The sequence below is a fragment of the Bufo gargarizans genome, chromosome 7 (genome assembly GCF_014858855.1).
Source record: "Bufo gargarizans isolate SCDJY-AF-19 chromosome 7, ASM1485885v1, whole genome shotgun sequence".
NCBI classification, from domain to species: domain Eukaryota; kingdom Metazoa; phylum Chordata; class Amphibia; order Anura; family Bufonidae; genus Bufo; species Bufo gargarizans.
The window spans coordinates 145,400,420-145,524,647 of NC_058086.1; the positions used below are offsets into that span (position 1 = coordinate 145,400,420).

The window sequence follows — 124,228 nt, forward strand, 5'->3', positions numbered from 1 at the left end:
ATTTTTTTTGAGGAACAGCACAAATTTTATATATTTTTCTTCATGTTTTGATTTGGAATAGAATGGGTAGTGTTCCCAATACATTTGTGCATATGGAAATAAAATATTAGAAGGATTTTGAGCTTTATTCACTTTTTTAAACACACTTCTATTATTTTGAACACAACTGTAAGGTATAGCACAAAACGCAACTCACTTTGCAGTCTTGGTGTTTGTCTGTGAAGGTTCTCATTTATCCAGGTCATGGTATATCTGTAAAGAATAAATCAAGGCAACTGGACGTACTGTAGATTTCTTGAAAATGTTTCACTCGTTCTTCCAGCGAGCTTTCTCAATTCTGAGTGACTGTACAGATATACCATGACCTGGTTAAATGAGAACCTCCACAGACATATTGCAACACATTTTGGGGGGAAAACCCTTAAACTTGTACGAGAATATGAAAAGACAGCAAGAAAAATGTCAGACTATAGAAACCACCTGCGTTTCAACCTCAGATGCCGAAAGCAGGGGCTGGTACCATGCAGCATCCGTTTGGACTCCACGGTGAAGGGTCACAGAATGGTCACAAAAAGCCCAGAAGCAACTACTAAATGAATGGGTACGACAGACCCATTTCACAGTTGAAGCCTTGAAACAAACTATCAGTCAGCTGGAAAAGGACCTGACTTTGCAGCTACCCACTGAAATGTGGAGGAAAGTAGCAGATTTCACAGTACATGCACAACTAGCTCAGCACACTATGAGCAAGGATAGGCAGAAGAACAAGTTCTGCATTTTGTTATCCTGAACTGCAGACAGCCATACCAGTGAGGAACTGACATGGAGGCGAAAGGAGGAAACAAGGACAGTGCAAAACAAAGAGAAATGGGTGCAGAATCTTTCAGACCGGGTTCTCACCCAGCCTGAGATGGATGTCCTTGCTAAAGGGTTGAATTTCGCAATCACACCAAGAACCATACCAATAGTTGATATTATTTCAGCCACTAAAGCCTCAATCCACAGCAACAAAGTACCACAGGGTGAGGCTGAACAACTTTGCCTCAAAGTGTCTGCAGCTCTGGCCAGTGCCAAACCACCTCCTTCAAACTTGACTAGAGAAGAAAGGAAGGCGGTTACATCCCTGAAGATAGACAGAAACATCATCCTGCCTGTGGATAAAGGAAGATGCACGGTTGTACTTAATACATCTGACTACGATGCCAAGGTGACCACACTCCTGGATGATAACAACACATATGAGGCCCTAAGATGAGACCCAACCAGTGGCTACAAGAAGAAGGTTATAGAACTACTACAACAACTAGAAAAGGACAAAATCATTGATCGGGCCATGTATCATCGCCTCTACCCTGGGGAAGCCCCTCCATGTATTTATGGACTTCCTAAGATACATAAGGATGGGACCCCTCTCAGGCCAATTGTCAGCAGCATCACACTCTGTGACCCACTACAGAGGCAATTGAAACAGTCAGGAAGCTGTTGCTAAATTTAAAGGCAGCTACAAGTGCAATCATAAACTGTGCAAATGCTGCGATAATATTTAAAACCGTGTCCAGTCCTTCAAGAGCAATGTAACGGGAGAAGAACACCCGATCAAAAGCCTCATGAATTGCTCATCAACCTATGTCATATACCTGATAGAATGTGAATGTGGGCTACAATATATAGGCCGCACCATTCAGACACTGAGAGAAAGATTGAATAAACATCGATGGAGTATTTCACGAGGCTACCTCCAACACGGTGTGTCCCGCCATTTTCTCACTACTCATAACAAAGATGCTTCAAAACTAATAATAACACCAATTGAGATCGTTTTGGAAACAGCATCCGATAAATTCAGGACATTGCAGAAGAGAGAAATGTATTGGATATTCAAACTCCAAACCTTGGAACCGTACGAGTCCTTGGAGAGCAAATGCTTCTTTTTGGCCCAATTCACATTATATCATCCCGGACATCCCAGTGCCCCTCATTATACTTATCCCCCCCCCCCCCTCCATCCAGCCCAACCATTTTTCACATATACCCTTCTGGCCCATTCCCCTCGTCCTTATCCATACCTCACACTGTGTCCCTTTCCCTTCCCCACCCCCCCATCCAACACTCAGTGAGCTTATTCATATGCCATCAGTATCCACTCTCCCTTGTAGGTTGTGTACCTTTTCAATTCCTTCCCTTCTTTTCCCCGCTGTCATTAATTTGCCCTGCTCAATAAATCGATCTCCCCATCACCACTCTTTGAACCAACAGCCACTACTATCGGTTTAATATCAGGTTTGCGATCTTCTGACTGTATCACACACGCGCCCATCCCAGCTTCAGTTTTTATTAACGTAACCGAACCCCGATCCCCCTCTCTTCCCCGTCCAGCTCTCCCCCATTCATCTCTCCGTGCGCCGCTGGTGACTCCGCCCCTCCATGGACGCTCCTCCAATGAAGGGAGTTAGGCCCTCCCACACAAGCGCAGCCACTCTTTAACCTCCAGAAGTGCGCGCGCCACAGCAGGTCAGCGTCCCCCTCGTGCTTTTCGCATTCAGCAGCGGCAACCGCTCTGCTGATTCGTCCCAGATATGTTTACACCCCGGCATCAGAGTCCATTTTTCATTCTCCTAGCAGCTACATCTTCAAATCTCACTGCGTTTTATAGAACATATGAGTACATCTTCAGCCCCTGATTGCTAGCCCACATGCCCACCTGAATTATATACACACACATGTCCATTTATTTATTTATTTATTTATTTATTCATACCCCCCTAGCCTCTTGTTCTGTTTACAACCATACTCAGACATTTGTTAATCTTCAGCTATACTCTGGTCCTAATGAGAAAAAATATATATATTTCTTCCTTTTTCTTTGAGGGTACCATCAGTTTTTAGAACATGATACAAAACCAGCATAGATCCGCCTAGGTGATTGTAATGACCGGCGTCACGCACAGGAAGGGAAAAGGGAAAGCCCTGCCCAAGGGAGAGGGAAAGGTGGTGACCCCTGACTCACCTTGTGGCTGGCACCTGACTGCCCTGACATCCCTAGACGGGTTCCTCACCCGTGCGGCGATCACGTGCCTAAACCCTGGCTTTCCCTAAAATGAGCCCTAGATAGTGAACGGGCCGGTGGGATCGCTAGTCCGCACCACTGACACTAAGAGGAAAACACCAGGGAGAGGACAGACAATACAGACAAACACATAAACCCAGGTGGGAGACCACAGCAGACCACAAAGGTCCAACAGGGATCCGGAGGGAAATGTTCTGGACCAACAACCAGAGAACGCAGCAACACAGCTCCAGTGGGTCAGTATAGAAGTCCAGGCAGGAAGCTCTATATCTGGCAACCAGAGAAGTGTGAGAGGGGAATATAAGGAGGTTGGGAGTGCTGGACAAGGAACAGCTGAGGAGAAGGAGCTACGGATCCCTGAGTGAGCCAAAAAGGGTTGCAAAGCAAACCCAGAAAGCTACCATAAGGAAACAGCCCTATCTTACTACATAGAGCGTGCAGCCAACCGCTGCGACTTCCTGACCCCGGGTATAACGGAGTCAGGCGTGGTTCTTGACACCCTCGTGACAGTGATGTTCCTAGTCCTGGCATAATATAGTAGTTTTTCACTTCAGCAGTGGACAATCTTTTACCACTGGTCTCCAAAACTACTATCCCCAAAAATATATGCGACAGTGGTGATTAGATTAATTTTATATATATGTATTTTTTCTGGTCTTTTAAACCACAAGCCTCCATGTATATGTAATATCCATTATGAATTTTATATGTAAAAAAATCTTTTCCGTATATATGTAGCTCATAATTTGATTTGATTTTTATTTATTTTTATACGTCAGTATTGATCATTTTCCATTTATATCCATACATGTATTTATATCTATATACATATATATATTTTTTTTTATCATTCTATATTTATCATCATATTATCGTTTCTTCATATTGATGGATACACCTGTATTGTGTCTTTCCATATATGTGTCCCCTTTTTTTAACCCACCCTCTAGACTTGATAAAGGGGTCCCTAGTACCCCGAAACGCGTTGTCTATGAATAAAGCAAAAAATAGCTGAAACCCAAATACTGTCTACGACCGGTTGTGTCAGTGTGCCCTCTAAGGTCCATACGTTGGACGTAAAGTTCACCGTCTCGTTTCTTCTACCGTTCCCCGAGTGGCAGGGTGGCTCCTGCCCAAGGCGAATCTAAGCTGCATTACCGTTGAAATCCTCTGTCTTTCAGTTTTCATTGCGGTTGCGCCCAAACTGGTGCAACCCCAATAGGTGAGCAAACTACCTCCTATAGTAGATTTTATCTTCCATTGAACATACTCACCCTATGAGCGCCTTTCTTTTTTCTAATCGCCATTACTTACCCACTACAGAGGCAATTGAAACAGTCAGGAAACAGTTGCTACTAGACAACACCTTAGGCTGCAGAACAGAAATTAGCCCAGACCAAGTGTGTGCCTTACTGGACCTTTGTCTGAGTACCACCTACTTCAAGTATAAGGACAAGTTCTACAAGCAAAAACATGGCTGTGCTATGGCATCGCCAGTCTCACCTATTGTAGCGAACCTGTATATGGAGGAAGTAGAAAGGAAAGCCCTGACCACTTTCATGGGAATTATACCGAGTCATTGGTTCAGATATGTGGATGACACTTGGGTTAAAATTCATAAACAAGAGTTACAGGCTTTCATCGACCACATCAACTTAGTGGATCATAACATCAATTTCAGGTGGGAAGATATGCAGGACAACAAACTGGCGTTTCTGGACTGTCTTATAACAGTGGAAGAGGGAAGGAAGCTGGGAATATAGGTCTACCGAAAACCAACACACACAGACCAGTACCTGCTATTTGATTCCCACCATCCTCTAGACTACAAACTGGGAGCCATCCAGACTCTACACCACCGGCAGAAAAAAAAACCCCACCAGCACAGAGGCCAAGGCAAGGAATTCAAACACCTCAGAGGGGCACTTAAAACTTGTGGGTATCCAGATTGGGCCTTTGTCAAAACCGAAGGAAGGAGAAGAAAGAGCACCAAGACTACCAATGAGGGCGAGAAGCATGACAGACGCAAGAATATGGTTATCCCATATGTAGCTGGGGTGTCTGAGAAACTCAAAAGGATTTTTAATAAACATCATATCCCTGTCTGCTTTAAACCCAGCAACACACTGAGGCAACAACTGGATCACCCAAAAGACCCAACGCCTAAACACAAGATGGATAACATTGTGTACGCAGTCTAGTGCAATGAGGAATGCTCAGAACTGTATATCCGCGAAACAAAACAACAACTACATCAGCTCAGCATAGAAGAGCCAAAACCTCTGGTCAAGATTCAGCCGTGTACTTACATCTAAAAGAAACAGGTCACACCTTTGAAGACAGTCAAGTACGTGTTTTGGATAAGGAGGCCGATTGGTACAAACGAGGTGTGAAGGAGGCCATCTACGTAAAAATAGAGAAGCCAAGCTTGAATAGAGGCGGGGGGGTTAGACATCTATTGTCTGCCACATACAATGCTGTCTTGACACCTTTTTCTGGGAGGTCATTATCACCTACTGACTCCACATAGGATAATGGAATCAACACCTTTGACCCCATGCTGGGTATAATGACCTCTGACCCCATGCTGGGTATAATTACCAGATGTTGATTCAGTTACATATTTATGCCCAGAGAATTCTTGTACAGTCACTCAGAATTAAGAAAGGTCGTTGGAGTGTTGTAGAGTGGAAAAATCTATGTGAAAAGGTGTATAGATATGAGAAAGTGAGCCAGGGGAAACTGGTAGGTAATAAGGAGTAAGAAGGGGAGAATATAAGTGCCTGTAGAGAGAGGTCATGGAAAGGAAACGCCTTGAAGATACTCCCAAGACAACCAAGAGGGTGGAGGGGAGGGAGGAGGGGAGGGTGGGGAAAAAAGGTTTTTCTTTTTCCGGGTTTCGGTATTTATTGTGAAGCAAAAGTAAATTGGATGGGGGAAAAAATTGTTTTGGTGCACCTTTGTAATTGATGACGGTGTATATTTGCATATCAGAAATAAAATAAAAAAAAAAAAAAAAAAAAAAAAAAAAAAAGAAGAAAGGTCATTGGAAGAACGAGTGAAACGTTTTCAAGAAATCTACAGTAAGTCCAGTTGCCTTGATTTATTATTTACAGATAGTCTTGGTGTTTGTTCACACACATGAAAAGCTCATAAAGCAAGAAAGTCACCTTAGCTCATGGGTGTTAGTTCACACCCTGCTGGCAGTTCTGCCTCGTCAAGTCCATAAGCAGGCTTCAGGAGGCCTGTTTCACCTACACCCGGGTCTCAGCACAAGCCTCAGATCCCAACACAGAGATCCCTTCTGCTGATCCCAGCTGTCTTTTAGGCCTCTTTCACACTACCGTTTTTTTTTTTTAGTTTTGCGGGCCGTTTTTTTGCGTTCCATATACGGTCCGTATACAGAACCATTCATTTCAATGGATCCGCAAAAAAACCCTGAATGTACTCCATATGCATTCCGTTTCCGTGTTTCCGTATCTCCGTTCCGTGCAAAGATAGAACATGTCCTATATTTGGCCGCAAATCACGTTCTGTGGCTCCATTAAAGTCAATGGGTCCGCATAAAAACCGGAATGCGTACGGAAATGCATCCGTATGTCTTCAGTATCCGTTCTGTTTTTTGGGGAACCATCTATTGAAAATGTTATGCCCTGCCCAATTTGTTCTATGTAATTACTGTATACTGTATATGCCATACGGAAAAACGGAAACATAACGGAAACAAAAAACGGAACAACGGATCCGTGAAAAACGGACCACAAAACACTGAAATAGGTTTTGCGGTCTGTGAAAGAGGTCTTAAAGGCAGCTAGGTGTTGCCAAATCCCCAGACCAGCACCTGAGATACAGTCCGGTGTTTGACCCCACCTGGCCGCCAATCAGTCCAGCAGCATACACTGGGAGGAAAATACCTGTTTTCCCAGACAATAACCTTCACTGTGTCACAATATATATATTATCATAACAACCCCTCATTACTATTACCATTTTCCCCTGATTATATACATCTATATATATTATGATTGGAATATTTGATATACAGTAATGTGGTTGTCATAGGACATATCAACTCTCCACGCCAGTATTTCCTGCCTGACGTTCCTCCTGGGGCAGATACAGGAATATCACAGGAATTTACTGAGGTGTGCTAGACATGCATAGCCAGACCAGTTGTATCTAGGTAGGGTGAAAAGTTGACTATTAATATCTGCACATTTATACAACTTTGTATTAAAGTTTATTTCTATGAAGAAAATGAATAAGCAATTATAGGCCATTCTGCATTTGGTAACAGCCAGTGTTTGTCTATTTTCGGCAGTCCCATAGAAATAAATTGAGGACTCCTGCGCGGCTGCTCTCCTCTTAGTTAGAGGGTCCAGTTCTGGAGATAGGTGTGGGTTCCCCAGAGGTTGAACCTGCACCTATCTGACCTTGGTGGCATATTCTAGCGATCTGTCACCAATGTCTAATATGAGACAACCCGTCTAACTCTCTGTATTACAGCTCTGGGTAGTGGTGTGAAATGCATGTATAAATATAACGTTATGGATGTGGACTGAGGTCTCAGTAGAGAGAAAACCATCTTCTGTAGAGATGGCCTTGTGGTTCGTCCGGCGGTCGGTTCGTGGTGAACTTTGCGTGTTCGCGATTCGCCGAACATGCGAACATATGGAGATATTCGCTCCCCCCATATTCTTTTACATTGTGAAGAACTTTGACCCATGACACATCCATCAGGTGGTAGTGGACAGCCAATTGAGACGTTTCAGCACATGGACATACCCCCTACCTTATAAATAAATCTGATCTGGGCGCCATTTTACATTCAGTCTTTTGCCAGTGTAGGGAGTGGTTGCTGTGTGGAGCAGGGACCGACTGTTAGGGACACAAATCGCTAGCTAATAGGGCCACAAAAGTCCTTTTAAGGACTGGTATAGGTGTGCTATAGATAGGTGTGACATACTGAGGGGTGTAATATACTTATAATATACTTTCTAACATAGAAAGTATGTTATAGGGCAATTGTATTGTGCAGCAGTTGTGTGCGGTTCTGCTGTGATACTGCAGTCACACAGAGTGCCAAACGCTATTGGAACAAATAATTTCTACTGGTGTAATTTACCAGTTGCCCCCCCCAAAAACCTGATTGAAGCAGGGATTTTATATACCAATAATATACGTTCTATATAGTGCATTTAGGTAGTGCAGCATTTCTCTGCGGTTTTGCTGCGTTTTACCACATCTACACAGAGTGTAAAACACTATTTGAAGAAATTATTTCTACTGGTGTGATTTACCAGATGCCCCCCCAAAAAAACTAATTAAAGCAGGGATTTTATATACCAATAATATACGTTCTGAATTTAGGTAGTGCAGCATTTGTCTGCGGTTTTGCTGCGTTACCGCATCTACACAGAGTAAAAAACACTATTGGAACCAATAATTTCTACTGGTGTGATTTACTAGTTGCCCCCCCAAAAAACTGATTGAGGCAGGGGTGTAATATACCTTTGTTGTGGAATCATATATCTAGTATCAAATGTATACTTGCTTGTATTATATCTAACAGTTTGCTTAACAAAATGGCCCCTGAAGTAGCAGCCAGCTCCCTTAATAATCCCTTACTAATCACTTTATGATATTGAAATTGCTGACTTTTGCTAAAGTATGGAGTGATAATGTGATACGTTATCATGGGACTTAGTAATGTGACAATGAGATCAAATTAGCCGAGTCATAAAGTTCCTCTTTTTTCTGCTATAAGAAATCATGTATCTGAATAATAAACAGGACATCATAGCATTGACTTCTCTGTGACAGTCTGTGTGTGATCTCTCTCGAGGCGTACGTATGCCAATCATTTTATACCATTCGGAGCAGTACATCAACCCTTTCCTGACTATTGGGTCAGAATCAGAACCATATCAGTTGGCGCCCAACGTGGGGCCTGAGGATTGGACCTCCTGCTGGCGTACCCCCAGAGACTGGACCCAGAGAGACAAGCCAACGGACACCGGGACCGCGGCCCGTAATAAGAGGTGAGAAAATATATTCATCTTACCTATTCTGTGTCCCTTGGCTTAGTCTATCCCTATATGTTCTAGGGAGGGGTGCACCGACAGTGAGGCATCCTCAGGGGCATGAAAGTAAGAACCCCATTGTATTGATAAGCTTGATGTATTGTGTTTTATTATTTTTTTGTGTATGGTTGGTTTCTCTGGTCTCTGGGAGAAAGGAGAGGCATAGACTGACAGAACAATAGAAGTCTCCTAAAGTGCCTACATTGAGGGGTAACCCTGGTGTGTGACCCCAAGAAATAGTAGAAGGGAAGGAGACAGCTTGCTGATAACCCAGTGGTGTGTTAATCTCAAGCTCAAGGTGTTTGTTTGTCAGTGTCTGTGCTAATCCGACTATCAGAGACAGTAAGTGAAGGCTCCAGAACGTGTTGAAGGCTCCAGAACGTGGTGTTTTGAAAAAAATGGGTAACCGAAATAGTGTCCCGAAGGGCTATTGTTCACCTGAACAGTACGTGGCGGACCGAAGAGGAAAAGGTTATGTCAAAGGACTAAGCAAGTTAGAAAAGAGTTATGATATTGCAAAAGGAGGTGTATTGTGTTCTGCTATATGGCAGACATTGTTGACTGAGAAGAGAGGCAAATTGAATGATGATAAGTTGATAGATACAGTTAGGGTATGGCTGGACTGTAGCAAAGAATTTGAACAGACAAAAGGAGAAGCAATGTTTGATGAAAAATCAGGACTCCATTACTATCGGCCTGGCCCAGTCTTAGTACAGGAACAGCCACCGCCCTATAATAGTGGCGCAGCTGAAAGAAAAAGGGGAAGTTGGACTTGTACACATTGTGGTCAGCAGAACCCTGCCCCCCGTGATACGTGCTTAGCCTGTGGTGCTCCACGCCCACATAATCATGCTCTTTTAGCCCCCCAGCACGTCTCACCAGTCCCAGCAATGACGCCATCTTGTCCTCAACCAACGCCCAAGGCTGGACTTGTAATCTCCCCAAACCCTGCTCTTTCTGTCATGCCACAAGTCACTACTATATACCCACTTGTAAATCCTGACGGCACCTACATGCTACCCAGTCAGCCCATAGCTCCAGCTCATATAATGGTAGGAGGTAGTGGTGCTATAGATCAGGAAGATGAGGATGGGGAGAAACAAAAGGAAGATGCAGGGGAAGACTCACAGCAGACAGTGGACTATGCACCTGGTGCTGCAGCACAAACCCCGGGATATCGCAGCCCCCCACCGCACCTTGGACGATTTTCTGATATTACCCTAAGTAGCCAGCAGGGTGCAGCAAGAGCAGTGAATGAGTCTTTTCAAAACCAAATTACAGAGCTGCAAAGAGAGATCCATAACATAGGACAAGGAAATCTTGAAGCCTTAAGGGAAATATACTTGAACACTCGCCCAGTCGGGCCACCTAAGTATGTGTCCTTTACCCCCCAGCAGTTGTTCACCATAGTGAACCTCATGCCTGACCCAGATACTCACCCTATGCCCTTTTACAGAAAATTGGCACAAGTATATCAAACCTACGGGTGTACTTGGTCAGACTTGCAAAGTATTGTACAAAATAAAACTGGTGAATTTTCTTCACTTATAATGGATCACATACGCCAACCAGAACTCCCTGGAGCAAATTATGACACTCGTGATTCAGAATCTGGCCGTGATTTCATTCAGCAATTATATAAGTGGGCGTATATTAGCACGGTCATTTGTAGATGGCCTTAGGCCAGATCTGAACAAAGCTCTTGTAACCTGTCGCCCAGAATGGAAATCATTAACATTAGAAGTCTTAGAACAAGTTGCAAAAGGGCTGGAGAGTAGCACAAAGAAATCCCGCATATCAGTCATGGCAGTCATGACGGGAGAAGAAAGAGAGGAAAGACCCCCGCCCCGTGTCTGTTATGGGTGCGGCAAACCAGGGCACATTAAGAGAAACTGTCGCTTCAAACATCTGTGGCCAGCAGATCAGAGCCAAAGAGGAACTCCTCCTCCATGGCCAGCTCCATCCCACTAGGACGTTGGCAAACCAGTGTTGCTGGGAGGGGACACCCCGTGTATGGCAGTCTCTGCCCCTCCTGCAGGCCCCGCCCCTCGAATCACCCTCGATGTGGCAGGGAAGGAACTCTCATTCCTTGTAGACACTGGTGCAGCCCGCAGTGTGTTATGTGAGAACGCCATACTCCCTTCCTGGCTCACAGATATGCATTTACCCTGCTCTGGTTTAGAAGGGGTCACCCAACACAACCCTGTTACTAAGCCTCTCTTGATTACTCCCTCCGCTAAGTCCCAAAGCCAATCTCCACAGTTACATCTGCCCACTGGAGTAATGTCACAATTTGTTGTAAGCCAGACATGTCCTTATAACCTATTAGGCTCAGATTTTCTTCAGAAAATACGGGCCAACATCCAGTTCAAGGAAAATGGTACAGTTGTTTTAGGTACGGCATTGAGTCCTGAAGAAACCTGCCTCCTAATGGCATTAAAATCCCAGTCACTTGAATCACATGAACAAGGGGATTCGCTGCAAAGCATTTTGCACCTCATCCCTGATACCCTTTGGACCAAGGGTCCCCAAGACATTGGGCGTCTCAAAGTCCCGCCAGTCACTGTAACCTTGAAGAATCCTAACTTACTGCCATATAAAGCACAATACCCTCTCTCCATTTCCCAGAGAGATGCTATCACCCTCCAGATACAGGCTCTTCTTGCAAATGGAGCTATTAAAATTACCACCTCACCATGTAACACTCCCTTATACCCAATTAAAAAGAAGAGTGTGAAGGGACAGCCTCCTGTATATCGCATGGTACAAGACCTCAGAGCAATTAATGAGGCTACGGTCTTTGAAACCCCCATTGTACCAAATCCCCACACTTTGCTTGCTAGCATTCCTCCTGTGGCTGCTATCTTTACTGTCATTGATCTAGCAAATGCCTTTTTTTCTGTCCCATTACATGAAGACTCCCAATTTCTCTTTGCTTTTACACATGATGGAAAACAATACACCTGGACGGTGTTGCCTCAAGGAGCTCATAATAGTCCTTCCTGCTTTAGCAAAGCAATGGCATCCATCTTACAACCATGGCAAGCAGATCACCCAGAGGTGGAACTCTTACAATATGTGGATGATTTACTCCTCTGTGCTGACTCACACCCCGTCTGCCTGAACTCATCTGCCTCACTTCTTGCCTACCTGGCGGATGCTGGGTGCAGAGTCTCACGTTCTAAATTACAGTTGTGTCTTCCAAAAGTTGTTTTCCTAGGTCACTGCATCTCACAAGGCAGTAAGCATCTTACGGATGCCAGAAAGAAAGCAATCTCAGACATCCCACTGCCAGATACCCCTCACCAACTGCAAACCTTTCTGGGACTAATTTCATACTGTAGACCATGGATCCCTGATGCATCCGTTCTGATGCAGCCACTGTTTGATTGCATACCCCGTATTGCTACTGTCCCTTTCCAAATGACTGCAGAAGCCATAAAAGCATTCCAATCTCTCAAACAAATCATTGTCAGTGCCCCAGCTCTTGGCATCCCTAACTATCAGCTTCCCTTTCGCCTTTATGTCATGGAACGTCAGGGTCATGCCACTGGAGTTCTCACCCAGAGCCATGGGGGTCGTAGTAAACCTCTAGGCTACTTCTCAAAACGTCTAGACCCTGTAGCCAGAGCCACCCCTTCCTGTGTCAGGGCCGTTCATGCTGCTAGTTCTCTCCTGAACGCTACCGCTGACATCGTCCTGGGACACCCACTCACCATCATGGCTCCCCATGACATCTCAGCTATCCTGCAACAAACACAACCTAAACACCTCACTGCACAACGCCACCTCAGGCTCCAGTGTAGTCTGCTTCTGCCAGATAATGTCACCATCCAGAGATGCCACATCCTCAATCCTGCTGCACTCCTTCCTCTCCCAAGGGGGGAGTATAAGTATACTGCAGATGGAGATTCTGAAGATTTTATTGATCTACGTGCTGAAGAAGATCTTCAGGAAGAAGAACTATGGGCCTCAACCGACTCTCTTTACAAAGAACAAGAACATGATTGCATTACAATGATGGAAGCTGAAGTAGGAACTCCACCATCAATACAGGATACTCCTTTGCAAAACCCACACTGGACACTCTTTGTAGACGGTTCAAGGTATGCCGATGACAAAGGGAAATTCCATACAGGCATGGCAGTTACTAGTGAGTATGAAGTACTGTGTGCAAGGCAATTGCGCCCAGACCAGTCAGCACAAGAGGCTGAACTCATAGCCCTTACTGAGGCCTGCCTCATAGCAAAAGACTCCACTGCTAACATCTACACAGACTCCAGATATGCTTTTGGAGTAGTTCATGATTATAGGAATAATATGGAAGGCCAGAGATTACATTACAGCAGCAGGAACCCCAATTAAACATGCTTTAGCAGTGGAGGCTTTGATGACTGCAGTACTCCTGCCCACCAAAGTAGCAGTAATCAAAGTAAAGGCACATACCCGTGCTGACACACCAGAAGCCAAAGGAAATGCATTGGCTGACCAAGCAGCCAAACAGGCAGCAATGGAAGAGGAAAGAGCACAGCCAGATAAAATCATGTTAGCACAACCGGATGTCAAGCAACAAGAAGTATCATGGGATCTACTGAAACAGATGCAGAAGCAAGCCACCCGCTCAGAAAAGGAAACCTGGCTAAAGGAGTCAGCCCTGGAAGAAGAATCCGGACTTTGGACACAAGGGAAGAAAGTGTGCTTGCCTAGAGCACTCTATCCTGTAATAGCCTCTGTGGCCCATGGGCCCACTCATCAATCTAAGACAATAATGAAAGAACTCATCGATAAAATATGGGTAGCCCCAGGAATCACTCCTGTACTAGTGAAATATGTCCAGTCATGTTTAATCTGTGCCCAATGCAATCCAGGTAGGACTGAGCCCACGCCCAAAAAATGTCTCCCAAAAGCCTTATACCCCTTCCAGAGGATCCAGATTGATCATATCCAGATGCCAATGTGCCAAGGGTTTCAATACGTGTTAGTAGTGGTAGACATGTTCTCTGGGTGGCCAGAAGCCTACCCCGTCAGGAATCAGACTGTAGGTACTGTAGAATCTGTAGGTACGGGGTACCTGAGGTCATTGAGAGTGATCAGGGCCCAGCATTCACTGCTAACCTAACCCAAGAGGTCTGGAAGATGGTAGGGTCACACCTGGCATTCCACACCCCTTACAGACCCCAAAGTAGCGGCAAAGTCGAGAGACTGAATGGGGTATTAAAGTCAAAAATGCTGAAAATGACTAGGGAGACAGGGCTCAATTGGGTTCAGTGTTTACCAATAGCACTCTTTGCAGTCAGACACACTCCCAAACCTCCCCATAAGCTGACTCCACATGAGATATTGTTTGGGTCGGGACCCCGGATGGGGCTGTACTTCCCTCAACAGTTGCAAATGCATTATGAATCTGTTGCAAAGTATGTGATAGCTTTGAGCAAACAGTTGTCTAACATCCATGTGCAAGTCTTTTCTTCCATTCCAGATCCTGACTCCCTAGAAGGCAGCCACACTCTGAAACCAGGAGAGTGGGTAGTGGTCAAGAAACACGTCAGAAGTACCCTAGAACCACGCTTCGAGGGGCCTTACCAAGTACTACTGACCACTCCAACTTCTGTAAAGCTCGAAGGGAGATCCACCTGGATCCACGCCTCTCACTGCAAAAGGATAAGGAACCCGCCAGATTCAGAAATAACAAAATGATTTTCTTTTATCTGCTAGCACTGGTGACACTCACCAGTGCATACATTCCTCCCCCGGCAGAAATGGATGATGACGGGTGGGACAATAAGTTTGTCAAACATCATCAAGTGTTGTATAAAAAGCCTGAAGGAAGGTGATTCTGACACCACCACCTCTTCACTAAAAGATTGTTGGATATGTACACATGGCCCAGTAAATGCTAGAGCTATGCCTTATTTAGCTGTGCCCCTAACCTTCCAAGAGATAAAAGATTTGGCAGGATCAGCTGTTTTCCTTCCTAGCATAAAAGAGGCTAATACCAAAAATGGCAACAGGAAAGCTTCCCTAATAGTAGTAGCATGGGATGGGTCCCCATGGCTAATGATAAACAGAACAGGACCCTCAGCTCAGAATAGCAATATGCCCTGGAATGACTATATGTGGAGCAATGTATCCTGCTTCCCAAATTGGACCCACTGTTACTGCCTACAGGTACAAACCCATGGTATGGTTTTCAGTTCCCATAACAGATCAGGCTGTAATGATTCCAACCCAGACAGTCCAGTACAGTGCATTGGTATATATGCTGAAGCAAGTGGTGATCTAGCCTGCGCCCGGCGCAGTGTAAGGGACTTAACAATAGGGATAACTAGTAAAACCACAGAGGGTCAAGAAAAGGGTCAAAAACTAGCAGAAGGTATCATATTAGCCACTTAATCACTCGTTTGTTCAATAGTACAGTGGTTTCGGTCCCAAAAAATATATACCTAGTATGTGGACACAGGGCATATAAATGGCTCCCTTCGGATTTCAAAGGTTTATGTACAATTGCTAGGCTCACACTTTTACACTGCCTCATGGAAAATTAAATGTCAATGCTATCCCCAAACACACCTTATATAAAAGAGCCGCAGATAACATTCCTAGACCAAATGGAAAACCCCATCTTGTAGAAATGAGTGGTGCCAACAAGTTCTTTAGTACTCTATTAATCTATCCTATGCTTACACAAACATATGACAAACTAGTAATGGCTACCGACTACTTGGATGATCAGATTTGGGAAATTATGAAACTGATGAATACATCTAATGTTGTCCAGAATCAGCTCATCATAGTCACTAATCAACACACTTTAGTATTAGACTATTTGACTGCAAAGGATGGAGGTATGTGTCAGGTAGTAGGTACTGCATGCTGCCATTATATCGATCCACAAGGTAATCTACAAGTAAAAGCTGGTTTGGAAAAGATGAGTGAGATACGTGATGAATGGCTAGAGGCTCACAGTGCAGATGAGTCAACATGGTGGTCTGACACTTTCTCATTCCTTAATCCCAGTAACTGGTTCAAGGGAATTAGTGGATGGACGATGGGAATAATTCAGGGAATATTACAGATAGCCCTAATATTGATGGTAATCTACATATTTATCAAAGTTGTTGTTTCCTGCATTAACCGCATCACCAACAGAAAGAAGCCTGCTGAGGAAACCATACTACTTCTCTATGAACAAATGGCTAGCACCGAAATAGATGTGGATGTGATCCCTGCATTCCCGACACCCCCGCCTTCGCCAACTCCCGCTGATGAAGCTCCTCTACCCAGGCCTGAAGATCCAAGAGATGATGAGAATTAGGGACAAATGAATCCCAGGGTATTACCAGAAGTCCGCTCAATCGGGAACTTATTCACAAGGGATAAGTTGTCGCCACTGTGGGTGAAGAGGATACGAATGGTATGCCAAGGGATTCGCTAGGTTTAGGGAAAGTCTACAATCAAGTCTACAAGGGGGGACTGTTGTGGAATCATATATCTAGTATCAAATGTATACTTGCTTGTATTATATCTAACAGTTTGCTTAACAAAATGGCCCCTGAAGTAGCAGCCAGCTCCCTTAATAATCCCTTACTAATCACTTTATGATATTGAAATTGCTGACTTTTGCTAAAGTATGGAGTGATAATGTGATACGTTATCATGGGACTTAGTAATGTGACAATGAGATCAAATTAGCCGAGTCATAAAGTTCCTCTTTTTTCTGCTATAAGAAATCATGTATCTGAATAATAAACAGGACATCATAGCATTGACTTCTCTGTGACAGTCTGTGTGTGATCTCTCTCGAGGCGTACGTATGCCAATCATTTTATACCATTCGGAGCAGTACATCAACCCTTTCCTGACTATTGGGTCAGAATCAGAACCATATCACCTTCTTCCACAAATACTGCTCTTCTATAGGGACTTTTGTCACAGGGTCATTTTGAAAATGACAAGCAGAGGAAGAGGCAGGCCATTCCGCAGGGGTGGTAGGTGTCGGGCAGGTGCACCAGGCTGGAGCCTAAGTGGAAAGGTGCAGAAGGTGATTACGTCAAAGGACGCACCAGACTTGGTTGAGTGGCTCAACTCAGCCTATCGCTTCTGCACCCTCCTCATGCTCTCTATCTGCACCCTCTTCACTCTCTGTTGTGTCCACCCCCAAAGACACCACCACCACCATATCCCCTCCGCTCGAGTCCGCCTTAATAAGGCACCTGGCCTCCCATCACTGAGCCCAGTGGGAGCAACACCGTCAGAACCCACAAAGCCACACTCCCGGCGCTCACCGTCCTGCCTCTTCTTCTCCTCTCTCCTCCCAGTTATCCTCCACTCCACCTTCCACCGTGCTGCCGTTGCGTTCATCTGGCAAAAGGCAGGCTTCCTTGCCCCAAATGTTTGAGCGAAAAAAAAGATGATGACGCCGGATAACCCTCTTGCCCAACGGCTGACAGCTGGCTTGCCAGAACTGCTAGCCCGCTAACTACTGCCATTTAAACTGGTGGACTCGGAGGCCTTTAGAAAATTTGTGGCCATTGGAACACTGCAATGGAAGGTCCCCGGAAGGAAATATTTCTCCCAGAAGGGCATCCCAGAGCTATATGGCCACATTCAGCGGCAAGTGAATGTATCTCTGGCACACAGTGCCGGTGCCAAGATACATCTGACCACAGACACGTGGTCTAGCAAACACAGGCAGGGAAGGTACATAACTTTTACTGCCCACTGGGTGATCCTTCTGACGGCCGTCAAGAATTGCAACCCGTGGCACCCGTGTAGATTTGGTGTTACTGCCACAGTTTGCATACAGGCCTGCATCTTCTTCTCCTTCTACTCCATCCTCCCTCTCTTGGCTGACTCCTCCTTTTCCGCTGCTACCGTCTCTTCCGCTGCGCCTTCCCCCCCAAGATCCCCAGAACCTATTCGACGTGCCAGGTGAGACGTTGCCATGCTGTGCTGCGTCTGTTGTGCCTGGAAGCCAAGAGCCACATCGGTTCTGCACTCCTTTCAGCTTTGCGGTCACAGGCAGATCAGTGGCTAAATCCGCTCAATTTGACAGTTGTTAAAGTAGTGTGCGACAACGGTGCCGATCCGCTGAGCGCGCTGAAACAGGGCAAAATGACACAACTTAGTCGTGCAGCGATTCGTTGCCAAATACCCCGGATGTCCAGGACGTCTTGCGGCAGGCCAGGAAAATCTCTAGGCATTTTAGAAGATCTTACACGGCCATGGCTCGCCTTGCTGACATTCAGCGGCGACACCACTTGTCCGTCAGACGTCTGATTTGTGACTGCCTGACGCAATGAAACTCCACCTTGTATATGCTTGATAGGCTGCTCCAGCAGAAACGTGCAGTTAATGACTACCTGTACAAACTCTGCGGCAGGACAGGTTCTGGGGAGCTTTTTTTTTTTCACCGTGCCAGTGACTGCTCATGCGCAACGTCAGTCACAGCCAGGGCGCCATCAGTGACATCGTACCTTACGCCTTCTTTTTGGAGCGTGCATTGCGTTGTATCATTGATCAAGCCGTCGAGGAGCAGGAGCAGGAAGATGAGGAAGTCACAATGCTGGATTAATTCCCAGGGGGGCTACTCCACCTGAGAGAAGTCAACAACAGGAGTCTGAAGAGGAGTCAGAGGAGGATGGTGCCAGGGCGGAGGAGGAGGAGCAAGAAGAGCATACTTCAAATGTTTCTGGGATCCCTGTTGTTGTCCGTGAATGGGGGAGGAGAACGAGGACGACATTATCCTGGATAATGAGCAGGAGCCAGGCCGCTTCCAGTTAAGTGCAAATGGGGGCCTTCATGCTCCAGTGTTTAAAGAGGGACCCCCGTATAAAAAGCATAAAGGGCAAGGACCAGTACTGGGTGGCAACGTACTTAGACCCCCGGTACAAACACAAAATGGCGGAAATGTTACCACCATCACAGAGGGCTGTCAGAATGCAGCACTTCCAGGACTTGCTTCGAAAAATGCTGCATTCTGCTTTTATGGACGCTGGCAGAGGAATTTCCACTCACAGAGAAACAGTTGTGGGTACTAATCCAACGGCGCATGGAAGAAGAGGGCGGTTTGAAGATGTGTTGGTCACTTCAGATATGAGATCATTCTTGCAGCCAACCCATTGTCAGCCGTCCTCTGGATCCAGCCTCAGGAAACGCCTGGACCAACAGGTGTAGGACTACATCGGGTTAACGGCTGATGTGGATGCTCTGAGAAGCAAGGAACCCCTGGACTACTGGGTGTGCAGGCTTGACCTGTGGCCAGAGCTGGCACAATTTGCCATGGAACTGTTGGCTAGCCCCTCGTCCAGTGTCCTGTCCGAAAGGACGTTCACAACAGTGTGGACTACCTCACATTTCTAAAAATGTGGTGGTGTCCCCTCACTATTATAGGGTGTTCAGGTGTCATACAGTCGAAGCACGAGGGCATGCAATTTTCTATCATAGAGATCTTTGCATGGGCTGAAAAGACAGGGAGAGTTTCAGGGCTTAAATAGGGGTCACCCTTTTGTTCCTTAGTTACGGATCAAGCCAGTCGGATCCTTATTTGTAACTTCTTGTTTTCTGTTACACCATCCGTGACAATAGTGCTATATTCGTTGTCAATTCTAGCAATACAACCATTAGGAACTCAGATCTAAGTTGTCATATCAATGCGAATAATGCAGATTATATTAATCGCATTGCGAATTCAACTTAGAGCTAAGTTCCTAATGGTTGTATTGCTAGAATTGCCGAATATAACGAATATAGCACTATATTCTCAATCTTCGTTATATTCTAGCAATACAACCATTAGGAACCCAGCAGCTCTAAGTTGAATTCGCAATGCGATTAATGTAACCTGCATTAATCGCATTGTGATTACAACTTTCTCAAATCCGACAGTACATTCTAGCATGGAGCCGTTCCCATGTTGATGGGGACGCTCCATGAGCACGGACGTCGGCAGAAGCTCTAAGTTGAAATCGCAATGCGATTAATTCAAGTTCTATAAATCGCATTGCGATTTCAACTTAAAACTTCTGCCGACTTCCGTGCTCATTGAGCGTCCCCATCACCATGGAAACGACTCCATGCTAGAATGTACTGTCAGATTTGAGAAAGTTCAAATCGCAATGCGATTAATTCAAGTTCTATAAATCACATTGCGATTTCAACTTACCACACTCTGCGTCAACTACGTAATTTTCCATGGGTGTTTTGCCATGGATCCCCCTCCGGCATGCCACAGTCCAGGTGTTAGTCCCCTGGAAACAACTTTTCCATCACTATTGTGGCCACAAACAGTCCCTGTGGGTTTTCAAATTCGCCTTCCTATTGAAGTCTATTGCGGTTCGCCCGGTTCGCACGTTTGAGAACATTTGCGGAAATTCGCGTTGGCCGCTTGCGAACGGAAAATTTTATGTTCGCGACATCTCTAATTCCAGGTTCGCTTGCCTTTTAAAGTAAATGGGGCCCACCGTGAACTTGCGGTTCGCGAACATTTGATCGCGTTCGCGAACCGTCCCGGCCGATGTTCCCCCATCACTAATCTGTCTAATATGCAAATGAGCCACAAGTACCCGATGGTCGGTGCCAATGGAGACAAGTGTCCGATGTCACCCTCAGCATTGCTATACACAAACTGGCATAAGCACTCTCTTTGCATAGTGTTGCGCTCGTCCCTTGCTAGTCCTTTGCTCATTCGTAGAAACCTCTTCCCTTTCCGGGTTGTAGGGGCATACACAGATCTCTTAGGCCTCATGCACACGACCGTTGTGTTCCGTTCCGCAAAATGGGGTTCCGTTGTTCCGTGATCTGTTTCCGTTTTTGTTTCCGTGTGTCTTCCTTTATTTTTGGAGGATCACCAGACATGAAGGAAAGTAAAAAAAAAGTCAAGTTTGCCATGCAAATGATAGGAAAACAACGGACGCGGATGACAATCTTGCGTGCCTCTGCATTTTTTCACGGTCCCATTGACTTGAATGGGTCCGCAAACCGTTTTCCGTGAAAAAAATAGGACAGGTTATATTTTTTTGACGGACTGGAACAATGGATCACGGACGCGGAAGACAAACGGTGCATTAGCCGAGTTTTCAACGGACCCATTAAAAGTCAATGGGTCCGCAGAAAATCACGAAAAACTGAACAACGGACACGCAATGAAACAACGGTCGTGTGCATGAGGCCTTAGAGTCTCAAAGTAAAATTTAGTATGGACCTCCAACCCCAGTACATGCGCGTCACTCTCTGGTCAACTTGGAATGCAAAGTGTAATTTTTTTATTAAATAGGACCTTTCATGGGAATATGGGTTACAAACTGGCATGCTTACTAGATAGAGCGGCCCCTACAGATGCAAGCACTTTTTTTTCTAAACTATCCCTTTGTTCTGGAGCTGTGTCCCCCGCTATTTTTGACGCCTGATATGTTAATTTAGACCATCGGTAAAGGGAAGAGACATTTGGTTTTCTCAATGTACGCCTCCTTCTCCCTGGCTGTGACGCTCTCCGCTACGATTATATAAAAAAAAATTAGGCTCCTCACCCACTCGTCTTCTATGCTGGAAAAAAGTGGAACAGGAGCTTCAAAGATATGGTGCTCGTTTGGAACACCATATTTCTCAAGGTATTTTCACCAGACAAGTGGCATAAACACTATATATTGATAGTGTGTATGTCCTGCTTCCCTGCACACAGCATATCATAAAGCTGTCCGCCTGCAGCCACCACTAGGGGAATATATAAACTCTTTGCACTTGAGTTCCCTCTAGTGGTGGCTTCCAGAAAATGCAATGAATCTATCGTATGTTGGGAACAGAAGCAATTCAGAGCCAAGTCATTGGTCCAACAATATTCCCGTGGTTTACCATTAGGTTATGTACGCCACAAATTCACATCTCAATTTCTTCTTGCATAAAGTGAAATTTAATTTTGTATAATAATAAAATAATATGCACCAGGGTATACGTTATACAGCACCATTCATCTCTTTTATCATCTGCTATTTCTCAAGCTGAAACTGATGCGGTGCAGGCCCAGAGGTGTGAAGATTGCACAAGCTGTATTGTATTACAGTATAGATAGGGAAAAAACACACAGCAGTCTGCAGGGAAATCACACAGACTGTGTGCTGGGGCGCACAGAGAAAGGAGAGGACCCATGGCAGACTCTACACAGGAACCTTCATGGCCTATCGATCAATGTTCTATAAAAATGAGGATGTTTTTGTAATGGAGAGCTGTTAAGGCGTACCTGAGTTTTCACAAAAAGTTTGCATAGCGGCTGTGCTTCTTTGCAAAATCATAACTGTGAAGGAACAGTTATGTTTCGGTTTCCCGAAAGTTTCTCTCAGCCATTTTATTCTCTTTTTCAGCTGCACAGCCAGATGCATTTTTCTCAGAAGCAGCAGGAGTCTCCCTTCTGCTAGCACTGTATACAGTGACCTCACCTCCCAATATGCTCTAGGGAGCTCAGGAAACTGATAAGAAGGGAGAGATCAGACTTACAGACATATAGGAGCTTCTCTGCTCTTCAGAATCAGGCTCAGAATCTCAGCTAGCTCTGCCACACTCCCACTTCCTCTCTATGCCATCTTCTGAGTCTCTGTTCCCAGGGGCGCATCTTGCCTGACAACAGGCAGCGGTCTGCAACTTAGGTGGAAGTAAGACCCCTAGTGGCCATGACTTTCCAGATTTTTTTCAGGTGGATGCAGGCAGATATTTAAATTAAGTTAGAAATTTGCTAGTTTACACCTATTAAATGAAATTGTGTGAAAGTGCAGTGACTTTAAGTCATTTTACATAATTGTGTGGTGTTGAACAGGAAGATGACATTGAAAATCCTTGATTGGATGTTACAGAGGAAAAAAATAAAAAATATGGGAAATTGTGGTTATATATATTATTACAGTTGTATATATCTCCTCACGTCTCACGTTACGACCCAACAAGGAGTTTTCACAATGTCCGCAATGACATTCCATTAAAGGGGTATTCCAGTAGATAAAAGCTATCCCCTATCCACATGATAGGGGATAACTATCAGATTGTGAGGGTTCTACTGCTGGGACCCCCACTGATCAGCTGTTTGAAAATGCAGCAGTGCTGGCAGTAGCGCCACAGCCATCTCACAACTTTTCTTAGGCCAGTGACGACTTTAACAGTCACATGGCCTAGACGCAGCTCAGCCCCATAGAAGTGAATGGGGCTGAGCGCGATACCAAACATGGCCGCTATACAATGTAAGGCGCTGTGCTTAGTAAGTTGCGAGAAGGCCGTACACCGGCGCCTTCTCAAACAGCTGATTTGCGGGTGTCCCGGGTGTCAGCCCCCCTCTGATCACATACTGATGACCTGTCCAGAGGAGAGGTCATCAGTATAAAAGTCTTGGAAAAGCCTTTTAACTTGTTTACTTTCACTTTTATTCTGATTTCCGCAATATATTTCCTAAGTATTTGAATGAAAATGTTTTCTATATAAGTTGTGCACTAAATCTGATATTTCAAGACATGTTTTAGATGTTTTCTTTTATGTGGCTTCATTTATTGGTGCAGTCACTTCCCACTGCATGAGGTCTGTCGCACATTGTTTCTAATGTTCTATGCTTGAGCGGACCTAATTAAGGAGCGTTCCGCTCCAGAAACGCATCCTCCCAATAAATCTTGAGAACTTACCTGCAGTGTGATTCCATTGACAGCACTATCCAGTTGAAGCAATGCACCTTGTTTTTATTTTTAGATAGATGTAATGTAGAGGCTTTTTGTGCTGATATTATGGATGCAACACTCAGACCTCAGATATAGCACTGTGACCGCTGCAGCCAATCTCCACACTTAGCGATCACAGTGGCTTGAATGCTACATCACACCAGCCGCCTGGATAGCTCCAAGGCTGGACAACCGCTTTAATTAGGGTTACAGTTTGTACGTGTGTGTGGATGGAAAATGATATACTCATATTAACCTCAGTATTTGCATGCAAAAGTTAATTTCTTTAACACATACAGCAGTGAAGGCAGACGGGTTGTATATATGAGCTCATATCCTACAGTTATTGGCAGATTATATTTTATTTGCATATGGACTATGCTAGAGTCTGCATTTTAGTTACAAATTTCATTTTTTTGCAATTTTTGCTTGTAATTAGGGATGAGCGAAGTGAGCTTCGTTTTCTTGATCCAAAGGTGCTTCGCTCAAAACTTTGTTTTAATGCTGCACAGAGATCCGTCTCCTTACAGCATTAAAATGTATGGCCTCTGACGAGGTGTAATGAATTATTACCAAAGTCTCGTGGTACTTTGCTGAATGACTTCAGCATTTAAATATTAAATTGGAAAACCAATAAAACAGGTATCCGAAGTCGGCTTCAGTACCGACTGGTACCTCGGTACCGAAGCCGACTTCGGAACCAAGTTTTAAAATGGTTTTAAAGTTGAAAAATCAAATCCTAAAGTTATTCACCGTAGTCCCGCGAGACTTCAGTAATAATTAATTTCGCCTTGCCAGAGCCCATACATTGTAATGCTGTACAGATACGAATCTCCGTATAGCATTAAAATAAAGTTTTGAGTGAAACGACTTCAGATCTAGGGTCTGAAGCTCACTTCAGTCATCCCTACTTGTAATCAATGTTTGCAAAGCTGCATGAAGGTGGTTGTGTGTGTATGTATTATTTTTTATACATGGTATAGAGCGAAAATGTCGTTTTTAATAACATAGCGGCTGTTTACAGTGGACAGTACATATTTTTAATACATTGATGATGCCTAAAATATTGCATTAACTTGAGTTTCTGTGAGAGCACAAACTCTTGTTGATGTATACATGAGCTATGCAAACATTTAAATAATTTTTTGCATTCTTTTTATGTGTAAACTCTTTGGATGTAAGAGTTAGGCGCGATGTTTGTTTTGTTTTGCTCTTTTTAAATCATTCAGTTTTTTCACAAAGTTAAATGAAGGTACGTATGATATAACCGTCAACAGCCCATCAAGACAAGTGCAATCATAAGTGTAGCTGGCCAGCTAGGACCTGTCCTAGGTTGCTAGTATAGCTTATATGTGTATAGAGCAAGACCTGCTAATAACCTTAACAGTGATGGCCAGTTCGCAGTGTTCGCCGACGAACACATGCGATCTGCCATCTTCACTCCCAAGTCCGGCGATGCAGAGGTAAGTCCTTACCTGTGCTTGCACCGCGAGCCGCTCTGAAACACATGCGGTCACCGGGAGCAGGCAGTTCAGAGAACAGCCTTCATCGGGCTGTTCTCAGAACTGCCTGCTCCCGGTGACCGCTTGTGTTTCAGAGCGGCTTGCGGCGCAGGCACAGGTAAGGACTTACCTCTGCATCGCCGGACTTGGGAGTGAAGATGGCAGATCGCATGTGTTCTTCGGCGAACACTGCGAACTGGCCATCACTGAACCTTAATACAGTTCCTATGTTTATGTGTTAAAGACAAAAGCAGAGTTATTAACTGTGGCATCATGTTTTGGATGTCATATAACTGTTATATTTTGAGGCAGAAAAAGATAATATGCCTTTAAGATTCATTTTGTAATGTAAGGTAAGCTCAGTGAGAGACAACAGAAAGCATAGTGTTAATTTGTTGTTGCTGGGCAGAAGTCTAGACCAATCGCAGCCAGCTTCTAACACAGCAAGAGTTTTCACCAATCACAGCCAGCCTCACATACAGCCTGTCTGGGAATTCCCCTAGCAGGAGCTGCTAGAATCATTATTCACCAGAGACAGGAGCTGAAGAGACATTCACTCCACTGAGAGCTGTGTTTTTATGGAAGCAGAGAGGCCAAAAAAGTTTCACCAAATTGCAAGCATGCAGATACAAATTGCTAATACAAATTGCAAGCATACAATTGCAAACCACAAATTTAATTTGCAAGCTACAAATTGCAAGCTACAATTGCAAACTACAAAGTTCACAATTCAAATTCCATATTGCAATCCAAATTGCATACAACCATACCAGATCATTCTCAACCAATCTGCAAATAGTTACTGTAAACTGCAAACCCAGTTTAGCCAGTAGAATTGTTAAATCTCAGATATACTTCTCAGAGAGATCATAAAGTGCTTAAATAACTTAAAGTGACCATTTTATGTTGAATGACAAGCTTGAACAGTTAAACCAAATTCTTATGCATACTGCCATTTTGTGATATCTTTTCAACACATATTTTGTACATAGACTATCTGCTGCGGAGGTTGCAGTGTTATATATGAAGAAAAATTGAAGTTAATAAAGAAGTTATTTGAAGCATTTGGTGTGCTCTTTAAAACAAACTGTTTCCATAGAATTACAGAGTAAGGTTATATGCACACAACCGTGCCGTTTTTTGCAGGCCATTGTAGAAATGCCTATTCTTGTCCGCAAAACGGATAAGAATAGGACATGTTATATTTTTTTTGCAGGGCCACGGAATGGAGCAATGGATGCGGAAGTGAATGGGTCCACATCCGAGCCACAAAAACTGCGGCTCGGATGCGGACAAAAACAACGGCCGTGTGCATGAGGCTTAATAGACAGTCTGGTTAGACTAAAAGTTAGAGATGTCAAAATTCTTCTAATGCCACAGCGCATAAGGCACTTTATAGTGCTGCGACTGCCATAATAAGGTTGTGTGCTTTCAGGAAATATATAGGTTTTGAGGGTGCACTTTGTTTTCAAAATGCATAATTTCAGGATTTTATAGGTTGTTTTTTTCTTTTAGAATTTCCAACTTAAAAACTGATTTGTGGCCTTAAGGTTAGTTTCACAATAGACAATTACCGAATTGCAGGTAAACCTTCTACAGTGAACTCATCTACTTGCCGAACTATAGAGAAACACTCTATGGCAACGAGTTGGTAAGACCATTCTTTTTTATAATTTTTGACTAGTACACGGTCTACTATATTTGTTTACATTACAGTATTTCTGTACATACACTTTTTGTTTTGTGTGGTGCCTTTGTTTTTTTTGTAATTTTTTAAACAGTCTCTTAGTAAAAGTTAGGTTTTATATGGTCCCCCTCCCGAGTGGAGGTATTTTTTATTTTGTGACTTTGGGATTCATTGCTTGGTAGCAGGAAACTGCACTCCAAGCCAGTATAATTTAGTTTCACAATAGTGTTATAACCATCCGGAAGGCTGTTGCGGCAGAGGACAAGCCTGCCGGAGTTCATTGTATACGTGTCACCACCAGACATCTGAGAAGCTCTGACAGATGCCTTTCAGAACCTCCTCCTTGAGCTTCCTTTTGTTTTGCTTTCATTTTCTCATCTCGTTAGCCTCTCTCAGCTGTCATGTAGTTGCACTGATTGCATCCCTTTAAATCCCTTCCCAGACTGCTTCACTTTGCGGTTTATATTCCTTCCTGGAGTGTGTGCATGCTGATCCTACTTCTGAGTCTTCTACAGATAAGTTTTGTTCATTCATTTGTGTTTTTCTGTTTGCTGGATCCTAGGTGACCCTGACTCCCTCCGTATCAAGTGTAGGGAACCGGTGGCCGTGTCCCCTCACTATTATAGGGTGTTCAGGTGTTATACAGTCGAGGTACGAGGATATGCGATCATCTACCATTGGGATTTTCGCATAGGCTGAGCAGTCAGGGAGAGAGCCAGGTCTGATGCAGGGCTCTCCCTTTTGTTCCTTAGTTTTGGATCCAGTGAGTCGGATATTCATTTTGTGTCTTCTAGTTTCCTGTACACCTTCCGTGACAATACGCCATAGCTGGAAAGGGCCGGAGCTCTGCCAGGTCTGTTGACTATAATGGAACCCGGTGGGAATCTGGCCTGTTTCAGACATTAGCTTGCAGTAGTTTTCATCCACCCGAATCCCAGTAGTAATGCCGGACACAGGCCAGGTCCCATTATAGTCAATGGGTTCCATTGTGGAAAGGCAGTACACGATTTACTCCGGCAGGCTGTTCCTTTGCCAGAACAGTATGCTGGGTGGTTTAAAGCTCGTGTGAAACTAACCTTACAGTTTTGGTGACTTTATGAAGATGTGTAAATGTAAGTAGTATGAATGAACTCTGCCTGTATTGAACTTTTATTTTTAGGAGGTGTGGTGTGCATAACTTTATACTTGGGTCACACTTTTACCCACTAATATCCACTTTTTATGATAGCAGTTTGATGCAAAATTTCACAAAGGTAGCATATTGACAATGTGCCATGGTATACAAAATATATAGGTATGGTTGGTTAGTATGGCCTCAGTTATGACTTTTCCCCAAGCAGCATGTTACTACTGTGTCCTGTGCCACTTGGGGACATTTCAACACTGAGGTCAAGGATTGGCTAAAGTAGTGCACATAACTCCACCTACGTATGTACAGTACTGGGACTGAAAGCATTGCTGAGAGGAGCATCTGTGCTAAAACTAACCAGTAAGGAGCAGGTAAGGGAATTTCTTTAGGTTGGGCACAGTACTGGACAAATGTTCCCTAAAGCTGAAATACCCCTTTAAAGCTAACCTGTAGCAAAATTATGTTCTAAATGTATATCCTGCAAATGAAAGCATGACAAGGAACAGTAATGAATGTACAATAAAACAGTTACAATATTTTACCCAATATACAGTAGATACCACAGATAACCATGGTAAGTAACATTGAGCTGTTCTGTTTTGTGAGCAGATATTTGAAGTTTTTGCTAAAGTTAGGAATATTTAGTCCACTAAACTTGTGCACGATTGATAAGAACGAATAATGGAAAGTACCACCATATTATTTCATCTTCAGGCCTCTTGATACAAAGCATATACAGTAATTGTGAAATGTGCATGGGTCCTTCATGTGCTCAATCTGATTATTATCTCTCCTATGACAGTCCAATTCCCACAAGCAATGTAATCAGGAATGCCAGGTTCCCACACAGGTAGATAATTAGCAGATAAACCTCTGATTTCACCTGAAATAAAGAAAGGGAAATGAAATTCAAAGAGAAAAAACAAAACAAATACAGCATAAGGGCTCATGCACACGACCGTGGTTTTGGTTTGTGAGTCAGATGCGGACCCATTCACTTCGACGAGGCCGCAAAAAATGGTGACAGCACTCCATGTGCTGTCCACATCCGTATGTCCGTTGTATCCGCTTAAATATAGAATATGTCCTATTCTTGCCCGTATTACTACCGACAAGGATAGGATTGTTCTATTATGGGCTGGACGTTCCATTCTGGTCATGTGCATGAGCTCTAATACATAGAGATAATAGATTAAAGAGAGTCCATCAGCGTTCCTGGCATGTCTGTTTTTGTAAATGCTTCCATTCTCCTTTAACCCCATTCCGACATCTGCCGCAAATGGGCGGGCCGAGTAGATAGGTTATAATAGCGTGTCACCTGGCTAACAGAAGCCATCAAAGAATACACCATTGTATAAGGGTCCATTCACACGTCCGCGGATCCGCAAAACACGGACATCGCCGGCACTTAATAGAAAATGCCTATTCTTGTCCGCAATTGCGGACAAGAATAGGAAATATTCTATTTTTTTGGGGATCGGAATTGTGGACCCGGAAGTGCGGATCCGCAATTCCGGATCCGGGCAGCACATCGAAATGAATGGGTCTGCAATTCCGTTCCGCAAAATGCGGAACGGAATTGTGGACGTGTGAATGGACCCTTTAAGCTGTATTCTTTGATAGCTCCTAATTGTGGAATAATACTAAACGTAACAAAGCTTATTTGCTAATTATTACCGAGGCTTCTTTGCTTTCCTTGTCTGCTAATTTATTCATTTCTAAAGATAAAGAAAAAAAGAGACATAGAATTTTAAATCATGGTTAGTAGGTAACTTTTCAAGCCTGGCCTGGATTTGATACATCTTATACTTAAATGTGAAGTTAAAAAAGTTGTGTTGGTGAATGAAATGCAGACCAATATCTGGTTAAACTCTACTAATAAATTTGAAGCCTTCAGTAGAATACCTTCAGTATTCCACTAAAGAAATCCTTTATTTATACAATCACATGGCGCGGTTGTGCTGCAATTGCGATGAGCATCATGTCACCGTAAGAGCCACAGAGAGCTCCAATTAACTAATTAGGACCGCACCGTTTAGTCAGTCTGCATTGTTAATGGCTCCACAGATCACACAATACGGCCATGCAGACCAACTAAAAAGTGCAACCCTAATTACTTAGTTGGTGCTCACTGTGACTCATATGGCCACATGGTACTTGATTGCACCTTGGCTACATAGCAACCACGGCACGACTGCACAGTTTGGTTGCGCCCCTCGGATATGGGAGATCAGTAAGTAAAATCAAGTTTAAACATGGCTGCTCTATGCTTTTTGCTAACTTTCTTTACTTGTAGGCTGCAAACTTTATTACTATTATAAGGGCACTATAGGAGCAGACAGGGATTGCTGGAGCTCTTCTCTTTCCAACTGTTGACTTTATGTGCAGGAGAAGATGGCCCAGCCACACATTCAGGTTTCTGTATGCAGTTTTGGAAGCCAAAACCCAAAATGGATCATAAAGAGAGAGAGTATAAAGGACAGTGTCACGAGTTAGAGATCCAGGAACAGACCTCTGCGTCATCAAGCAATAATCAAACGGAAATCAGGTACCGACACACAGGAGTTTATTGCACAAACAAAAGACCAGGGAAGGCAGCACAGACAAAACATGAGCTCTATGTACCGTCAGCACAGTGGGAGAAAACTCCCACCGCGCCACTGTCTAGTAATACTCCAGAGGGGCATGACTAAGCAACTCCTGGTATTCACTAGGGCCACTGATGGTAGGGTTAGGCTTTGCAGCAGGAAGTTGCCAGGGTCCACTTCAGAGCGTAAACTAGACAGTGACAGCAAGAACGACCGGACAACAGGTACCAGAAGGTACTGGCGGTACATAGGCAAACATAACATAGACAGGCACATACAAACAAGGCAACTAGTAACACAAGCAGGAGTACATCGCAAGGAACCAGGAGTGGCAATGAGCAGAGAAGGACTTGCTCCACCAGAAGTAAACTGCATGGCCTTGCCCATGGCACTCTGCAGCAAAGAAAGCTACAGCAAGGACTTGCTGAACAGAATAACCCCTAACGCAGAAACAGAACCCTCCATACGGAGGAACGAATATGAAATAGGGGAAGACAGGTACGAAACAAGACAAATCAGGGCAGAGGAATAAAGAAATAATAATACACACAGGGGAACTCAAACATAACTGGCAACCCTGATAAGAGAAACACAGGAGAAAGGACGACAATGAGCAAGAAGGCGAACTCACAGAACATATACTGACACGGATCCCATGGGTCAGCAGCATAGGAGACAAAGTACAAACAAAGAGAAGGACAAGACAAACACACACTAGAAGAGCTGACCCAGAACTAAGGGAAATTCAGCCAAATATACAGATTCAATCAGTGCAGCAGAGAGGCCACACCCATGGAGCAGACATAGAGGATTAACTCCTAATAGGCACACAGGGGAGTTAACCCATAAAGAACCACAAACAACACACAGGAACAGAACTGCAGCGAGAGCAAAGACAGAAGGTCACAGCCAGAGGTAACGGCTGTGACAGACAGATACTAAGTCTCTGTTTTGAATCCACTCCTGGTTTTGTCTTCCAAAACTACATCAGGAATCCTGATCATCTGGACATACCCATATTGCTAAATTAACTTGAATATAGTTTCTGGACAGGGAACTACAAGATGTGTGTCTGTAGAGGGAACTTGCAGGTCACTAAAGTAATTTGAATACAGCAGCATTGCAACATTGTCACTTCAACTGTGAGCTACCAGGCGTGTAGAAATATCTTTTATATGGTGGTCATCTTCCTGTTAGCGAATTAGGAAAGAGAGGTCAGAAACATAAACAGCTAGACTTTAAAGAGTTAGGCTAGTTTCACTTCTGCGGCAGAGCTTCCCGCAGGCTGGTCCTGGAGAGAGCAGCCTACTGGAGTTCTCTTGATTGAGCACTGCCGGGTACTGCTGCCTGCCCACTGGATCCCATTGACTATAATGGGGTCCGGCAGAGATCCGGACATCACCTGGCAAAAACCACTGCACTCAGCAGTTTGTGTCTGGCCGATTCCCGGCATTCTCTGCCACAGATGTGAAACTAGCCTAACTATACTTCACATACAGTCTATGAGGCTGTCTTCACTTCCGTCTTCAGCACCAAAGAGACAGCGTTCAGTGAGCACTTTTAACTCCTCGTTTTAGAAATCATTTTGAGCCTCAGCTGTTGGACCCCCATCGATCAAAACTTTGATGTATCAGTATCTCATATCAAAAGTTGATGTAAAATGTAGATACTCTTTAAAGGTAAACGCTTAAAGAGTCTATATGCAAGTCACAAATATGTTCTTATTAAAAATTCTCTGCCTGTGTCTAACTTTGTTAAGTGCTGCCCCCTTGTTTGGTCTCCTTGGACCACACAGAGATCCCACCTTGAAATGGCCTATAATGAAGGTTCATGTGATCTGATCCCTCTATCAATCTCCACTGAACAATGCTTCCCAGGGGACACTAGAACATGCATTGTGTGAGGATGCTGATGGACGTAGCTGGTCACATGACCCTCTATCATGGCCTTCTCAAGATGGGAGTTCCATGTGGTCTGAGGAGGATGCTTCACTTTTAAAAGGGAAGCATTTAACCAAGCAACACATTGGAACAGAACTTTTATTAGTAACTGATTAATATCAGATCAATGGGGGTCTGATACCTCACACCCTTGCTGATCATTTGTTCGGGAGTAGCTCCAGCGCTGGGTCTACATGTTTTATCAAAACTATAGTACCTAATGATCTAAGAGAACTGTGAAGTTTTCCCACTGGAAGTAGAGTTTAATAGCTGGATTTTCTAGTACATAATGAGTTGTCAAATTGTTCCATGATTTCCACTAGATAACATAAATAAATAAAATAGAGAATAATAGTTACTTTAAATGCAATTTGGTTACCTTTCCTGGCTAGATAAGCATTGATCTCAAAGCAAATGACGGTTAAAGCTCCCCAGCCAACAAAGCCTCCCATGACTTTAACCATCCATCCGAGTCTCTGATCGATGAACTGAAAGCCCAGGAAAAGATTTGCCACTGTAAGAGATCAGTAATATTAAGAGTTGCCATTCTTCTTCAGAGCCTTTATTTGTTACAAATTTCAGCTCTCATAGCTATATCTTTGCCATAGGAAAAGGTGAAACACGCACCTGCCAAGACTTTCATCACCAGGGCATTGGCTACATGAAACCAATAAAAAATGTATCTCCTAATAGAACAGGAAGGAAATAAAATTATAAGCATGGACCCAGAAGAAGCCCTGTCCTCACATAGTTCATAACTTACTGCTTGCTCTCTGGTGAAGGTCGAAAAAAGGCAATTATGGGTTGGAAAAAGGCCAGAATCATCACAATGCACCCAAGAATAGCATGAGTGCTGACATACTGAAAATAAAAAAAGAAATAAAATAATTGAAAACTAGAGGTCACATGTGTTGTATATTCTGCAAACAGATTTGCACATTTTATGAAATTGTCAGTTTCCACCTCATATGGATTTGTACAGCCAGTATTAAATTCGATGGGAAGGTGTATGCATCTCTATACAGAAAGCTCCCCCTAGTGGTAGCAGAAGACAGCAGTTTATCGTTTAATCTGGTTCTTCCACAACAGCAAGATCTGAATGGTAAACGTTTACATGTGGATGCCTGATAATAAGCATTATTCACCATGATCTGCAGCTACACCATGATCTTCTTACCGGGTCCCTGCTAGTTGCTGCTTCCTAGTCTGGCTTGTCATGCAAGAAATGCCTGGAGATGCCTGTATAAACAGTCACTGGCTGCATTGGGTCACTAAGAAGTGACGACCAGCCAGGACCTGGTAAGTGATGTATCAGCAGTGGTGGAGGATCAGTGAGGTGAATAATGTTTATATTTGTTTAACCCACATTGCCCCATATATAGAAAATGTATTCTGTATCAAAAACCCTTTGAAGGGATACTTCCACCAGAAAGAGGTATTTTTTTTAACTCCATATTCATAGAACAATAGTTTTTCCTTTACGCTGAAAATGAAATGCTTATCCCGGTTGTTACAAGTTATCTCCAATGCACGGGATAGGGGATAATGATCGGCGGTGCCCCCCTAATAATGAGGCCCCCCATACCGCTTGGACCTCCTTGAAATGAATGGAGCGGCAGGTCGAGCATGCAAAGTGGTGCTCCATTCATATCTCGGCCAATAAATATTATTTTGATTTGGAATGACTGGACTATTTAGGGTACTTGCTGAAAATTTAAATCCAGTAATAATTCAGTGTTTTTAGTGTTGTGTGTTTAATCAGGTTCCCTTTGTTTAACCTGATATCATGTTTGTGGTACTGGGAGTTAAACCTGCTCCACTGTAAATGAATGGTGCAGGTTTAAAGCTCTTCCTCCTGCAATCTAGTCCATGGGAGAAGACAGAAGTGGATTATTCCCGCTTCTGCCTTCTCTTTTTTAGGGCATACTGGAAGCGGTGGACCCAGATGATCTCTGATGTCACCATGGGGGCTGTTTTCCCTGTAGCTGAGTCTCCTATATGAAAACTGAAAATGCCATTAGAAAAACTATGCCTGCATCCACACCCCAAAAAATTACTAATAAACAGCCCAATGTGTCACAAAAAAGGAAAAACACTGCAAAATGATTTAGATAGCTTAACAACAAAAAATAAAAAATAGGGCTGTAAAATCCCACAAGTGTTAAATTACAAACATAAATGTCAGGTCATTAAAGGGCACTAGGTTGGGTCTAGGGACTGCAATACATACCTTTTGTAAAGATTTTACTACCAAGTGTAGCGTGAATATGAACATTTATTCTGTCAGATTCTGCTCCTTAACCCCTTGGATACCGGATGTTTAATTTTTGCATTTTCATTTTTCTTCGCGGAGCCATAACTTTTTTATTTTTCCGTTCACATAGCTAGCTGTATGAGGACTTGTATTTTCTAATGCCACCATTTAATATGGCATATAATGTAGTTGGAAGCGGTAAAAGAATCCCAAAAGGGGTCAGTAATTCCAAAACTGACCTGTGCCCTTCATTCTCTGGGTCAGTACGATTACTACAATACCACATATGTGTAGGTTTTGGTGTTTTAATACAGAAAAAATAAAAAAAAACTTAGAAAAAATATGTTTTTTTACATCATCATATTCTGGCTCCAATAACTTTTTTTTATAGTTATGTCTACTGAGTTGTGTGTGTGTGGGGGGAGGGCTTATTTTTTTGTGGGACGATCTGTAGTTTTTTTTTTATACCATTTTGGAGTGTGTGTCACTTTTTGATCACATTTTATTCAATTTTTTGGGGGTAAGTGAAGCGATAAAAAAATGGTTAATCTGCCATTTTTCTTTTTTCCCCTTACACCATTCGCCGTAGGGGATAAGTATTTTTATATTTTAATAGTACGGGCATTTTAGGACGTGGCAATGCCTACGATGTTTATATTTTTTATTGTTTAAGTATTTAGCCCCTCTAGGAGGCTACAATATTCACTAGCTTAGGCCTCCTGCACACAAACATGTGTGCCCCTTTGCCGTATTGCGGACTGTATTTGCGTGTCCGCAATACATGTGTGCCGTTCCGTGGGCTGCAGATGCGGAACAGAAGCACGGAACAGAACCCTACGGAAGCACGACGGAATGCTTCCGTGGGGTTTCGTCCCGTACTTCCGTTCCTCAAAAAGATAGAACATGTCCTATCGTTTGGTAGAACAGCCGAATCACGGACCCATTAAAGTGAATGGGTCCTCGATCTGCTGCGGCTGCCCCATGGACGGTGTTTGTGCATTGCGGCCCGCAGCACGACCACTGGGTGCACACGTTCGTGTGCAGGAGGCCTTATACTGTAGTTCCATAGAACTACAGTGTAAGCTGAATTTGCCATTATCCTATGTTGACCTGCCACCATCAGGCCAACATAGGAACTGCAGTTGTAAGACATGGGTCTCTTCAGAGAGAGTCAGCATATTAGATTGAAGGACTAGCTTCCCCGATAGCTGCACAGGGGAGCCTGTCTTAACCTGGAAGCGTGTGCTTCTGGGTTTTTCGCTATTTAGATGCCCTGGTCGCACCTGACCATAGCATCTAAAGGGACACCTATTAAAATGTGGCCTTAAGTGCATATAGATGACTGCAGGTGCACATTAAGAACAATATACACCGATAAAACAGAAATAGCACACTGCTTCTAAAAATCCATAAAAGATATATCTTTATTTAGTTAACATAAAATTTTAAAGACATGTATATGGTTTTGCTATTTGAAGCCACAAGGAGGTGTAAAGATATGGTCATATTACAAATATTGCAAAATGTAAATGGTATAAACAATACAAATATAAATTATTCCATTTACAATATTTGTAATATAATATGTAATATGGAAATCACTGACCAAAACACTGACATGTGAACTAATCCATACAGTGGTGTCTGAGTTAAATAAAAGCTTAGAAAGTGGCTGTAAATGTGATAAAATAATAAAAGAAGTGATAGCACTTTTCTCCCCTGCCACTTCTAGTATCGCGCTCTGGTCCTCCTCGCCACTGTTCGTGGATGCAGAACTGATGTTCCATGCACACCACATCACTGCTGTAGCCAATCATTGTCCTCAGCAGTCACATCCTGTATACTGCTGAGGCCAATGATTGGCTGCAGGGTTACCTGTGTGGATGGAACGCCACCACTGCAGCTAGTAGGATGAGTTCAACGGTGTAGGACGGGAAAGCTATACTGGAAGTGACGGGAGAAAAGCGGTAAGTTGCTTCCCTTGTTATTTTATCACATATACAGCTAGCGCCTTAGTTTTTTATTTAACTCACACAACCCCTTTAGCATGCATATGCTGAATTTATGCTATCAGTAATATCAAAATAATGTTACTACTTACGTACACCCATCCTTTAGCTTGTACAAATGATAATACAAATGCCACTATTGTTGCAGCCACTGTCAAAACCATGAACACTAGGTGAGCCTGCAATTTAATAATAACACATGTTCACATTCTTTGGTATCAGTTATAGCAAGGAGTAAACACTGTAAAATATACATTGAAAATGACTTCACATAATCTCTAAGAAAAATTAGTATATTTAGGTAAAGTTGGAGATGTGGGTCAGGGTTTTAAGAATGCTTTAACAAATTGTGGATCTTGGTGGTACTTGTTCTCCTAGTGGTGAGCACCTAGTAGACATAAGGAATCTTATAGGCCAGGCAATGCTGAGGTAAGAAAAAGGCATTCAAATTAGCTCTCTTTCCAAAAGAAAAAAGAGCTGTGCTTCTGGTGCCACCAGTTGGAGGGTATGTACCTATCCTATAAGTCAATGTTCAACCTTTTAACTAGTTCAAGACCTGGCCATTTAACTACCTACCCTGCCAGGCTAATTTCTGTATTCAAATTTTTTTTTCTAGCACATACATTTTTGAAAGTCATAACTTCTTTTTTTCATTCGGTTATGTAAATAATTTGGGACTTTATTTTTATGTTATTTTTATTTTAGTATCTTTTTTGTTTTCATTTTTTTATGACTAGGAAATTGAAAAAAGGGAGGAAAATAGCTTTTCAAATTCTTTTAATTTTTTTTGTAGAACATCATATATTTTTTATTTTATCCCCTTCCATAACAATCATTTTTATATATGGTATGTATGGGTTATGGTTGATGGGTGTGGGGCTATAAGCTTCAGTGTGGCATGTAGTTGTTTTTTTTTTTTTTTTGTTTTTTTTTTCAGTTTTACACTTTGTTGCCCCCATAAGGTCATACAGAACCTTTTGGGGACATTCAACTTTACATTTTTTGTTTTGTTTATAGTGCTGATTTCTCCTGTAGCTGGGGCTGGCATATTAGCCCCATTTACAGGGAGGAATACAGCCCCAAGGGAGGTTGTACATGGTGCTACAACCTCACTGCAGAGCTGATCTCATGGTCCCCGGCAATACATGACCGGGTTCCTGCAGTGATCGGGCACGCACAGCTCTTCTGCCTGATTAGCATGACGTACTCAGGGGCGGACTTACCACCTGTGCAGCGCGTTTGGCTGCACAGGGGTTCAGTGCGGGAGGGGGTGCCCGTGAGAGGTTTGGAGACAGGGCACAGGGAGATCAGCACTTCCATTGTGGAAGCGCCCATTTCTATATTCATCCGTATCGCCGTCCTCAGGACAGCAATACAGATGGATGCTGTGGCGGGGCAAGGGAAAGGCATGCCTGAGCCGTACAAAGTGGGACACAGGCTAGAAGAGGCCTGCACCGCTTCACTGACAGTATGAGTTTATTTTTTTATTAACACTATGCTGTTGCCCACATGGGGGGAGAGGAGCACTATGGAGGCATCTACTATGGGGAATTATTTACTGGCACAGATGGGGGGGAGCACTATGGGGAAATCTACTAGGGGGCATTATTTACTGGCAGACATGGGGGGAGAGGAGCACTATGGGGGTATCTACTAGGGGTCATTATATACTGGCACACATGGGGGAGCACTATGGGGGCATCTACTAGGGGCCATTATATACTGGCACACATGAGGGGAGAGGAGCACTATGGAGGCATCTAATAGGGGGCAATATTTACTGGCACACCGGGGGGAGAGGAGCACTATGGGGGCATCTACTGGGAGCCCTATATATTAGAATTATACTGGCACTATGGGGGGAGAGGAGCACTATGAGGGCATCTACTGGGGGCCAGGGCCGGCGCTACCATAAGGCAGGCCAAGCGGCTGCCTTAGGGCGCGCCCTGCGCAGGGCGGAAGAACGGAAGAATGAATGAATGCCTTTTTTTTGCACTTGCTTGTGCTGCAGCGCCGCCGCCGTCAGTGAACCTGCCCGCCCCCAGCCTGCGTGTGCCGGCCGGCAGCTGCGGCGCTCGTCATAGTCAGGGCAACATTACCACCCGTCCCCAGCCTGCGTGCGTCGGCCGGCGGCGCTCATCGTAGTCAGGGCAACAGTACACAACACAGTCACCTGCAGAGGGGGCGTGACTGGTGTGAGAGCGGCACGGCGGCGGCGGGTAGCGCAGGTACCATAGGCGAGGCTCGAGCTGACTGATTGTGTCTGAGTCAGACACAGGCAGCCGCGCCCGCCAGTAAGATGAGAGCAGATGATTCAGATCAGAGTCAGACGCACACTGGCCCTCTGGCAGCCAGCAGCAGCAGGAGACGTGGTCAGGACAGGACAGGTCAGGACTTGTTAGGGTAGGCGTAGGTCTGAATTGAATTTTTAATGCTATTTTATAATAATTAATATCAGATCATTTGTTTTAAAATTAATTAAAAATGATGAGATGAGCGCCCATGAGCAAAAAGCGCTAGGCTAGCGCACACACTGACTAGCGCCAGAGCAGAGGCGCTCAGGCTTAGCATGGCATCAATGATGTGTTTAATAAAATTAATTACAAAACAATCATTAATATTGGGGGGGTCACACACCCCGCCCCCCCCCCCCTAATATTAATTATTGTTGTTTTGTAATTAATTTTTTTAAACACATCATTGATGCCGTGCTAAGCCTGAGCGCCTCTGCTCTGGCGCTAGTTTGTGTGACCGTGACATGATGGAGGGCGGGCAGGGGGGACAATGTAAATGTCTGTACTCTGAGTATGCCACTGTATGTGACATGGGAATGGGGCCAGGCCACCAGGAAGGGTCGGGGGGGGGGGGGGGGAAATGTTCCATGGGGGGGTAAAATGGTAAAATGTGACACAATAGGGGGTAATGATGTGATCATGGATGGGGCCAGAGCCGTCCGTCAGGGGGGGGATTAAGTGCCATGGGGGGGGGGAGAAATGTGACACAATAGCCTATTGTGTGTCACATTTCTCCCCCCCATGGCACATCATTCCCACCCCTCCCGCCCGGTCGGCCCTGGCCCCATCCATGATCACATCATTACCCCCTATTGTCAATAGGGGGTAATGATGTGATCATGGATGGGGCCAGGGCCGTCCGGGCGGGGGTTAATGATGTGATCATGGATGGGGCGCGGGAAAGGGGGGGGGGGGGCGCTAAAATGTAGCTTCGCTTGTGTTGGCAAAAATCCTTGCACCGGCCCTGCTGGGGGCCCTATATATTGTCATTATATACTGTAACACATGGGGGGCACTATGGAGAAGTGGGGGAGAGGAGCACTATGGGGGCATCTACTGGGGGCATTTTATACTGGCAAAAACTATATGTGCAATAAGGGGGTGGGGATGAGTACTATAGGGGCATTTTATACTGGCACACATTATGGGGACACTATGGGGAAGGGGGAGGAGCACTATGGGGGCATCTACTGGGAGCACTATATAGGAGTATTTTATACTGGTGCAAATTATGGGGCACTTACCCTGTATGTTTTGTATTGCTGTATGTAATGTTAGGAGGGAATGGATTAGGTTGAGAATTTAGCATGGGGGTGGGGGGGACCAGACACATTCTTTGCACAGGGGCCCACTGCTGTCTGTGTCCTCCCCTGGATGTACTATTATGTCAATTTGCGGGAAGTCACTTTCCGCTGTGATGTAATAGTACATCACATATCAGGAAGGAATTAAGATTTGAGTATTGCGTTGTTTTTTTAAAACTCTTAAACACCTATTGCAGCGATTTTCACACATTATCATTACTTGCTGTCCCAGTGGAGAGCAAAATCTAAATTCCCTATAGTATATCTTAGGAGTGTGGGAGGAAACCGGAGTATCTGGAGGAAACCCACGCAAACACGGGGAGAATATACAAACTCCACGCAAATGATGTTCTTGGTCAAATTGGAACCCAGAACCCCAGGGCTGTAAGGCATTAGTGCTAACCTCTGAGCCACCGTTCTGCCCCACCGAATATTTATCTATCTATCTATCTATCTATCTATCTATCTGTCTGTCTGTCTATTAATCATGCAATATGGGACATGATTATAAATATCACATTATGGTACATGATATGGTGTGGCTTTACATTACCTGGAACCAAAGTGCTTTGCCCAAAATTGGTTTCTTTGCAGCAGTTTTGAAATATCGAGCAATAATCATCCCTAAACTTCCTGTAGTCATCCAAGCAATAAGCATGAGGGCCCCTGCAAACGTGAAAGGATGCGATATCATATCACTTAATGTACAATTCTGTCACACAATTTTTAGCTATGTATTGAAACGTTATGTATGAACTGTCACTTATGCACAAAAGACATGTGTGTGCAGAGCAGGATTTTAGAGCAGCACTAGCTAAATGTGCTGTTTGGTCTTTAAGGGAACCTACCACCATGAAAATGCAAAGTAATCTTGAGGCAGCATGTTATAGAGCAGGAGGAGCTCAGCATACTGATATATAGTTTTATAGGAAAAAATTCAATATAAACTGGAATTTACTCACTTATAACTATGCTTATTCTGGCTTTAAAGTCATAGAGGCGGTCTTATCAGTGATTGACAGCCTTTCCTCTATGACTGTGCATACAGAGATAGCTGTCAATCACTGATAGGGCCGCCTCCTGGACTTCAAAGCCCAGAATGAGCAGAAATAATGAATGTAATAAATTACAAGTTTTACTGAATCTTTTCATGTGAAACCATACAGTAATTTGCTCAGCTCCTCTTCTATAACATTCTGCCTGCAGCTCAGACACCATGTTCAATGTGACAGGTTCCCTTTAAAGGTCCCCACAATATGTTGGGTTGCCACCACTAGTCTAGAGTCTAATGATCTGTTAGTGTTAGTCATTCATATCTGATGCTCTTTAATAATAGTATAGACTCTGGATTCACAGTGACAGGCTTGTATATTCATGCACGAGAGTGTGACTATAAAATTAATGTAAGGGGTTCCCATATTAGGGCAGTGTCCATATGTCATAACAAGGCATATGGACACCATCGAGAGGGGGGTCTTAAGCAGGAAAACCTGCTCCTTTATAATATCCTACAGAGAATGGAAAGCCACTCTGTGACTTGAATGACCAGCATATAATGCTATATTCCTCCTGCAGCAGGAGGAACAGCTAGTCACTGGGGACGAGAAGCCAGACCTATGGCCATCAGTCAGCTTCTGTTTGAAAAGGGGTTGTGTTCGTGGCTAACTCCTTTATTTGTTTTTTGCTTTAGAACTAGTATTATAATCTCAATTAAAAGGGTTATCGAGAAATGGATAATGATGACCTATCCTAATTATAGGTTATCATTATCACATCGGCGGGAGTCCAAGCACACCTGCAGCTGTCAATGGAGCTGTTACCAGATAACCCCTTTAACCACTTCACATCTTGTCCATTTGCCCCCTTCCTGACCAGGCCTAATTTTGCCAATCTTACATATCTCACTTTATGTGGTAATAACTTTGGAACGCTTATCCAAGCCATTCACAGATTGTTTTCTCGTGACACATTGTACTTTATGCTAGTCATAAATTTGAGTCAATATATTTCACCTTTATTTATGAAAAAATCCCAAATTTACCCAAAGTTTTGAAGAATTAGCAATTTTCTAAATTTCAATTTATCTGCTTTTAAAACAGAAAGTCATACCTCATAAAATATTTATTACTTAAAATTCCCCATATTAGAAGCAATTCTTAAAATTTTTAAGAAAATTGCCAAAACCCACTTTTTAAGGACCAGTTCAGTTCTGAAGTCACTTTGTGGGGCCTACGTAGTGGATACCCCCATAAATGACCCCATTGTAGAAACTGCACCCCACAAGTTACTGAAAAGCGATTTTACAAACCTTGTTAACCCTTTAGGCTTTCCACAAGAATTAAAGGAATTTTTAAATTTCACTTTTTTGACAGATTTTCCATTATAATCAAATTTTTACTAAAGAGCTGGTTGTTACGGACGCGGCGATACCGAATATGTATACTTTTTTTTATTTATTTCACTTTAACAAAATATTAGCATTTCTGAAACAAAAAGAAAATTAAAGTTTCAGTTTTTTTTTTATGGTGTTTATCGGACTGGGTCGATCATGTGATATATTTATAGAGCTGATCGTGACGGATGCGGCAATACCAAATGTCTATTTTATTTAATTTTTTCTGTTTAAAAAAAATATATATTCTTTACATGGGGAATTTTTTTTTTACATGTGAAACCTTTTTTTATTTTTAACACTTTATTTTATTTTTACACTTTGCAAGACCTCACTGTTGATTTCTCCTGTAACTGGGGCTGACATAGTAGCCCCAGTTAAATGAGAAATACACCCCCCAGAGAGGCTGTACAGCGCAATACAGCGCTGTCCAGCCTCAGTGCAGGGCTGATCGAGGTTTCTGAAAGACCTCACAGCTCTTGCACTCTCCGGCCCTGGCGATCACATGACCGCCGGGCCGGAACTGGAAGCGCATAGTGCTTCCTGCTCTGTATACACAGTGCTCGGGAGCACTGTGTATATATCGATCTAGAAGGCAGGGACACCTGGGCACTGTCCCTGCCTTCTCTAAGGGTTGCCCTACTATCACTGACAGCGGGCAGCCCGATCAGCGTGCAGCTGCGATCTCTGAATGGACGTTTTAAAACGTTCATTCAGAGATAGAGAACCACCTCCCGGACGTTTATATTCTATGGGCGGATGGGAGGTGGTTAACAATTGATTGTCCCTCTATCAAGTGGATAGTGGCTATAAAAAGAGCATCTCTCTATGTGGAGGTCCTAACAACTCCATGCATTTCATGAACATACCATTGATTCATTGGGCACCATATACATATAATGTTTAATTATTCCTGTGGTGACACTGAGAAGAAGCAGCAGTGGAAACACCTGTGATCAACTACTGTAATTATTTGGGGACCTTTCTTACAAAAAGTGATTGTCTCCTTTTTGACTATTATTCATATTTATTATCACTCCTATAAACAATATATGTAAGGCTACTTTCACACTAGCGTTCGGGTTTCCGTTCGTGAGCTCCGTTTGAAGGAGCTCACGAGCGGACCCGAACGCAGCCGTCCAGCCCTGATGCAGTCTGAATGGAGGCGGATCCGCTCAGACTGCATCAGTCTGGTGGCGTTCAGCCTCCGCTCCGCTCGCCTCCGCACGGACAGGCGGACAGCTGAACGCTGCTTGCAGCGTTCGGGTGTCCGCCTGGCCGTTCGGAGGCGTGCGGATCCGTGCGGATCCGTCCAGACTTTCAATGTAAGTCAATGGGGACGGATCCGTTTGAAGATGCCACAATGTGGCTCAATCTTCAAGCGGATCCGTCCCCCATTGACTTTACATTGAAAGTCTGGACGGATCCGTACTAGGCTATTTTCACACTTAGCTTTTTTTTGCTAAAATAATGCAGACGGATCCGTACTGAACGGAGCCTCCGTCTGCATTATTATGATCGGATCCGTTCAGAACGGATCCGATTGAACGCTAGCCGAACGCTAGTGTGAAAGTAGCCTAAAGGGATAAAACTGGATTTACACAGACCAACTAAACAGCAGATTGTCAGGAAGGAACGCTCTTTCCCGGCAGTTGGCTGCTCGTTCAGTGAAGGAGACAGCTGCATTTAGATGTAGCTATCTCCTTCATTGTATGAGGACAGGGGCTCTCTATTGTGATCCCTCGTCTTCATACAGATTCATGGTTTCTGATCAGCAGATCGCTGTTTAGATAGCACGATCTGCTGCCCGGAAGCCATGATCTGAGGTGCCTGCATGAACTACAGGAACACCCGATCAACTATCGTTTTGGTCATTTATCGGGTGATTGGCTGCACATTTATATGGTTGTTCCAGATAATCTGCCTGATTCTCGGGCTGTATAAATGCACCTTAAACATGAAAACTCAAGTTTGAGCGTAGCTAAGCATATCTCACCCTCATCATATTATTTAAATTAAGATATTGTATTATATTTTTTGTTTTAACACAACAAAATATGAACAGTAATAATCCACCCCCTTATCTTATTAACACTACGAATGTTCAGACTTATGCTGCGATTTGCGGGTTCCTTGCAATCAAGGGCAGATCCAGATGTTCCTGAGGCTTCATAAATATGTTTATTTGCAGTCACCATAGGAGAGCACACTGGCAACAATTCATACTGCTCCACATAATAATAACAAGATAAAGTGCAAGTGCAATTATGTCAGTATAATAAATCGTCAAAGCAGAATATATTACCCATACTGTGCCTCCTCCGGGATGGCACCAACCCTGATACGCGTTTCGGCGAACCTTCATCCCCAGATATGTTGGGAAATCTACTGTGAAGGGGGCACATATCTTGGCATATCTACTGTGAGGGGGCATATATCTTGCCACATGGGGGCTCATTGAGACTTTATCGCCCAAGGGCCCACATGAACCTGGAGCCGGCCCTGCATGGGTCTTCCGTATTCCAGTGGCACTGCTAGGCTCAAAATTAGTTTCATGAGAATCTCCTACCAATGGTCCATGAAAAACACAGACTAAACCCAGATGGTATCCATGTTGTGTCCGTGGTTTTCATGAACCATAGACCATGATGTGAGTGAGGGATCTGTAATCACAATAGGGCATACTTCAGTGGAAAACCACTGACGTGTTAATACACACATTAAAATGAATGGGTACGTGTGCTGACCATAAAGAACATGGACAGCACACGTCCATGAGTCACTGATGTGTGAAGGAAGCCTTAATCATTTATAATTGTATTGCATGGCAGAGTGGTCAGACATCAGAGCCTGGTTGCGACAACAACCTATGCAAATAGTATTATTTGGAGGCTTTGTCAGGAAGGTGGAGGCAGTGTTCATACTAACCGTGCGTCTTTACCATTATGGGCGTGCTGTACTCTTTCTGAGTCACATTGGAAGCTACAGCGAGATTAATTTTGGTGTCACTGGAGAATACACCTGGCCCATGAAATCGGATTCTTCCTGGAAAAAAAAGCGTTAAAGAGTTAAAACAAGGTTCTCACAACAACTAGAAGCTATCAAGGAGGTTGCACTCTGTATAATGTTCTAGGTCCACCCTCAGCAGAATGCCCGTACTTCTAACATACTTCTTCAAAGATTTCAAAATAGCTATTATGGGTACATTCACTCTGTAGCTGCTCAAACGGATTTTTTTTTTTAACGGATGTTTTCTCAGAAGTGACCATTAAAACTGGCCCCTTTCAATTGTAGGGGTCTTTGAAAATGGCCAAAATAGGACACCCTATTTTTTAATGGCCATTATTCACTTGATGTTAAAAAAAAAAAACGCCATATGAATATTTCCATAGACTTCCACTAGAATTTTCCTGAAAATGGTCGTATGGCAACTGTTAAAAATAAAATGTCATGGTGTGAATGCACCCTAAAGGTTTGAATCTATAGTACAGATAAACAACATTATTATTGGGGAACATAACACATGAAAGGGGTATTTATATTTCATCATGTGATGGCTTATATCTAGGATGATCGGCGGGAGTCCAGCCTGTCGGACCCCCACAGATCCAAATAATGAAGGGGATAGTCGCCACCTGTTGTGCATGGATCTATTAAATGATGGTTTCCAGGACTAAAGTATTGATAAGCTATGCTCAGTATAGGTCATCATTATCTGATCAGTGGGGGTCTAGCTCCAGACTCCCCATCAATCAGCAGTTTGAAGAGGCTGTAGGCTTGGCCTAAGTAAATACAGTAGACCTGAGCTGGAACACCAAACGTAGCCACTATACAATGTACGACGCTGTGCTTGATAAGCTGTGAGGAGGGCACAGCACTCACCAAAGCGCCACAGCCTCTTCAACCAGCAGATTGGCTGGGATGCCGGGAGTTGGACCCCCCCGCCCCCCCCCCCCACGATCAGTTATTGATGACCTATCCTAAAGTAAATGAGGTTGTGCTGCAGTCAGTCCCCTACAGAGCTTAGTGCCGTTGTGAAAACATAGAGGGGGGTGCATTGCTGAGCAAGCAGTAATGGATTGCCTACTACATGAGGGTGATCTGTCTTCATCTAGCTCCTTGTATATTCAGCAAGGAAATTAGCTATGTATCTATTTGAATCATGAAATCATACTAATAATTGGTCTATCACCTTTCTCCAAGCACATTTGATAATGTATCCATTTGTTGTACATAGTGAACTAGCATGTACTTCAAACTAGATATTACAAACCGTTTTCAGCAGATCCATAAGCAAATAATATGTAGTACGTATCAGAACTGTTACTGGATCGGGCTTGGCGGGCAGGAAGTTGCGTTGAGATCTGATTTCTTGAAGTGAAAGAACATTGTATCACGCCGCTGGTGAATGATGTCATGCTGACATTTACATTACCCTGTCAGATAGGATAAAGATAAAGAACACCTTAATAGGGCCGTCATCATGTAAGTAAATCTGAGCAAAAAAACAAAAGAATGCAGAGAATTGTCTTATCTCACTTCTAGCCAGTTGTCCAGTATTTTGCCATTTATAAGTGCATTCCCAAACTCTTCTGCTTCAGAGGCCTATTACCTGAGAAACGTGTCTCATTTTAGTATATTACAACAGCATGTGATCCATAAATGCGGTTGTGGCTGGTTAAATGGGTTGTTTGTGTTGTTTTTTATAGGGACACTGTTAGGCCTCATGCACACAAACGTATTTTGTTTCTGGGTCAGTTCCATTTACTTTGCGGATAGGGTGCAGATCCATTTATTTCAATAGGTCTCCAAAAAATGCGGACAGCACACAGTGTGCTGTACACATCCGTATGTCCGTTCCGTTGCACCAGAAAAAAAGATAGAACATGTCCTATTCTTGTCCGGTCATGTAAATGTAGCCTTAGAATAATACAAAATAAAAAATAAATGATATTCACTGTCTAGAAATCCCTCTGTTCCAATGCTGCTGCTTCCAATCTCCCCACCACTGCAGCCATGACTTCATGTTTTGGCTGCAGCAATCAAGTGGCTGTACACTACACATGACCACTGCAGTCACTGGCTTCAGCAGTATATGTCATAAGACCACTGAGACCAGTGATTGGTTACAGTTGTCATGTGAGGTCAGGAGTGGTGGCACTGGAATGAAGGGTGTGTTGGGTTTTTATTCCAATAGTGTATGATTTTTTCAAATATAAAGTAATTACTTGGACAACCCCTTTAAGTGAATGGTGTTGAACTGCAGCAGGGGCAGACTGGGAATGTAAAGTGGAAAAAAAAACAACTAAAAGTGGCCCCATGATGTAGGCAGGTCCAAAAAAGACAGAAGGCAGGGCCAACACAAAAAGGTTGGGACAACAGAAGTAGGCCGGGCCTGGAATACCATAGTGCAGCACAAAATACCATCTCAACAGAACCAAATACCACCGTGCTGCACAAAATACTAATGCCCTCACCACAGTATTCAATGGTATCACTGTATTGAAGGCAGAGATACAGCTGAGTTCAGGAGGGAAACTGCGGCAGCTGGCAAAATAAATGCTGAGAGCATCAGATCATTATATACCCGGCTGGCAGCCATGAGGAGAGCTCAGGCGGCCCCATGGGCATTGGCCCACCAGGAATTTTCCCTTTAGGGTCTATGGCCAATCCGCCCCTGAACTGCAGTACCAAGCAAAACCTCTTGTACAGAAGTGCTGAACAACAGTTGCAGCAAGTGTGATGATTGGTTGGCGTCCTGGTTTGGACCCTCACCAATCATTCATTGATGACCGATCCTGAGGATATGGAATGCCCTTTTAATTTTACTTTAACTTTTTTACAAAAAAAAATTTCTCTATATATTTAGGAAGCCTTGCTGAAGATCCAGGGGTGTATATTGAGGATCAGTATGTATCTTTAGAAATGTAAAATGCACATGATGGAAAAGAGATGAGACGGAGAAGATAACTATGAGAAGGAATCCAATGGGTGACATTGATCTGACAAAAAACAGTAACAACAAAACAACACTGTTCTACTAGAAAAAAGATGTCACAATGACATATGTTGTCTGTTGCTTGATGATAAATACCGTATATGTTATTCATATGGTAAATATATGGCCTCTATAGACTTTGAAGGACACCTTCTCTTTCTTCCAGTAAGAACTTACCAAAGGTAAACTGAGAGGTGTTTTCCTTCCTTCAGTGTAGGCATGCTGGATTTCTACTTGTCCATTTGAATTTATCCCACAGATGTATACGTCATCTTCTCCCTGGAAAACAGAGAATCTGAGCTCACGATTATTTAGTTTTTTGTAAACTGAAAGATCACATCTCCTTTAAGAAGGACCTGTTACCATTCGTGACATGCGTATTCATGAATATTTGTATTCTCCGTCAATTCTTGAGCAGATCTCTACATTGTGCCATTACTCAGGTATTCCACCTAAAAATGTATGAATACATTGACTCATGGGTGTGTGTGTGTGGGGGAGGGGGGGGGGGGTTCCAAAATTGTTTCACATTATTGGAATCAGTACTGACAGTATCAGACTATGTAGGGACACACCGCTTTGACAAAGATAAAACACATGGATTGCACATCCACATCCAAGAATCAAAACAGCACCATTTCATTTAAAAGTTTCTAAAAGGAATAATAGCAGAATGGCAGATTTATGAGAAAATATGTTATTTAATGAGGAATAATTGTACTGTATTTACTAAAACAGACATGACAGGAGAGGTGACAGGTCGTCTTTCAGTAGAATGTAGGCAGTTTTAGTTTTCTCACCATGAGCTGGTCATCTGAAAAGCCAATTGAAACATATCCTCCAGAAAGGCCGCTGATCTCAAAATTATATGCACCGTCATCAGTCATAGCAGAGGACATAAAGAAGCAGTTACTACTTTTGGAGGGGTCACAGTCAGAAGGACTGCTGAGGCAAATCTTCTGTGTACCGCAAGTCTCACTGGAAATGTAAGTAGGAGGAGGAGGATGGCTGGACGAAAGAGAACTCGGAGGTACTGAACTACTGGCACTTGAAGTGTTGGAAGCAGCAGTAGACGGCACAATGGGGCTGTTTGTTGTGTTGGAAGCAGCAGTAGACGGCACAATGGGGCCGTTTGTTGTGTTGGAAGCAGCAGTAGACGGCACAATTGGGCTGCTTGTTGTGTTGGAAGCAGCAGTAGACGGCACAATTGGGCTGCTTGTTGTGTTGGTAGCAGCAGTAGACGGCACAATTGGGCTGCTTGTTGTGTTGGAAGCAGCAGTAGACAGCACAATGGGGCTGTTTGTTGTGTTGGAAGCAGCAGTAGACGGCACAATGGGGCTGTTTGTTGTGTTGGAAGCAGCAGTAGACGGCACAATGGGGCTGTTTGTTGTGTTGGAAGCAGCAGTAGACGGCACAATGGGGCTGTTTGTTGTGTTGGAAGCAGCAGTAGACGGCACAATGGGGCTGTTTGTTGTGTTGGAAGCAGCAGTAGACGGCACAATTGGGCTGCTTGTTGTGTTGGAGTTAGGGTTGGAAACCTAATGAAAGGAAAATAAGCACTGGAAATATTATTCTGCATGAATGAAATAATCAATATCTAAAGAGAACCTGTCACATTGAACATGGCATCTCATCTTCCAGCAGTATTTTATAGAGCAGGAAAGGCTGAGAAGATTGATATATATTTTGTGGAAAAACACTCTGTATAACTTATTATTATTAAAAAGGGGTTTTCTGACCCAATACACTCCTCTGAAATGTGGCTAATAATTGTTGACCCAGACATCTCCCAATATCTTTTCCCTCTGTATCCAGGTGTCTATGTGACTCCCATTCTCCTTCCTGTAATTCTTTCCCCACCAAACTCATAATTCTTATAGATGCCTTCACCAACCCCATACAACCCCTCTCCACATGTGGCAAGGAAGAAAGAATAGTTCTGGCCAAGGCATTGATGGTGGTAGTAGTAAGCACAGTGACAGTCCTCACCCTGCCACTCTTTGGGCCCTGCAGTGAAGGGAGGGGAGCAACCTTTCTTTCACACCCTAGTTTGGGAGTTCCCTTGCCTGGTGGCGGTTGGGGTGCTCTTGATGTTGGTGAGTTTTGGGGTTAAAAAGGCAGGGGTCTCATGAGATGCGGTTCAGTACAATCCTGTAGTAATGCATTTTACTGCTAATGAGGCGGCTTGGTTTAGGTGAAAACAAGTCCACTGAATTCTAGTGAAGCAACTGGGCAGTTGTTACATATGTGCTCCTGCAAGAATAGGCACAGGGGCATTTATCATGAGAGCAATATTTGAAGTCAGTCTGCATTGTCTTACCTTGGCCACATTTATCAAATGTCATGTTTGAATTTGTCTTATCCTTCAACCTAACACTTTTGTCTAGGAAAGCTACTCCGGGTTTCCTAATCCACCCTCCTACTGGAGACAGTGCCATGTTTTTGCGACTTTTCTTTTTTTTTAAATGTCTCAATGATAAATCTGGAGTGAAACCCATCAACATAGCTAACCACACCCACTTTCCTACCCCCATTGCAAAACTGGAGTGAGTGATGTAAAAATGTAAAAAGTCGCAAAATCTTGTGTGAGTGCAAAAAAGTTGCACAATTTTGCACAATTGCTTTAATTTTGCACAAGCCAGTGCAAAAGGTGGCAAAAGCCCTATATTTTTGGACTTTTTGACGCCATAATTCTGGAGTGAAGGTATGATAAATTAGGGCCACAATCTTTATATGTTGTATATGTTGCATAAATTACCTTTCCTAAAGCAATTTGGTAGTTCTCGCTCTGAATCCCTTTACAGACAAACTATGCAATCTTCCCAAATCTGCCAAGGGGTGCAATTTTTCACTCTCAATAATTCTGTTTCTCTGTGCTCACAAATGCGGCACTACAGTGCCCAGTTGAGGGGTGTAGTCCCTTTAACAGTTGGCCAGTGTGTCTCTTAAATATGACTGAGAGCCCCCAGCCTGATAAGTGCAATACCTTCACTGGCCTCCTCCAGCACTCTCCCTGGTATGTGGCCTCTCTACACTCCATTAAATCTCATTCAGCTTTTCCTCAGAGGCTGGCACTTGTTCCGCAGGGCAGGTGTCTCTCTGATCACTGCAGACTAACTGAACTAGTGCAGCAGCCTCCTAGCAAGAGGGGTGGGTCCAGCCCACATCCAGCAACTGTTCCTAGGGCTAGCTAATTAACCCCTCATCCCTACACATAGCCTGTGGGACACAAGGTGCATAACACAAACACATTACTAAATTAAGGCCTTTATGGCAGTGAACCCCTTCAAAGCAAGGACCACAGGGTCACTGCAGACAGGCATCACATGACTGGGTTGGAGAGCTGCTAATCCTCTCCACGTTGGGATAAGTATATCTGAAAGCTCTTAATTTGGGAGTAAGGAGACCAAAGGACAGTTGTTATATTCTGGAAAGCCTGTTAAATTGCATTCTCTGACTTTCTATGCCTAGGAGACAAGTGGTTGGTCTGACTGAGATCTGTCTTTGTATGCACAGTCATACAGAGATCGCCCACTGGCCTCCAAAAGGGTTCCACAGCTTTTTTAGCTTTCAGACCCAGTCTGTTATACCTGCTGACAAAACCATACTCACCTACTCCCTTCTGCTCCGTTCCAGCTTGTAAACTTCTGGATGGAAAATGTCACATGTACTGCTGCATCCAATGACTGGCCTCAGTGATGTGTTCCCAAGTGACATGTGCCCCAGCAGTGATGTGGCGCTTGAGAGACACATCCCTGCTGATCAGTCATTGGCCGCAGCTGTATAGAAGTTTACAGGATGGTGACAGGAAGCCTGCTGATAGGAGCTAGAACGGAGTAGTGGGGAGCGGGTGAGTATACTACAACAGGCTGGGGTTAAAAGTTAAAAATCTTCACAAACCTGGACAACCCCTTTAAGCACAGAAAGAGCAGGGATTTAAATTAATAAAAACACAAAACTAAATCTTTTTCCCATAAAACTATATCACTATGCTAAACTTCCACTCTATAACATGCTGTCTGCAGATAGTACTGAACATGTGACAATGTAATGTTCCCTTTAACCTATAGCTTAGGCCTCATGCACATGGCTGTAGTTTCGGTCCGCATCCGATCCACATTTTTTTGCGGATCAAATGCACACCCATTCATTTCAATAGGGCCACAAAAGATGCGGACAGCACACTACCGTATATGCTGTCCACATCTGTATGTCCATTCCGCGACCCTGCCAAAAAAGTAGAACATGTCTTTTTCTTGTCAGTTTTGCGCAAGCATAGAGGGCATTTCTAACAAAGGGGAGGACGTGCGGATCTGCAAAATGCACACGGCCTGTATCTGTGTTTTGCGGATCAGCGATTCGCAGACTGCAAAAACTGGTATGGTCATGTGCATGAGGCACATGAGAAGTAAACAGCTATTGAGCTACACAACATATATTATATAATTGAACGGGCTGTGCTGTGGACCGTTTATTCTCAGGATCAATGGGGAGTCCAGATCATAACGTGATGGCATATCCTAATCTTCACTAGTTCCCAACATCTGACATGTCAGAAGTTGTGCAAAATGTTCTTTTAACAAGATGTGGTACTGCTGATCAGCAAAATATTTACAAGTCAATTTACAAAGCCCCAGAAGAGAGCGTTTGGATGACAGTTATCTCATGTGTATGGCTGGCTTTATGCACACTCCCAAAAGACAAGTATTTGAATATTGATAAACCAAACAGCAGATAACCTCTTGGATAAAAGATTGAGTCACGCGATACGGTATACAGCACTCCAATGTTAACAGTGTTCCAGAAATATGAAGGCAAAGGTGGCTTAAAATAATGAAGGAACAGGAAATATTTTAAGATAATATTTTGTTAATTATACAGTATTTAATTAATTAATATTACACTATTTTGAATAACTACAAAATTTTGCTTGACACATGGGGCTTTATTTTTGTCATTTAAATTTTTAATATTTTAGTTTTATTTTTTATAAAAAGGAAAAATGTTAAAATAAAGTGGAAAATTTATTATTTCACATTTTTGTTTGTTAATAGCACAAAATGCACCTAAAATACTCTTATATTACTTTCCCGTTCCATAATAGTTGTTTTGGTAGTCATCAAAGAGCTGCAGCAGAAAGAACACACCCCTGAGAAAAGACAGTTTGAAGAAAATCCAGTACAGCAACTGGAGCAATGGACAGGGGAAGCTCTGGATCCATGTGAGGTAGTAAGTTGGTTCCAGCTTTGTTAGTAGGAGCTTGTCATGTACTATATGATGTCTGATTTTAATTTTTACATTAATCATGGGATAACCCGTTTAAATGCGTTTTCTGGATCGCTGTGGTTTTGAAGATATTTGCTCATAAAGTTGCTTACCTCCTGTACATCTTCCCCATGTTTTTTTTCAATTTGGACTCTTTTGACCAATTTTCATAATTTAACCCCTTCAGGACCCTGCCATTTTTCGCCTTAAGGACCAGGCCATTTTTTGCAAATTTGACATGTGTGACACGTTTACTTATCCAAGCCATTCTGAGATTGTTTTCTTGTTACATATCGTACTTCATGACAGTGGTAAATTTGAGTCAAAATATTTAATATTTATTTATAAAAAAATACAAAATTTACAAAATATTTGGCAAAATTTGAAAATCACAAATTTCAATTTCTCTGCTTTTAAAACAGATAGTGATACCTCCTAAAATAGTTATTTCATTACCATTCCCATATGTCTATTTCATGTTTGGATCATTTTGTAAATGACATTTTCTTTTTTTGGGACATTAGAAGGCTTAGAAGTTTACAAGCAAATATTAAAATTTTTAAGAGCATTTCCAAAATTTGTATAATATATAGGTCTGAAGTCACTTTGTGGGGCTTACATAATAGAAACCACCCATAAATGGCCCCATTTTAGAAACTACACCTGTCAATGTATTAAAAACAGATTTTACAATCTTTGTTGACCCTTTAGGTGTTCCACAAGAATTAAAGGAAAATGTAGATGACATTTCAGAATTTCACTTTTTTGGCAGATTTTGCATTTTAATCCATTCTTTTCTTTAACACATCGAGGGTTAACAGCCAAACAAAACTCAGTATTTATTACCCTGATTCTGTGGTTTACAGAAACACCCTATACGTGGTCGTAAACTGCTGTAAGGGCACACGGCAGGGCGCAGAAGAAAAGGAGCGCCATATGGTTTTGGAAGGCAGATTTTGGTAGACTTGTTTTTAGATGCCATGTCCCATTTGAAGCCCCCTGATGCTGCCTTACAGTAGAAACTCCCAAAAAGTTACTCCATTTTGGAAACTAGGGGATAAGGGGACAGTTTTATTGGTACTATTTTGGGGTACATATGATTTGTAATTGCTCTATATTATTTTTTTTGTGAGGCAAGGTAACCCAAAAATGGCTGTTTTGGCGCCGTTTTCATTTTTACAACATTCATCTGACAGGGTAGATCATGTGCTATTTTTATAGAGCAGGTTGTTACGGACTACGGACGCAATTATATCAAATATATTTACTTTGTTTGCTTGTTTCAGTTTTACATAATAAAGCATTTAAAAAAAAATCTGTTTTGTGTCTCCATTTTTTGAACGCCATATTATGTTTATTTTTCTGCCGATCATCTTGTGCAGGGGCTTATTTTTTTGCAGGTACCATTTTTGGGTACATATAATTTTTTGATCATTCATTATTACACTTTATGGGGCAAGGTGACCAAAAAATTGGTTGTTTTGGCACAGTTTTTATTTATTTATTTTTACATTGTGAAGATGAGGGGTTAGATCATGTGACATTTTTATAGAACAGGTCATTATGGAAGTGGCCATAACTAATATGTATACTTTTTCTTATTTATTTAAGTTTTACACAATAATAGCATTTTTGGTACCGAAAATGTATGGGCTAATTTTTTGCGGGATGAGGTGACGGTTTTATTGGTACCATTTTGTGGAACATACACCTTTTTGATCACTTGGTGTTGCACTTTTTGTGATGTAAGGTGACAAAAAAGGCTTTTTTTGACACAGTTTTTATTTTATTTTTTTATGGTGTTTATCAGACGAGGTAGATCATGTGATATATTTATAGAGCCGGTCATTATGGACGTGGTGATACCTAATATGTGTGTTTTTTTCCTTTTATTTTTCTATTTTTTATTATAAAATCAGGGGAAAGTGTTTTTTTTTTCTTTTTGAAACTTTATTTTCTTATTAAAAACACTTTTTTTTTTTGCTTTTTTTTAAAACTTTATTTCTGTCCCACTCTGGGACTTCAACTTTTGTTGTTCAAATTCTTTTATTAGAGAACAAAACAATGAAAAGCAGCCCGAGTACAAACCGAGGCTGTGTACAATAGTTGTATATATTCGGATGATCACAAATAATATATGCAAATACATTTTAGGAAAATGGATGTGGAAATATAACTCGTGATCACATCTTCCATTGTAAAGGTATCTCATAATCTCAGTTATAGGTGGAGAGAGACAAAAAGCTCCAACTTATACTGCAGAACAAGAAAATAACAGACTAGGACAAGAACACATAGGGAAAGGAGGGAGAGGGGAGGGGATTTCCTGACGAGACAAGTAGTGGTATAATAAACAGGGTAGAGTAAGTCCCAAGGTGCACGGACCTCAGGTAGAGTACTCCCTAGCTTAGACAAAACTATTAGTGCTGGCAAAGATAATGGAACTCTACATGGAAGGTGTATTCTCCCTAGGGACCGGTGACACCTCTATTTAACCAATTGACATAATCAGGAGATCCCTTGAACAGGATCCAAGGAGTCCAAATTTTTAAAAACTTGGTGGAGTTACCCATGTCCTCCGCCCATAGCTCCTCCATTTTGTAATTTTTTTCAAAAGTGATGAGCCAGTCCCTAGGGAGAGGGGCTGATGTGGATTTCCAGAACCTAGGGATAACCAGACGGGATGCTTGTACAAAGAATCTCAGGAGACCCTTTTTCAGAGCGGAGGTAGAGCTAGGAAACATGGAAAGCAAAGCGCCCTCAGGAGCCCACCTGGAGGAGCTACCACTGACCATGTCATACAAATCATTGATAGCTTCCCAAAAAGGAGTGATTTTGCTGCAGAACCACCAAATATGAGACATGTTGCCCTCCTCCCGGCCACATCTCCAGCAAGAGCTAGGGCATGTAGGAAGGAAAGAGTGTAGTAGGGCCGGGGTCCTGTACCATCTGGACATAATCTTAAAATTCTTCTCTTGGAGTCCGCAGCTTACAGATAACTTATGAGATAACTTGAATGCCTTCTCCCAAAGGTCAGAAGGAAATGACTACCTCAGCTCTTTTTCCCAAACCCTTACAAAGGGTAAGTCGGAGATACTATCATCTTTCCCCTGGAGTAGCCCGTATACTAGAGACACTAAGTGTGTGTGTGTGTGTGTGGGGGGGGGGGGGGGGGGGGGAGTTTGGGTGCACAGCGCCTCAAAGGGGGTAAGATCTCTAGAGAGAGAGTTATTGGGGCCTAAGGAGGATAAGAAATTTTTTAAGCCAATGTACCAAAGCCATGCCCCTTTAGGTGCCCCAGAAATTACTTACGACCCATGCCCAAAGGGAAATCAGGATTGTTAAGAAGGGGAGTCATAGGGCTGGGGAACTGAGTGAGACCTAGTGGTAATGCAACTCTATCCCAAATTTTCAGAATGCCCGAGGTCAGCAGGGGGAGGCGCAAGGGTCTCCTAGGTTTAGAGATCCAGAGTAGATTTTGGGTTGGGAACCCCACCTCAAGTTTCTCGAACTGGACCCACCTTTTAGATTGTCCATTGTGGAACCAATCCAGTATGTATGAAAGGATTGCCACTTTATGGTAGTTTGGTAGGTCTGGGACCCCCGCGCCTCCCCTTGGTCTGCTGTGCACCAAAAATCTCATCCCCATCCTAGGAGAGGAGCCTGTCCAGATAAATTTAAGGAACATAGATCGAAGAGTTCTGAAGAAGGTGTTTGGGAGGGGCATGGGAATGGTGGGAAAGAGGTATAAGATACGTGGGAGAATATTCATTTATTTTGAGTGTGTGTATCCTGCCGAACCAAGACAATGGTAGCCCCTTCCAGGCCCTCAAGTCCCTCCGAACGTCCTCAATAAGGGGGGTGAAATTCAAAGAGAAGAGACTAGCTAAGTCAGAAGGAATGGCCATACCCAGATAAGCTATGTGGCCATGAGCCCAGCGGAAGGGGAAAGAGGACTGCAGATTGTTGACCAATTCCTGGGGCAAAGTAATATTAAGGACCTCCGATTTGTGGAGGTTCACTTTAAAATTGCTAAGGTCTCCAAAGGTTGAGAATTCCTTCAAAATGTTAGGGAAGCTGACCAGCAGATCTGTGCAGTAGATGAGGAGATCATCTGCATAGATGGCAATCTTTGACTCCAAATCACCCATGCTTAGGCGGCAGGCCCTTGATGGATTCATTGGCCCTAAGGGCTCTGGCTAAAAATTCTATAACCATAATGTATAGCAGAGGGGGACTTCAACTTTTGAGGGTCTGATCCCCTCTGCAATGCATTACAATACATCTGTATTGTAATGCATTGCCTGTTAGTGTATTACACTGAGTAATACACTAACAAGTTGCCTAGGAGACGAGCCTGGGGCTGGATCTCCTCGGCCCCCATAGAAGGCAGGTCCAGATGCTGTGCAAGGCATTGGGCAGCCTGTGCATGACATTGGGCTGCCTCATCACCCATCGGGTCCCATGGCACCACGGGGACCCGATGGGCTCCCTCGCCCGCCACATGCACCTTCTATGCCACAGTCAGCGCTGACTGTGGCATAGAAGGGGTTAATCCGCTGGCATAAGCTTTTACAGCGATGTCGGCGGATACAGCAAGGACCTGCCCGATCACCATGACTTAATAGTACGTCAAAATGCGGCAAGTCGCTAGCCACCATGAAGTACTATTACGTCATATGTCGGGAAGGGGTTAACAACACCCAGATAATTTATAGCTCCTCCCACCCATCTAGTTACATAGACACTCCCCTATCACTGCCACTGTTGCTGCTTTGACATGCTCATGGACCAGGGCCGTCTTTAATATTGATTGGACTCTGGGCAAGAGGGAGAACACAAGTGCCACTGCCGTATTCATGGGTCCATACTTTATTAACTAAGTAGTAGGACATGCAGGGCATACATGGGGGATGTCCCTGCACTTACTATCATTTCTCGGCGCCGCTTCGTTGCACCGCTGTGGCCCCCGTCACATTCTCCCGCACTGTAGGCTAAGTAACAGCATCGGAACACCGGGGAGGAGACATCAGCTTTTCTCTGTGGGCGTTCCTCAGGGGCGTAACTAGAAGTGACTGGGCCCCTCAGCAAATATTTGTAAGGGCCCCCCTCAGCGCGCTTCACACCTCCCTCCTCCTGTGTAAACCCCACTCCTTTGGCACAGTGTAGCGGTATACTGTATATTGTGTGGCACAGTATAGAGGTATACTATATATTGTGTGGCACAGTGTAGCGGTATACTGTATATTGTGTGGCACAGTGTAGAGGTATATTGTGAGGCACAGTGTAGCGGTATACTGTATATTGTGTGGCACAGTGTTGAGGTATATTGTGAGGCACAGTGTAGCGGTATACTGTATATTGTGTGGCACAGTGTAGCGGTATATTGTGAGGCACAGTGTAGAGGTATACTGTATATTGTGTGGCACAGTGTAGCGGTATACTGTATATTGTGGGGCACAGTGTAGAGGTATACTGTATATTGTGTGGCACAGTAGCAGTATACTGTATATTGTGAGGCACAGTGTAGCGGTATACTGTACATTGTGGGGCACAGTGTAGAGGTATACTGTACATTGTGGGGCACAGTGTAGAGGTATACTGTATATTGTGGGGCACAGTGTAGAGGTATACTGTATATTGTGTGGCACAGTGTAGGCTATATGTGCATAACATAAACATACTCCACATGAACACTTACAGTTACTTGGCTTGGCCCTTGGGGATCTCGGACGCCACTTCCACACTTTGGCCGGGGGCTCGGCGGAGCTGATGTTGTGTTTTATCCTAATGAGAAAGATTTTATAATAAGGATTTGGAGAAGGGGCAGAGGGATAGCAGAGCAGGGAGAGGCCGGTGCTGCTACTAGGGGGTCATACCATGGGGCAGTAATAAAACCCACCATAATGCCCCCCCCAGTAGTAATAATTCTCCTTATAATGTGACAGTGCAAAAAATCCCCCCTTGTAATGCCCCCAGTTGAGCTAATGTCCCCATAGTGCCCCCATAATGTGCCAGTATAAAATACCCCTATATAGTGCCCCCAGTAAATTCCCCCATAGTGCTCCTCTCCCCCCTTCCTGCTAGTGCCCCCCAAAATGTACCAGTATAAAATGCCCCATATATAGTGCCCCAGTAGATGCCCCTCAGTGTCCGGCCTCTGATAGGCTGCCGGCCTAGTGTCCCCCATAATGCCCCCCAATAATGTGCCAGTAAGTGCCCCCCATCATGTGCCAGTATCAAGTGCCTCTCCCCCCCCACATGTCCCAGTATCATAGTGCCATCTCCCCCCATGTGCCAGTATCAAGTGCCTCTCTCCTTCCCACCCCCCATGTGCCAGTATCAAGTGCCTCTCTCTTCCCCCCATGTGCCAGTATCATAGTGCCATCTCCCTTGCAAAAAAGTGCCAGTATTAAGTGCCTCTCCCCCCATGTGCCAGTATCATAGTGCCAACCCCCCCCCCCACATGCCAGTATCAAGTGCCTCTCTCCTCCCCCCCATGTCCCAGTATCATAGTGCCATCTCCCCCCCCCAACTAAAAAGTGCCAATATCAAGTGCCTCTCTCCCTCCCCCCTCCCCATGTGCCAGTATCAGGTGCCTCCCCCCCCCATGTGCCAGTATCAAGTGCCAACCCCCCCTCTCCCCTCCAGGTGCCAGTATCAGGTGCCTCCCCCCCCTATGTCCCAGTATCATAGTGCCATCTTCCCTCCCCCCCACCACCACAAAAAAAGTGCCAGTATCAAGTGCCTCTCTCCCTCCCCCCCCATGCCAGTATCAGGTGCCTCTCTCCCTCCCCCCCCCCATGCTAGTATCAGGTGCCAACCCCACTCCCCCCCATGTGCCAGTATCAGGTGCCTTCCGCTCCCCCATGGCAGTAACAGTCGGGTATAAAAAAATAATAATAAACACTTCTACTTACCTCCATGTCAGCGATGCGATGCAGCCTCTTCCTGTGTCCCGCCTTGTATGTCCTTATATGGACTCAGTGCTTGTATTTCAGAAAAGAGTCTGCTGGGATTCGAACCCACGACCTTCTGCTTCAGAGGCAGAGCAGCTAACCACTAGACCATACGAGCTGCCTTGATGCTGACTGAAAAATTATGAGACTTCTACTGTTATAGCTGGCTAAGTGTACATCTATACACATGGCAGCTGCTCATATATAGAGATGTAGCAGAGCTGAATGTGCTGAGACAGCTGTCATATACAGATATAGCAGTATCTCAGATATATCTCTATATGACAGCTGTTCCAGCACACTCAGCTCTGCTATATCTCTATATATGATAGCTGCCCCAGCAAACCCAGCTCTGCTACATCTATGCATATGACAGCTGCCCAAACACACCCAGCACTGCTATATCTCTATATGACAGCTGTCCCAGCACACTCAGCCCTGCTATATCTCTATATATGACAGCTGCCCCAGCAAACCCAGCTCTGCTACATCTATACACATGACAGCTGCCCAAACACACCCAGCACTGCTATATCTCTATATGACAGCTGCCCCAGCACACTCAGCCCTGCTATATCTCTATATATGATAGCTGCTCCAGCACAACCAGCCCTGCTACATCTATATATCTTTAAGTATTGCTATACAGTAGATAGATATATAGAGATATAGCAGAGCTGAGTGTGCTGGGGCAGCTGTCATGTGTATAGATGTAGCAGAGCTGGCTGTGTTTCGGCAGCTGTCATGTGTATAGATGTAGTAGAGCTGGGTTTGCTGGGGCAGTTGTCATATATAGAGATATAGTAGAGCTGAGTGTGCTGGTGCAGCTGTCATGTGTATAGATGTAGCAGAGCTGGGTGTGTTTGGGCATCTGTCATGTATACATGTAGTAGAGCTGGGTTTGCTGGGGCAGCTGTCATATATAGAGATATAGCAGAGCTGAGTGTGCTGGTGCAGCTGTCATGTGTATAGATGTAGCAGAGCTGGGAGTGTTTAGGCATCTGTCATGTGTATAGATGTAGTAGAGCTGGGTTTGCTGGGGCAGCTGTCATATATAGAGATATAGCAGAGCTGAGTGTGCTGGGACAGCTGTCATATAGATATATAGCAGTGCTGGTGTGTTGGGGGCAGCTGTCATGTGTATAGATGTAGCAGAGCTGGCTGTGTTTCGGCAGCTGTCATGTGTATAGATGTAGTAGAGCTGGGTGTGTTTGGGCATCTGTCATGTATAGATGTAGTAGAGCTGGGTTTGCTGGGGCAGCTGTCATATATAGAGATATAGCAGAGCTGAGTGTGCTGGTGCAGCTGTCATGTGTATAGATGTAGCAGAGCTGGGTGTGTTTAGGCATCTGTCATGTGTATAGATGTAGTAGAGCTGGGTTTGCTGGGGCAGCTGTCATATATAGAGATACAGCAGAGCTGAGTGTGCTGGGACAGCTGTCATATAGATATATAGCAGTGCTGGTGTGTTGGGGGCAGCTGTCATGTGTATAGATGTAGCAGAGCTGGCTGTGTTTCGGCAGCTGTCATGTGTATAGATGTAGTAGAGCTGGGTTTGCTGCGGCAGCTGTCATATATAGAGATATAGCAGAGCTGAGTGTGCTGGGACAGCTGTCATATAGAGATATAGCACTGCCTGGTGTGTTGGGGGCAGCTGTCATGTGTATAGATGTAGCAGAGCTGGCTGTGTTTTGGCAGCTGTCATGTGTATAGATGTAGTAGAGCTGGGTTTGCTGGGGCAGCTGTCATAAATAGAGATATAGCAGAGCTGAGTGTGCAGGGACAGCTGTCATATACAGATATAGCAGTGCTAGGTGTGTTTGGGCAGCTGTCATGTGTATAGATGTATTATTATTTTTTTTCCCCCCAGTCAGTTGTAATGCAGCCTTTATGGCTGTGAGGGTAAATGCTTTGCCACTGATTCCCTGATAGATTGGAGGTTGTGGGTTCGAATCCCAGACCAGGAGACTTTAGCAGACAGTAAAATTAGATCACACTAGCGGCTGCTGTGAAGGGGCCCTGAACACGATATTTAACTAACTTGAAAATAAACTGTCACACACGCTGCTGGGGCGAGCTGCTTCCCCTGCTTCCCCGGTAGTTACGCCACTGGCGTTCCTTCTCGCTGGCTGTAGCGCTGTCCAATCGAAGAGCAGAATGTCACAGAAGGTGAGTTTTTTTTTCTCCCTGGCTGTGACGTGCTGCACTGCGATTGGACATCGCTACAGCCAGGGAGAAGGAGACGTCCACAGAGAAAAGCTGATGTATCCTCCCTGGTGTTCCAATGCTGTTACTTAGCATACAGCGCGGGAGAATGTAACGGGGGCCACCGCGGCGCAATGGAGCGGCGCCAAGAAATAATAGTAAGTGCAGGGACATACCCCATGTAAGCCCTACATGTCCTGCTACTTAGCTAATAAAGTATGAACCCATTAATGGTCCTCCAGTGGCCAGCAGGGCTCAAGAGGCAGTTGCCTTGGGCCCCCCAGGAGCAACTGGGCCCGGGGCAGGTGCCCCTTTTGCCCCGCGTTAAAGACAGCCCTGCCATGGACATAACATCACAGGAAATCAGAAAGAGCTGCATGGACATGGTCATTTGACCACAGCCAATAACTAATAATAGGAGCAATAAAGGTAAAAGAAAATACATAAAAAATAACAGCTAACTCCATTAATGATTATTTTAAAGGATGTTTTTTTTTATAATTTTTTTTTTTTCAAAAAAGAGATAAAAATGTACGATATACCAGTTCGTTATCAAAATACAGAATACAATGCAGCATATTCTCATCCTATGTTAAATCTCCCTCTTATTTTATACCCACCCACCTGTCCCTCCAACCCCCCTTTTCTTCCGCGGAGCTGCCGCACCTAATGTTTTTATTTCCAGCTACCCCATATCCGCTGCCAGACTGCTTTTTTTCCTACTGTATGGGCAAGATTGTATTCGTACAACTTTCCCTATTCATATATTCTATCCATTCCTGGAAATTGGGGTATTTAGTGGAACCCCAGTGTTTAACTATTATTATTTTAGCCAAAGCAATGCCCCGAAACCAAAGTAATTGCTCAGTTTTATTTTTATTCGTCTTTTATCCCTGGGCATTCCCACAGCAAGTGTTTGTACTCTCCTCTGTCCTTGTTGCATTTATAACAATTCTGTTCTCTGTCTTTATAGATAATGTGCAATAGTGCTGGTGTGTAGTAAAGGCGGTGTATAATTTTTAAAAGAATCCACGTATGGGCAGGGGAGACCGTAATTGTTCATATCAAAATTTATCAATAAATCCTAATGTGGTGTCAGGGAGAATTTCGTTTAGAGGCTTAAACTGTCCTTTATCAAAGACCTGTGCAATTAAATGTATCCCAATATATTAGGCTACTTTCACACCAGCGTTAATATTTTCTGGTGTTGAGATCTGTCATAGGGTCTCAGTACTGGAAAAAAACGCTTCCTTTTTGTCCCCATTCATTGACAATGAGGACAAAACGTAACTGAACAGAACGGAATGCTCCAAAATGCATTCTGTTCCGTTCTCATACCGTAGAGCAAAATGCAGCATGCTGCGGTTAGCTTTCTGTCCTGTGGAGCAAAACGGATCTGTTATGACCTATAATGCAAGTCAATGGGGACGGATCCATTTTCTCTGACACAATAGAAAACTGATCCGTGCCCCTTTGACTTTCAATGGAGTTCATGCCAGATCCGTCTTGGCTATGTTAAAGATAATACAACCGGATCCGTTCATAATGGATGCAGATGGTTATATTATCAGTAACGGAAGCGTTTTTGCTGAGCCCTGCAGGATCCAGCAAGAACGCTAGTGTGAAAGTAGCCTAAGTTAACTAATATAGGTTTTCAAGTGAAAGAAGACCAACGGAAGGCTTGAAGGACTATAACTCCCAGCATGTCATTGCCAATGACCTGTATAATAGAAAAAGTTGCTTAAAACACTTACAGTGAGCTCAGGACCTTCAACACCCACCCAGAATATACTCTTTGATTGAAGAAATGTTGCTCTAAATCAATGAAAAAAGTCATTAGAAACACACATAACTAAATACATTTAAATACATACATTTTTGAGTATTTGAAACCGTGTCACAGGCTGAGATCTAGAGAGAAATATACAATTAAAATATTTTTTTTTGGGGGGGGGGGGTACTATCTTTTTTTAGCTATGGGGAGCCTCCCATTTATCTTGATCATCTTTGAGATCTTTCTACACCTTGATTAGAGTCTACCTATGGTAAATTCCATTGATTGAACATGATTTAGAAAGACACATCCATGTCTATATAAGGTCTCACAGCTGGCAATGCATGTCAGAGCAAAAAGCAAGCCATAAGGAGGAAAGAACTGTCTGTAGAGCTCAGAGACAGGATTGTGTGGAGGCACAGATCTGGGGAGGGGTACTAACAAAATTTCTGCTGCATTGAAAGTTCCCAAAAACACAATGGCCTCATAATTCTTAAATGATGTTTGGAACAACCAGGACTTTCATAGAGCTAGCTGTCCACCAAACTAATTAATTGGGGAAGAAGGACCTTAGTAAGAGGGTAGACCAAGAACCCCATGGTGATTCTGGCCCAGCTCTAAAATCCTGTGTGCAGTTGGAAGGAACTTACAGAAGGTCATCCATCATTTTTCACTCCACAAATGTGGGTTTTATGGCAAAGTGGCCATAAAGAAGCCCCTCCTGTGTAAAAGACTCATGAAAGCCCATCTCGAGTTTAAAAAAACAAAACACCTAAAGGATTCTCAGACTGTAAGCACCAAAATTCTCTGGTCTGATGAAACTAAGATTGAACTTTTTGGCCTCAATTGTAAGCGTCATGTCTAGAAGAAACCAGATACTATTAGTCACCTACTCAATACCATTCCTACAATGAAGTATGGTGGTGGGAGCATCATGCTGTGGGGGTTGAGGAAAAACTGAATGGAGCAAAGTACAGACATGTTCTCAATGAAAACCTGATCCAGAGTGCAGTGGACTTCAGACTGGACTGAAGGGTCACCTTCCAACAAGACAATGACCCTAATCACCCCACCAAGCCAGCACAGGAGTGGCTTGGGGACAACTCTGTGAATGTACTTGAGTGGCCCATCCAGAGCCCAGACTTAACCCAATCAAAAATCTCCTCAGAGACCTGAAAATGACTGTCCACTGTGCCAAAGGTCCCCATCTAACCTGATAGAGCTTGAGAGGCTCTTCAGCAGGGGCGGACTGGCTATAGACCCTACAGGGAAATTTCCCGGTGGGTTGATACCCAGGGGGTTGCCCAAGTCCTCCACATGGCCGCCTGTCATGTTCATGGCGATCTGATGCTCTCAGCATTAATTATTGCTAGGAGCATCTGCTACTTATGCACCTGGCTGGCAGAAAAAAGTGCCCGCCTGCCTTCAACTGTATGGCCGGTGATAGAGTTGAATGCTGCCCCCCCCCCCCACCTTCTTATGTTGACCCTGCTTACTTATATTGGCCCTGCCTTCTGTCAGTTAGGGCCACTTTTAGCTTTTTTTTCCAGGACCACTTTAAGTTCCCATTCCACCCCTGATCTTGGGAGAAGAATGGCAGAAAATCCCCAAATTCAGGTATGCAAACAGTGGCGTAGCTATAGGGGTCGCAGCGGTCGCAATTGCGACCGGGCCCCTAAGTCAGGGGGGCCCACGGGGCCCCCTCAGCCAGGAGAACGCGGCCCGCAGCTGATATCAGTTTTAACTGCGTGAAACCAGATTCACATGGGGCGGAGGCGGGCGGAGGCGGGGCAGAGGCGAGGCCCTGCGTGACGTGCTCTGTGCAGGGCAGGCTAAGTAGGAGGAGGGAGGGGGAGCGGCTTCAGTTGAGGTCAGAAGACGAAAGAGGAAGCTGTGTGCAGCCGCCGGTACTGACTGACTCCGCCTCCTCTCCTGGCTGACTCCGCCTCCTCTCCTGGCTGACTCCGCCTCCTCTCCTGGCTGAGAGCTCCCCTCCTCAGCTCCTCCTATCCTGAGCCTGCGACTGCCTGCCAGACTGTCTGCTGTGCTGAGGTGAGCGTGGCTGGCTGGACCATCCGACCGGACCAGGGTCCTGGTGGTCCGGTCCAGACCAGTTAAAGTGTATGTCTGTGAACTGTGATTGTCCCTGAGTGAGTGAGTCTGGTCCGGGGGCCCTAACCCGCCTGGTGGGAGCGCCTGTGGCGGTGACATAGTCAGTGATAACTAAGCCCAGCAGCCCCAGACCAGTCAATACCCGCTCCTTTAGGAAAAAACAAATCAGTACTCTCATCAAATGTGACTGCAGGCAGCACAGCAGCAGGCCAGAAGCGATCGATCAGCCAGGATTAATGTGCACAGCCTGGGTGGGAGGCCCCCCTTACCCTGGCCTTAGGCAAGTGACAAACTGCCCCCCCCCCCCCTCAATCAGAGGCAAGTGACAAACTCAGCTCTGCTACATCTACAATGAGCAACTACAACAAATGTAATGCCAAACTGCAGTTCCTCTATGTGATTGTGATGCCTTGGATAGCTTCCACTGGACCCACAGCCTGTGGGTCCAGTGGAAGCTATCCAAGGCATCACATAGAGGAACTGCAGTTTGGCATTACATTTGTTGTAGTTGCTCATTGTAGATGTAGCAGAGCTGAGTTTGTCACTTGCATAAGAATGAGGGGGGCAGTTTGTCACTTGCCTAAGGGAGGCCTCCCACTGTGCACATTAATCCTGGATGATCGATCGCTGCTGCTCTCACATCTGATGAGAGATTTCCTAAGGGGGTATTGACTGGTATTAGGGACGGGCTGGTGGATGAGGGCAGCCACTCAGTCCTGCCTATGGATCACACAGTGTGCACTTAGTTATGCCCAGGCCCCATGCCAGGGGGTCCCTGATGTATTAACTGACCAATAACATGGAGATCCCAGTGCCAGCTGCCTTGCTGGTGGACGATTGGCATATACTTCTGCTGTGGGTCACAGCAGAAGTATATGCCAATCGTCCACCAGCAAGGCAGCTGGCACTGGGATCTCCATGTTATTGGTCAGTTAATACATCAGGGATGTATTAACTGGCGGCGTGATAAACTGGGTGTGGAGCACAATCCTGTTAGTTTAGCTTGAACATGGTGGGTGTGCAGGGGTCTGGTGGTGTTAGGAAACGGTATTGAGGGTAGGGGGGCCCCAAATTGAACTCTTGCACCAGGGCCCATGAGCCTATAGCTACGCCCCTGTATGCAAACCTTGTGGCATCATACCCAAAAAGACTGGTGGCTGTAATAGCTGCCTAAGGTGCTTCAACTAAGTATGTGTAAAGGGTCTGTATGCTTATGTCAATGCATTATGTTAGTTTTTCCCCTTTTTAATAAATTAGCAAAGATTTTGAACATTCTGTTTTCGCTTTCTTATTAAGGGGTAAGCTTAGAGAAAAACTTAAATTTTTTATTTTTTTTAGCACAAGGGCACAATATAACAAAATGGTGTGAAGACTCTGAATGCATATGCAATGCATTATGTCTAACATAAGATGATGCTCATAGAGGATTAAACTAGTTGGTGCCAAGAATGCTCTGAACCAATGTTTGAGGGCTGTATACTGTGCTTGGCATCCAACTGAAAAGGACATTTGGGGGAAACATTGTGAATAGATGCTGCTTTTAGCCAATGGGTGGCATCATAAGTGTTCTCAGCTCCGCTGACTGTCTCTCTTCTCATTTCTCCTCCCAAATGCCCTTTTCTGCTTTATACCTGGAATAATATTCAACCCCTCTTCCAAAATACAGGTTTGCAGCAGAATCATGGCACAAGGAAGTATAATCCCATTGCCTGAGAATAAAATGCAGTGTAGGACCTAAACTAAAATAATTAAAAATGTTGGTTCAGTCATGTTAAGAGTTGTCCACTACATGTCTAAAAACTGTAACTTTAAGAGCCAGCAGGGCTGGTGAGGCCAACAAATTACTTTGCTGTAGCCAGTTTATTTAAAGGGGTTTTCTGAGATCGGAAAATGTTTGGAAAAAGGTCTGAAATGCCATAAAATAAAAGAAGCATCGCTTAAATCCCCCACCACTCCAGCAATGCCTTTGTGGTCTCAGTCGGTGTTTGACATGTCTGTATGTTACTGACCTCAGTGATTGAGTGCTGTATACCACTGAGACCAGTGGGTGGCAGCAGAGGTCATTACTACTGCAACAAAGTCATCCAAGACCTCGGAGATCACCAGAGTGATGACAACGGAGGACAGTGGAAAATTTATTAGGTGAGTAATTGTTTTTTTTGTTATTTTATTTGGTTCTTTTTATTTGGTTATTTCTTCCCTGTTCTCTTAGGTCTGCTAATAAGGAGACAGTGCTGTACAGCAAATCTCAGCCAGATTAAATCTGCAGTTATTGTGTCCACTTGCTCCCAGATAAAAGCACACTCACTTAATTATTACACTGCTGATAGACGCTGGTGCCACCCACAGAGCTGAAATGTTGTTTTTTTTGCTTGAATCTGTCTGGGTAACAGTGGAATCCTGTGAAAGACACAACAAATAAAACAACAAATAGATTTAGCAAATGCTTCCAATGCTGGCCCGCTTTCTTAAAAGTGTTAGTTACAGTGGATAAGATTATGATTCACAAATAAGTAGCTATTAAATGTATAATTTATTCCGTTAGAGATGGGACCTGGTCTGCAACTGTCTGTCTAATGAAGCATTACAATAAGCAACTCTCTGGTGTATTACTTAGGATGCCCTTCATCTGAATGGACTTGTGTCAATCAACTAAGGGGTCTGTGATCATGCAGTTCCTAGCACAATAGTTTAGCATAGTCAAATATGCAGGGGGGGGGGGGGGGGATACAATTTCTCCTTATAGAGAGCGCCTAAACGGCGTGAGGAGTCTTATAGGCCAGGCAATGTTCCTCTGGAATTCTGGAAAGAGGGTATGCAAATGAGCCCTTAGCAAGCTGTGCCTATAATGCTACCATATGTAAGGCAGCTATCCTGTAAATCAATGTTCGATCTCTTCAACAGGCCTTGAGACATGAATTGGATAATAACTAAGCCATCATCTTATCTCCAGACAGCTGTTTCAGGATGATTGCCCCTCATCAGTACAGAGCAGGGAGTACTGGCTGAGAGGCCTAGGTTAGGATTCAGGGAATACTATTATCTCCTTAAGCCTCATGCACACGTCCATGGAACACGGACCGTGTGATACTGGCCTAGATTTCTTCTGAGTGCAAGAGCGCACGGCTGGGTTGCTAAGACGCCGTGCGCTTCCTGCACTCAGAAGAAATCCACGCCGGTATCACACGGTCCCTGTTCCACGGACGTGTGCATGAGGCTTTATGGAGAGTGCCTAAACCAGTGATGGCGCACGGGTGCCAGAGGCGGCACTCAGAGCCCTCTCTGTGGGCACCTGCGCCCTGGAAAAAGTCTATGACGTACCAATATGCTTTCGACTTTTCCTGCCATTTATCAGCACAGGACGCACTATGAACAGCACAGGCAGCGCACTGAATGTAGGCTATTAAGTTATTATAGCTATATGATAAAGTACATGAAAGATATACTATATTGTATTCAAGTTAAATTGCCGTGTTGGCACTTTGCGATAGATAAGTGGGTATTTGGTTGCAGTTTGGGCACTCAGTCTCTAAAAGGTTCACCATCACTGGCCAAAACGGTTGAACATTGACTTGTAGGATAGGTGTCTTACATCTGGTGGCATTAGAGGCAGAACTTACTGATTTGCATCCCTTCTTCCCAGGATAACCAAGGATGAATGCACACTGTAAAACAAAACTGATTAGATGCACCATCATGACAGTGAGCCCCGTGTCTTTATGTTTCATGACAAGGAGAGTACTTCACTATTTTTTAAATTCTAATTCCCCTCCGATCTCCGAAAAGTGGTGAATTTGTGGGGCATGGTAGGAATATTACTATTTCTGTATATGTACTCACCACATTCTCAGCACAAGTGAGATTTCTAGATTTAGGGTCTGTCACAATGAAATGGCCAACAATTTCATTTTCTGGTATACTGCGTGCTTGAAGGAGAAACCCTTCGAAATATGTTTCAGGACTTGCCTGCAGAGTGACTGAAAGAAGGCAGTAGAGTTATTTTTTACTTTTATTTGTTATGTCCATATTACCATGACTCTCATAATTAAATGTTAGCAACTTATGGAATCATCCTCCCCCCTCCCACCGTTAATTATTTATCAGTCTTGGAAACCTCTTGTGTTCAACAGAGGAAGTGGAAGTGCTCCCGCCTCTATTGGACCAAGCGATACATGACCCAGATCAGCTCTGCCTTTGACTATTCTAATGATAGAGATGTTCTTTCCCCTGTAACTGAGGCTACTATTGATGCCCCAGTTACAGCGAAAAAATACACAATGAAAAAAATGATTGACCCCCCCAGAGGTCATTTATGACTCTTCGGGAGACATATTACGTAACAAAAATGTATACTACATTAAGGGGGGGGGGGGGGGGGGAGAGGGGTACCAAAATTTTACTATTGATGGCCTATCCTCTGAAAAGGCCATTGATATTTAATTGGTAGGGCCTGACGCCCTTGCACCACAGCTATCAGCAGTTTTGGGGAAGCTCCAGCGGACAGCACAGTCCATCCATTGTGTAGTGGATGTTGCTGGCTACTTCAGCTCTGCTCCACTACACAATGGATGAAGCTGTGTAGTTGTGGCAACAACTTCAGCTGCTGGAGTTACCCTGAATCAGCTGAATGGTTGGGGTACAATCAGATCACAATGGGCCATCAATAGTAAAATCCCAGACAACCCCTTTAAAAATGTAATAAAAGTGTAAAAAATATAATAAAACAGCTTCCCCCAAAAGTAAAAATATACAAAAGATTTATTATAAATATTCTTGTACAAGTATTACATAGTTATACAATTTTTTCTTCACTACTTAGGTATCTACAATACATTTAGAGGAATGTAGAGAAAGGTTATTTAGTGTGAAGCATGAACAGCATAAAAAATAAATAAATTAATACCAAAACCTTTTTTTTAACATGCATATTACAAAACACAGAAAATAGTTTAAATAACATAGTAATTTATATGTATCCTCAAATGGAAAAAAATAAGACCACACATACCTACTTCACTGAAAAAAAAAAAAAAAAAAAATTTAGCTGCTGAAACGCAGAGCGACAAGAACGAAAAAATGAAGCTGGTTATTAAGACTCTTTCAAGCCTGGTTATTAAGGGGTTATATAATCTACTGTAATAATCTACCATACAGAAGGATAAAATTATTGTAATTATTGTAAATATTATTTTAGCTGCTGAATATGTCAGTAATAACCGTTTCTTGTAAGATATTTAATTGGTTGTCAGTTCACACTTTTGAAAGGGCAGAGAATAGAAGCGACATCCTCTAGAGAACCATCCACTCCTATAGAAAGCTCATAGATTTAGACTGAAATCTGGTGGTACTCACCTGTGATTTCTTCTGCAGGTCTGTATGTGTGGCTAGAAGCAAACACACTGTATGGCGGCTCTGTTGTCTGTGCAGAGACGCCATGTTGTGGCGTCATTGTGTTACATGCTTTATAGACCAGTCCATTGCTATATGTGGACACGTGCGAGACCAGAAATCCAAAAATCAAAACTCGAAACACAAAAACTTTCATCTGATGAAAAAAATATATATGTCTTAATATATTTGGTATCACATTTATTGCCAATTCAGCAATACAATATGATAAGGATTAGTTATTAGCAAAGCTAATGAATAATAAATATCAGTTATAGAATTGTCAATGACTTATATAGTCGCCATAAAATAATAAAAGAACATATACTTTACTCACCTGTTTTTCCTTCCGTAGCTCCTTGCACCACTGCTCTAATCCTCCCATCTTCTTGGCTGCAGTGATGACATGCCCATAATGCCCTGAACATCTATTCCAATCATTGGCCTCAGCACAATATTGCACATGACTGCTGCGGTCAAGTCACGTGGCGTATAGCGGAATGTCATTACTGGATAGGTCATCAGTATCTAATTGGTGGAGGTCTGACCCCCGGGACCCCCGCTGATCAGCAATTTGAGAAAGCACCAGAGCTTGCAGTAGTGTCATGGGCTTCTCTCAGCAAACCAAGGAGAGTGACGTTAGGAGGACACTGGTCTGGCTAACAGCTAAACAGGGGAGAAGTTATCGAAGAGTAACACGGGGGACCTTGGCACTTGCAGAGACAAACAATGCTCCTTGGCACATGAGATGCTCTTTTGCATGTGCCTTCAAAGTTCATTTTTGGAGCATTATGGCTGAAGAAAAGCCAAAGACAGGTACCATTTGTTATCTGTGTATGTGACCCACAGTGTGGTGTGAGAAGTTTGAGATGACTAAACTTGGTGGCAGAAAATACAATTATTGTAACCATATCTCAGACATGATTTGCAATATTTGGCAACTTTCAATAAAACCTGTGATCGCTAAAGGTGAATTCACACATTGCTTATGCCACCAAAGAATGGCTTACAAATAAGATTAATGTTAAAGGGTTCTTTAAACTGATGATCTATCCTCTGGATACATCATCAGCATCTGATCGGCGGGGGTCCGACACTCGGGACCCCCGCCGATCAGCTGTTTGAGAAGGCAGCAGCGCTTCAGGACCGCCGCGGCCTGCTCTAGGTTTCCCTCAGGCCTAGTGACGTCACCACTAGTATCACTGGCCTGGGAAAGGCTAAGCTCTGATCACTCAAATGGATCTTAGCTGCGCCCAGGCCAGTGACACTAGTCGTGATGTCACTGGACTTGCAGTAAACAGCGAGAAGGCCTCGGCACTACTACCAACGCCGCTGCCTTCTCAAACAGCTGATCGGCGGGGGTCCCGAGTGTCGGACCCCCGCCGATCAGATGCTGATGACCTATCCAGAGGATAGATCATCAGTTTAAAGAACCCCTTTAACATTAATCTTATTTGTAAGCTATTCTTTGGTGGCATAAGCAATGTGTGAATTCACCTTTAGCGATCACAGGTTTTATTGAAAGTTGCCAAATATTGCAAATTATGTCTGAGATATGGTTACAATAATTACAATCAAATGCTGATGATCAATGCAGAGGATAGATCATCAGTTTAAAAGAACTGCAGAACCCCTTTAAGATAACATGTCTAGGTGATCTAGATGTATGTCATGAAGTAGCTGGGCTCAATAAATATTAAACATAATAAACTGGTCCCATGAAGGGGCATCATTAGATGAATAACTTCTAGGGTGTGATAAGTAATCCACCTTAGTTATCGTAAACTTACCTAGTATTAACTTCAAGCACCACACCTCATAATGCTTAGAAAGTTTTAAAAGATAATTACATGACCATCCCATATTCAGTAGCTTTGTACGATCATGGATTTTGTGCATAACCACTTTGCTTAACTAAACAATGCTATGCTCTCTTGCAAAAGCACCAGCTAATATAACTATATAATATATATAATATAAGTTCAACAAAAATATTTGCAAAAGTGAGATGTGTTATATAAAAAAAATTACACAAATAGCATTAATAATAGGGGAACAACTACACCAGAGCAGAGGGAGAAACCTCCACAGTGAAGGGGGTTCTCCAGAGATCCCCTATTGAAACATGAGCTTATCTCACAAATCCCAGTACACTTCAAAAAGTCTGTGAGTAGCACAATATTTTAAAATATGTAATGAGAGTACTTTTTTGGATGGATTGGTTAGATACATTACAATACAGGGAGTGCAGAATTATTAGGCAAGTTGTATTTTTGAGGATTAATTTTATTATTGAACAACAACCATGTTCTCAATGAACCCAAAAAACTCATTAATATCAAAGCTGAATATTTTTGGAAGTAGTTTTTAGTTTGTTTTTAGTTTTAGCTATTTTAGGGGGATATCTGTGTGTGCAGGTGACTATTACTGTACATAATTATTAGGCAACTTAACAAAAAACTAATATATACCCATTTCAATTATTTATTTTTACCAGTGAAACCAATATAACATCTCAACATTCACAAATATACATTTCTGACATTCAAAAACAAAACAAAAACAAATCAGTGACCAATATAGCCACCTTTCTTTGCAAGGACACTCAAAAGCCTGCCACCCATGGATTCTGTCAGTGTTTTGATCTGTTCACCATCAACATTGCGTGCAGCAGCAACCACAGCCTCCCAGACACTGTTCAGAGAGGTGTACTGTTTTCCCTCCTTGTAAATCTCACATTTGATGATGGACCACAGGTTCTCAATGGGGTTCAGATCAGGTGAACAAGGAGGCCATGTCATTAGATTTTCTTCTTTTATACCCTTTCTTGCCAGCCACGTTGTGGAGTACTTGGACGTGTGTCATGGAGCATTGTCCTGCATGAAAATCATGTTTTTCTTACCTTGCAGACTTCTTCCTGTACCACTGCTTGAAGAAGGTGTCTTCCAGAAACTGGCAGTAGGACTGGGAGTTGAGCTTGACTCCATCCTCAACCCAAAAAGGCCCCACAAGCTCATCTTTGATGATACCAGCCCAAACCAGTACTCCACCTCCACCTTGCTGGCGTCTGAGTCGGACTGGAGCTCTCTGCCCTTTACCAATCCAGCCATCTGGCCCATCAAGACTCACTCTCATTTCATCAGTCCATAAAACCTTAGAAAAATCAGTCTTGAGATATTTCTTGGCCCAGTATTGACTTTTTAGCTTGTGTGTCTTGTTCAGTGGTGGTCGTCTTTCAGCCTTTCTTACCTTGGCCATGTCTCTGAGTATTGCACACCTTGTGCTTTTGGGCACTCCAGTGATGTTGCAGCTCTGAAATATGGCCAAACTGGTGGCAAGTGGCATCTTGGCAGCTGCACGCTTGACTTTTCTCAGTTCATGGGCAGTTATTTTGCGCCTTGGTTTTTCCACACGCTTCTTGCGACCCTGTTGACTATTTTGAATGAAACGCTTGATTGTTCGATGATCACGCTTCAGAAGCTTTGCAATTTTAAGAGTGCTGCATCCCTCTGCAAGATATCTCAATATTTTTGACTTTTCTGAGCCTGTCAAGTCCTTCTTTTGACCCATTTTGCCAAAGGAAAGGAAGTTGCCTAATAATTATGCACACCTGATATAGGGTGTTGATGTCATTAGACCACACCCCTTCTCATTACAGAGATGCACAACACCTAATATGCTTAATTGGTAGTAGGCTTTCGAGCCTATACAGCTTGGAGTAAGACAACATGCATAAAGAGGATGATGTGGTCAAAATACTCATTTGCCTAATAATTCTGCACGTAGTGTAAGAGGAATTAACAGTGTTTTCAGTTCAGCCATCTTTTTTTAGCACTTTATTATGAGACAATTGTACCTATAGCCATAATAGCTTTATATCTATGGCTTGTTATTTGAACTTTTGGCTTCATACACACCACCATATTTTTGATTCGTGCGCTATCCACATTTTTTGCAGATAACACACAGACTTATTATTTTCTGAGGGGCCAGGCACACATCTGAGATATGCTTTACAACAGCCACCATGGGCCATATGCAATACCCCAGAATAGAGTAAATGCAAAAGGATTAATTATTATGTTATTTGGTTTATTGAAATGTTATAATTTATTATGCCTGAATACTTTATGGTACCCTATGGATAGGTCAGAGTTAACAACCTTGACCCAGCCCCTTTAGGATGCTACGAGATGGACATGGGTCCGCCCTTAGTCAGTATAGAGAGTTTAGTCTAGCTGTGCTATGGAGAGGACACATGACTGCTTGCTCCTCAGGACTAGGCCTGTGTTTCAGAGAACCATAATTTCTGATACAGTTACAGTTATCCAAAGTGCTCCAGAGAGAAAGAGTAGTTGAGGTACTGTGCAAGTTTAAGGCTGATAAAGACATTGCTGCTGTGAGAAGGAATATTGTCAGTGCATCTGTCACACTTTGATATGGTTTGACCAGCCAGGTCTTAATTCTGTACCCCTCATTCACATTACAGAACATCTACAAACAAGATCATTGCCAGCCTAAGGTTCTGCAGAGAGAAATAAAGTCAGAGAAGGAGTACCATGACCCCCATAGATTGCTACTGAGGAAGAATTGCACTATGATTTGTTTGGAACTCTGCCTTGAGACTGTTGGATGTACTACTACTCCTATTTTGCACTTTATTAAAGAGAGACTTATTTATTCACTACAGCTGGCCTGATCACTGACTCCATTGCTGTGCACTGGCTATTGCACCTGATCCCATACTCCTGCCCTGCATCCTGCGAAAACACTTAAAGGGTTTCTGTCATCAGAAAAATGGGTATTAACCTGGCTGACATTAGCGATGTGCTAGTGTCAGCTGAACATAACTATATTAGTCCCATGTCACTATGTGCCTCCGTCATTTAGAAAAACAAACTTTTATAATATGTAAATGAGCCTTTAGGAGCAGGGGGGGGGGGGCGTTGCACCTGCTCCTAGAGGCTCTGTTCGCTTATCTCTTTCCACGCCCTTCTACACTTGATTGACAGGGCCAGGCCAGCGTTGGTCTGCCGGGGAAATCTCACACCTGCACCGTCCTGTTCAGTATTTGGCGCAGGTGCAGTGAGGGAAGGACGTTCGCCGACAGCCAGCTTCCTCACTGCGCCTGCGCTGAATACGTCGCAGTGAGGAAGCCGGCTGCCGGCGAAGTCCTTCCCTCACTGCGCCTGCGCCAAATACTGAACGGGATGGTGCAGGCGTGAGATTTCCCCAGCAGACAGGAGACCAACGCTGGCCTGGCCCTACTTTATGCAATGCCCCCCCTGCTCCTAGAGGCTCATTTGCATATTATAAAAGTTCGTTTTTCTAAATAACGGCAGCACATAGTGACAACCGACTAATATAGTTATGTTCAGCTGACATTAGCACATCGCTAATGTCAGCCAAGTTAATACCCACTTTTCTGATGACAGAAACCCTTTAACACCAAGGGCACCCCAGCGATCACCAGGCAGAGCCTCATCACCAGGGTGTGCCCCGAGGAAAGAAAGGGTGTGCCCTCCTGTCACTGCATCTTCCTAAGGCCTCATGCACACGACAGTATTGCTTTTTCAGTGTTTTGCGGTCCGTTTTTTACGGATCCGTTGTTCCGTTTTTTGTTTCCGTTGTGTTTCCGTTTCCTTTCCGTTTTTCCAGTCCGTTTTTCCGTATGCCATATACAGTATACAGTAATTACATAGAAAAAATTGGGCTGGGCATAACATTTTCAATAGATGGTTCAGGAAAAAACGGAACGGAAACGGAAGACATACGGATGCATTTCCGTATGTGTTCCGTTTTTTTTGCGGACCCATTGACTTGAATGGAGCCAAGCACCGTGATTTGCGGACAAGTATAGGACATGTTCTATCTTTTCACGGCACGGAAATACTGAAATACTGAAACGGAATGCACACTGAGACACTTCAGTATTTTTTGCTGAACCATTGAAATGAATGGTTCAGTATATGTTCCGTATACTGAGCTCAAAAAACGTCCAGTATACTGAATGCAAAATACTGTCGTGTGCATGAGCCCTAAGAGGATACTGGTGTGCAGATCGCCACTGTGATCTATGTGTACACTCATTCTTGCCAGGCTACTACCACTGCCATCTTCCACTTGTTCATCCCTGCATATAACCACCATGAACAGGAGTTGACCTCCTTCACTTCTATGAGAGAGTTGTGAAGGCATGCTCTGTGACCTGTGCAGTGTTCAGGAGGGAGTAGATAAGTTGTGACATTGCCTATTGTGAATGGTGGATGCTGTGTTATCTATATATAGAGATGATATCTGCCATTGTAATCATGCCTTTAATAATAGGCAACACTTCTTGAAAAGTGATCTGCACAGACCAAGAAGTGCTGCCTATTATTAAAGGGGTTGTCCGGGTTCAGAGCTGAACCCGGACATACCTCCATTTTCACCCAGGCAGCCCCCCTGACTTGAGCATCGGACAATCCCTTTACGCTTAGCAGCCAGTGCGACTTAAAAAAAAAAAATAGATAGTAACATGGAAAAAATGTTAAAAATATGTTTAACATAAAGATATGATTTAAACAATGAATCATTTTCTGATGACACAGTAATAAAGATCCCGCATGTATCACTGGCATAGGCAGATTCCTCAGTTGTTAGTATGTAATTGGTTACTCTTAAAGGGGTTATCCAATACTATACACTGCCCCCCATATGCCGGGCCCCTCACAGGGAATATGCTTACCCTGCTCCTGGTCTCGCGCCGCCGCTGCTGCTTCTCACCGTGCGCCAATGAAAACATTCGGTGTCGGGGGAGCAGTAAATGGCAGGCGGGGACGGGGACGATTTATAGTATTGGATAACCTCTTTAACCCCTTAAGGACCCACGCCGTACATGTATGGTGCTGGTGGACCTGACTTAAAGACCAGCACCGGACATGTACGGTAGGCTGATCGGGCGGGTGTAGGAGCTGCGCCCGCCCGAGCAGCGGCACGGGCCCCTGCTGCATACGCCGGCATCGGTGAAAACACAGATGCCGGCGTGTTAACCCCTTGTATGCTGCAGTCAAAGCTGACCGTGGCATGCAGAGGGTTCGCGGAGGGTACGGGTGCCCTCCGCTTCCCCATCGGGTCACTGCGGTGGGTACCCAATGGCAGAGAAGGCAAGTCCGATGCCTTGCCTTCTACGAAAGCCTGTGAGATCCAGCCCTTAGACTGGGTCTCACAGGCAGACTGTCAGCATAAAAGCTGACAGTCAATGCATTACAATAAAAGATGTATTGTAATACATTGCAGAGGGGATCAGACCCCAGAAGTTAAAGTCCCAGAGTGGGACAAAAAAAAAAGTAAAAAAAAAAAAAAAGTGTTTTTCATAATATAAAAAAAGTTTAAAAATTCCCAAAATAAAACACATAAAATTGTAAAAAGACAGAAAACAAATAAAACTGACATATTAGGTATTGCCACATCCATAACAACCGACTCTACAAAAATATCACATGATCCACCCCCTCACCTGAATGCCGTAGAAAAAATAAAATATAAACTGTGCTAAAACAATAATTTTGTTTGTCACCTGACATCACAAAAAGTGCAACACCAAGCGATCAAAAATGAGTATGCCCCCCAAAATAGTACCAATCAAACCGTCACCTCATCCTGCAAAAAATTTGCCCCTACATAAAACAATCGGGCAAAAAATATAAAAAACTATGGCTCTCAGAATATGGAGACACTTAAACATGATTTTTTTTGTTTCAAAAATACTTTTATTGTGTTAAAAGACATATAGACATATTAGGTATCGCCATGTTCATAACAACCAGGTCTATTAAAATATTACATGACCTAACCCCTCAGGTGAACACCGTAAAAAATAAAAACTGTGTCAATAAAGCCTTTTTTTGTCAACTTATATCACAAAAAGTATAATACCAAGCGATCAAAAAGTCATACGCACCCCAAAATAGTACCAATCAAACGCCATCTTATCCCGCAAACAGTTAGACCTTACCTAAGACAATTGTCCAAAAACTAAAAATAAAACTATGGCTTTTGGAATATGGAGACACTAAAATATCATTTTTATTGCTTCAAAACTGCTATTATTATGTTATAATGAAATAAGTAAATAAAAGTAGACATATTAGGTATTTATGCATCCGTAACAACCTGCTCTATAAAAATACCACATTACCTAACCCCTCAGATGAACACCGTAAAAAAATAAAGTTAAAAACTGGGTCAAAAAAGCAATTTTTTATCACCTTACATCACAAAAAGTGTAATACCAAGCGATCAAAAAGTCATATGAACCCTAAAATAGTACCAATTAAACAGTCATCTCATCCCACAAAAAATGAGACCCTACATAAGACAATTGCCCCCCCCCCCCCCAAAAAAAAAATATGGCTTTCAGAATATAGAGACACTAAAATATAATACAAAATTTTTTTTTTTTTTCATATTTGGTATTGTCGCATCCGTAACAACCTGCTCTATAAAAATACCACACGATGTAACCTGTCAGATGAACATTGTAAAAAACAAAAATAAAAACAGTGTCAAAACAGCTATTTTTTGTTACCTTGCCTCACAAAAAATCTTATGTACCCTAAAATAGTACCAACAAAACTGCTACCTTATCCCGTAGTTTCCAAAATGGGTTCACTTTTTTGGAGTTTCTATTCTAAGGGTGCATGAGGGGGTTTTCAAAGTGCAAATTTTTTATGTTATCATCCTAAAATGTTTTGCGCTGGACTGTTTTATGTGCCAGCAGTTCATGCAATGAGTGCAGCGCAGTAGAGATGAACATAGAAGTACTTTGCTTTTCCTGAAATTCAATGACCTGTAGAAGCTTCCTGAACATAAGTGGCAAAGAAGCCAGATCATTTATATAACTTTGTTACCAAGTCTTTAGATTCTAAAGTGAAAACCTGCACCCTGTTGTAAACTATACAGTACATTGATACAAGGTGCAATCTAAACATGCAATTAAGCACAATATTCTCTGATAAAGCTGAATACTTCATCTGCTCACCTTGAGGATGATGAATCCCTCTTGATTTCATATAGTTATTGGAAACAGTAGTTTGCAGCAGAATGAGTAGCAGGTATACTTGTTGCAGTATATAGGTGGTTAGCTGTGTGTGCTGCAAGGCTGGCAGATTTCTCACCTTTCGTTTATGTCATTCAGTTGCAGTAATGATGAGGAGAGTTCAGAAAGTAATATGAACATTTACCACACCCAAAATCTCAGCAGCCAATAACTGCACAAGGAATACAAGGAAAGTTTGAAAGCAGCTGCCTGCTGTACCAGCAAACCTCACATAGCCTGGGTGAAAATGGAAAGTGATGAAATAGAAAGAGACAGTGAATGTGCTGAGATACAAAAAAACAAAAACAAATACAAAAGTAATGGCAAAAATTGTATATAATAGTAATAATAATAGAAAATAAAATGCAGTTCACATCACCCTACAAATACAGCAGTATGAGTGAACAAATCATTTTAACATACCTATATTTTCATGCTCTAAGATCAGTGTGTTAAGAATACACCCAATTAGTCAGGGCTTCTGAACTGGTAGCTCTGCCTCTTTCATTTACAGCCATATTAGTTAAGAGGAAGGAAACCTAGTATGAGTTCCTAGTATGAGAAAGGAAACCTATACGAGTTCCTAGTATGAGAAAGGAAACCTATACGAGTTCTTAGTATGAGGAAGGAAACCCATACGAGTTCTTAGTATGAGGAAGGAAACCCATACGAGTTCCTAGTATGAGTGAAGGAATCCCATACAAGTTCCTAGTAAGGAAAGCTATACAAGTTCCTAGTATGAGTGAAGGAATCCCATACAAGTTCCTAGTAAGGAAAGCTATACAAGTTCCTAGTATGAGTGAAGGAATCCCATACGAGTTTCTAGTATGAGGAAGGAAACCCGTACGAGTTCCTAGTAAGGAAAGCCATACACGTTCTTAGTATGAGGAAATAAACCCATACAAGTTCATAGTATAAGTGATGGAAACCCATAAAAGTTCCTGGTAAGAAACCCATACGAGTTACTTGTAAGGAAACCCATATGAGTTCCTAGTATGAGGAAGGAAACCCATACAAGTTCCTAGGATGAGAAAGGAAACCCATACAAGTTCCTAGGATGAGAAAGGAAACCCATACAAGTTCCTAGGATGAGAAAGGAAACCCATACAAGTTCCTAGTATGAGGAAGGAAACCCATACAAATTCCTAGTATGAGGAAGGAAACCCATACAAGTTCCTAGTATGAGAAAGGAAGCCCATACAAGTTCCTAGTATGAGAAAGGAAACCCATACGAGTTCCTAGTAAGGAAAGCCATACAAGTTCATAGTATAAGTGATGAAAACCCATACAAGTTCCTAGTAAGGAAACCCATATGAGTTCCTAGTATGAGGAAGGAAACCCATACAAGTTCCTAGTATGAGAAAGGAAACCCATACAAGTTCCTAGTATGAGAAAGGAAACCCATACAAGTTCCTAGTATGAGGAAGGAAACCCATACAAGTTCCTAGTATGAGGAAGGAAACCCATACAAGTTCCTAGTATGAGGAAGGAAACCCATACAAGTTCCTAGTATGAGGAAGGAAACCCATACATGTTCCTAGTATGAGTGAACAAATCATATTAACATGCCTTAAGAGAAGTGTCTTAAGAATACACCCAGTTAGTCCGGGCTCCTGCTCATCTGGTAGCTCTGCCTCTTTCATTTACAGCCATGGGAGTTCTACTTCTCTGTTTTGTACCCACTCCGAATGTTGACTTCAAAATCAGAAGAAAATAAAGAATAACATCATGTGACCGCTTTTCACAGTGGTCTATGTTTAAGAGCTAAAAGCGAGATTAGACCTGGATTATGGCTCATTCACTATGTGCAAGTTTTGCAATAGTCAAACCCATGCAAGGCAAAGGTGCACCAGTTTATAATTTTAGTGCAGGCACACAAAGCAAAGTCAGACTTAATACTAACATTAAACAACATTAAATGATAAATGACCCCCTTTGTATATAGGGAGGAAAGTTTTTTTCATGCATGTTCCAGTAAAACCTACTTACTACGCACTTCCTGAGCAAGCTGTATTTATTTCATTTCTTTGGAGAAAAAAAAGGAATGACCTTAAAAACTAGCCAAATGTGAAGAATAAAACCACAAAAATATGCATATTGTCCTAATACACCAGGGCAGGTATTTATTTTACGCCAGAATTTTGTGCTTGCACCACTTTAAAATTTATGATTTTGATTTTTTTTTTATGTGTTTTTAAATCTGTGATGTTGTTTTAGAAAGTGGTGAAGGGATGATGAGACGCAATGTACCACAAAAATCACCATCTTTACACAATGGAGCTTTATACTATAAAAATGTTGCACCACCTTTTACACTTTGGAGCTGGCATAGTTTTTGACCAACACACTTTTTCTTTTCCGGTATTAAGTTCAGTCCTCGGGGCTCAATACCGGAAAAAACTGATCAGTTTTATCCTAATGCATTCTGAATGTAGAGCCTTCCGTTCAGTATACATCAGGATGCATCAGTTCAGTCCCTCTTACGTATTTTGGCTGGAGAAAATACCGTAGCATTCTACAGTTTTCTCTCCGGCCAAAAATCCTGAACACTTGCCGGAATGCCGGATCTGGCATTCATTTTTATTGAAATGTATTAGTGCATTAAAATTGCCGCATTGACGGTTCTGTTCTTCCGGTCCGCGCATGTGCAGGCCGACAACTGGAAAGACGGATCCGGTATTGCAATGCATTTGTCAGATGGAACTGCCTGCCGGAATCCTCTGCCACAAGTGTGAAAGTAGCCTAAGACTAGTAATAGAAACCGGACACTCACTCCAGCAATCCTGATGCAGGTTTCTGTGCAGAGGACCCGTTCCAGCACGTAGACAATCCACAAGAATAAAATCTTCAATCTTTTTTTCGATATTCATTCAAAATACACCTCCATGTATGTCAGGGGAATTCAAAGCCAATGCGTTTCGATCATTTGACAGATCTTACCATGCCAACGTGTTGGCTGTGAATACCCTGACATGGAGATGTGTAAATGAATATTGAATAAAGATTAAAGATTTTATTGTTGTGCTGGACGCCCCCCCATTTTCTATTACAAACAAGACTAGGACATAGGGAAAAAATGAATGATCATTTCTGTGGCTCCCAAAAAATGGCTACTGATGCAATGGATGCTTTTTTTGACTAGAGATCACCTAATTTAATTTTAAAGCTCTTCTAAGGGTACTTTCACACTTGCGGCAGGATGGATCCGACAGGCTGTTCACCATGTCGGATTCGTCCTGCGGCTATTTCGCCGTGCCGCCGCTCCATCCCCATTGACTATAATGGGGACGGGGCGGAGCTCCGGCGCAGCACGGCGGTGCACGGAGAAAGGGCGCCGGACTAAAATGACTGCATGTCAGGCTTTTTAGTCCGGCGGCTTTCTCCGTGCACCGCCGTGCTGCGCCGGAGCTCCGCCCCCGTCCCCATTATAGTCAATGGGGACGGAGCGGCGGTCCGGCGGCACGGCGAAATAGCCGCAGGACGGATCCGACATGGTGAACAGCCTGTCTGATCCGTCCTGCCGCAAGTGTGAAAGTAGCCTTAAACATAGAAATTGCGTAACATTTACAGAGCTTAAGAATTCTCATTCCTCGATAGCTTTGCACTTTATCTGTGTGACCTTCTGAAGCAAACCTGAAATGAACTGATAACACTCAACTTCAGCCTTTTTCTAACTAAAGAAAATGTGAGATTTAAAGGGCTATTCTTAAGGAAGAGAAATAAAAAGAAGCTTACTGTTCATGAAAGACTCCTGCTTCTCCAATGAAATAATGAAAAATGTTGAAAAAAAAAGACAAGATCATTATATACCCAGCTATAACAGAGGACGCTGTGGACTTGATGACCTAGATAATAAGATATATATAGGTTTAGGGATGGGCCTATGTGCAGAACATGTGTCATAAAGACAATGTTTGTGCAAGAAGAATGTAGAGGTGCAGAAAATGACAGCAACTAAAGTCTAAGGTTAAATTATAAAAGGTTAGCTGCTTTCTGTTACATAATCACTGAGAACGGATTTACAGAGCTATACGTCACTGCTACATGTGTACAAACATACACAATGGGGAAGAATCATCAGTACTGAAAACAGTACGCAAAAATGGCGCATATGGCATAAGTGTGGAGCAACTTGCTTGCCATGTTAGACTTTTTTATATTTATTTTCTGATGGTTGCTATGGCTGTAAAAAAGGCTCATAACTTTAAGACCTTTTCTGTCCACATGCTGTAGGGACCCCCTCCATAATCCAGAATTGTGCCACTCTACGACATTGGCTCCCCTATTGGCAGACTTGTTTTGCCCATGTTTCACATGGATGGCCATTTAGTTGTCTGTCCAGAGAAGGGCAAAATCTGGTCAAAATTCGCTGCTACAACCCCGTAGTCACACAGGCACAGCAATCTATTTGGGCATATATTGCTATCCTTGCGACTGAACATGTTTCCCGGTTCACTGCTGGTAATCCATAGGATGGTTGAAGGATAATAGACAATCTTTTACAGGCGCTGTCATCATGGACTGAAAAGTGATTATTCTTTGTAATAAATGTTCTTAATATTGAAATTACTGAGGAAGAAGTCGGGAATAGACTTCGAAACGCGTCTGGTGTAAATTATATGACATAATACCTGTACACCCTGTTTTGAGAAGAAATATACCAGGCAGATAATGTGGAAGCGCTTCCATTAATATCTTTAAGGAACATTTCGTCCGCTTAAGCCAAGCATATACATCGGAGCGGACATACTGTACGTGTAGAGACATGTGGGACGCCAAGTTGGAGGCAACACGTGGGACGCGAAATGCAGGCAAATACCTGGCCTTATATCAACAGTGAGAGCTCCGCACGGATGTCGGGACATGTAATATGCGGCCAGTACACCCGTGCACAGTAGGACGCCACTGTTGAACATTGGTAAGTACTGGTCCGCGACTATTCTAACTGCTAAATGCACATAACAGCAGAAATACTGAAAAACAATCCCTGACTGTTTCCGTTTACCTTTAATTAACTAAATTAACAAAAGTGGTGGCCTCTTACTACCCACTAGTGTCAAGCATATTAAGTGCATGGAGACAATTGATGGAACTTTCTGCTACAATCTTACATTTTATATTTTATGAACATACCTGGAGCAATTTGGGACACAGTGTGCACCTGGTCCTTGCTACCATCCTGTGGTGATATCGAACTGGTTCTGAAAACAATAACAATAACTAACTTCACATTGTTGCGAATTAATGAATAATGAACTTATGGTAACACTATATTGCCACATGTTGGCCACACAAGACGGAGGCGATTGCAGATAGATCTGATGCGGACCGATATCTGATTCATAGTGCCTGCAAAATAGTACAAGATATCGCTTTTCATTTTATTTTATATTTCAATGTATAAATATCATCCTACATTTTCTTTTCAGGTGATCACATTGTATTTTGTTCCATAATAAATACCTTTGCATTTTAGGGGGGTATTTATTTTATCCTATTTTATTCAATTTATTTGTGTGTTTTTATACTACTGACATTTAATTATATATATATATATATATATATATATATATATGCAACTCTCTGCGTGACCTCAGATTTAGAGTTCCGGTCTTCATATCAATCTTTTTTGTTAATTTTTTCTGACTGGGTGGGTCAGTCACGACTCAGAGCACCTAGTCCTAGTCACTAAATAGGTGAGCCACCATATTTTCTGTATTACAATAAATGATACCTCTGTAATTCCAGCAAACCGTTCTGTTTATTGGGGTGCAAGTGCTGTGTAATTAACAGCCATTAACAGGGTGTATTACTAGGAAATATTCGTATGTCTTATTAGCCCTTGTGCGGTGCAATTATATGTTCTAAAGCCTTTTTTGGAGTGTATTAGTGGGAAAAAAGGGTTTATTTGCCGTTCAGCGGTTCATTTATATTTTCTAAAGCCTTTTTCGGCTTGTATTAGTGGGGAAAAAAAGGGCTTATTAGTAGTTGTGTGGTGAAGTGATAAAATTACAGCCCTTTTTGTTGTGTAATAATGGCAAAAAAAAAGTATTATTTGCCGTTCAGTGGTGCAGTTATACAGCATGTTCTAAAGCCTTTTTTGTTGTGTATTAATGGAAAAAGAAAGCATTATTTGTCGTTGTGTGGTGAAGTGACAAAATTACAGCCTCTTTTGGGCTGTATTAATTTCCTTTTTATTTACTTATTCGATCTAACAGTATGTCAGACAGAGAAGTGCCAGGCCCTGCACAGGGGAGGGGCAGAGGTATAAATGTTTCTGGCACAGGCACAGGTCGCAGCAGGCTAAAGGGCCGTGGCCGCAGGGGTCACTTCCAGAGGCCTGAGCTCCAAGTGTCAGCTAGCGGTCGTGTCTTGAACAGCAACCCAGTGGTTCTTGAATAGTTGACTCGGTCACAGGTCTCAGCAGAGTAAGGGGGCGAAGCAGCAGGGGAGAGGCCTGAGTTCCCAGTGTCAGCTAGCAGTCGTGTCTTGACCAGCAACTCAGTGGTTCTTGAATGGTTGACTCGGTCATCCACTTCGTCCCAAATGACATCAGACACCCCCAGCCAGGAGTCGGTGGGTCCGTTAGATACAACCCTTAATTGGCATGGCCGGCAAGGAGGCCCTGTGCCCTCACCTGTCCTCAACCAGCCTCTGTCCTTTTCTGTTCCCTCAGCTAGAGAACTATTATATGCTGTGGGCTCAGCTCCACTATGCAGCGAGAATGAGCTACTAGAGGACAGTCAGCAGCTACTGCCCAGCCAAGATCTGGAGGAGACATCCGCCGCTTTCTCCGCTAGGCGGGCAAGTAATGATGAGGAGAGTGGCATGGGGGCTAGTGTTGCGAGCGGTCAGGCTCCTGGCTCAGAGACCATTGAGGAGGACATCAGTGACGCGAGACTAGATGATGATGTAGCCAATCGCAATTGGGAGCCAGATGTCGAAAGGGCTTCAACATCATTGGGAGAAGTGGGTGGCAGCTTGCGCGTGAGGCAGTGGCAGAGCCACCAAGTCAACAGGGTGGCAGCAATGGGAGGTCGGGAGCCAAACGTGCCAGGGGTAGGCCACCCGCTTCACAGGAGTCTACCTGCCTGAAGAGTAGTGGTACAGGGGTTCGCAGAGGTAGCAGTCAGTCAGTGCGGAGTGTTGGGGGTAAAATCACCTACTCGGCGGTGTGGCAGTTTTTTGTTAAGCCGCCGGAGGAGGTGAACATGGCCATTTTGCCAAATCTGTGGGCAGAAGTTAAAGCGTGGCCAGGGTGCCAATGTTAGCACCACGGCCTTGTGTAAACATATGCAGCATCACCATAAAGAGGCCTGGGAGAACCATGGCTCCAATGTGGTGGTCCAGCCTGCCGCAGTAACCGCTGTAATACACCCAGTGGCATGCACCCGATTTTAGGCAGTCAAGGCTCCACCACTTCAGCCGAAGGTTGCTGTCTATCCTTCCCATCATCTACCGGTCCTGATGCTCCTGCTCCTCGCCCTCCTACTCCTTGTCAGTCATTCCGCCAGCAATCAATCACCAAAGTGATTTCCAAGAGACAACAGTATGCATGCACTCATCCAACGAGGCAGAAGCTGAACATGCTCCAGGCCAAGTTGCTGGTGCTGCAGTCCCTCCCTTTCCAAGTGGTGGACGCTGCACCTTTCAGAGAACTAATGGCTTGTGCCGAGCCGAGGTGGCGAGTCCCAAGCCGTCATTTCTTTGCAAAAAAGGTCAGTACCAGTCCTGCACAAATATGTAAAACAGAATGTGGGCCAGTCCTTGAGCCTTTCGGCGTCTGCCAAAGTTCAACTATGTCAAGGACAATATATGTCCTTTACGGCCCACAGTGTAAATGTGGTTCCTACCCAGCCAAACCAGCAACTTGGCCAGGTGACTCTGCTTCCGCCTCCATGTTCTCACAACGTTGGTCCTGCGACAATTTCCTGCTCTGCCTCCTCATCCTCCACCGTGTCCTCAGCCTCTACTGCAGGGACAATTCACAGTGCCCCACCAGCATACCACATGTGCAGGGCAAGGCGGTGTCACGCTGTTCTGCACCTATTTTTCATGGGCAAACTGAGTCACACAGGGGTGGAACTGCTCCATGTTCATCAAGAAATCGAATCTTGGCTTTCTCCGTGAAAACTCAAAATCAGAACCATGGTGACCGACAACGGGAAGAACATGGTGTCGGCTAGGGATGAGCTAATGGACTCCGATTTGCATAAACCTTAGTTCTAATACTGTGCAGGAGCTCTTTACAGTATTAGAATGTACAAACCAGATTCCAAAAAAGTTGGGACACTATACAAATCGTGAATAAAAACGGAATGCAATGATGTGGAGGTGCCAACTTCTAATATTTTATTCAGAATAGAACATAAATCACGGAACAAAAGTTTAAACTGAGAAAATGTACCATTTTAAGGGAAAAATATGTTGAATCAGAATTTCATGGTGTCAACAAATCCCCAAAAAGTTGAGACAAGGCCATTTTCACCACTGTGTGGCATCTCCCCTTCTTCTTACAACACTTAACAGACGTCTGGGGACCGAGGAGACCAGTTTCTCAAGTTTAGAAATAGGAATGCTCTCCCATTCTTGTCTAATACAGGCCTCTAACTGTTCAATCGTCTTGGGCCTTCTTTGTTGCACCTTCCTCTTTATGATGCGCCAAATGTTCTCTATAGGTAAAAGATCTGGACTGCAGACTGGCCATTTCAGTACCCGGATCCTTCTCCTATGCAGCCATGATGTTGTGATTGATGCAGAATGTGGTCTGGCATTATCTTGTTGAAAAATGCAGGGTCTTCCCTGAAAGAGATGAAGTCTGGATGGGAGCATATGTTGTTCTAGAACCTGAATATATTTTTCTGCATTGATGGTGCCTTTCCAGACATGCAAGCTGCCCATGCCACACGCACTCATGCAACCCCATACCATCAGAGATGCAGGCTTCTGAACTGAGCGTTGATAACAACTTGGGTTGTCCTTGTCCTCTTTGGTCCGGATGACATGGCGTCCCAGATTTCCAAAAAGAACTTTAAATCGTGACTCGTCTGACCACAGAACAGTCTTCCATTTTGCCACACTCCATTTTAAATGATCTCTGGCCTAGTGAAAACGCCTGAGCTTGTGGATCTTGCTTAGAAATGGCTTCTTCTTTGCACTGTAGAGTTTCAGCTGGCAACGGTGGATGGCACAGTGGATTGTGTTTACTGACAATGGTTTCTGGAAGTATTCCTGAGCCCATTCTGTGATTTCCTTTACAGTAGCATTCCTGTTTGTGGTGCAGTGTCGTTTAAGGGCCCGGAGATCACGGGCATCCAGTATGGTTTTACGGCCTTGACCCTTACGCACAGAGACTGTTCCAGATTCTCTGAATCTTCGGATTATGTTATGCACAGTTGATGATGATAGATGCAAAGTCTTTGCAATTTTTCGCTGGGTAACACCCAGAGATACACTGCCACTCTGAGAATCTTTTTTTATACCCAATCATGTTGCTAATTTACCTAATTAGTGTTAATTGGTCTTCCAGCTCTACGTTATGCTCAAATTTACTTTTTCCAGCCTCTTATTGCTACTTGTCCCAACTTTTTGGGGATTTGTTGACACCGTGAAAATTTGAATCAACGTATTTTTCCTTTAAAATGATACATTTACTCGGATTAAACGTTTGATCTGTCATCTACGTTCTATTACAAATAAAATATTGACATTTGCCATCTCCACATCATTGCATTCAGTTTTTATTCACAATTTGTTTAGTGTCCCAACTTTTTGGGAATCCGGTTTGTATTGGCTCCGATGAGCTGAAGTTATTGCTTCGCGAAGTCTCACAAGACTTTGTGTAATAACTTCATGAATTAATTAGTACTGTTAAAAAACATTTCCCAAACTTGGGTTTGGTTCCAAGGTACCACTCATCGCTAGTGTCGTCGCTGCGTCAAGAAGGGATGAGCCATGCGCCCTGCATGGCACACGTGTTCAATCTGGTTGTCAAGCGTTTCCAGAAGTCTTCCAACCATCTGCAAGACATCCTAAAAATGGCCAGGAAACTTTGCATGCACTTTAGACACTTGTACACTGCAAATCACACCCTCCTTGAGCTGCAGCGGAAGAACGGCATCCCCCAACATAGGCTGATATGCAAAGTTTCCACCTGTTGGAATTCCACCCTCCATATGTTGGACCGACTATACAAACAGAGAAAGGCCATAAACAATTTCTTGATGATCCAAGCGGACAGGAGTACTCCTCTGTGTAACTTAGATGTCAGCCAGTGGTAGCTCATACGCGACACATGACATTTGCTTAGGCCCTTTGAGGATGCTACGTTATTTGTCAGTCGCCAGGACTACAGGATGAACAACGTCATTCCACTGCTTCATATCCTGGAACAGATGCTGGTAAATCTGGCTGGTCAGGGGACTGGATAAGTGGCGCCTACATCTCACGGCCACATGAGCCCTGTGGGGCTGAACTGGAGGAGGAGGAGGACATTGGAGCACAAGCAATGTATAGCGAAATGGGTGGTTTTTCCACACAGGTGACAGGAGATGAGGAGCAAGAGCAGCCAGAGGAGCAAGAGGGAGATGAGGAAGACGAGGCAGATGACCCAGGCACACCGTGGTAGTATGCAGTGGAGATAGAGGCAGGGAGTCCCTCCGAGTCACATGCGCAAATGGCCCGCTGCATGCTAACTAGCTTGGGAAGTGACAGCCGAATTGTCACTATTCGGCAAAGGGGTGACTTCTGTCTCTTCACCTTGTTAGACCCTTGCTATCGGTCCAAAATGGGGGCCTTTTTTACACCCCCTAAGAGGGAGTACAAACTGAACTACTATAGAGACATCCTATGTAGTCAGTTGGCTGCTGCCTATCTGCACTATCATCCTTCCTCTCGCAGGTCTGACTAGGAGGGCCCACTGTGCTCTTGTTCCACTCCCATGGTTTCTGTGGTGGGGTGGGGGGGTAGGAACAGTACCAGCTCCATCAGCAACAGCTTGACTCTAGAGTCGATGATGAGTAGCTTTCTTAACCCGCCTAGTGAAGAAACTACTCACCAGCAGCAGCAGCTAGACCTGGAGCAGAACCTGAACGAGCAGGTGGTGCCATACTTGGACAGCACCCTGCCACCCCACATTGAAGATATGCTCGGCTATTGGGCAGCTAAACTGGATTTGTGGCTGGAACTGGCCGAGTTTGCCATGGAAAAGCTGTCCTAGTGTGGCATCAGAGTGGGTGTTTAGTGCGGCAGGGACCATAGTTACCACAAGGAGAACTCATCTGTCCCCTCAAATGTGGAGAGACTGACCTTTGTCAAGATGAATCAGGCGTGGATAAGCCAAGATTTTCACCCACCAATGCCTGATGCATCAGATTAGATCATCCATGCTGTTTCACCCATACCTTGAAAAAAGAGACAGGTTTCTTCTGGCTACCTGCCTCAGCTACTATTCTGATGCTGCCACCTATTCTGATGCCACATATCTGATGCCAAGTCGTCCTTCTTACACCCTCGATCGTCAGCGGGTACTGTTATTGCCCCCTACCCCCACTCTGTCACCGGGTCATTCTGTGGTCTTCTGATGCTGCAGCCACCTCACCACTCAGGTCTCCTTATGCTGATGTTGACACCTCCACACTATGTCATTGTGCCACTCCGTGGTCTCCTCATGCTGCTGCCAACTCACAACTCTGCCTCTGGGCCCCTCTGCGGTCTCCTCATGCTGCTGACAATTCACAACTGTGTCTCTGGGCCACTCTGTGGTCTCCTCAGGCTGCTGCTGCCACCTCCACACTATGCCACCTTGCCACTCTGTGGCCTCCTCACTCTGCTGCTGCTGCCACCTTCACACTATGTCACCTTGCCACTCTGTAGCCTCCTCATGCTGCTGTTACCACCTCCACACTATGTCACCTTGCCACTCTGTGGTCTCCTCATGCTGCTGCCAACTCACAACTCTGTCTCTGGGCCACTCTGTGTTCTCCTCATGTTGCTGCTGCCACCTCCACACTGTGTCATTGTGCCATTGTGCCACTCTGTGGCCTCCTCATGCTTCTGCTGCCACCTCAACACTATGTCACCTTGCCACTCTGTGGTCTCCTCATGCTGCTGATGCCACTTTCACACTATGTCATCTTGCCACTCTGTGGTCTCCTCATGAGGCTGCCAAATTACCACTCTGCGGTATCCTCATGCTGCTGCCACCGCAACACTATGTCACTGGGCCACTCTGTAGGCTCCTCATGCCGCTGCTGCCACCTCCACACTCTGTCATTGTGACACTCTGTGGCCTCCTCATGTTGCTGCCACCTCCACACTATGTCACCTTTCCACGCTGTGGTCTCCTCATGCTACTGCTATCTCAACACTATGTCACTGGGCCACTCTGTGGCCTCCTCATGCTGCTGCTAACTCAACACTATGTCACTGGGCCACTCTGTGGCCTCCTCATGCTGCTGCTAACTCAACACTATGTCACTGGGCCACTTTGTGGCCTCCTCATGCTGCTGCTGCCACATCGACACTATGTCACCTTTCCAGTCTATGGCCTCCTCATGCTGCTGCTATCTTAACACTATGTCACTGGCCACTATGTGGCTTCCTCATGCTGCTTCCACCTCAACACTATGTAAATGGACCACTCTGTTGTCTCCTCGTGCTGCTGTTGCCACCTCCCCACTATGTCACTAGGCCACTCTGTGTTCTCCTCATGTTGCTGCTACCTTACCACTATGTCATTGGGCTACTCTGTGGACTTCTCAAGCTGTTCTCCCACCCTCCCCACTCCATGACTGGGCCACTATTTTGCCTTTTTGGCCTGGTTGACATCCGCATTTATTTGACCCTTCTTCTGATCTGTGAGAAGGAAGGAAAAATGAGACGCACAATGCATCCTATCTGTGTAGCAGCTGTAAGGCCTGGTTCCATCAGAATTGGCTTATGATTTAGCCAAAAACAGGAGTGGGTACAAAACACAGAAGACATTCAAATATTCCATTCATGTGTCATCTCTGTTTTGGATCCACTTCTGTTTTATTTGGCTTTAGCAATACTGATGGATTACTGACTAGAGATGGTCTTGTGGTTCGCCCGGCGGTCGTTTAGCGGCGAACTTTGCTCATTCGCAGTTTGCCGAACAGGCAAACATATGGTGATGTCCGCTGGCGCCACATTCTTTTGCATTGTTTGCCGAACTTTGACCCATGACACATCCATCAGGTGGTACAGGATAGCCAATTGAGATATTTCAGCACATGGACACACCCCTTACCCTATAAATAAACCTGATCTGGCTGACATTTTACATTCAGTCTTTTGCCAGTGTAGGGAAAGGTTGGTGCATGGAGCAGGGAAAGACTGTTAGAGACACCAAACGCTAGCTAATAGGGCCACAAAAGTCCTTTTAATGATAGGTGTGCTATCGATATGTGTGACATTCTGAGGGGTGTGATATACTTATAATATACTTTCAAACATTTAGGTAGAAAGTATATTATAGTGCATTTGTATTGTGAAGCAGTTGTGTGTGGTTTTGCTATGATACCGCAGCTATACAGAGGGACAAACGCTATTGGAACAACTAATTGCCACTGGTGTGACGTACCAGTTGCCCCCAAAAAAACTGATTGAGGCAGGGGTGTGATATACTTATATCAGATAGGGAAAGAAGGAGGAGAAGCAGGCAGAACTCGCAGTGCAAAGATGGCAAAAAGCAGACTGCAAATGTATCTGAAGCGAGCTATCCACCATGCACGGTCACATCAGACGCTCCCAGGACTCCGGTACATGGCTCCGCAGTGTGGGCTTTTTTTAACGTGTCAGTTGCTGACAATAGTGTTGCCATCTGCAGCCTGTGCTGTCAACACATAAGTCCCGGTAAGCCCAACACTCACCTAGGGATGACCGCCTTAAGAAGGCACCTGGCCTCCCATCACTGAGCCCAGTGGTAGCAACATCGTCAGAACCCACAAAGCCACACTCCCGGCGCTGCATGTCCTGCCTCTTCTCCTTTTCCTCTCTCCTCCCATTTGTCCTCCACTCCACCTTCCACCGTGCCGTTGTCTCGTTCATCTGGCAAAAAGGCAGGCTTCCGTGTCCCAAATGTTCTAACGTGAAAAGTTGATGATGCCGGATAACCCTCTTGACCAACGGCTGACCGCCGGCTGGCTTGTCGGAACTGCTAGCCCGCCAACTACTGCCATATAAACTGGTGGACTCGGAGGCCTTTAGAATATTTGTGGCCATTGGCACGTCCCTGGAAGGAAATATTTATCCCAGAAGGGCATCCCAGAGCTATATGGCAATGTTCAGCAGCAAGTGAATGTATCTCTGGCACACAGTGTCGATGCTAAGATACATCTGACCACAGACACGTGGTCTAGAAAACATGGGCAGGAAAAGTACATAAATTTTACTGCCCACTGGGTGAACCTTCTGACGTCGGTCAAGCATGTAACCCGTGGCACATTTGTGGATTTGGTGTTACCGCCACGGATTGCATACAGGCCTGCCTCTTCTTCTCCTCCTCCATTCTCCATCTCCTCCTCGGCTGACTTCTCCTTCTCCACTGCTACCACCTCTTCCGCTGCACCCCCCAAGCTCCCCAGAACCTATTCGATGTACCAGGTCAGAAGTTGCCATGCTGTGCTGCGGCTGTTGTGCCTGGAAGCCAAGAGCCACACCGGTCCTGTACTTTCAGCTCAGCGGTCACAGGCCGATCAATGGCTATCCCCACTCAATTTGACAGTTGGTAAAGTGGTGTGCGACACAGTGCCAATCTGCTGAGCGTGCTGAAACAGGGCAAAATGACACACATGCTGTGCAGGGCACACGTCCTGAACTTAGTAGTGTAGCGATTCGTTGCCAAATACCCAGGGCTCCAGGGCGACTTGCCATTTTAGAAGATCATACATGGCCATGGCTCACCTTGCTGACTTCCAGCGGTGACACCACTTGCCCGTCAGACGTATGATTTGTGACTGACCGACACGCTGGAACTCCACCTTGTATATGCTTGATAGGCTGCTCCAGCAGAAATGTGCCGTCAACGACTACCTGTATGACCTCTGCGACAGGACAGGTTCTAGGGAGCTTGTTTTTTTTTTCACCGCGCCAGTGGCTGCTCATGCTCGACGCATGCAGACTTCTGTGGCCATTTGATGAGATCACCAAACTGGTCAGTCACAGCCAGGGCGCTATCAGTGACATCGTAGCTTACTCATTCTTTCTGGAGCCCGCATTGCATCGTGTCATTGATGAAGCCGTTTGAGGAGCAGGAGCAGGAAGATGAGGAAGTCAGCAGGAGTCTGAAGAGGAGTCAGAGGAGGATGGTGCTTGGGGGGAGGAGGAGGAGCAAGAAGAGCAGGATTGAAACATTTCTGGGATCCCTGGTGTTGTCCGTGGCTGGGGGGAGGAGACCGAGGATTACATTTTCCTGGGCAATGAGCAGGAACCAGGCCATCCACAGAGAAACAGTTGTGAGTACCAATCCTACAGCGCATGCAAGAAGAAGGCGGTTTGAAGATGTGTTGGTCACTTCGGCTATGAGATCATTCTTGCAGCCAACCCATCGACAGCCACCCTCCGGATCCAGCCTCAGGGAACGCCTAGACCGACAGGTGTCCGACTACATCGTGTTTACGGCCGATGTGGACGCCCTTGACTACTGGGTAGCGAGGAATCCCTTGACTACTGGGTGTGCAGGCTTGACCTGTGGCCAGAGCTGGCACAATTTGCAATGGAGCTCTTGGCTTGCCCCTTGTCGAGTGTCCTGTCCGAAAGGACGTTCAGCGCAGCAGGGGGGATTGTGACCGATAAGTGCACTCGCCTAGTTTACGATAGTGTGGACTACCTCACATTTATAAAAATGAATGAGGCATGGATCTCGGCGGAATTCAACACCTGTGACGACCACGTGTTATCGAATTTCAATTATTATAAAAAAAAAATTCGAGAGGGTTTTTTTCGTTAGCCATGTTTTTTAATCCACTTTTATGTTTTTTGCTCTTTTAAACTTATTTATTTGACATGTATTTGTACTGGCCTGATGTAAAATTGATATCCAATGACCATCTAATATACCTCCAGCCACATAATCACTTGATGTTTTCTGTCCGGTGAATGTCTAATGTTTGGGGCCTGTACTCCCGTGGCCTAAAATAAAAATTTTCTAGTCTCCAGCATGGCACATTTGTGAGAGTTTCCCTTTAAGACGCATATAAAAATGGCCCCTCATTAAAATACATATTTTTGTGGGAATTTTTGCCATTGATCCCCCTGCCTACCTCTGGAATCTTTTTCAAGCATCCCGCTCCTGCCGGACCAATAGCAGCATACTTCCGGCATCACGTCAGACGCTAGTAACATGTGAGACGCCTTGATAGTTACAAGAACCAAGTAATCAGCAATCGCATACAAGTGACGAACTACAGGAGCGGTAAAGTACCTGACAAACTATATTTTATCAATGACATCTGTGGTATTCTAATGTATATCTATAGACCATCTGCTGTCTAACATTGCCTAACCAGTCATTACAAAAGAAACTGTCCATAACTAACATTGCCTTTTTTATGAGCGGACACCACTGCTTTATAGCATACTGGATTGTGGATCCTAGACTAAAGCTGACATTATACCATATGATTACTTACCATATAACTACCATTTATATGTGCCTTTTCATCTAAGGAGCCAAAAGTCTGTGCGGCACACTAAGTATGAGCATTCTAAGCCTCTAGGTTCTTAATTATAGGTTTATATGGTTTTACTCTACTTTTTATTCTTAATTTTCATTTTTTAAATTTTTAGGGGGATGCTAGTTTTTTTTTTTATAGATTGGGACTATATACTTTTTTTTATTGCTTGGAACTACCTTATACAAATCTGTATATATAATTTGAATACATTCACCATACTCACTTATTACGTATTAGCCCATTTATATCCTAATACCAAAAGGTAGGGGAAAACGACAAAAGAGAAATAAAGGAAAGACACAACGTATGCGGACGAGCAGGAACTCAGAGGAGAACCAACACCAGCACTTTCAACATCAAAAAGGAGCTATCAACCGCATAGCATGATGGGTAAGGCCAGACTAAATAGAGGAGTTGGAATGATCACTTAGGCTACACCTAAGACCAGAGGTGTGGTCATAACCAGCAACAACACAGAAGCAAGTGAAACCAGAGAGGCTGTCAGATCACATCACGTGCAGCCAGTCTCTTAGATCTTCTGACCCATGTCACAGGAGAGACTGCGACAATAGTATATACATCAGTGTACTGATATGTGAGGTACAAAGAATAATAAATGCAATTTGTACAAATATATGGTATTTATAGCAGTGTGCTGATATTGGACATACAAGGTATAATGGATGCAGTGGGTACATATATACAGTATAAACAGAAGTGTACTGCTGTGAGGTACGAGGTATAAACCTACCTATGCCATTGGGCATCTACATTCAGGAGAGCAGACCCTGCACATATAGTGTGTTGCTCCTAGTTACCACTGTGCGCATCAATCAACCAATGAGAGGAGTAGCATACACAGCTGTATGTACCACCTAATCAAAGTCGCATGTGGGATAGGAGGCGCAAAAAGTGCACAAGAATGCTACTCCTAAGACTCTTTGCTTGGTGCACACAGAGGTAACTAGGTAACTATATGTGCAGGATCTGCTCTCCTAAATATTGATGCCTAACGGCATAGGTAGGTTTAGAGTAGGGTATAGGTTAGAGAGGGCTCACCTACTAGTCAAAAATGATATGGGTGCTCCTACAAGAGGATTTACCCACTCCTCTGAAATTTATGACGAAAAATGTAAAATTAGTAGGGCACACCAACACCTGGATTTCACACGGAGAGTTGGGTACAATATATGTATTTATTAGACACATAAAACAATCTATTCCGACATGTTATAATGCATGGATAAAATCTATAAAAGACATGGGTATGTGGATGTAAAAATATAAAATATAATATAAAACAAAATAAAAATAAAAATAGGAATTTTTTTATTTTTGTTTTATATTATATTTTATATTTTTACATCCACATACCCATGTCTTTTATAGATTTTATCCATGCATTATAACATGTCGGAATAGATTGTTTTATGTGTCTAATAAATACATATATTGTACCCAACTCTCCGTGTGAAATCCAGGTGTTGGTGTGCCCTACTAATTTTACAGGTTTAGAGTAGGATCTACAAAAGGATAGAGATATAGTGGCCACTGAATATCTGGTCATACATATTGGGTACAAAATATTTATTTGTTTAAAAATCAATCAATAAAACACCATATAATATACGAGACAATCAAACACAATATAGACATTCCCTAAAAATAATTATAATTGACAATCCCTAAAAATTGATAAAGAACAATATAGACAGTCCCCAAAATTGATAAAGAAGTTAGTTAATAGTGAGTTAGAATGTTCCATAAAAATATTCCATAAAAAATTCCATAAAATTTCTCAGAAAATTCAGCGTTGCTTGATAAGGTGCGCTTGATAAGATCTTGCTGTTATACTTCAATATTTATGCAAAAAAGTCACTTAAGAGTCTTGGTTATATTGCACATATTTTTTTAAAAACATCGCTCTCACCACTGCTGGATATTATTTCAGTCAGTCGGGGTGTTGGTATTTGTTAGGGGTTATTATATGCAGTGTGGTTGTCAAATACTCACCGCTTGCTGTTCAACTCTTTCTATAATCTGGCCGTGGTGGCGTCCCACCACAGGTCAGTGCACTCACCCCTCTTCTTTCACCCAGTGGCGTATGTCTGCCTGCTGAGTCCTCCAAAGCTGTGGCTGCGGTGTTCGGGGACCTCCTTCCGGTTTCGGTTCGGCGTTCCACGTGTTCAAAGCGCCCCACGTGATCAGAGCGTCAGAGCGTCCCACGTGACCTGGAAGCTATTCAATTCGCTTAGTTAAAGCTCCTTGCGTATTCCGGAGGTGGTACCAGCCTCCGTACATGTGATTTTAACAATGTTGTTATTGGTTTTCACAACGGTCCGCTGATTGTTTCAATAATATTCCTATAGGAGGTCTTCTTGATATAAGTATCTCATCCACTCCTGCTATACGCGTTTCGAGGTTACCCACCTCTTCCTCAGTAGCTGGTTTTTGAGATCCTATATTGCTTCCTTATATACCCCTATGGGCTGTGTCCTTTAGCTTAATTGAGGCTCTTTACGAAATCTGGTCAGGATCCTATAATCAATCCTTCATTTGTACCGTATTAAATACTTTAACGATGTATTCATAAAATATGGAATATACATCCTCCTCTAACAATAAATATAGTATTCTATCCAATATCTGGAAATTCTTAATCCTCACTACTATTTATATAAAGGTATACAATTCATGCGGCTTTTATGCGATTTTAAATTTCATGCGAATTTGATGCAATTTTAAATTTCATGCGATTCTAAATTTTCACCCTCTTTCTTCTCTTTATATAATAGTAAGATTGTTTTCCCTTCTACATATTCATTGACATCTTAATAAAATGCATACATCTATACATAATAAAATAAAAATAAAAAATTACAAAAAATTACAAATATAAAATATGGATTATACGGCATATTATCGTATACCTGAAAATTCTCGAGCCTCACTATTCTCATGTATATGATGTTGATGCGATTTTCATGCGTTTTTTTTTACAGCGCACAATATAAAAAAATCGAAAACATTGTCAAAAGATATTGGCATCATGTTATAAAAGATAGATTGATAGGACCATATTTAACCAATGGCCCACAAATAGTGTACACAAAGGCACCGAATTTAGCCCTAAAAGTAGCACCTACTGTAAAAAATAAGAAGAGTATTAGCCATAATATATTTAACTTAAAGGGATTTTATAGGTGTAATACATGTAACAACTGTAAAAATACAAATTTCCCGAAAAAAAACAGTAAAGTTTCTTCTACCACGAATACATTTTCTTATGAAATTGATACATTCTTATCCTGTAACACATCAAATGTCTTATATCTGATTGAGTTCCCTTGTAGGAAACAATATATAGGACGAACAAAAAGATTACTGAAAACGAGGATCGCAGAACATATGACAAAAATCAGAAATGGATACGAGAAGCATTCACTGTCAAAGCACTTCAAATATAATCATAACCAAGACCCCTCTTAATTAACATTTTTGGCATTTGAAAAAGTGGATATACATTGGAGGGGAGGTGATCATATTTCCAACATGTCACGACAGGAAGCAAGACGCATATATGATTTTAACACTTTATTACCTGAAGGTCTCAACGCAGATTTTGAGATATTTGGCTTCCTGTAAACCACAAGGGGCGGGTGCCCTTCGCTGATGGGACATCGGAGTCTAGCTCTCGGCGGAGGGCCTCCACCCCCATCCTCATATGCCATGAGAGAATAAATATAAACCTTGAAAAAACATGAATCCAACATGAATTGTGTAGAATAGAGAGCAATGAAATCCAATTTTTTTTAGTATATAAAGGGAAAGAGAAATAAAAATATAATAAAGTAAAATAAAAAACCGCATCAACATCATATACATGAGAATAGTGAGGATCAAGAATTTTCAGGTATACGATAATATACCGTATAATCCCTATTTAATTTTTTTTTATATAAATAAAAAAAAAATATTATGTATAGATGTATGCATTTTATTAAGATGTCAATGAATATGTAGAAGGGAGAACAATCTTACTATTATATAAGAGAAGAAAGAGGGTGAAAATTTGAATCGCATGAAATTTAAAATCGCATCAAATTCGCATGAAATTTAAAATCGCATAAAAGCCGCATGAATTGTATACCTTTATATAAATAGTAGTGAGGATTAAGAATTTCCAGATATTGGATAGGATTCTATATTTATTGTTAGAGGAGGATGTATATTCCATATTTTATGAATACATAGTTAAAGTATTTAATACGGTACAAATGAAGGATTGATTATAGGATCCTGACCAGATTTCGTAAGGAGCCTCAATTAAGCTAAAGGACACAGCCCATAGGGGTATATAAGGAAGCAATATAGGATCTCAAAAACCAGCTACTGAGGAAGAGGTGGGTAACCTCGAAACGCGTATAGCAGGAGTGGATGAGATTCTAATATCAAGAAGATGTCCTATAGGAATATTATTGAATCAGCGGACCGTTGTGAAAACCAATAACAACATTGTTAAAATCACATGTACGGAGGCTGGTACCACCTCCGGAATACGCAAGGAGCTTTAACTAAGCGAATTGAATAGCTTCCAGGTCACGTGGGACGCTCTGACTCTCTGATCACGTGGGGCGCTTTGAACACGTGGGACGCCGAACCGAAACCGGAAGAAGGTCCCCGAACACCACAGCCACAGCTTTGGAGGACTCAGCAGGCAGACATACGCCACTGGGTGAAAGAAGAGGGGTGAGTGCACTGACCTGTGGTTGGATGCCACCACAGCCAGATTATAGGAGTTGAACAGCAAGCAGTGAGTATTTGACAACCAAACTGCATATAATAACCCCTAACAAATACTAACACCCCGACTGACTGAAATAATATCCAGCAGATGTGAGAGCGATGTTTTTAAAAACATATGTGCAATATAACCAAGACTCTTAAGTGACTTTTTTGCATAAATATTGAAGTATAACAGCAGGAGAAATTTTATGGATTTTTTTATGGAATATTTTTATGGAACATTCTAACTCTCTATTAACTAACTCCTTTATCAATTTTGGGGACTGTCTATATTATTATTCTTTATCAATTTTTAGGGATTGTCAATTATAATTATTTTTAGGGATTGTCTATATTGTGTTTGATTGTCTCGTATATTATATGGTGTTTTATTGATTGCTTTTTAAACAAATAAATATGTTGTACCCGATATGTATGACCAAATATTGAGTGCCCACTATATCTCTATCCTTTGTAATTCCTTAATTTGTGATTGGGGTGAATCACATAATAGTGAGAGCACCTGTCTGTGTTAACAGGAAGGGTGAGCCACTATCCATATATGTTTTCTTAGAGTAGGACCTGCCTGACTGAGACCACCTTGGCGTTGGTAGGCAGGCACAGATGTGTTTTGATCAAAATAAAATCTGAGACTCTCAGCCAATATATCTTATCAGAGTGAGGGCTTATTCCATATATAATGTTTGCATCTATTGTATGAGTGCATTATTTCTATGATTTATTCTGTTACAAGTTGTAAATTATATCTCGTACCTCACAGCAGTACACTGCTGTATACACTGTATGTCTGTACCGACTGTTATAGGTCCTACCTGACATTTCGCATATATAGCAGTGTATTGATACATCATGTACGAGGTATAAAAGATGGAGTTGGTATATATACGGTATATATATATATATATATATATATAGGTATATATATGTATCTGCCCCTTCATTGATATATATGTAAATCTGTATATATATTGGCCCCTTATATGGCCCATAGGGATATATATTCCCTATATGGCCATATATATATTGGCCCTGTATTGCCAGTGGGGACATATGTATGTGATATATGCCCCAGGTATATATGTAAGTATATATATATATATATATATTTATGGATATGTGTGTATGCCCCTGTATTTACACACGTCTATATATACTTATGCTATGTCCAGTTTCGGCCACTTCAAAGGACAGAGGGTCAATAAAGATCCTCTGCCCTTTGATAACATCTCCGGCAGCGCCGGAGATGTTTTTGCATAACAGGGAGAGGGGAACAAAGAGCTCCCCTGCCCCTGTATGCCGCGTACCTCTGGCACTGTAATTACAGTGCCAGAGGTATTCGATGTCTCCACAGGCGGGAGGATCAAAGGTTCCCTCCGCCTGGAAGCGCGGGCTGGTGCGGTGATGTCATATCACCACGCCAGCCCACGTGGACATGCGCACGCCTACAGTGTGGGTAGACAGGAGCGAGTGCGGCCCGGGTTTAAATACCCGGCCGTGCGGCGTTCAGGAAAGTGAATCCCGACCCACCTCCCAGAAGACCCCCAGAAGAGAGCCGACCTGCATCCCCCAGGAGGAAGGAAGAGCGCAGGTAGCATTGCGCTGCGCAAGAGGAGAAGACTGGCCCCCCCACTAAGAGGAAAAGCGCAGGCAGCGCTCAAGGAGAGCAGGAAGTGCAGGATGGATGAAGCCCTGCAGCCTCACTGAAGGCTGGCTAAGTATCCCTGCCCTGCCTCCTATCCACTCCCTATAACCCCAGAACCCCTGATACTCCTATCACCCTCCTTCCCCACATTTTTGATTAACCCCTTGCTGGGCTGATCTTGATCCCTGCCAAGCAGAGCCCTCTATTGCAGAGTCCCTGAACCCCAATACTCTGCCTTGATTCAGGAATTAACCCCTTCACTGCTCCCTGCAGCCGTAACCCCTTTACTGCTGCACAGCGGTTATTGTGCTTAACCCCTTATACCGTAGGAACAGTGTGTAGATAGGTTGGGTGGATTGCTGATATTTATGTAAGTGGTATGTTTAGATAGAGTTTGGGGTGGAATATATTGTACTGTGTGTGTAGTGTAGTTTAGGTGTATTATAGTGTTGTTAATGTATTACTGTGTGCGTCTGTATGTATATATTTATATGATCATTAATATATAAATATTTATAGATATAGCGTAAATAGACTGCGGACATGTTATTGTGTTAATAAATATACTTTATAATTCATAATACAGTGTATAGTGTTTTTGGTAGACGCTGCAGTAGTAACATGGTAGGATAGTGCACGTAGTTCTGTAAGACTGTTGGTATCCAGGGAAACAGGGGAGGGGTACCACCTTTAACTCACCCTTGGCCCTTTAAACCAACCTTGACCCATAACAAAAGACACCGACAACTGTATCATTTTATTGCTAGACGGTGATCGGCCACAGCTTCTTTATTAAAGCGGCAAACCTTAATAACCATAATATCGGAGAGGTATGCCAAGGCTGGACTCCCACGGGCAAGTTAAACTGTAATCATCAGAGCGGTCTGCCAAGCGCTGGACTCCCAGCGGGCAGTTACACCATCTGCTACCATCATATCTTAGCTGTACTCGAATGCCGCCATGGAGGAGACCCGTTCTCCCAACGGGGCTCCGACCACCACCCAGCAGAACCGAGTCTGTTTTAGCTCTCCTACAGGACAGAAAAGGAATTGTCCCAATTAACACCCAAGAAGAAGACACCATCAGGTCCCATTAAAAAAACCAAGGCCAATAAGGCCCGTGATGAGAACATAGTCCAACCACTTTTCAAATCACTAGTCAAACTACACATGGAGTACTGTGTACAGTTCTGTTTCCTGTGAACAAGGCAGACATAGCAGAGCTGGAGAGGGTTCAGAGGAGGGCAACTAAAGTAATGACTGGAATGAGGGAACTACAGTACCCTGGAAGATTAGCAAAATAAGGGTTATTCACTGTAGAAAAAGACGACTGAGGGGAGATCTAATAACTATGTATAAATATAACAGGGGTCAGTACAGAGATCACTCCCATCATCTATTATCCCCAGGACTGTGACAAGGGGAACACTCTCTGCGTCTGGAGGTAAGAATGTTTTTTCACAACATAGAAGAGTATTCTTTACGGTAAGAGCAGTTAAACTATGGAACTCTCTGCCTGAGGAGGTGGTGATGGTAAGTTCACCAAAAATTCAAGAGGGGCCTGGATGTATTTCTGGAGTTTAATAAATATACAGGCTATAGCTACTAGAGAGGGGTCGTTGATCCAGAGGACTGTAACCACTACACTATATAGCTGCATCTTCCCGATAATGGTGGTGAACTACCGCCCCTTGATCTTTACCTTTGTATCATATTCATAACGCCTTCGATATATGGCCCAAAACAACCCACCCGGGAGATAACCACCAACTACCCTACTACCAACTTCCTGAAAAGAAAGGGATCATCATATGTCAGGACACATGAGGTCCAGAGCTCTGGAATAGACAAAGGGGCATTGCCACAGAGCGGGTCACCAGCATCACTGCGCCTCCGGCGGAACTCTATACCAACCACCTCCGGAAGAAGTTATGACCACCTGAATTCCTGGATCCCTTTCCAAAAGACTTCCACCTCTCGAAAAAAAACCGAAGAGCGCCCTGTGTTCCTCTCGCCGCACAGAATATATACGAAAGGCCAACCATGAAACTGAACATTCCGTCCAAAGACGACAGTAAGTGCCACCTGGAGGATCTGGAGCGCCTACTGTGCCATGCCTCCTGACCACCTGTGAGGAGGAGAAAAACAGAGAGCTCCCTGCGCCTGCGTGACCCATGGGGGAGGGGGTTGCAAAATGGGCTCCAAATGAGACCCAGAGAACACAAATGGTACTGAAGGGACACTGATTGCAGAAGCAGGGACAGCAGGAACACCCCTTCGAGGCAAGCCCTATAGGCAGGGTGCAATGCAATCAGGCATGGCGAGAAAAAAGGGGGAAGGGGAGGTGCCATAACAGGGGGAAGGGGCAGCACCTCCCGTGGCATCTTGGTGTGGACAGAGGAAAAGGGTACATACCACACCAATCTGCTTCTACTTGCAAGAGGAAGTGACCAGAACAGAGAGGAGGTATATGTGATCTTCAGGATTTCCTGCACCGAGACGGGGCCAGACTCCATAAACACCCCTAAGGGGAAAAGAGGGGAGGGGGGAGGATAATCAGTCCCTGAGCACCCTCCCTATACAGTTGGGCGCTTGCCAAAGTGTAAGGGCAACAAGGAGTTAGTTTAGTATTTAAGGTATAAATAGGCAGAGTCATTAATTATTGAGATTACCCAAAATATCAATAATTAATATCCCCTTCTACACTCATCTCTAGTTATTTGCTTATTTCCATTGAGGCAGTCCAAGATAACATCTCTTAGAAAACCTCAAACAGTTTACCCACAACAGATGTTAGACTTAGCGGCCTATAGTTTCCGGGCTACATTTTTATCCCCTTTTTGAATATTGGTACCACATTTGCTATGCGCCAATCCTGTGGAACACTCCCTGTCAATATAGAGTCCTTAAATATCAGAAATAAGGGTCTGGCTATGACATTACTTAGATCTCTTAGGATACGGGGTTTATGCCACCTGTACTGGCAATTTGTCTATTTTCATCTTTTAAGACACAGCTCCACTTCTTTCTGGGTCAGACAGGGCACTTTTAATGGGGAATTTACTTTTACATTCTGCATTTCATCTGACAGTTTATTTTCTCCAGTGGAATACTGAAGAAAAAAATATTTAATAGCTTTGCCTTCTCTTCATCGCTCTCTGTAGCTCTCTGTAACTCTGTTACTCTGTAAAGGCCGACACCTTCAGATTTATACTTTTTACCATTTATATAATTGAAGAACTTTTTTGGGATTAGTTTTACTCTCTTTGGCAATGAATCTCTGTCTTTAGTTTGGCTGCTTTTTATTTGTGTTTTACATGTTCTATTTTTTTCCTTATAGCTTTTCAATGCTTCCTTGCTACTCTCCTGTTTTAGTGATTTAAATGCTTTTTTTGGTCATTTATTGCTTTCTTTACAATTCTATGTAATCACATTGTTTTTTTCTTGTCCCTTAACCTTTTATTCCCACAATTTGAGTTTAGGGTGCCTTTAAAAATATCCCATTTTGTGGCTCTATTTTTATTTTTGAGGACATTGTCCCAGTTAGTTAGGCCAATGGCCTCTCTCGATGGCTAAATTTAGCTTTTTTGAAGTTTCGTATTTTTGTTTCTCCCTGAAGGAACACTTTTTAAAATGACAATAGGAAGGTTATCATTTTATGGTCACTATTTACCAGGTGTCCCCCCAACCTGCACATCTGTTGTTCTGTCAGGTCTATTGGTTAGTACTAAGTCCAGTATGGCCGTCCTTCCCAGTTGGGAAAGATAATTGTCTTGGTTATTGCCAAGAACCTGTTTCCTTTATGAGATGTACAGGTTTCAGTTTCCCAATCTATATCTGGGTAGTTGAAGTCCCCCATAATAACGACCTCTTGATTTGCCTCCTCATCTATCTTGCTTAGTAGTAGATAAAAATAATAATAATAATAATAATACTAATCATCATAAGCAATTAAAGTTATGGTCATCAATGTTTACATTTGACAAAACTCTAATTATTATGTATTCACTAATAATATTTCAAGATTTTTTTGCAATTCAGTAATTTTACAGATTGTATTCAACACATGAAATGTCAAATTAAATTCAGTAATAGGAACATTCAGAGAAATTCCAGCCTGTAACAAACAGTTATTACAAGTACTGTATCAGATACTTAGCACTAAGATGAACTTTGGTCTACTGCTTGATATTGAACGTGCATCTGATTACAGGATCATGTGCATGACGCCTGCACTTTTTCCAGCTAAAATTGCTAGTTAATTATATATGTACACATAACAAATGGTTGTTAATCCTGTATTCATTTTCTATTAGTAGCTAATGACTGCTCACTTTGTATTGTTTTCTATTTCTTCAGCATATACACTGTCCTGATTTCTATTTTGATAATTTTCTCATACCTAGAGATCTTCAAGCGAAAATGAATATATGAAAAATACTACCTGAAGACCCTTTATTGAATGGAAAAGAAAAACCAATCCAGCGCCAAATAGAAATATGTAAAAATCAATTCAATTGCCCTTTTAGTCATTCATTAAATTATTTAATCTTGAATCTCTTACACTATATATATATATTATCCACATGATATGCCATAAATGTTGTGCAAGAAATGAGTGCACACGTGCGTGTTTCTTCATGTAAGAAGAATCTGCTGGAGTTAAGGTGACCATACACATGACACTAAAGTTGGTCTGAATGGCCCATTTTGGAAATTTCATCTGACTGTCGTTTGAAAAGCTAGCTCTAATATTTGTCCGCTATGGCGGACGGTAGACTATATTCTGAAGAAAAAGTAATCTGCCATGCTGAAAAACGTTGGCTGTTCATCGCAGAATCTGTATATTGATGGCACGATTGGCTGAATTCAGCCAATCACTTGCCATTGTGCTCAAGTACCACAGAGTTGATTTTTATTTAAAAAAAATACATAAATAAAAAGATTTTTTTTTTTGTTGAAAATATGTTATTATTTTCTTTTCTTTTTTACAAATTTTGCTGTTTCTCTTCCCTATCTATGCTGTTGAACGCAATGACAGTGACACTGACATATATAGTTATGGGTAAAGACATGTTTTCGGGTAAACAGCATGTTTAAAAACACACCACCACGATCACATGTGTTATGCCTTTTCATATTAGGAAGCTTCTAAAAATTGCCTCTTATTGGGGGCAGATTGTGAAAGAACACACACAGTTATGGGGAAAAAAACAGTGGCTTGTTTAGACCAAGCATCTAAAAACTATGAATAACGGGAGCATAATGCCTTCCTGTACTTAGACATGCCCAAATGTTTATTGTCAGAAGAAAGCATTGCTTGTTCTGCACAAGCATCCAAAAATTAGGCCTTAATGGTGACAGAATGCCTGCCCGTATTTCTACACAGCACAGCACTATTGTTAATTGTCAGAAGAATAAGTGGCTCGTTAAAGAGTACAAAATGATGCAGTAATTGGGCCAGAATGCCCTGATTGTATCATACATGCAAATTTGCAAAAATGCAGACGCGTTAATTGTCTGAAGAAAGAGTGGTTTGAAAAATTGGTGTGTGTCAACATAGTAGCAGCAGCAGTAACAGCATAGCATGGAAGGGACAAGACAGTAAATGTGTGTAGTCAGTGGCGTAACTAGAAATGACTTGGCCCCACAGCAATTTTTGAATGGGGCCCCCTTTCCTTAGTAATTTCTTACAACCCCTCCTTTTATGCCACCCCCATTCCTGTGGCTAGTAAAGATTGCTCTCTCAGACCAGGCCAGCAGCTGCTCCATCCATTTCCTACACTTTATAAACTGTCACTGTATAGAATTTTATTGTGTAATACTGTTGAGGGGACCCTGACAATAAAATATTTTAGTTCTTATCCTGGCTGGGCCCATTCTGAGTTTGGGTCCCAAAGCAGCTGCTTCCACTGCTTTCCCCTATAGCTACGCCCCTGTGTGTAGTGGTGGTGACTGTGTAGCGGTAATAATAGTGGGAGTAGGAGCAATGGTAGTTGCAGTAGGTGATTCGCAGCAGGGAATAGCAGCTGTAACTGTGCCTGCAACAGCAGCATATGGTACAGAGCATGATGGTAGATAGGAAGGCAGTGGCGTGATGGCAGCAACAGCACCAATATAGTATAGAACATGATAATATACAGGTAGACAGCACAGTGGCATGATCAGTGGTGTAGCTATCAGGGAAGCAGGGGAAGCGACTGCTTTGGGCCCGAGCTCAGAATGGGGCCCCAGAGAAGTACTGAATGTTTTTATTAGATCTAGAGCTGTCCCTACTCACAACTGCTGTACTTTATAGATGCCACTTACAGCAGCAGTGCTGAAGCTCCTCCCACTGAAGGCCTTACTCATGGAGGAGCAAATACAGTATAATTGCCGTCTTCTCCTCCTCCCATGGCTGTTCTCAGGCTGGGAGCCGCAGTACTGGCACACCACTTGCCAGTACTGCTTTCTGTTTTCTATTGGCTGGCAGCTTACTATGACATCAGCTGCCAGCCAATAGCAAAACTTTATAGGATCAAGCCCCACCCACCAGTGTGAAGCTACTGTAGAGCAGGATGGCTGCTCCAGCACTCAGAGCTCTAGAATGCCTGCCCCCCCCCATGGGTCTTGTTCTCTGACCCCCCCATAGTAGGTAATGATTAACCCCTCCACTGCTGTCCCTGGATGGCACAGAGGGGTGATGGGACCAACTTCTCCAGGCTACCTGTGCATCCATGTATGTGGTGAGTGCCTGTTATGAGTGCGTCATGTATGTGGTGAGTGCGTGCATGGAGTGCGTCTCCATGTATGAGTGCGTCCATGTATGTGGTGAGTGTGTGTATGAGTGCGCCCATATACAGGTCCTTCTAAAAAAATTGCATATTGTGATAAAGTTCATTATTTCTGTAATGTATTGATAAACATTAGACTTTCATATATTTAGATTCATTACACACAACTGTAAGTAGTTCAAGCCTTTTATTGTTTTAATATTGATGATTTGGGCATACAGCTCATGAAAACCCCAAATTCCTATCTAAAAAAATTAGCATATCATGAAAAGGTTCTCTAAACGAGATATTAACCTAATCATCTGAATCAACTAATTAACTCTAAACACCTGCAAAAGATTCCTGAGGCTCTTAAAACTCCCAGCCTGGTTCATTACTCAAACCGCAATCATGGGTAAGACTGCCGACCTGACTGCTGTCCAGAAGGCCATCATTGACACCCTCAAGCAAGAGGGTAAGACACAGAAAGAAATTTCTGAACAAATAGGCTGTTCCCAGAGTGCTGTATCAAGGCACCTCAGTGGGAAGTCTGTGGGAAGGAAAAGTGTGGCAGAAAACGCTGCACAACGAGAAGAGGTGACCGGACCCTGAGGAAGATTGTGGAGAAGGACCGATTCCAGACCTTGGGGGACCTGCGGAAGCAGTGGACTGAGTCTGGAGTAGAAACATCCAGAGCCACCGTGTACAGGCGTGTGCAGAAATGGCTACAGGTGTTTGCATGTCATTCGGAAATCAAGGTGCCAGAGTCTGGAGGAAGACTGGGGAGAGGGAAATGCCAAAATGCCTGAAGTCCAGTGTCAAGTACCCACAGTCAGTGATGGTCTGGGTGCCATGTCAGCTGCTGGTGTTGGTCCACTGTGTTTTATCAAGGGCAGGGTCAATGCAGCTAGCTATCAGGAAATTTTGGAGCACTTCATGCTTCCATCTCCTGAAAGCTTTATGGAGATGAGATTTCATTTTTCAGCAGGACCTGGGACCTGCTCACAGTGCCAAAACCACTGGTAAATGGTTTACTGACCATGGTATTATTGTGCTCAATTGGCCTGCCAACTCTCCTGACCTGAACCCCATAGAGAATCTGTGGGATATTGGGAAGAGAAAGTTGAGAGACGCAAGACCCAACACTCTGGATGAGCTTAAGGCCGCTATCGAAGCATCCTGGGCCTCCATAACACCTCAGCATGCCACAGGCTGATTGCCTCCATGCCACGCCGCATTGAAGCAGTCATTTCTGCAAAAGGATTCCCGACCAAGTATTGAGTGCATAACTGAACATAATTATTGAAGGTTGACTTTTTTGTATTAAAAACACTTTTCTTTTATTGGTCGGATGAAATATGCTAATTTTTTTAGGTAGGAATTTGGGGTTTTATGAGCTGTATGCCAAAATCATCAATATTAAAACAATAAAAGGCTTGAACTACTTCAGTTGGTGTGTAATGAATCTAAAATATATGAAAGTCTAATGTTTATCAGTACATTACAGGAAATAATGAACTTTATCACAATATGCTATTTTTTTTAGAAGGCCCTGTATGTGGTGAGTGCCTGTATGAGTGTGTCCATTAAGTTGTGGGGGGGGGGGGGGGGGGGGGCCTGCACAAAAATTTGCTGTGGGGCCCAGTCAGTTCTAGCTACGCCCCTGGGAATGATGTTGGCAGCAGCAGCCATACAATACAGAAAATGAAGTTAGGCAGGCAGCAGCGGCAGTAGCAAGATGGGGCACCGTCAGTGAGGACAGATCTATTCATTACCCTCAGAAGGAAGAGTGTAAAAATACTCATGGACCCATGCCCCGTTCATTTTGGCAAACTTGATGTTTTGTTCAATGGTGGGGGACACCTTGGTCCATTTGGGTGTCAAACTGCACCTGCCACTCTAAAAAAAAAACTCTTAGATAACACTGGAGGCTGGGGTAAGAGAATGGAGAGAGCATACTAGGCCAATTGAGGCCACTTCCAGTCTGCTTGCCCAGAAGCCCATGGTGTCAAGGAACATGGTATTCACCTGGGAAGGGCCCGGGTCCAGGTAGGATTAAACCTGGGCGTTGAGGTAGTAGGTCTATGTTTGCTGATTTTCCTCAGCCTGGCACGACACATTGAAAAAGTTCTCATTCACGTTGATCATACTGAACTGGCTTCTGCTGCTTATGTTATAAGAGAAAGTGGCATGTGTTTGACTCTGCAGGGGGCAGAGAGGGAATAAGACCAGCAGCCATCAGACGTCTGCTCAGTGAAAGCTGCGGAAAGTGTACACAGTGTTTCCTGGTAATAAAGTAATTGGCCTCCTTTTCGGCAGGAGGAAAATATTCCTCCATTTTACTTGATAGCAAGGGCCTAAAAGCATGGCTATCCAGTAAACAACTGACTGCTTGATGTGAATGATATGCCTGCCGGTACATAAGCAAGCATACAGCGTACCTGAGAAGCCAGTTATTTCCAGCTCGACCCCACTGAGATGATTAGGTGTCATGGCTGGTGTCATCGTCATCATCATCCTGTTGCTCCTCTTCCACCACCAACTTCTCTTCCAGTGGCAGGTCCTCATCCCCCTCCTCCTCTCCATGGGACATTCTACTTGTGGGTCCCCAATAGATACATCGCAGACAACAAGACACATTAGCTGTTCTTCTTCAGCAGTTAACCCTTGTTGCATCAGGATCTGTTCTAAGATAAATATGAGGGGGATATAGTCTATGCTGCAGTTGTCTCTACTGACGAAGTTTGTGTTCTCTTCGAATGGGTTCAGTATGCGACAAGCGCTCTGATGACTGCCACTGCCTAACTTTGAAACAACACATGCCTCTTGCTGAGGTTATCTGGTACATGACAAAATCATTCTTGGCTTTATGCTGCTCGTACCCATGCTCTATTCCAGCAAGTTTGAATGTCGTGGATCAAGCAGTATAACAGCAGATCCTTCTGTAGCTGCAAGTCTAGAAATGTGTTCCTTGCTTCATAAGAATAGCTGAAATGTCTGGATGGTCTCCTGGAAATTATTAAAAAAATTATTGTTGAATGACTAGATTTATGACATGCACCCTGCAGGAAACATGTGTTATTTCCCCCAAATGCAGCACAGCCACGATGTTGCAGGTGACCACCTTGCCCAGTTGAAGTTGGCAGGGAGACAGCCAGTGGGATGTTTGCTGCTTGTTGCAGGTTAGCAATTGATCAGCTAAGGTTATTACTAAAGTAATAACTGGAATGGTGGACTACAGTACCGAGAAAGATTTCAATATTTAGTTTAGAAAAAATGACGACTGAGGAGAGATCTAATAACTATGTATAAATATAATAAGGGTCAGTACAGAGATCTCTCCCATCATCTATTTATACCCAAGACTGTGACTATGATGAGGAGAAATCCACTAAGTCTAGAAGAAAGAAGGTTTGTACACAAACATAGAAGAGGATTCTTTGCGGTAAGAGCAGTGAGACTATGGAACTCTCTGCCTGAGGAGGTGGTGATGGTGAGTACAATAAAGGAATTCAAGAGGGGCCGGATGTATTTCTGGAGTGTAATAATATTACAGGCTATAGCTATTCGATTTCTGCAGAAGGGTCGTTTATCCAGGGAGTTATTCTGACTGCCTGATTGGAGTAGGGAAGGATTTTTCTCCTAAAATTGACATCTACCTAATGTTTTTTTTTGCTTTCCTCTGGATCAACTTTCATGATAATAGGCTGACTGGATGGATGGATATCTTTTTCAGCCTTGCAAACTATGTTACTATGTAGCTGTATGGCTACTCTTGACCAGGGCGATCAGCTCTAACACAGTATGGCAATGCTTTACTTTACATATCTGATCGGGGGGAAGGGGAAGTGGGAATGACACTTTGCACTGCTGTTTGGGATGGGAGGATGTCCATAAAGGAGAAGTTGTAAGTGGCTGGTGTGGAATTAGACTGACACAATTGTGGAGGCCAGATATTAAAAAAAAGGAGGGTGGAGACAGCACATCCTTTTGTTGGAATTTATTCCACCCTCTTCCCCCTTCTTTTTTCTATATGTGGATTACCCTATCTAACACAGGGAGCTTACCACTTTCCCAGGATTCGCGCACCCACCACTGACTTACTAGGGGTGCTGTCCACTCCGCTATACATTAACAATTGTGGAGGCATAATTAAGTCCTTACCTTGTTGTGCAGTGCTGCCTCGCTGTGAAAAACATGACCCAGTGGGCTGTGGAGGACATGTACCGTCCCTGCCTGTAACAGCTGCTCAAGGTGTCTACTATGGCATGCACCTTGCTGCACAGAGAGAATTGCAAGGAACAGTGACGTACTCTGCCACGTGACAGTACAAGGCAGGGATTGTGGCAGGCGCAGCACTATAAAGTGCCTTTTGCGCTGTGGCATTAGAAGAATTTTGATATCTCAGACTTTTAGCCTAACCACTGTCTATTACTGTGTAATTCTTCTTGCGCTGTATTGCGCTGTACAGCCTCTTTGGGGGGTGTATTTCTGCTGTAACTGGGGCTACTATGTCAGTGAAAAGAAAAAAGAAAAAGTGAAGTAAATGTCCCCCAGAGGTCTTGTATGACCTTATGGGGGACGAAAAGTGTAAAATAAAAAATTAAAAATCTAAAAATAGACATATTTGGTATTTCCGCGTCCGTGACGGTCGGCTCTATAAATATATCACATAATCGACCCAGTCCAATAAACACCATAAAAATAATAATAAATAACTGTAAAAAATCAATTTTTGTCACCTTACATCACAAAAAGTGCAACACCAAGTGATCAAAAATTGCTATTATGTGTTAAAGCGAAATAAATAAAAAATATATACATATTAGGTATTGCCGTGTCCGTAAAAAACAGCTCTATAAAAATATCACATTACCTAACCCCTCGGATGAACACCGTAAAAAAAAAAAAAAAAAAAACTGTGTCAAAACAAGCAATTTTTGTCACCTTACATCACAAAAATTGCAACACCAAGTGATCAAAAAGGCGTATGTACCACAAAATGGTACCAATAAAACCATCACATCATCCCGCAAAAATGAGCCCCTACATAAGAAAATCTCTCAAAAAATAAAAAAACTATAGCTCTTAGAACATGGAGACACTAAAACATAATTTTTTTGTTTCAAAAATGCTATTATTGTGTTAAAGTGAAATAAATAAATAAAAGTTACATATTAGGTATCGCCACGTGCGTAACAATCTGCTCTATAAAATTTCACTTGACTGGTGAACGTCTGTTCAACTAGACGCTGTAATGCAGTATGTCTTTGCTAACACAGTTGTAATTGTGTTATAGATGTAAAATGTGATAGAATTATTAAATCACAGATAACAAGTGTTCACTGCAACTGTTGCAATATTTTTCCAGGGATGATACATGACAGTCTTTTCAGCTAGACACTGTGATCCAGTATGCCTTTTACTAACAAATAACATTTTTTTCCAGCAAAAAAAAATACTGTTATGGCAGGAATATACCTGATGTGACCAGTTCTTACTCCCTCCCCTTGATTATACCCCAAATTCCTAAATAATATATCCCTATTATTATATTATATATCTCATTTTCTATCTCATTTTCTATCTTCTTATACTTTCCTTCCCTATACCTTATTCTCTCCCTATAATCTTGTTAGGCTACTTTCACACTTGCGTTCAGAGCGGATCCGTCTGCATTATATTGTTAAAAATTTCTAAGTGTGAAAGTAGCCTCAGACGGATCCGTCCAGACTTTACATTGAAAGTCAATGGGGACGGATCCGTTTGAAAATTGAGCCATAGTGTGTCATATTCAAACGGATCCGTCCCCATTGACTTACATTGTAAGTCTGGACGGATCCGCACGCCTCCGCACGGCCAGGCGGACACCTGAATGCTGCAAGCAGCGTTCAGGTGTCCGCCTGCTGAGCGGAACGGAGGTCAAACGGTGCCAGACTGATGCATTCTGAGCGGATCCGCCTCCAGTGAGAATGCATTAGAGCTGGACGGATGCATTCGGGGCCGCTTGTGAGCCCCTTCAAACGGAACTCACAAGCGGACACCCGAACGCTAGTGTGAAAGTAGCCTACGGTCCCTAGCTAGGAGTTTCAGTCTGCAGAGGCAGAGCCACAGCACAGCTTCCTGCCAGGTCACAAGGACACAGCAGAATGATATTCTGCACATGCATCCCTTGCCTGATGCCCCTGATTGGCTGATGTAGGCTGTCAGTTAGCCTGCGAACCAATCAGGGAAAGCCCTTTCTCACATTGTCTAACGATTTTGTATGAGGATGAGAAGACACATGCTATTCTGGAACAAGGTTACAGAGTGGTTTCCAGACGCTCCCCTACCCTGGCCTCAGCACTGTCGCCGTTTATGTTTTCATCCACTGCACAAAAAAGAAAATGCACTTGGTCACATCATAGAGGGTTTTTTCGCTGCGGCAGTCATTCCTGCAAAACCTGCAGTTATGTTGCCCAAGTGAAGAAATTCCATGATTCAGAAAACACAATGGAATTGAATATTAATTCACACATGAATTGCAACAGCTCCTATTTGATATATTCTATTTCTTGCACACATTGCAACCTATTGTATATAGGTAGTACGTCCAGGAAATTCAAACAACGGATACTGGAACATCTAAATTACATCACAAATCCGTCCTATACTAACATATCAGGGGCTGCTTGGCACTTCATAAGTGAACGTAATAGAAACACCCGTTTTTTCAAAGCGTATGGAATAGAAAAAATTCTCCCTTTGTCCAGAGGTGGTGATTTAAAACATAAATTACTGCTGAGGGAGGCCTTTTGGATTTTCAAATTGAACACACGTTTTCCCAATGGATTAAATTATAGAAAGGAAATGCTTCATTTTTATTAGTTTATAATGTTGCCTCTCCGCTTTTTTTACCCTTTCTAATCAGCACCTTGAATATGTAACTATATGTCACTGAGCAGAGCCGGTTGCGGTTTGAGTTTGACTTTCTGTCTTAACACAGTACTGGTTGACCACAGTTCACATTGACATATGCAAGTCAATGCGGTTTCAGTATTTACTTGGAATCCAAGCAGCAATTTGTTGTTTCTCCGCTCTTCTTGATGGACAGTCTGTCTATTGTTAAGACAGATTAGTGGTGAGTCTAGCCCTAGTGGAAATTGCTTTTATATTTTCTGTAGTGTTTTTCTTTTTGCATTTGTTGTGTTTAATGAATAAAGATCGAATATATTATTGCAACAGAATCTATTTAGGCAGTCATGGGCGTCTCCTCTGCAATGTAATTACAGCACCCGCCCTTACTCTCCACCCCTGTGGGAGGGAGGTTGCTATTGCAATGGGTATAAAGCCATTCTCTGCTGGGGAGACCCTCATGAAGTCATGAATAAACACTGCTAAGATTGAAAGCGTCGACTGACACAAGACCACGTTTTTTTACCGCATGTGACGTGAACGGCTGTAATATTTGTATCCACCGGAATAAAGAAGTTACGGCTTGAAATCAACATTGAAAGTGCTGGATTTTTCTTTCTTCTGGTACAAGCCCTCTCTCCCACTTCCTCTCAGCCAGTGTCATGTGAACCTCTTTTTTCCTCCCCCATGGCACTTCCCTACCAGTTCCCTCAGTAAATGGCGCAAGAGCTTTCGATTCTTTTGGGGGGCGAAATTTTGTGAAATTCAGAATGATTTGCTAATCCTTATTACCATAAAAAAATTGAGGTGTTGTATCATAATTTTCCATGAGCCAATTTATTTTCCAACATCAGTAAAATAATTATGGTAACATATTGACGGTTGCTGTAGTGTCCACATTTCTATGTTCCTATAAATTGTACGTCAAGGCTATGTTCTCTCTGTAGTGATGACTTGCATGTTTCAAAACAGGCCAAAGGTCTCCATATAATCCATTCAACTATTTAACCAGAGGAATAATGCAAATGTCAGCTATTGAAAAGAGAAAGAAATCATGATTGCATCAGTACACGTATTCACCTCTTAAAGGCCTTTCACGCTCAGAGCTGGCTGGGAGTAGGTTATTACAGAAATGGGAGCATCAAACAGCGTGGCACAGAGCAGCCTGCTGCCATCCGAGGACCCCACTTAATTCGGTGATTCCCATCTCGGCCATAAAAACTGGAGATGCAAGTACCCCTTTTATCTGGAATAAACATTCAACCATGCAATTTGTTGGACCGGAAGAAACAGTGAGCATTGTCAAAGAGTAGTGTAGCAAAATAAAAATGATCTAGAAAAGGATACACAAAATACAGATGTTGACTATGAAACAATTGTCTTAGGCGAGCGGTACTTGTTCCAGGGAAGTGACCATAAGAGCACCTCACTTGTATCTAATCTGCTTCCACATATAAGATCAATGTTCATTTTAAAGATCAATAATATACTTTAACAGGTTGCAAGGTTAAGATTATAATGTTAGTTTGCAATCCAAATGGAAATCAATGTACTGGGTATGAAGATATGGTTGGTAGACTTGTACAGAATTAAAGGGGTGTCTCACTTCAGCAAATAGCATTATTATGTAGATGAAGTTAATATAAGCCACTTACTAATGTATTGTATTATCCATATTCTTCCTTGCTGGCTGGATTCATTTTCCATCACATTATACACTGCTGATTTCCATGTTTACAACCACCCTGCAATCCATCAGTGGTGGTTGTGCTTGCCAACTATAGGAGAAAGCACTAGCTATGGCACTGCCATGGTCCTGGCCATACCGCTTTGTCCTATGGTGTGCAAGAACGACCAACACTGCTAGATTGCAGGGTGGTTGTAACCATGGAAACAAGCAGTATATATTGTGACGGAAAAATAAATCCAGCCAACACAGGGAAGCAATATGGACCATCACAATACATAGTATGTAGTAGAGAATTGCAGCACACAGTCTCTTGTCTGCAGTTATGACATTATTAGTGTGACATCACATGGGATTTATAATCCAGTTACATTTTAGAAAATGTAAAGTAGCCACATTCACTAGATTTGGTGACCGTCGCGGATCACAGTGATCCAGCGCCATTCAACATAAGAAGTCACATAGTATACGCTGAAGAAGGCTGACAGGCCGAAACGTTCCGGTCGCCAAATCTAGTGAATGTGACTACTTTAATTTTCTGAAATGTAACTGGATCATAAAATCCCATGTAATGTAACACTAATAAATGTTATAAACTGCATACAAAAGCTGGTGCCGCAATTCTACTATTGGCAACGATTACAAGTCCTTGCTGGCATCTCCATAACAATACATTAATAAGTGGCTTGTATTAACTTTCTCTATATAGTAAATGCATTTGCTGAAGTGACAGATCCTCTTTAAGCTTATTCACTCTGTTGTACAAGCCATGCTAAGACCCATCAAATGTTATATAATAAGGTAATACCAACCGAAAAAGACTTTCACTACATTACATAAACACTGCAACTAGTGTTAATAAAATAAATGTTATTTTTGCACAGTGCTTAAGACCAGACCAGCTTCCTGACCAGAGGCATTTTCTGTTTTTCTTAGTACTTGCGTCTTTGAAATTATTATAAAAAATGTTTTTGTTGAGGAGAAATACACAAGGCTTTTGATATTTTATATTTTAGATGTTTTACGGTAATTTTCTACCAGGGAAAATGCAAAAAAGAAAAAAAAGAAAAGGTAAAAGTACTGGTAAGTCTCTTTTTCACACTTTTCTATTCAATGGCACTCAGTGCAACTTAAAGGGAATCTGTCACCAGGATTTTGCGCATAGAGCTGGGGACATGGGCTGCTAGATGGCCGCTAGCACATCTGCAGTACCCAGGTCCCATAGCTCTGTGTGCTTTTATTGTGTTAAAAAACTGTTTTGATTGATATGCAAATGACCTGATATGAGTCCTGTATCCAGAGATGAGTCCAGCGTCATGTTCATTCCCTGTACTGGCATCAGCACAGGGAACGAACTACGCATGCGCTAGCTCGCGGATCGCGAGATTTCGGCGCTCCAGCTCTGTGACGTCAGCCAGCTAGGAGGTTACTGCAGATGTGCTAGCGGCCATCTAGCAGCTCTATGCGCAAAATCTGGTGACAGGTTTCCTTTAAATATTTCTCAAATGATCCCTTTTCCATCACTGTTCTATGATATAGGGTATATATAATTTTTGGTTGGGAGTGGGTGGGGCAAGAAGCTGCAGTGTGGGCAAGTGGTGGAGTTGGCTTTTTATTATAAATTTTTATTTTACACTTTGTACCCCCCCTCCCCATAATGCATAGAAGATCTTTGGGGAGAGGCTTTTTAATATTATGTTTTTACTTATTACTTTATTTCCCTGTAACTGGGGCTGACATTTAAGCTTCAGTTAGAGGGGCAATACAGCCCTCCGATGTAACAAGGCTGTTGAGCTTCGAAACCATAGCTTGTGCAATTATCTGGCCCCCAGAGATGAGGTGATTGCTAGGACTGGAGCAGGAAGCGGTATTTTCACTGTCTATTCTACAATCACTGAGGAAGGTAGGGATGGTAAAAAACTCTGCCCTCCATTTGGGGAGCCTGCTCCTGCAGCTGCTGGACCTCTGCGGAGCTGCAACTCTGTAAGGACTCAGAAAAGTATTTGCGTAAAATGCGGACCGCCTGGGTGTAAACGATTGGGGATCTGCGGCTGGTTAAAGGGGTATTCCATTAGAACAAATAATTCCACTATCCACTGGATGGCTGGTGTGAGTGTTAGTTTTTTTAACAAAAATCTACTTTGACCATTCCAAGGAATACCAGGAGCAACTCAATTTTTCCTTTAGACCTGCTGCATTTGTATTCAATACCAAATAAATACCAATGGCTTATTGGTTATGTTGTTAGGTATCCTTTAAATGATCATCTTCTGCTGGTATTGTTGCTTGGATGAAATTGGTGAAATATCTTCCCTTGCTTCAGGTGGCTAATATTGATGTTTGTCATGAGGGGGCCACAAGCACACACCTATTTATTCAAGGATAATCATTTCTGTCTATAAATGAAATCAATGAGAACGATTTCGCAGGCCAGAATAATGATACCCAGGTTAATATTTATAGAAAGGAACATGCAAGGAGTGGTTGTTCTGATTTAGTTCTAATAGTCATAGATAGATCAGTTTATCAGCAACACTCGCTGCTAGAATTGTAGCTATTTCTATTACTAGATCATACATTACCTGTGAGATAAGGTCATTTGTTTAATTAACTGTAGTTTCTCTAAAGGCCCTTTACATGGGCCGAGAAGCTTAAAGATAATCGCTAACGAGGTTCATAGGCGAAACACTCATTCATCAGGTAATCCGGTCGTTTGTGCGGACAAAAAAATCGTTGTTTCCCGGTGGGGGATCGCGATGTGTAAACATGATCTGCTGTGGGCAAACAACAAGTCAGTAAAGGGAAGAGCAATTGCATTACCGATTGCTCCCCATACTCTGGAGGAGATCGTGCATGTAAATACCGCTGTCTCCTTCACCAGTGAGCAGCAGATTGTCGAGAACGTTCGTAAATGTGCCACTGATTACCAATGAATGGGCAAACACTTGTTCGTTGGGTGTAAGAATCGTTGATGTACACCCAATCATCATTTCTCGACAGCAGATTCCCCTGTGTAAGGGGACGAGCAATAGCACTAGCAATCACCCTCTCCATACAGCGATGATTGCTGCATAATCAGGCAATTATCTGGAAGTCGCCTTTACTTATTACACATACACATTTTTTTTAAATATTTATTCAGGGAAAACGCCAATAAGCAGTATACAGAGCCGTTGGTTACACATAGTAAATATAAATGTCATCACAAGTACATATGCATTAAAATATCACTTTAAGCATAGAACAGGTATATTTCCCATTTTTCATTTTTCTCCCCCCCCCCCCTCCTCCCACTGACAACTTATGTCCCCATCTTTGAACCAAACTATCGGTCAAAAACTCTCCATCGAAGATGTCTGCGTAAATATACCTTATTGTTCCATTTATCTGTTACAGTTAAATAACACCTTATATTATAACCTGTTAATACAGACTCACATCACGTGTTCTCTACTCCCAGTTTTCCTAACGTCCCTTATCTGTTCTTCCAGGTACCCTTAGTGTGGTGGAATGGCGTCATTATCTCTTGAATTTCAACAGGAGTCAGCAGAGCATAGGCAATAAACTTCCTCCACTTACAGAAAAAGGGTTTAGTAGACTTTTCTTTATTATTTAATGCTTCTTTCTAAACCTATCCATGTAAAGAACATGTTTCATTGTACCCACGGCTTCTTCAGTGTAGGGATGGTAGGGTATATCCAATGTCTTAGTATCGTTTTTTTTACTGCTAATAAAAATAAGTGGATGCCCTTGATGTGTGTGTATTGAGTTTTTTCCCCTTTGGTGTCCCAAGGAATGTAGTGAAAGATACAATGCAGTGGAGTCAATTGTACATTAATTCCCCAAATGCTTCATGTACTCCAACGCCCCTTCCATATGGGGAAGTAGAGAAGGGCATTTGGGCACAATCTAAGATAATGCGCCGGGGCATCTCTATAGGATAAGTCAAATGCATATGTTGCCTTGTGTAATTGTCATGGAACCATGAACCAGACGTACAACAAGAGATAAGTGGAAAATAAGAAGGTTTTATTG

The 124,228-nt window shown here is 43.2% G+C and overlaps 1 protein-coding gene and 1 pseudogene across 1 annotated transcript; one reads left to right on the top strand and one right to left on the bottom strand.

Moving 5' to 3' along the window:
- Positions 1–360: 360 nt before the first annotated feature.
- Positions 361–22,559, top strand: LOC122944202 (annotated as a pseudogene).
- Positions 22,560–28,920: 6,361 nt separating this feature from the next.
- LOC122944203 (putative ferric-chelate reductase 1) lies at positions 28,921–73,022 on the bottom strand. The gene is made up of 17 exons (XM_044302428.1): positions 72,975–73,022; positions 72,602–72,794; positions 71,090–71,226; positions 69,558–69,649; positions 65,118–65,178; positions 59,637–59,665; positions 49,735–49,912; positions 49,112–49,213; positions 47,210–47,372; positions 45,865–45,981; positions 41,098–41,210; positions 37,039–37,125; positions 33,447–33,544; positions 33,311–33,369; positions 33,063–33,197; positions 29,833–29,873; positions 28,921–29,038 (listed from the first exon to the last, which is right to left on the bottom strand). The coding sequence occupies exons 1-17, from the start codon at positions 73,020–73,022 to the stop codon at positions 28,949–28,951; spliced, it is 1,743 nt and encodes a 580-aa protein (XP_044158363.1). The 3' UTR covers positions 28,921–28,948.
- Between the last annotated feature and the right edge of the window lie 51,206 nt (positions 73,023–124,228).

Bases quoted from the DNA above. Each gene is read 5' to 3' on its own strand.
- LOC122944203 (XM_044302428.1), bottom strand. From the start codon at position 73,022: ATGGGAGGATTAGAGCAGTGGTGCAAGGAGCTACGGAAGGAAAAACAG. The intron at 49,913-59,636 runs GCTACACTGTGC...TTACATTTCCAG, and splicing joins CCCACAATATACAGTATACC to TGAGACTTGCGGTACACAGA. The intron at 33,198-33,310 runs GTGCGTGTTTCA...GATCTCTTACAG, and splicing joins GGTGATGAAAGTCTTGGCAG to TGGCAAATCTTTTCCTGGGC.